Consider the following 144,179-nt stretch of genomic DNA (forward strand, 5'->3'; position numbering starts at 1 on the left):
TACATTTTCCTAGGACCTTGGCATACATTGTCCAGTGCGTGTGTAGGTATGGATTCCAAAAAGAATATAGGTGAATGGAAGAAGCTATTTGACCATGTCCAAAGAGAAGTAATCTCATTTGTTTCTTGTATGGAGGATAGAATTATTCAAAAGCTTGAGCTAGATAATACTTTGTTGGATGCTTTCAAGCAAGGCATTGTACAAAGAATAAGCAAAAGAAAATATGTAATGATTCTATGCTCTCAATTAGAGAGCATAACAAAGGATTAGTTGGCTGAATTGTGAAAACGGATGACACCGATCATATGGAGCATAAAGCTGCATGACATTGTATTCTCATGTGAGAAGCAACTTCTTTGGGATGGCATGTGGTTGAATCAAAGAGCATGCATGTCATGTTCAAAGTTAATTGTGTTAGCTAAGAAGAAAGTTGATGCGGCTTGGAAAAAGCTTGGTGTGGTGATGCCCATGGGCCAAGCAAGCATGGCTACAAAATTGCCAACTGCTTTGGGTTGATTTGTATTGGCAGTGTTGCTGAGATAGAGCTCTCCACAAGTAGCTATGTTTTGTTTTTTTTGGGAGCGAAAAGAAGTTTGTATTATATTAGCAAAAAGATATGTACATAAATTTCCTATTGCAATTCATACTCATCCAAAGCTTCAATAACATAACAAAATGGCATGGGCCAATAAACAGACAGTGTAAAGGGAGATTGGTCAACATTATCACTCAAAGTCAAAGTATGACTCAAGCTTGCCCTAAAACTGACACTCCTTATGAAAGGTTCTCTGGAAATCTTCTTCATGTTCCTATATCTCATTACAAAGTAGTTTCTAGTCCTTATTGTAGAGATGAATCACATGGGACAATCTTATTCTTTCATGTTAACCAGTCAAACAACAAAAGCTTAGTATTCATATTAGCATGATTAAACTGGTAAGAATTTATAGAAAGTCAAATAAACCACAGTACGTATGCCTTGTCTTGTTTGACTTTTACTGCATCTCCTAAAAGTATAGATTTCCAATTTATGGGCTCCCTTAACTAGATTTGAATAAATTTCTACACCTTTTTGGCCTAAGGGCATGCTATAAATAGGTGGAAGATATCTTATTGCATCTTAGGGAAATGTTTGCATTGACCATTACCTTTCCCTATTCTCAAACCCTTAGCATTGGTCCAAACAGCTTTGTGTAAGATAAGCCAAAGAAGTGTAGACATCTTTTCTAGGATTTCCTTATTCCAAATTTTATGGAATCTGCCCTTCTAGCATGCTTGGTTGTCATGAAGGTGCTATCTAGTGTTCAAGGTCCTATACACATCTTCTATGTCTTCAAAAGTAGTAGGAATAGGAAGCAAATGGGAAGAGTTTGAATTCTTGGTCATAAATCAGAACTTTACCTCCTTTCCACTCTATGTTCCCTTTCCTATAAGGACAAATGTTCCCTTATTAAAGATGCATATTGATTGAGAGACCAAATTCCCTTCTTATCTCAATCCATGTTTTCCATGTTCTTTGTTCCCTTTGCCACAACTGACTCTAGCACTGCAACCCTTTTTTAAAGAGACAATAAGTTGTAGTGAAGTCTTGATCATTTAAGGGAGAAGACCTATGTATAGAGGAAACCCATGGAATCTAGTGCCTTAAATGATACCTTGCCAGAGAATCTAGTCTAGGTTTTAATTGTTTCAAAAGCAACCCACACCACTTCCTTTAGAGATACAAGGGTGTGGGCTGAAGATAGCTACCAAAGTACGGTAATTCTTCCACTTTATTTCCATCAAGGGTCTAACCTGAATAAAGTTTATGGAGAGGAGTTGGGCCCAACCCCTAAGCCTCCTTTTTCCTTTGGCCTAGTGCAAAATTCCCATTTAACCTTAGATATTATGTTGCTACCTCCCCACAGGAAGGCTCCGCATTTTGATATTAATTGATTGAGACCCTTGTTGTAGGGCTATGCCAGTAGGACAAATAAAATATGGTGATGGGATATAAACATTGGTTAAGAACCATCCTCTTGCCAGCCAAGTTAGATTGGAAAGCATTCCATTTCTCCAGCTTCATCTATTCTTCATGGTAATCCGACAAAACCCATGGGGATTCCTAGATGTCTATAAACGTTGCGAGATGAGGCAGGGGGTGACATGCACGAGCATTAATAAAGGGATAGTGTTGTCCACTAAGAGTAGAATACCCTATTTTGTTATAATTAATGAGGGACCCAGAAGCTGTGAAGTAGTATCCAAACAGTCCATTACTACCCTGAAGTCCTACAATGTATTCTTGGGAGTCAAATTTGTGTCATCAGTGAATTGTTGGCTAATCAACTACTTCCATGTTGGTAGCTCAATGCCCTTAATGGCACCTTGTTGGATCCCATCAATAAGGAGCCTCCCTAAAGAATCAACAGCTATGGCAAATAAGGGAGGAGCAATAGGGCAACCTTTCCTAATGGATATTCTTAGGAAAAAGGCAATGGGCATAACTACATTCACACACACCTTAGCAGAGGCATTAGAAAGAAGGAGTTTAATGTAAGAGATGTGGTCTAGACCAAGCCCCATGGCTTGGAGTGACTGAATTAGAAAATACAAATCCAACCTATTGTATGCTTTATCAAAGTCAACCTTGATGAAGCATAAATCTTGTTTGGTGTCATGAGCATGCTCACAGCCTTCCCACAGGCTTCCAAGAGATGGCAACCTTTAATAAAGCCTTCCTATTTTTGGAGAATTCAACTGTCCATCTTAGACTATAGTCTTAAGGCTTTAGCCTTGGCTAGAATCTTGTACCTGCAATTCAACATCGCTAGAGGTCTCTTATTCTTGAGAATGTCCTTCTTGCCCCCTTTAGGGATAAGCTTGGTAACTCCACCATTTAAGTGAGCGGGGAATTGGTGGTTGTGCAGGCTCTCCTATCACATAGCAAGAAGCTTAGGGTCTACAACTTCCCAAGAGCATTATTTGTATATTTAACTTCTTGAAGTGCAATAAAAGTGGGAGAAACAAAATTTTCTCTCAACCACCTAGGCAAAACACCCCCTGTATAAGGATTTGTTAATCCATGCACATTGTGAGGAGGGACATGGGTTTACTTACCATGTTTGCCCTTATTGGCCCTAGGGTCGGGGCTCTTGGTTAAGGCAAAAGGGTCTTTAGCATGGGAAAGCCTCCTTTTATGTTGAAGGAGAGCTAGAGCTTTACCTTTGACAACAACATCTTTCTTAGCACGAGGATGGGCAGGAAGCTCCTCTTCACATTCAACAACATTTGAGAGCATATCATTGCTTTTTAAGACCTCTTCTTCAAAATCTTTGGACTAGCCCTCTTCCATGTCACCCTTGGGCTTGTCAACTTTTGTGTCGTCTATTGATAAATCAATCAAGGCATCAAAAGGTTTGTTGATAGGAATAAGGAATCAACCTTCTTTGTGGGGAGCTCAAGCTTAACCATAGTTTGCTTAGGTAGGTCAGTCTAAGAAGGTGCAGGGGCTTCCTAAGACAGCAGGGGAGGGGTGTGTGTCTTAGACATGCTAATTTGTAGGAGCTTCTGGATTGGCTTTCTTAAGGGGATAGCCTTTAACTATGTGACTCGAGATGCCACACCAAAAACATGAATTGGGCAGATTTTTGTACAGAAGGGCTTGCTCACACATTATGTTGCCCCTTCTATTGAGAAGGAGTAATGTTTCTGGAGATCCTTAGTAAGATCTAACTGGACACATGCTTGAGGATTACCTCTTGGATTGATAAATTGCTCACACTCAATGCTCACAATCTTGCCCAGAGAGCTGCATAGGGCAGCAGCTTGATTACTCAATTAGAATGGCAAATCAAGCAAATTGACCCAGACTGCGAGCTTGGTGGACCTAGGCCTATCTAGGCAAAAAAAAGGAGACCACCTCTCAAGATATAGAGGGGTATTCCTTATGGTCCAAAGACCCTATTGGAGGACCCTAGAACTTGTCTCAAGATGGTCAAATAGGAAAATGAGGTATCGCTTCCTCAAGAAGTGCATGTTGATGACAGTCAATCACTTTTTCACCTAGTTATTCCAAAACCACCCTTCAATAGGGGGACGAGGGCCATGCAAGAATCCTACTAGTGCATGCTCAAAAATATAATCTTCTACATCCTCTAGACCTTCTTTGTCTATGATTGCTGAGACTAGTTTACCTATTTGATGAGGAGTCTCCTTTCCTACAAATGTGTCACCTTTCTCATGAACCATTTGTGGATCTTCATGTGTTCGGTCTCCACCACATTGTGGTTGTTGGGGTCTACTGGTTGTTTGTCATCTTTGGATGATGGTTAACCATCCTTTTTTGTTGGCTCTTCACCATCAGCTTGGTTGCCTTGTCTCTTTTCTTGTAGCTGCGTCGGTCCGAAAGCTGTCCAAAAGCTACAAGAATAGTCTGCCTTTGGGGGATGTCGAGAAGAAGCCCCCTTTTCTTTGTTGTAGAGCACTTGTGTAACTGGAGTGGGACTAAAAATCTTGTATTGCCTGGCTAATAGAAAATGCTATGACATGTTCATGATAACCACTAGGCCTCAATGGCCCCCTACCTGCATATCCACCTCCTTGCCTAGGAAAAGAGGAGGCTCTTCTTGCACCTGTGGAGCCCCATCCTCTACCTCCTCCTTGACTATGGCTCCTCCTTGAGAACCAAAAAGGAATCAGGGAGGTGGTGCCCCCAGTTTGTCGCTTTTACTAGAGATGATCGGAGACAAAAAGTGATATAGATTAGGCCTCTAGTCGAGTCAAGGGAAAGCAAAAAGATCATAGAAATCTAACTTGGATCTTTCCCAACCGAAAGGGACATAGGGAAAATGAAAAGTATCAAGTTGAGGAGTGGTAGTCACATCATCAAAGGCTGGATTGGATCTATACTCTACATGCATGAAGTTTGGGGGAGGAGAGCTGGAGAGGACCGGTTGCCCCGTTTGAGTGATCCTCCATCCGTCACCTCCTCCCCCCACAAGTAGATATGTTGCGTGGTTGCAGTAAAATAAATCGGAGAGATTGGTTGTAATGTAGAGTTGTCTTAGTGCCGACAATTAAGGTATTCTGCTTGATTTCTGCATAATTTAGATTCCATGACATTGTCATTCTTAAAAGGAATCTAGAGTTGTCATAGTGCTGACACGTTTTTCTATTGAGTTTTGCATAATTAGATTCCATTACATTGTCATAAAAGGAATGTTATGGGCATTTGTTGTTCTTTATTATTTTTTTAAACTAGTGATATTGAAATGCTTATTGAGCCTTCGCAAGAATTATGGTATCTTGGATCTCTATCATACCGCTATTCCTATTGAGCGAATGTTCATTCTTTGTAGTTGCAGGTTCTATGGCTAGGTCTGAAGAAGTGACTTACTATAGCTTTTGGAAGAAAAAAAGTTATGAGCATTATTTTGAGAACAAGGGAATGCAAAAAGACTTGGGATTCATCTGCACGATGATTGCTTCAAGTACTTTGGGGAAAATTGTGATGGCTTGGGTCAAGGCACCCCAAAATAAATTCTTAGAAGATCTCTTAGCATTAAGTGAGTTTATCTAAATCTTGATGATGCCAAGGTTTTATGCTAAGAAAGGGAATGGTAGGCTTCTTAGCACTTTCATTGTTCAAGGTGTGCTTTACTTGGTGAGCACAATAGCTAAGGGCTTAGATGAGCTTGTACGCACTCGAAAGGCTATATTCAAGAGCCACTAACTAGAGTACATAAAGATAGCTGTCATCCAGCTATTATTCATGGGCGGTGTACCAACCGCATCTGTAGCTAACAAGTCATGACATAAATGCACAACGGTCACCCTGGCATATCACGAGTGGAGCTCGATATCTCAACACTACTGTGCCAAAGAAAGGGGGGGGAGAGAGAGAGAGAGAGAGAGAGAGAGAGAGAGAGAGAGAGAGAGAGAGAGAGAGAGAGAGAGAGAGAGAGAGAGAGAGAGAGAATGTATATGTGTATGAGTGGCCCACCCCCAACCCAAAGGATAAAACCACATGGTGGGGAGTAAGGCCACCATGCGGAATTAAATGAAAATGTAAACATCTGTAGAATGGAACTTGAGAAAATCTGTAGAATGCACCAGTCGATCGAACACAGAGGAGCTACAAGCAAGCAGGAGGTAGATCAAAATAAAACCTACGGTAAGCTTTAAGAGTCAAATGTAAACTAGGGTAATTTAAGGTCCAAATAAAGACCACAATTGCTTATCGAAGCTTAGACAGAAAAAATGCGCCAAGACATGAGAGAACCAATTGAAACGTACAATTTTTTGATTGTAGTAGCTCTAAGTGGATGATGAGAAGGACAGGATGATGAGAAGGACAAGTGAGGGCACTATGCAGTAGAGCTAAAGACAGCAACTACTATGTGCACAACAAACCATGGAGCTTAAGAGACAACTACTGTGCCATAGCAAAGAGAACCTTAACGTAGGGGTAGTTTTAGAGGGGTTTTTTTGCCACGGCAACAATTACTGGTAATTGGGCTAAAAAAGCCATAGTGTTTCTCAAATTCTTAAATATTAAAGTAGAGTGGACAAATGGGGGCAAAACATCTCACATCACAACTATTGGAAAACATAGAGGCTTTTGTGCATTCTATTGACTTGTCAAGCTCTAAACCTAGTCAATACATAGCAATTTTGCATAAGTTGGTGCATTTCAACTTTCTATATAGTCTTGATTTATTATATTATGACTTATGTTATCAAGTTTTAGAAACACAACTGGATCAAAGCATTGGCTCATTGCATGACAAACAATGATTTACCTTCAAAAAACAAGTGCAGTTGCACTTTCTTATGATGGATATACTACAGGTATAGAAGCACATGGTGCTACATCTTGGTTGGGAGATTCAATACAATGTGCTTCACTGTTTGGTTGCTGTTGCACATTGGCCGGTGGCACTTTTGCTTGGTTGTGTGGTTTGTAGGAAGAAATTGCATTTACTAAATTGGAATGCCACTTGCATGGTTTACTAATGGCTTCAAGAAATGTTTATTGGGTTGCAAAAGTAACAGTTTCATGAGTTTTAGGGAACAGTTGTATGATACTGATTTTGAATCAACAAAAATTGCAAGGAAATTGGTTAGAGGAAGTATGAGGTAACAGTGATATCCATTTATAGCTCGAGTGATTGACACATTGTTTACAAGGAGAGTGCAATTAGAAAAGAATGATGATATCCATTTATGGCTTCAGCAATCGACACGTTGTTAACAAGAAGAGTGCAATTAGAAAAGAGTGCTAATGATTATATGCTAGGAGTTTCCATTTGTATGGATGATAACAATGAACAGAGCAAGGAGATATGCAAAAAACTTGATTTGAGAAATTTGGAATTATAATTGGGTTTGCTTATACTAAGCATAAACATTTGCTAAATATAGCTTTGGAAGGGTGTATGTTTATCAAGGAAAAAGGCTTGCTATTGATTTTAAGCAAGAAAAGTGCTAAGACTTGAAGAAGATGCATCCTTGCAATTGATTCAAAATAACATGCCCCATGAGTCAGCTATTGCAATTGCTAAGAAATACAAAGAAACTCATGAGAGCAAGGCATTTCTTTGTAAAAGATAATGGAACATCTAAAGTACCTTAGGAAAAAATGCAAATAGCAACAAGTTCCTACCAAGCATTTGTCACAAAATATCTAAGGCCAGGTATTGGGTGGTGTTAACCTTGTGGCAACAAGGGCCAAAAGTGTAGTCAAGAGCTAAAGCACAAATGTAACTAGTAGGGATGCCCAGGGTCTTGACTAACACGTGTGCCACCGCAGGTGCCACACTGGTACTCCACAGTTGTGCGTTGAGGTTCGTAAAATTCAACACGCTTGTCACTTGCCAAATAAAGCACAAGTTGTTGTTAGTCTATTGAAACAAGTGGCCTTGAAACCACAAGGCAAAGAAAACATACTCTTTGGTCGTAGCCAAGCTTGGAGACTTGCGCCATAAACACTTGCTGGAGTTCAACCTTCTTTGGACCATCGGGGATGTCAGTAAGGATTGTGACGTCATAGAAGCCCAAGGTGTTCTTTGCTATCATGTAGGAGAGGTTTTTGAGGGTGTACATGACAATACCATCTTCATTGTATTCTTGGATCAAGCGTGTGAGAATGCTCTTATGCTTTGTGATGAATGCTAGTTGCAAAGTGCAAAAGTTCAAAATCAAGGAGATCTATTTTATTTGAATTTCAAAAGTAGAACGTAGCAATGAGACTCACAGCAGCACGATCTTCATCTCGTGGGTCATCAACAATAATTATTTAGTCCACTGCACTCCCCTTGCCATTGACCTTTATTATGACCATGCTTATAGTGCCCATGATAGTAGAAATTGAGCCTTTCTTCATCCTCAAGGTCGAAGATGCGTGAGGAGCGAACTCGGCAATTGATGTCTCATTCACCAATTGGATTGTCCCTTCAAACTCCTTAGCTTTTACCATGTGCACTGTGGCATCTGCGTGCAAGGAGAAGTAGCAACTACCACCCTCTCTTGAACCTTTCTTGCAAGGGACTACGCCCTCAATGCGATAGAAAGATTCTAGGGCCAACATGTCCTTAACCTGATGGACAAAAGCGTGAGATACAATCAGTGAGATTGTCTCACAGTTCTAGCCAGTGAAGTCAGCACACAAGCATGTCTCATACTTAGCATTCTTTGCTTTGAAGGTACTTCACAAGAAGCTTCCCTTTGAAGGCGAACCTATGGCTGATTGCATAAGTGATTATGCTAATGGGAAGCAAGGACAATGCATTGCCGCCTCCTATGAACTGTTTGGCGTGGACACTATTGCTTTATGCTCTATTGTGTTATGATGTTCCCCACCCAAAATTGGCTCATTTGCATCTAGACCTTGCCCCAACTCATTGCATGCAGGTTTTTGGGAAGATGTTGCTTTGCTTACTACAACAATATATGCATGGAGCAAACTATGTCAGAGATGTTGTTTAACATAGGATGTGTGCATTTGTGTGCAAAATTATATTCATTTAGATCATTATTTATTTGGACTGCATGCAATCCTTTTTCACTTATTTAAGGTCCTTTAGGTTTGTTTCTCTGTTGTCTGTATAGCTTGCAAATGCCTACAATTTACAAGTTAACGTGAATTGCATTAACAATAAAACACAATAATAAGCAACCTTATAAGTATTCATAACGATCAAAATAGGAAAACACCTTTGTCATTGCAACAATAGTAATTCACTCACAATTCAAACATTTGCAGAAGCAACACTAAAAAACTAAAAATGTAACAACCAAACTGCACCTCAGCTCAAACGTTTACACAATAATAAACAACCTCATAAGTTACCTTTTTCATTGCAACGATAGCAATTCCCTTACAGTTCAAATGTTTGCAGAAGCAACACTAAAGAACTAAAAACATAACAACCAAACTACAGCTCAACTCAAGCGTTTGCACAAGCAGCATTAAAGAACTAAAAACATAACAACCAGACTCCAACTCTCAATATGAAATAAAAAACAATTACTTCTTAAATTTGTCAGCAAATGAAGATGGCATGTTACGCGATTATTGTTCAGATGCTATGAAAAAGAAATAGATATGCACACTTAAAAATTTGCAAAGTGAAAGGTAGTTGTACTACTTGTCTACAGTTCAAGTGCTACAACGGTACGGCGAGTCAGCAATTAAGAATTGCATGCCAATTGTGGATGCATTTTTGCTAAGAAACATATTGAACACCTAGAATGGCTGATGAAATATGGCACAGCAAGATAGGTGTGCAATGTGGCAAAACATATTGCACAGCAAGATAGGCAGCCAAGTAATGTGGATAGCAGAAGAGAAAGGGTAGAATGTCCAATAACGCTTGCAGAGATGATTGCCACAGCCAAGAAACAATAGGTAAACATGAAAGAATGAAAATTTTGTGACACTTTCATGCTTGCAAATCAGGAGCAACCGTAAACCTATATGGCAACCAACACTTGCCGAATCCTTTGTGGTCAATATTGCTTATCGAAGCAAAATTTGCACACTTCCATGTTTCAAATGAACTAGGACTTAACCATGAGGAGCCTTAGGAGCTCAACGTAAGTGAGTACGTGCAAAACAGGTTTGGACTCAAAGACAATAGAGTATACCTTCAACATACACCTCGCGAGCTGCTTTTTGGAATGCCTTTCGAACAAACGTTTTGCATCCTTATATAGCAGAATTTTTGAGAAGGTTTGATTGTTTCGGAGGCCTACTACCAGTGGATAATAGCAAAGGCGAATTGAAGGTCGATGGACAAGCTTTCACTCCGTTTTTCTAGTCCAACGGAGGAACCGCCGATCGTGCTCGTGGTACTGCCACTGCACATGCATGGCAAAAACAAAGTAATATTTTAACAAGCGATCGTTTAATTGCAAAGGCTACAGTTTCAAATTCTACATACCATTCATCACATATATCTCATCATTGTTGGTTTCAAGAAGAGCTTTCTCGTTAACGCGTTTGACCATTTTTGCAAGCATAGAAAAGCACGAATGTGTATTTAGAAAAGGAATTGGAAACGAAGTAAAGAACATAGAAGATGAATCAACCTCTTTGAAAGGTGTTGGTCCTAGTGTCCACAGACTCTGGGGGACCCTCTCTCCTTTGCATGGAATCACCATATAAAGCACATTCAGCGTTGGATTCCGCAGTAGATTCATGCTCTGCCATAACTGAACGAATCGCAAGACCCAATAACAATTCTAGCAACTCGAGACGCTTCCGTAAACATCCATTTGTATGTGAATAGAGCATGCAACACCCCTCATCAAATCCTACCATGCATGACGAATCTCTGTATCGAAACTGCTACATTGAAGACTGAATTTGCAACGAAGATTTCTTCGAGTTTGTGGGTTTCATCGAATACATTAATAACTCACTCATTCTCTCCGCTGCCAAATTGTTTGTTATCCTTGCAATTTGCAATTTGTGGAGTCGCGTTAAAGATGCTATAGAAGAAATGCCCATAACTATCGCGTATCTTGCTACACGATCCCAAGAACATCGAAGATCCTCTTCCTTTGTTGCAATTCGCAGGTAGTACTACGCGATCGACACAAGGCTGGAACCGCAGGCTACGTTTCCAGTGTGGAATTAGGAACGAGCACTAACCATACACATGGAAAACACATGGCGAGCGATTTCAAAAAACACCTGTCATAATTTTTCGAATCAAGGGCATCCAAGAAAATAATGAAAATTATTTTTGGCATCTAAAAGCGTAAACTTCACCAAGGCCTACTTATCGGAGGGCAAAAAGCATTTAGAACCTGTACAAGAGCAGCACATTAAAACTCAAAGAGTCTAATTGACCAAATACACTGAAAAAATTGCACAAATTAAGCAAGTTCATCCCTTGGGCATGGAACTGCCTACGTCGTACCGCCCTTCTGGAGCCTGGGCCGAGAGCTTGAATCTGTGCATCTCACGCAGCAATGAGCTTTGGGGTGTGCTGCACTGTCATTTCCATCGTTACCATCGGAGCTTCGTATCAACTGGGATAAAGGTCCGCCCTTCCTGTGCATCTATGTTGAACCCCCAGCAGCCCGCTCCCACTAGAACCACTGTGCTGTTTCATGGGAGTTGTTCCTTTCCATCCTCAGGTGGCCTGGATGATGGCGTAGCCAACTTGTTCTCGTCGCCGTGTGAAGCTTGGAGGTGCGTTATGTATCGAATATCTAATTCTTACGACTGCTGCTGCAGTTGATCGTTGCATTATGCTGATTTCTTTTTCTCTCGGCATGCACAACACCAGGCTTTTCAGACGACCTCAAATAGGTCTTATTATGTATCAAACACCAGGGACATGGGTAAGGATACGCAATGCGTTGTTATTGGGCCTCTGGCTCACCTATTGACTGATCTGTGACGCATTTAGCCCTACAGATCATGATTGTCGAAACGTGCTCCAGATTTTGAATGGGCGCAACTGAGATGGTGGAGTGGATTTTAGGTGTGCTTTGGAGGAGGACCAAGGCCTAAACGACCTCGCATTTGGAAAACTCACCAACGGAGGGGTACAGTGAACAAGTCTCAAAAACTTCTCGAACGCGTAAGATATCTAAGCTAGCAAATCTTATGGAGTGATTTCTTGCGATTGTTTGGAGGACAAATGCTCATTTTGTCAATGGCTAAGCAGGTCAGATCACTTTCTAATGTGAAAGAAGAAGTTTACGGGGCTCTAGATGAGTTCATTGCTTGGGAGATTGAGTTTCCAATCATAGCAGTGAAGAAGGCTTTGCATATCCTTAAGTTAGAGAAGGATTGGAAACGAATTATACAGGTTAGCCCTCTTTACCCTTACCCTTCATACCATTTTTATTGGCCTCATGGTGTTTCAGGCTATGACACAGTTTATCTGTACACTTCAAAGAATTTCTGCTGCTGGGTAGCGTGCAGATTTGTAAGTGGATGATTGGCAAAGGCCAAGGGAAAACTTTAGGTACTTATCTTCTACTTTTGGAGGCATTCGATGCGGAGGGGCGCATTGAAGAAGCCCAGGAGCTTTGGCAGAAAGTCTTCACCACCAACATGGAGTGCACCCCTCGGGATTTTTTTTCACAAGTTATTTCCATGTATGACCGCCATAAAATGCACAAGGAGCTTCTTGAGGTATTCCTAAAAGCTTGGGAGTTATCACTAAGGAATCTTGTGGTTTGTAGTGTGGCGTTCAGTTCTTCTGAATCCATTGATTAAAGCAATGAATCTGATTTTTTTTTTGACTGAGTGACATAATTAAGGCTTTTAAGGTGCTTATGTGTTGTGTTTTTAGAGGATGAGTTTGGGCATGTTCCTGGATTCATTTAGATATATGCTTCCACCCTATTAGTGGACATGCAAATTTCACCTTGTGAAGTTTTCATCTATGTTGCAGCCTGCTGATATTGCAATAAATTCTATCTATCTTAGGTCGTGCATGCCCCATTAGCTAGATGGTCTAAGCATTTTTTTGTTTGGATGCTCATTTGGGAGAGACTAAAATGAAATTGTATAGTCTTTACAAAAGCAGCTGTAGCTTGAATGGAGAGAATGTGGACTACTTTTTGACCAGCCTTCTCCTTAGTGCTAGCCTTTGTTACAGCTGAGTTTGCCCTTCACCTCCGACTGCCGACTGAAACTCAGTACAAAGACCTTTGTATAAATGGATGCTAAAATGAAGTCGTCTAGTCTTCACAAGCAGTTTTAGCTTGAATCAAGAGAATGTGCACTACTTTTTGATTAGCCTTCCCCTTTAGTGCTAGCCTCTGTCACAGTTGAGTTTGCCCTTCACCTCTGGAGTGCTGACAGAAACTCAATACAAAGACTTTTGTATAAATGGATGCTCAAGTATGTGTGGGTGTGTGGATTTGTATCTGTGGGAGCATATCTTTATACTATGGTCAACACCCACTGTTGGGAACTGAGGACGTCAGTGGGGATGTCATAGTAGCTACTCCTTGCTATGCATGAGATTGAAGCCACACACAGTGTTGTGATTTTGAAGGACGAGTTTGGGCATGTTCCTGGTTTCATCTAGATATTTGCTTCAAAGGGGGTTCTTGAGTTGGTGTTGGGCAGTATTTGCCGGCTCCCAAATGAGGAGTGCATAGATAGGATAGGAATTATCTTGTCTTAGGGCTGTTTTGGAGGTTATTCTTGTAGCCTCCCTTGGATGTGTAAGCGAAAGCTACAGGTAACAACGTTGGTCAGTCTACTTGGTCAAGCTTACGGGTGTGCTTGCATAGAACCATCTTGAAAAGGTCGGCTTGGTGGTTGGCTTTTGGGCAGCCATGTAGGCGTAGCCCTGTTATTCCTACAACACTGACCTCCAGGATGAGGGCTTGCAGCAGAGTAGTCTCTACTTGTGATTGTATTGCAGTTCAATGTATCAATTTCTAACTTTATAAAGGCTGTCTAGTTGCCGAGGGGTATGCATGAGGAGAGTGGATTGAGTATTATGAGACCTTTGCTCCGGTGCTAAAGTTGACAATACACTTTTCAGTTTTTCTTTAGCAGTATGTAATTGATGGCCAGTTTAGATATCAAAACAGCTGTTTTGACTGGTGTGCAGCAGCCCTGTGGTTTTGTTGTTTAGCAACAAAAGCAAAGGTAGCTTAAGAAAACATCATATGGACTGAAGCAATCACTTTGTGTATGATATTGACTTTACGTCAATTGTACTTGCTCAAGGTCTTTGTGAATACCTGTGTGAAAAGGATCATTGCTCGAAGGAATCTGTATGAGCACTCTAGGCTCTTCAGAACTGGAATGGAGAGGACGATGAGCGTAAGGTGCTAGTCGGATGCATATTGAACTCTTTAATGCCTGGCCGGGAAGATAGCTGGGACTGTTGGAAGTCACTGCCCCACTTGTAAGCCCCCATGGCCATTGAGGCATGGTGACTAGGGTAGGACCAAGGGTAAAGGATGGGTGCATATGCCCTCAGTGGAGACTGCTCCCTTAGGCAGCTATGGTTGTCAAAATACAAGAACTTTAGGCAGTGGATCAGCCCCACGAAGGACAGAGAGGCATGTTGACTAGGGAGGAGCAAGGTTAGAGGATGGCTCTGTATCCCATAGTGGAGGAGGCCTGTCCATAGGCAGTTGGGTCATAAGAGACCCTGGTCACCCCTCCTTTGGTCGCTTTTGACCCCTGTCTCAGTCAGTTTGGTTGAGGGGGTAAGACTGCCTCCCCTGGGCCATGAAAGGGCCCTTTGTGGCATTTCTCCACATCCCACTCATATTAGAATTTAGGGCATCTCATGAGTGAGGGCTTCTATGTGGGTGCCCACCCTGGACAGGAGAAGTATTTTCTCTGAGTTTGGGGCCTGTTTGAGGCTGTATCTGGGGCTGCTTTCCGGCCAGCTGGCTGGGGCTAACCCGGCCACGAAGTTTGGCTAATGCTGGTTGGGTCAGTCGGCTGATCAAGGTCAGGTCAACCAACTGACCTGGGTTGGGTCAACCGAGTCACCGACCTGATCTGGGTCAGCCACTTGGCAGCCCTTGGGTCGGCCATTAGGCAGCCCTATTTATAGGGTCTGCCACCCCCAATGGAGGTGTCCCATTCCACACACACACACACACACACACACACACACACACAGTTTGTGCACAGTTTCTCTGCTGTGACCAGAGCTTCTTGCCACATTTTTTGAGTCACACTCTCTCTTGGGGGGTTTAGCCTTTAGATCTCTAGCATTCTCTTAATTCTCAGCTTCCCGTGGGCTGAAGGTTGCACCAAGCTCTATGCTATTGTAGCACATCTTTGTGTGAAGCAATGGCCATGCTACTACTCAACATGTTTCCAAGGGGCTGAAGCGGGCACCCACGGCGAGGATTAGCTAGGCCCAAGCCTAGTTATAGCTCAAGTTCTACTCTGATGTGAAGTCTTGCAAGACAATTATAGATTAGAAAGGCTAGATTGGGGGAGTTGGCAACTTAGCGTGCTCTCCACCTAGTCGTAGATCTAGTATAAAGGATTATCCTTTGAGCCTAAGGTTAGTGAGTGTTGACCTTGGGTCAACATGATTGCCAACCCGAGTTCCATGCAACTAGGCACCATGATTTCGTCTTCCAGGTACCCAAGCGTCGAGTGTCCGGACAGTCGAGGCAAGCACAAGGTCACACAGGCGGACCAATCAGTGCTAGTGGTTCATAGAGGATTCGAGTAGAAATTAGGAAGTCGGTTCACGAAACCGTCTAGTTTAGAAAGTGTCATAGATTATTTAAGTGAGGAACCCGACGTAGAACGGGTTCGCTCGAGCTATCTAGTTCAGAGAGTATGTGTAGTAGTCCTAGACCTCAATGAGCCGTGCTGCTCTTGAATAGTTGTGCCTTGAGCCGCGGCGAGTCGTTGTGAGGATTGCACCCAACATATTGTTGCATGAGCACTTCTGCAGGTATGGCTGTTTGTAATAGGCTGAGCCCTATTATTATAATACAAGTGTTTGGCTTTTGTTCTCGGTTTACATATATGTTCTCTTGCAATACTACGGTTTCGCCCACAATAGCTCAACCCTGTGATGATATGACGTTCCATTCTTTGCATGTAAGTATTGAGTAGGATTGCCGCTTGCCAAGCATACCATGGAGTGGGAGAGAGGGCATCTTCACCGGGCACCGTGTACACGTCAAGCACCGAGTTTATTGGTGAATCGAGCAGTGAGGAAAAAAGACCGTCAACACTTGGCGATCCTACTGGGAATTGAGCTAGAAAATGAGTACGGAATTGATTGGATTGAGCATAGCAATTGATTAGAAACAACTGCACTATCATTGAGAGCATCAACTTATATTGACAAGCGACGAGCTACAACAGTTGCTTGGTCTAGCATATTACTACAATAGGTATCTTTGAGGACCATTTGACGTATCTTAATATAACAGGTATCTTCGAGGGTGGTTTGACGACCTGCTTGAGGACCGATATTTGGACGAAGCTTGTTTCCAGGCAACTTGCAGAGTCATTCAAACTTTGACCAATGTCTGACACACGCTCGGGGAGTCGCCAAAGGTACGTGGCTAGATGAGAGGACTTTCGAAAGTACAGATCTTTTGTGGGAACTTTCTTTGATGATATGATAGTTTAGTGAAAGGATGAGGCAGAGCATAAGACGCATTTGCTATAGTGTTTGCAAAACTAAGAAAGCATAGGCTGGTCATAAATGCAAAGAAAAGTGTGTTGAGATCCACTTTTTTGGGACACATTCTCTCCAAGAATGGAGTACGTGTGGATCTTGCTAAGGTAGAAGCAATCTGCAGCTGGCCATAGTTGATAATTTGCTTGATGTACGAAGCTTTTTGGGTTTATGCTTGTACTATGGACGGCTCATACATCATTTTGCTGAGATTGCTTTAACTCTTTATGCATTGCAGCAGAAGGGAGTGTCTTTTACATGGGCCAAAGAAGAAATTGCAGCATTTGCAAAGTTGAAAGAAAAGCTTACTTCGGTGCCGGTGTTAATCTTGCTAGATCTTCGAAAAGCTTGTGCTGTTCAGTGTGATGCATGTGGAAAGAACGGCCTTGGTGCAGTTATCATGCAGGATGGATGGTTGTTGCCTATGAGAGTAGAATTTTGCAAGATGTTGAAAGAAATGTGGGGATTTATGAGAAAGAGTTGTTGGTTGTGATTGATGCTCTTTCTACATAGAAACATTATTTACTTAGGGCTGATTTCACTGTGTAGACAGATTACCAGTCCTTGAGATATTTCCTCACTCAGTCTAAGGTGTCAAAGAAGCATATGTGTTGGGCCAATTTTTTATCCATGTTTCACTTCAAGATAGTGCATATTGAGGACAAAAAGAATGTTGTGTGCTAGCGGTATCCATTGCATACCACCATGAGTTAGATGCAATGAGAGATGAATAAGCACATGATGAGGATTTTACAAGGATTTATGATTAGTTGTCTAATGGTCAGCGTCATGAGCATTATACTCTTAGAGATGGCTTTCTTATGAGGCATGTTGAGGCCTAAGGTTTTGATAGAGAGTCATGCTCCACTATATGCAAGGCATAGAGGCAATGATGGCACAGTGAAGGCAGTTGAACGTTTTTTTTATTGGCTAGCTTTGAGATGAGATGTAGAGGCTTTTGTGAAGACATGTATTATTTGTCAGAAGGTCAAGTTTGACCGACGTAAGGCACTTGGATTGATGCATCCGTTGCCTATTCCCGACAGACCGTGAGAGAGCATTGTTATGGGTTTTATTTTTTATCTTTCTAGGATGCCTACAAGGGATGATGGCCTATGGATTGTGATATGCAAGTTCTGTCGGAAAGGTCACCTCCCCATCTGTAAGCCCCCATATGCGGAGAGCATGGGGGAGGTAGACCAGGGGATATTGGGGCTGCCACATGGGCAGCACATGAGCTGCCATGTGGGCAGCACACAGCAAAAGGTGGAGGCTGCCACATGGGCAGCACACAGGCTGCCGTGTGGGCAGCTATCCAGACAGAGCCAATGGGCTAACAAGAAGAGTACCTGGCAAATCGTTGAGCTCCTGATGGTGAAAGCAGTACGGAGCAGACACGTGTACATCAGGGACCTGCAGCAGCCTGATTGCGCAGGGATTTCCAGCAAGGACAGATGGCGCATCCGTACGGAAGGGTACGGGATGCATACGTGGCTGGTATAGGCCTGGCAGGAGGCAAGGATGCTGCAGCAGAAAGGCGCCTGCATGCAGAAAGATGCGGGATAGATGGCGAATGCTATGGGCAGGTGTGAGACCTGCAAAAGGCCCTGGATCTAGGGCACTAGGGCCCTGGCCAGTGGCGCAATGCTACGTGGCAGGTCGGCTCTGCAAATGGCCCTGAAGGGGCCTAGTTTTGTGAGCCCATGGGAAGGGCTGCTGGGTCGACCAATGGACCCCACAATGGGTTGGTTTTTGCAGCAGCTTTTGGGGGCTATAAAAGGAGGACCTCCAGGCCCTTATTCATAATCTTCTGGAGCAGCCTTTCATAAGAAGTTTGGAGCAGCTGTCTTGGGGTCTACATTCAGGAGGACCAAGAGGACCTGTGTGCTGCAGACAAAGCTTGACAGAGGCTGCCTACCTAGGCTGACACGCAGGGCAGCAAGGTTGAGAAGATCATTTTGGACAGAAAGTCTACAGATGCTCGACGGGCTCGAGTCTAGAGATAGCCGGCATATAGTAGGAGGACCTTGTGGTAAGATCAGAGGACCACACCATTGGTGGGACTCTGGATCTATCTCTTTTGTATTTGTGTCCATAGCTTTGGACGGAAATATATTATTTGGTGTCTTCTATATCTGGCTGGTTCATTGTCTATTGATGAGTTTGCACATCTATTCTATGCACATAAGTTTAAGAAGTTTGTGATTCCATACCCCACATGCACACTGTGTGAGCTCATGGGCAATTCTATCAGTCTTCTGCTGTGCGTACCCTCTGTTGGGTCATTTCTAACAAGTTCAACAAGCATGCTCATTTCATTCCGGTGAGGAAAGAGATAACAACGGATCATATGGCAAGATTGTTCATGCAAGTTCAATAAGCAGGCTCATTTCATTCCGGTGAGGAAGAAGATAACAGCGGATCATATGGCAAGATTGCTTATGCAAAACATCTTCAAGTACCATGGTATGCCCAAATTTATTATTAGTGACAGAGATCCGTGTATGGCGAGTTTGTTTTGGAGAGGGCCTTTTGAGAATATGGCCACTACTTTGAAGTTCTCATCTTCTTTTCATTCACAGACAGATGGGTAGTCTGAAGAGGTTAATTCCAATATGCTTGATCTTATGTGCCTGACAATGGGAGTAGTGTTTGCCTTTGGTGGAGTTTGCTTATAACAACACCGTGCATACTTCCATGAGTAAAGCTGCCTTTTGAGATTGTAGAAGGAGGAAGGAAAGCCTTGCCTATTTTGCATACTAAAGATAAGATTTTTGAGGCTGACAAGTATGTCGAGAGCATGGATGTAGCATATTAGAAAGTTAAGCAAGCTCTCCAGAAGACTCAGGTCAAGCAAAAGAAAGTAGCTGATTGTCACTGCTGCGTACCAGAGTTTGCCGAGGGTGATTGGGTTCTTTTGCGTTTTAAAACGGTAAGACTGAAAAATAAGAGGGGCAAAGACCGGTTGTTTCCTAACTTGAGTATGTGATACTATGGGGCTTTTCAAGTTTCAGAGAAGATCAATGATGTAGCTTACAGGTTGAAGCTGCCAGATCATTGGAGGATTCACAATGCTTTTTATGTGAGTCTTCTCAAGCCTTTCCAGGGAGATGTGCCAGAGGATATGCCTTCTGAGATGCAGCTAGAGGTCAAGGAACTTGATGAGATTCTAGTTCCAGAGCAGATATAGATACAGAGGGAAAGGAAAGTCAGAGGTAAAGTTTCCGGTCGCTATTTGGTGAAGTTTCAAAATGATTTATCATTGCATGCAAAGTGGTTGGAAGTGGGTGATCTGATAGATACACCACAGTTGTTGCAAAGTTACGTAGAAGCTTTTTAGCTCAAGTCAACTTCGGTTGTGGCTTCTTCAGGCTCAGCAGAGCGTAGGTTTGGAGCATTGCCTGATGCTCAAGGGAGGGTGCTTTGGTACAGACAAGCTCAGATATCTAGAGGTTGCTTGGTGACATTGTATGTTTCACCCGAGGTATTGCTTGTTGACAGTATATTTGCTTTGGGACTTCTATGATCAGTGTACTAGTTACTATGAGATAGTTTTTGCAGTGCATATGGGTTGGTATCCTAGGCTTTAAAAAATCATACATGTAACGCAAGCTTTGCAACATGTTGAAACATGCTTATAATGCCACACATGTAATGAGTTTATGGATGACTTTGCCACACTTAGATGCAATTGAGGTCGCTTGCCATTTTTCAAGAGGGGGGTATGTCATGAGGATGTGAATTTCTACCTAAGAATGTGAAATTTTGCGAATACCTTTAGCCCGCTTGTAGGCAAGGCATTGGGTTGTTATGTGTATAAAGGACACCTAGGAATTGAATGTGTCTTGGGGTTGAATTAATTGTTTGGGCCGTCGGAGTGGTCCATAGAGGGAACTAGGGGCAAATTGAATGGTGAAATTGCCATGTGGAGCCTTCTAAGCATGGGAATGGAAAAGACGAGGGCTTCTGGGATGGATGGGATCTTGTCACATGGGCGCCAATTGTGAGAGAAAAGATATCCGTATGGGGCTTCTTGGAATGGGCTGGCGTCGCATTTTCGTTTGAAGAAGACTCTTGGCGCTGGTCCTTTTGTACGCCAGCTTCTCGTGGGCTGGTGGTCGCAAATCCATGCCTAGAGGGCTCATGGGCTTGTTATGATTGCTTACTGTAGTACGGCCTGTTCACTCGGGCAAAGATAAAGTTCGCGACGCGGGCGTGGGAGCTAAGCTGCTCACAAAGCCTCTCCACAAAACGTTCGGGAGGGGCTGGATGGACGTCTAGAGACTTGCTCTATCGTCACTCACGAGCTGGCGTGACAAGCGTGGCTGAACATGTAGGCCTGGTTTTGAACTAGTGGTTGCGTTCTGGAGGAGCAAGCTGACCTTCTAGAGACGCCTTGATGTCGTACCATGGAGGAGGGGCCTTGGTTAGTCACTAGGTTCAAGAATCTGATGGCAAGTTAGCTCTGGGAGCTTAGCTAGTCACAAAGAGCTGCTCCAAGTGACCGTCAGCCATTTTGGAGAGTGGGCTGGTCACATAGGGAGCCTTGTCCTCCTTGCAAAACTGATTTTGGAAGGCCTATGTCGTTCAGGGGATCTCACAGAGGATAGTTCGACCCTTTGCTCAAGCTTCCTATCTTTGCTCTAAACATATAAGTGGCCAAGAAGGCGCTAGTGACAGCTGTGGGGGATGGTGTGACCAAGTATGGGTTGCTAGAAACAATTCCGGGCTAAGTGCAAGCAATTTGGAACATTGTTATGCTTGGTGGGAGCAGAGCACTATGCATGGGTTATTGATGCCTAATGGGCTGTGGAATGCCCTTATGCAAGAGGAATTCTATCCATTGTATAACCTGGTTTCAGGGTCTTCCAATCAATAAAGAAATACCGAAAGGGGTGCCAAGGTTGGGGCCAATTTGTGTCTTTATCTTGGTGTAGGAGCATTCTAGCTCCCAATCTGTTGGTTGTGTATTTGCTGAATTGTTGATGTGAGAGTATTGGCTGGTTGTTAGTTTATTACCGCCCTTTTGTTGGTCTTAGGGCCGGTTCATTTGTAGTATGCAGTCACCGTTAAGCAGGTTTATGGTACATAGCATTGGCACGCAGTGAAACGTGTCTTACGATACTTGAAAGGCATGCAGCTTTTGGGACTGTTATATGATGATGAGTCTTCACTGGTTATACATCCTTTCACAAACAATGACAAGGCTTGTTACGACACCTGTTGTCTCATAGTGGCAACTATTTCATGTTTGGCTCTTCATATATTTCTTGGTTCAGCAAGAAGCAACCTACAGTTGCTACTTCGAGTCGTGAAGCTGAGTGTAGGGCAGCCTTCACAACCATTTTAGAGTGTGTTTGGTTTTCGACTATCAGGGCAGTTTGTGGGCTGCCAGAAGCTCAAAAAGTATTTCCTTTTTGTGCTAGGAGCCTCCAGAGCAGTTCGTTTTTGCTGCATGCCTGCTGTTCATGCCTCTCAGAGCCCCAAATCTGATTCACACTTCTTCCAGGAGCCTTCCAGTCCAGGCACCTTGTCACGAGGGCCTGATTTTTGGCGCATGCATGTTGGCATGCATGTGGGCAGCACCCTGGGAAAACAAGGAGCAAGGGCATGGGTTGCTTGATGTGCTAGAACCCCTAGCAAATTGTGCCTTGGGGGTGAATTTGGGGGTTTGGGCCCAAGAGGGGCAAAGAACCCTTAGGATCCTCAAGTTTGTCATTGGTTTGGTCCCACTAGAGGAGGCTGGGGGCAAATGAGCTTTATAGTTGGGTGTTGACCAACTAGGGCTTAGGGGCAAATTAAAGCCTTGGGGGCAAATGAAGACGTGGGCTGCCGCGTGGCATGCCCATGCAGCCCAAAAAAGAAATGAAAGCCTGGGAACAACGTAGGGGCTGGCTGACGTGAAAGAGGATGGCGTGAAAGCTTGAAGAGGATGGATCGATGCACGGAAGAGGAGGGAAGGCGGCGTCATGAGCTCCACAACGTGTAGTATGGCTGATGTATGGAATTCAACTGTGGTTCATACGAAAGGTTCAGGCTGCCGTACGGGCTGTACGGGCTGTCCATACGTTGGAGTCTTGGTTGCTGGTACGGCTGTACGGAAGGAGCCAGCTTCCATTGCTCGGGCTGTATGGAAGGGATTCCTTGCTGCTGTACGGGCTGCTTGACGACCATGGGCTGCAGGATGGGCTCGGGCTGTATGGAAGGGATTCCTTGCTGCTGTATGGGCTGCTTGACGACCATGGGCTGCAGGATGCACGGGCTGCTCAACGCTCTTGTCATTGCATTTGGAATCGGCTGCTGCCAGAGTGGTTGAGTGAGAAGGCTTTCCGCTTGGCAAGGCGTCCATTGAGTTCGTGAATGGTTTGCATTAGCTCATCAGTGAGCTTGGTTGAGCTCCTGGCTGGTGAAGAGGACATGCAAGAGTTGTTGTGAATGCCTTCAGCTATGAACTGTTTTGGAGGGTCTTGCTTGGCAGGGTGATTCCTAATGGATGCTTGTAGAGTAAGTTTGTGCTTCTGAGCATTGTGGGCAGGTCAGTTATGCTTTCACCCATTGTTCGGGTATTCCAGCGAGTCAGTGGACACTTGTGGCTGTCTGGGGAGAGTGTGGCCGTGTTTGGGCTGCAAGTAACAGTTCCCAGGTTAAAGGCAGGTGTTTGCACTGAGTATGGATGCCTATGGTCACATGGGTGTGAGAGCAGAGCCCCACAGGGCTAATGTTTGTGATACTGATGCCTACTGAGAGTGGGAAGAGCACTAAATGCAAGTGGGTTCGAATTTATTATGTATTCTATTTTCTAGCTCTGGCAAGTAACTGTTTCGTGTGGGAATATGTTTTTGGTTTCGATGGGTCACTTGCAGGCAGTGGTTGCCCCCGAGAGGGATGGTACAGGTGTGACTGCCATAGTGTTTGCGGTTTTGTGATGCCAGTTCTCTTATGGGAATCAAGTTGATGTATCAGGATATGTGTGACCCACAGGGTGAGAGACAAATGATCATGGCAGTCCTGGACAATGGAGAAAGCTCTTGTATGCTTTCTTTCTCTGCTTTGAGCAGATGGATGACCAGTTGGGCACTAGTAGGGGGGGGTTTATGGTGAGGTCATGTATCCGCGAGACAAAAGCCAATGGGCCCAGTAGGTAGTCTACTATGCTGGTCCTGCCTCCATGTGGGAAGCATGTGAATCCCTCAGGTGATGGCCATCTGAAGGCCATTGTAGATGATGAGGTCATGGACAGCTCCCAACTCAAGCACGTGTCGCCCGTATGCTGTCACATGTGAAGTATCTGTTGCAGAAAGTCTCCGAATATCAAATTCTGTTGCATCTAACTTTGGCATCATTTGGGGGTCTCTCTCATATGTGAAATCAAGTAACTCTCATAATTGCCTTGTAATTTGACCATCTTCTTTGATGCCTAGCTTATATATATGTATGCTTGAAAACCGTCTGAGCTCAAAGAATAGCTATATCTTGTTATGCTCTAGTTGAGATAACATGACCTCGGAAGGGTCGATGGACATTTTCCTTTAGGAGGACTGACTTTTGTATTATATTTTATTGTGCTTCATATAAACGGTTAAAGGAATTAATATCAATGTCCCGGTGAGGGTGACATGGTAGAGACTAGATGAATCTAAGGTTGAGGGCCTAGGTGCACCTAAATGTGTGAATTGCCAAGGGGCAAATGGAATTAACGTTTATTCCAAGAGAGGGTAAAAAGGGTGCATACTAGGGGCTTCCAGATTTTGATTTGTGGCATCTAGATTCATCTAGGGAGATGAGGGCTTTGGAGAAAGATTTCAGATTACATTCAACTTTGCGTTCTAGATTTTTGGTCGTTTAATATCTTATGGTCCACATTTTGTTGAGGTGGAAGGCCATAAGGTAACTCAAATGGAAACACATCTGAACTTTTAGCTAGCTAGAGCAGCTATGACTCTTCATAATTCATTGAATGTCTAACAGGTGCATCCTAAGAAGTGTGAGAATCTGAAATTATAGCATGATATAGTAGTGGGTATTGTACTCTAAATCCCCACCAGGTTTTGTCTAAAGAACCACTTTTTGCAATGCACAAATGAGAAAATGGAATGTGCAGCTCACATGCAATCTTAATGGTGTTCTACATATTACAACATGTAGGTTGGAGCTAGGGCCACAATACAACCCACATATAACAATCGTATTTTTGTAAAACTATAGGTCTATTTTGATTATAATGAATAATCAATCCCAAACGATTCTCTACGAGGCTTTGTTGTGAGGCCATACTTTGTCACATTGAAGGAGAGCATCCTAGTGTTGCGTCCCATATTTTGTTATCTATGTATGTGCTTCATGTGCTAGTTGCTCGTGGATATAATAGTACATATATTTCAATGACTATATGCTGGAGTTGTTGTCGGCGGTGGTTCTCCACGGATGCAGGTGTTTGCAGATATGGAAGAGCTTGAAGTTAAACCGAACAAGGCTATTTTGAATACAGTTGCATTAACATATGAGAAACTTGGGGACTTTGAGAAGGCTGAGAAGGCGCGAACGAAGTTTCAACCCAAATTATGGATATATCGCACTGTCAATGGAAAGAAAATCAAGTTCCGCAATAAATTGGCTCCTCAAGATGGTGGTCTTGAGTCTTTGGAAGGTATTTCTAGACCATGTCTTTGCAATCTCATGCTTTTTGAGTGTCTTGTTTGTTTTTACAGGTACGCTTGTACGATATGTCAATTATCATTTAAATGTAAATATGGACCCAGTTTGTGCATGCCTTCTTGTATTTGATGTTGTTGTCGACCTCTTGTGACAACTCCTGTGTAAGCCTTTTGTCTTAATATGATCTAGGGTTTTGTAATCTGGGAATGTACCATGGTCTTGATTGATCTATAACTCAATAAGCTGTAAGATTTCTTTCTCAATCAGTTGTAAGATTTCTTTCATAACTTCATAATTTTAAAACCAAAATTCAGAGTATAGCAAACGTGTATTGCTTCAAAAATGACTTGGATAAACGGAGTTCAAGAGCAGAAATTTAATTGCAATTTGAGATACGGAATCTAGAAAGCTGTAGAATACAGCTGCAGGTTGAAATCATCATCTCTAGAGATGTTTCGGGGCTGGCTAAAGGAGGAAGCAGCACAAAATATTAATGCTTTTGCTCCTAGGTGGACCACACAGATTCTCGTAAGCTTCCCCTGGCTGTCAGGCTGAAATTGCAGCTGATATGAAGGCTTTTGGAAGGTGTTTACAGCAAAAAGGTCAGGTAGGAAGCCAGCATGGGCTGCTTCTACCTCTCTAGCATGAGGAATGTGAAGCTTGGAGCTTAATTCAACAAGAAGAAGATCCAATGTTGCAAAGAGCAGGGAATCTAGAAGCTTAAAGAATGTGGAAGCATGCATAAAAATGAAGGAAAGCAAGAGAGTGCGCTCTAGCCAAATCATGATTCTCTTTTAGGTAAGAATTGAGCTTAAAAAGCAACAAGCAGGATTTTGTATCTAGAAAGCTAGGGAAATCAGGTTTAAGCTTGAAATAGAAATTATGGTTGCAAATTAGTATTCTCAGTAGTTTTTAGAGAATTAAAAATTGGTTGTCAACCTTATAGTGACACATGGAACCTTAGTTAATGCATTTTTAAACAGCATAAGCTATTTAAAACATTTAATCGATGATTTACCCTTTTTCTAAAATTGCACTATGCCTACGCACACGTTCAGACAAGCTCTATGACCTGATGCCAAGACTTTTTATGACTTGTTTTGTAAGACCCTTTGGCCTAACCTGCGGGTGTATTTAGTTTGCCATGTTATCTCTAGTATCTTCCAAATTTTGAGGTATCCAGTAATCCAGATGCAAGGCATATGCAGATAATCATTGCGAAGATACTATGTTGACATTCATTGTGAAGCCACTATGTTGACGAAAATTTTCCAAGGCATTACATAGCTTCTGTGCCTCTTCTTGATTTCTTGAGAAAAGAAACACATAATCAGCATGGAGAAGAAGTATAATGCTGTTTGCCCAACCATGGGCTCAAGGGTCCCCTCTTGTTGTGCATAATTAGTGTTTGCTCTAGTGTGTCTATGAATAGGCCAAACAAGAGTGGGAGAGAGTAGGTATTCTTGCACACACTTTTTCTTCTAAGTAAAGACCATATATTAGAAGGGGGAAACCCCAAAAGGGAGGTAAAAATTCCACAGAAAATACAAGCAGTAACAGGTAGAAAGACAAGTACAAGCGAGCCTTAGTAAAGAGAACTACTTATACATACATACACCTACAGATACTGTTAAGAGAAAGGGAAATGGAGGGTGGTTAAGACCCAACCTTAAGGAATGTCAAAAACAGTGGGAAAACACAGCAAATTGATCATGATCTATGTCGTGAACCTTGAAGCATGTAACACATGTACACTTTTCTTCACTACATTTTTGGATCATTATTGGATATCCTATTTCCATATATTATGATCATATGTTTACTGATTATATGTGTGAGTTTTCTTTGTGTGCGTTCTTGTGACAAGACTTCACACCTTGGCCGGTTGTATTCTATAAATCCTACGCACATGGTTATTCACAGTTCAGAGCTCTTACCATGGCTGATGACGATGTATGCTATCTTCAATATTAGCTTTGTAACCTTCACCGTGACCACATCATTTACAGCGCCAGCACATGACATCTTTATCGTGTTCGTGTCACCTTCAGTGTGACTTTATCACTTTCAGAGTGATCCATCACCCTCAATGTGATTTGTCATCTTTCATATGACTTTATTGCGGTCCTACTGTCTTCAGTATGGTCTTGTTTACACCATCTACAATATGGCGATGGATCTCCAGTAATCCATGATAGTCACATTTAGTGATAGGATATTGGAAGCTAGTTCCTGAGGTGGACTTCACATTAGTGATGTTACGAGTCGTTGACTATTTCATATGCAATCACCCTCCACTTGAAAAATTAAATTATCAACATGCCGTACTAGACTGATGATGCTTTGCACATCCATGAGGGTTTCCTAACACCCGATGGGCTCTCTAGTACCCTTGGCTTATTCTTGACACCTTCAGGCTAGCTTTGGGGGTGAGCCTTGGTATGTTGGGCAATGATGCTTAGCTTAATGAGGGCAGGTCAAGATCACATAGTTTAACTGTGAGGCGGATGTGACCTTCAGAACTCTAAATCTTTGAGTGTTAAGTCTAGAACCATGATCACTCACATGCACATTAGATAGAGCACGTCGAGGTTTAAAGGATGGCTGCAATTTGGGTAAATTTCGAGTTTATAGGTCAAGCTATGAGCCCAGCAAACCTAGGATGTGCATTTTCTCTAGGCCTCTTAATTTAATTAATTGTGTGCATGGGTAGAGACGTCATGGAGTAAACATTTTAAGAGACATAATTAAAGGATAAGAACTCGTAAAGCCTATTCTAACCTAGAATAACCAACAATCAGAAAATAATATACTAGAATCAATTTTTCATCTTTTTACAGCCTCTCAGCTTGTTTTTTTAATTCCTCAACCACCAGTTTTTTGAAGCTTTTTGCATTCACCTAAGGTGTATAGGAAGACTGTGATCAGTTCTAAGCAGTCCAATGCATAGTTACCAGGGAACGACATTCTGACATCCGGAACATTTGGACCGTTCCGGACAAAGGGCTGACAGGGAACGTCTGGAATGTCCCTGGAACATTCCCAGACACCAGGGAATGGCGTTCCGGATCTAAATCTGGCGTTCCAGAGTCCAGACCTAAATCTGGCGCTCGGGACCTAAATCTGGCATTCCTAACCTGAAACTGGCGTTCCAGACCTAAATGTGATGTTCCGAACCTTGTCATATGATGTGGCATTTCAGTTCCCGCTCCCCCGTTTCCCCTTCTTGGAACGTTCATGTTCCGGCACTCGAGTTTTCGGAACATTCCCATTCCTTGGTGACTATGGTCCAATGGCTCTCTTACGAATTCACACCCTCTCCCTGCCGCTCTCTTGCTAATTTGCCCTCTTCTTAGCCACCTTCCTTGCTGTCAGCTTGCCCTCTGGCAACTTCGCTTCACTCTTCTACTACTCCATGATCTCCTTCTGTTATCCAGCTTGACGACTTGCTGGAATCCCTACTTCAGCCTGTGATTTCTCGAATCTCAATATCCGAGACAAGCCACGGGGCAAGTAGCTTCATCTAGAGGATGTTATCTTGATTTCAGCTCTGTTTTTCACCTGTGACTCGTGAGTCCATTAAAAGTGATTTTCCAATTTTGTTTTTCACCTGTAGGCTCTTCCAAAACTCTCTTTATTTACTTCTTACATATATCATTTGAATTCTGAAGATTCTAACCATGTTTAGGTTTAAAATACTAATAATCTCTGAGCTGAACTATGTGTTTCAGAGGTTTGGTGCCAATTCAATAATTTTGGAGATCTTGTGCTGAGATTGGCAAGTTTTGGGTTTGTCTTCACTTGTTTTTTATCCAGGGCTACCCGTGGTTACTTCCTACAGTTTCCTACAGTTTTATGATTTGAGTTCTCCCATGTTTCATTCGTTAGGGCTTCTAGATTACCTCAGGTTCTGTCCGAGGGTCTCCATTACTATTGTAATTGAAGCTGAACACCATTGTAATAAGGAAATATACCTAGGATATGCCCAGGTAGGGGGTGTATCTCATTCACACTCCTTTGGGTGCCGAATTCTTCTCTTTTCCTTCTATTTACTGTTGTTAGAGTTAGCCATCTCATAGTGAGAGAAGGGTATTATTGTGGGTGTGGCCTGGAGAGGATAGGTTAGATGTTTGGATAGGCTAGATAGGTAGGCTGGTAGGGCTGAGTTGGGTGTACAAACCGGGCACCAACCAGGGTGGGTCAACCGACTTGTCGAGATCGGACCTTGCCTTGACTCAACCAGGGTCCGATCAGCCGACCTGGCTGGTTGGTCTAATGGCCAGCCAAAGTTGGCCGACTAGACTGGTTGAGCTCAGCGACTTGTTACATATTTCTGCACATTGGAGTTTGCCCTTGGACATAGTGGAGCTAACGAGGAGGAGAGAGATGACATGAGGGTTGAGTGGGTCAATGGGATGAGACAATGATGTGGCGAGATTCTTTCTCCAGACCACTCAAACTCTTGTCCCGCGGGGTTCCGACACGGATGTAGTTACATACTTTCTAGACTTGGTTGGAACCAAGAGAGCTCCCAGTGAAGCTTAGCTTCTACAGAGACCATTGCCCACACATTTCGGATGAGGGCTTTGTACATGATTTTTGTATGTAAACAAACCATGACTACCTTGCCTTTGGGGGACTAGCTTGGAGGAGGTGAAAACTCCTCAAACTCCCTAGGAACTAAAGTTCAAGTGGGGTCTAGTCTAGGCCCAAATGCTAGGCCCAAGGTCTAAAGGTCTAGCTTTAGGCACATTTACTAGGCCCAAATGGCACATTCACTAGGCCCAAGGCAAGGAATAAGTGTGACCAAAAGGAGTGGGTTAGGGGCATTAATGAAGGGGCAAAGTAATTTGCCACGTGGCAGTCGGAAGTCCATTTGGTTAGTCTTTAAGTCACCAATAGGTGCCTTGCCTTCCTTGAACACTACTCACTTGCCTCCCTTTCTAGCCTCTCTTACTTCAGCTAATTCCTTCCTTCTTTGTTTGAGTTGGTGGTGAGCAAGCTCCTTTGCTATCCATATCTTGGTACCTTAAAGAGCAGCAAAAATGAAAAGCTAGATGGTAATGAGGGTGGTCTTTAGAAGGTTCTTTTTTGGGGGGGAAATACTAATAATGAGGTTTCCATGTGAGGCAAGCGAGCTTACCTGAGAGCGTTTATGTTTTCTGCTCTTTTGAAGAGAAGTTGCAGATGAGCTCCCTTTTGATTGATACCAAAGACTGCATTTGAGTCCTGTTTGGTTTCTGGTACTCGTCTCATTGATATTCTTGACTTTCTCTTCTGTCATGCTATCTTTGTCATACCACATCTGACAATCTATAGATTGTGATTTTGGTAGCATTATTTAGCGTTTCCAGATGCTCCTTGAGTTCTTCTTGGTTGTCGATTTCGATCCTGGCTTGTTGTCATTCTTTCACTAATGGTATTTGTGTGATAATCATCTCGTTCACAATTACCATGACTGATGGTGGATGAAATCCAACACTCCATACAAATTCAGCCTCGCGTTGTTCTCTTCAAGCTCTCTCTCTCTCTCTCTCTCTCTCTCTTTGTCTATCTAGCTATCTTTCTTTCTTTCTTTCTTTTCTCTCTTACACAAAGCACTAGCGCCTAGGACAACTGTCGGGCTGGACCCCTCGAGAAATTTGAGTACAAACATGCCTCAAAAGGCAAATTCTGGGGTCTTCGTAGCACTGGGTCACGTGAACAACTCCTGGTCGCTTGCGAGACTCCATATTGCTTGGGCCTTCAATCTTTCATGGTACCTGTAACCATTAACTAAAGCGCACAACCATGGCACTTACCCATTAACGGTTAGTGCTTTGCATGCAAATAACAATCTGTGGACTAATCGTAGCCAATGTGGGCGTCCCCACCAAGCAAACATGTGCACATAAATAGCTAACTCTGCGACTGACCAAAGCCAACCCTTCTAGCTGTAATTAAGGACTTTGGCCAAGGGTCGTGCCTTAATTAATACCAGAACTCTCCGACCGGAGTCGGTAATAATCTAGGTTGATCGAAGTCAACTTTTTCGGACCGTAGTCAGAAGTTCTTTGGTTAACCACAAATAACCCTTTTGGCATACGCCAAGTCTTCCTAATTGTGGTTAAGTATCTTTGACCGAAGTCAATACTTTGATCAATAAAAGATAAATTTTTGAACACAATTGAATAAATGAGAGACTCTTTAATTATGATCAAATAAATGGTGAATTAAAACTTTTACTTTGGAGTATTTACAACTTAGTAACATCCCCTTTGCTTCTATTCAATTGACCTCAACTGAAAAGCTTCCTCGTAAATATCCAAAAGCTATGGATGCTCGTTGGGGAGAGACTAAAATGAAAATGTTTAGACTTCACAAGCAGTTGTAGCTTGAATGAAGAGATTTTGGACTACCTTTTGATTAGCCTTCTCCTTTAGTGCTAGCCTTCATCATGGCTGAGTCTGCCCTTCACCTCCGGAGTGCCGACAGAAACTTAGTACGAAGACTTTGTATAAATGGATGCTCGAGTATGTGTGGGTGTGTGGATTTGTATGTGTGAGAGCATATTTTTATACTATGGTCTACACCCACTGTTGGGCGCTGATGACGTCAGTGGGGATGTCATAGTAGCTAGTCCCTGCTATGCATGATGGAGTTTATGGTTTTCAACCTTGTGAGTGACTATCATGAGATTGAAACTGCACTATGTTGTGTTTTTAGAGGATGAGTTTGGGAATGTTCCTGGATTCATCTAGGTATATGCTTCTGCCGTATTAGCGGACATGCAAATTTCACCTTGTGAAGTTTTCGTCCAAGTTGCGGCCTGCTGGTATTGTGATAATTCTTTCTATCTTAAATGGTGCGTTGCCTTATCAGCTAGATTTAGATTTAGATGCTCGTTGGGGAGAGACTAAAATGAAAATGTTTAGACTTCACAAGCAGTTGTAGCTTGAATGAAGAGATTTTGGACTACCTTTTGATTAGCCTTCTCCTTTAGTGCTAGCCTTCATCATGGCTGAGTCTGCCCTTCACCTCCGGAGTGCCGACAGAAACTTAGTACGAAGACTTTGTATAAATGGATGCTCGAGTATGTGTGGGTGTGTGGATTTGTATGTGTGAGAGCATATTTTTATACTATGGTCTACACCCACTGTTGGGCCGCTGATGACGTCAGTGGGGATGTCATAGTAGCTAGTCCCTGCTATGCATGATGGAGTTTATGGTTTTCAACCTTGTGAGTGACTATCATGAGATTGAAACTGCACTATGTTGTGTTTTTAGAGGATGAGTTTGGGAATGTTCCTGGATTCATCTAGGTATATGCTTCTGCCGTATTAGCGGACATGCAAATTTCACCTTGTGAAGTTTTCGTCCAAGTTGCGGCCTGCTGGTATTGTGATAATTCTTTCTATCTTAAATGGTGCGTTGCCCTATCAGCTAGATTTAGATTTAGATGCTCGTTGGGGAGAGACTAAAATGAAAATGTTTAGACTTCACAAGCAGTTGTAGCTTGAATGAAGAGATTTTGGACTACCTTTTGATTAGCCTTCTCCTTTAGTGCTAGCCTTCATCATGGCTGAGTCTGCCCTTCACCTCCGGAGTGCCGACAGAAACTTAGTACGAAGACTTTGTATAAATGGATGCTCGAGTATGTGTGGGTGTGTGGATTTGTATGTGTGAGAGCATATTTTTATACTATGGTCTACACCCACTGTTGGGCGCTGATGACGTCAGTGGGGATGTCATAGTAGCTAGTCCCTGCTATGCATGATGGAGTTTATGGTTTTCAACCTTGTGAGTGACTATCATGAGATTGAAACTGCACTATGTTGTGTTTTTAGAGGATGAGTTTGGGAATGTTCCTGGATTCATCTAGGTATATGATGAGACAACATGTCTTCATCCATCCACTTGGCATCCAATGCTGAATAGTCTTGAATTTTACAAGGTACCTATAAAATTCCTTGCCCTGGGGGCCTTTGCTTATAGTATGGTATACAATTTGTTATGGCTGAACGACCTCCTCTAGCTCATCCACTTTTGGTGGACCCTCTGATATTGGCTCTGTAGGCTCCGGTCCCTGATATTTCTTTAGAAGAATCACATGAAAGGGATTATGAATCCTCCTATGCTATGGCAGTGCCAATTTGTATGCAACCTCATTAATCTTTTCTGTAACCCTGAAAGGGCCATAATATATGGGAGATAACTTTGCATACACTTTTTCCTTGCCCTTAAGCTTGCCGAGCCTAGCTTTTTCAAACTTTAAAAGCACCCAGTCCCCTCGCTTGAGATCTAACTATCTCCTATGCTTATCTGCAGCCTTCTTATGCTTTTCTTGAGACCTTTCTATTGCTGTCCAGACCTGGCTGAAAGCTGTTTGGAGGTCTCTGACAACTGATCAGCTGCAAATATTTCATCTTTGGTCCTCAAGATAGGTGGCAGAATCACCTTCCCATAGATGACCTCAAAGGGGGCTTTCCCTGTGTAGCTGTGATATGCGAACTCCACCACTGATCCTTCAGAATCTTTTGCCTCATTTCTCAGGTGATGCATAGGGAATCATCTTTCATTAGATACCCATCCCAATTTGGCCAAGAGAGAAATTCGAACCACAAGAAAGCAACAAAGAGCTTTAAAAATGACCAAAAGATTCGTGATGAAGGTGAGAGCAACTGTACCCGCTGTCCATGGAAGAGGGGCGATCTCTGGCCTCACACCCTTGCTCTGTGCAGGCCCCCAGTAGTGCAGAGATGGCCTTCAGTCACAATGGAGTCAGAAGACGAGCAAATAGATTCGAATCAGCTCCAAATGGCATCAAGCCAGAGAGAGAGAGAGAGAGAGAGAGAGAGAGAGAGCAGAATTTTGCACGCAAAAGGTTCACGGCCAGGAGCCAAAGCGTGGAAGTGATCACGGGTAGGAGAGGGGAGCCATACAGCCAACAATGAGCCTCGGGATGTGTGGAGGAGATCCGTACAGCCAGAGAACAGCGTCGAATGGCATGCAACAGATCCATGCAATCGGCCAAGAACATCGAAATACGTGCAAGAGAAACCATACAATCAGCCGATCTGCCTCGAGATGCATGCAAGGGGACCTTACAGCCAGTAATCAGCCTCGGTATGCATAAAAGAGACGTACGGAGCCTTGGAATGCGTGCCAATGCTCGTGGGCAAAAAGAGAATCCCATACAGCCAAGAGAGATCCTCGAAAATACAAGTTAGAGAGAGAAAAACGTGCATGCAAGCACATGCATCAAATGGGTTGTCACGTGCAATGTCACAAGAAACGTTTCTAGGTTTTGACAGGGGTTTCGCCTAGAAACGTGGTGGAAAATGCATTTTTTTTCATAAATTATATAAATAGTATAAATATATACCTCTAGACTCTCTCTCTCTCTCTCTCAAAAGAGCTCTCAAATACACTGTTGGAGAGGATAGAGAGAAATAGAGAGGCTGGAGAGGGTAGAGCAACGGAGAGGCTGAAGAGAGTATACCAGCTATGGTAGAGGGAATAGGAAGGGCAAGTAGAGGGTTTAGCAAGGGAGGGTAGAGTAGAGAGTGTAGGGAGTGATATGCAGGCAAGACATGGAGCAAGAGCAGCAAATCAGCGGCCCAAACAATGCAAGTAGAAAAAGCCCATCGAAATTCGCGCATACGGCTGTTTTACGGTAGGGTATTTCTCCCAAGACAACGCGTTTTGGGAGTGTCGCCGAAACGTTTCGAGGCGTTTCGGTGCCCCGAAACGCGTTTTTTGGTTACACTGGTCACGTGGCAAATTACTTTGGCCCACTCTTGTTGGTCACACTTGTGTCTAGCCTTGGGATTTCCTATTAACATTTAGGCTCTCTTATTTTTTGCCTTGGGCCTAGTAAGTGCACCTAGAATTCTAACATCAAAACTTAGGGGCTTTTAGGAATTTAGCACCTCCTCTAGGCCAGTCCCCCAAGGCCAAAGTATCCATGGGTTTATTTGCATTACAAAAATCACGTCCCCGTGCTAAAGAAGCTCCTAGTTTGATCGTGATCAAGTTCAGCCTGCTTAGCCCCATCACTTTGCCTCAAATTCGTGAACAAAGCACGTGCGATCATGATGTTTTAGCGGGCAGATGAAGAAATTCTCCTAATCAACATAGTTCTGTACATGAAGACGGAGCTTCCCTATCAAGGGAGTAACTGAATGAGTTTGGGAATGTTCCTGGATTCATCTAGGTATATGAAGACGGAGCTTCCCTATCAAGGGAGTAACTAGCACAGAGTCCCCACAGAACATTTGGTCAGCATCAAGAGCCCTGCTTAATTCCTCCGTCTTTATGGCTAAATTTTCTGAGATGAAGTTATCTGTAGCTCCTCCTTGCCCCAAGAAAGCAGCAACTCTCTTTCCTCTGGATTTGTCACTCTACCCAAAAACGTCTGGAATCCCTGCTGCCATTGGCTTTTGCTGTCCTGGTGGGTTTCTCTGCTCCTTCGCATCCGAAGGTTTCCCAGGGCACTAGGCAGCTACATGCCCTTCCTTTCCACACCTGAAACATTTCCCCCCCTTCCGGAAAATGGCTATCTGCTCAGGGGAAGACTGAGGTTTACCTTTGAAGGATTTTGGTGATTGGTTTCCCCTCGGCTTCGGGGGCTGAAATTCCCTCTTTTGAGCCTTGGGAAACTCCTTTTTCTCAGACTAAGGTGTGGCTGGCTTTTTCTTATCTGCTATCTAGGCAAAAAGAGAAGGCACTGTGGTGGGATCCTGCATATGCATTAAGCTTGCCACAGTGGCTGCATGCATGATGTCTTGTATGCCCTTATGTTGTTGGGTATTAACTACAGCCTGTATCTTTGGAGTGAGACGAGACCTTTGTATTTTCTTACCTGGGTCTTCTTTGAAGCCTTCTTGAAGGGAGTAATCTGCAAGTATGCATCCCAAAATTTCTGATTATAAGCCTCAACGGTATCTCCTACATCCATATGCAAACTGTCCCAGGCAACAAGGACATGATCTCTAAACTGCTTGGGCGTAAACTGTTTGTAGAAGGCTTTCTTGAAACCCTTCCACTTCTTTGGAGCAGTACCAGCTGTAGTCTGTGCACTCCACCAAGCACTAGCTGTTGCTATCTTGTGCAAACTAACCATTAGCAGCTTGGAGGACTCAGAAAATTTATCTGTGCCAAAAGCTGCATTAAATTGCCTAATGAACTGCGTGGCTTTCTCTGTTTGGCCATACTGGCCATTAAATGTAGCAAACCTGACAGACTTCCCACCTTCTTTGAACTCTTTAGTTTTTGCTTTCTTGGATGACTTATTCTTCTTCTTATCCTTATGCTTCGATGATTCAGAAGAAGAAGACGATGATGAGGATGAAGAGGTAGAGTATGGTAATGCTTAGCCTTTTTCTTCTTGGAAGGTGTATTCCCTTCCTGGCTACTTGCTTTCCTGTTTTTGCTGTCCACATTTCGAGGTTTCTTGCTCTTCCTGGAAATATCATCTACAGGAAGAGCAGGGACTGTCCAGGGATCTCTTTTTGGCTCACCTTCTGGGTTGTCCCAAAACAAACTCTCTGCTGCTCTTCCTCTGCATGAGGATTTACGAGCCTGAAACAATGGATCCCTCCTAGCTTCTACGAGCTGTGCCAGTAAATATCTGTAGGCTGCCTCAATCTTTGACTGGACACTGCTCTTGCATGACCTGGTCATCTCTGGCATCTCATGGGAGGGCATGGCATCCTACTGTGAAGCCATTCTCTGCGAACTTATCCTGAGATCTGCAAGCTCTCACACAGAGTATATGCAACCAATGTACTCAGCCTGCCTTTTCAAAATGAAAATACCTCAACAAGAGGTGTAATGCACTCACAACTTAGCTCAGAGTTGTGCCAAAAACTGGCTGTCAAGGTCAAGGCATAACCTCAAAACTGTGTGCCCCTTTTCTGATACTGCAAATATCACTCAAAATGCATCTGGTTCCCATTTTCTCTGTTCAAAAGCATGCATATCTCTTTCTCAAATCTCTGATTTTCTGTCTGTCTGTCTGCTGTTTTCTGACAGGGTCAAAAGCTGTCTTTGACAGGTAAAAGCTCCCTTTTTTAAAAAAGACAAGTTAACTAACTACAGTCTAGTTAGCCTAACGAGACTGGTTACCTGTGGGCTGGTTAGGTAGAACTGCACCGCTAATCAGAATTGGTCAACTGAACCAGGCTGATTAGCCAAACCAGGCCTCTAGACAACCATTGACTGCCACATCAGCACATGCACAGACTGCTGTCTACTCAGCACATGTATGTGCCACGTAGGTTTGCAAGCTACCACGTCACTTAGGCGCCACCTCAGCGCACAATGCCACGGCACTCCACATGTGTGCGCCACCTCAGCGCTACGTGTCAGTGCCTAAGCTGCACCTTCACGATGCTTGCCTGCCACCAATCTTTGATGCGTTTGTAGATTCAGTCTACACGTGCCGTTGCCACGCCTTGCTTGGAATTTCGATTTGTAGCAGTCGTTCTCCGTAGGTCCACGGTGCTTGTATGGCTGGCACATGAAACTCCGAAATGGGGCGAGAATTCTACACGGGAATGAATCGCTCCATGAGCAATGACAAATGGAGATCTTTGGAAATTGATACGCGACGTGCGTCTCTGACTTATCCACAAGGATCCAGTTTTTCGGGCATCGCCACAACTATAAATCCAGAACTGCCAATCAAACAATCACCCGTTGTGCAAATGGAAGTTCCCGCGCTCACTTTCCTTCATCATGCCTGACACATTCTTTGTTCTAACTCTCTCTCTCTTGATCACGGGCGATGGCATCTCAAATTTTCCACCCAGCCATACTCTTCTGGATCGCACGTTTTCCAATTGATACGTCCTTTTTCTTCCTCATGCATATCCACGAGACCCTCATTTCCCTAGATGGTTCCCCTTGCCAAATGTCATCATTTTAGCCTTTCCACTTGGTGCACCATTTACCCCTCTCTTGGGGCACATTTAAAACCACTTGCCCCTTGGCATTATTGCACATTTAGGTGCACCTAGGCCTTAGCACTCAGAACCACCTAGTCAATGCCATTTCACCCTCACCTAGGACCTTGGCAGTTACTTCTCTTGACCGTTTCATTTACGCACATTAACTATTACAAAAGTTGGTCATCTAAGAGAAAATGCACCGATCTTTCCGAGGTCATGCTATCTCGGCTAGAGCATAACATTCCTTCCCTCTTCAAGCATCAGCGTCCTCGATGATGAAATCTGGGAACACTTTTCGTAACTGGTATACGGATTCCCAGGTAGCTTCCGATAGAGGCTGACCATGCCATGCAACCAACACCGTGGGTATCTTCCGATTCCGTATTTGCATTGTTCCTCGGTCCATGATTCTTGTTGGTTTGCGTCTTGCATTATCCTCTATCTCCTGAAACAAAACCCCTTCGATTAGTGAGTCACCAATATGCAAAAATTTCTTTAAACGAGAAACATGAAACACTGGGTGCACCTTACACCCCGGTGGCAATTCTAATTGATAGGCTACCTTGCCTATTCTTTTCAGAATTAACCATGGCCCACAGTATCGAGGTGATAACTTAGCACACTCTCCTGAAGTCAACGACTTCGAGTGCAAAGGAACTCTGAGAAAAACTTTTTCTCCTTCCTTAAATACTCTTATAGACCGGTTTTCATCCGCATACACCTTGGCTCTATCCATAGCCCGGCGGATATTAGGTCTCGCAAGTGCTAGCATCTCCCGCATCTGAACTACAAAGTTCGCGGCACTAGGCACTTTTTGAGGTACTCCAACTATAGTTGGATTTGCTGGTCTATAACCATAGTTCAGTTCAAATGGACTGAACCCTGTAGAGGAATGTTTTCTATCATTGTAGGCAAACTCCAACAATGGCAACCACTTGTCCCACGTATGTTGCCTCAATGACACATATGCTCTCAGCATATCCTCTAAAGTCTGGTTGAATCTCTCCGTTTGACCATCCATCTCAGGATGATCCCCACTATTCATTCCCAACTCAGTCCTTAGTGTCTCAAATATCGCTGTCTAAAAATGACCGGTAAATTTGACATCTCTGGCTGACACTATGGATCTAGGCAATCCATGCAGACGAAATATATGTCTAATGAACAAATCTGCCACTTGCGGGGCACTAACAGACTCTCTAGTCGGAATGAAGTGAGCCATTTGGTTAGATGATCAACCATCACAAGGATAGAATCATATCCTCCTTGTGTTGTAGGCAGCCCTACAATAAAGTCCATGGAAATGCTCTCCCACTTACTCAGTGGTATTTCCAAGGGCTGTAAAAGTCCGGGTGGCTTCACCCGCTCGGCCTTACTTACCTGACACGAGAAACACCGTGTCACATATTCATGAATATGCTTTTTCATCTTTGGCCAAAAGAAATCTCGCTTCACGAGATCATCTGTCTTCTCGACTCCTGGATGTCCCGCACACGGGCTATCATGGCACTGTCGAATGACTCTCTGCCTGAGATCATTCTGACCAGGTACTACAACCTTGCCATTTCTAACTAGCATACCATCCCTTATGGTATATCTTGCATAAGTTTGGCCTTTTCAGGATGCTAGGTTATCCTTTTCATTTTCCCCGGGTTTCAACACATGAGCCTTAGGCCATAAGCTCTGGACAAACTCGTCCACCTTTTGAGTTTCTCTGATCTCGGTCATTAGAGCACTCTCTAATACCGTGAAACTCAGGTTGTGCATAATGCGAGACAACGCATCAGCAACCTTATTATCTTTTCCTCTTCGGTACCGAATCGTTAGATTAAACTCCTGCATGAGCTTTGTCCACCTAGCTTGGCGGCCCCTCAAGTCAGGCTGTTTACAAAAATGTTTCAGAGTATCATGATCCACATCCACATAAAACTCTGAACCATACAAATAATGCCTCCATGTTTTCAAAGCATGGATAACAGCGTACAACTCTAATTCATGAGTTGGCCAATTCCTTTGAGAGGGAGAAAGCTTCTTGCTTTCAAAGGCTACTGGCCTTCCCTCTTGAAGGAGGACTGCTCCTACCGCAATGCCACTTGCATCGGTTTCTAGGAACAACGGTTTCTGGGGATCAACTATTTTTAACACCGGTCCTGAGACCACAGCTTGTTTTATGGTGTTAAAACTTTCTTGTTGATTCCGTCCCCAAATAAAAGGTACTTTATCTAAGGTCAGATCAGTCAATGGCGATACTATTCCGGAATATCCTTTGATATGCCTTCTATAAAACTGGACAAATCCCAAGAATGATCGCAACGCGGTCAGACTCTGCGGGATTGGCCAAGTTAGTATCGCAGCGACTTTCTTCGGATCCATTTCTACTCCCTGTGGAGTAATTATGAACCCTAAATATTCAAGCCTAACCATACACAGTATAGTTTTCTTTTTATTTACGTAAAGACTGGCTTTCCTCAAAGTACTGAACACTATTCTTAAGTGTTCACGATGCTCATTAATACTTTTACTGAATATCAGGATAATGAATAAAAAACTTCGGAGGGGTCCATCCCGATTGTTGTCCTGGGCCCTAGTGCTCTTTGTGAGAAAGAAAAGATAGATAGATAGATAGATAGATAGAGAGAGAGAGAGAGAGAGAGAGAGAGAGAGAGAGAGAGAGATTGAAGAGAACAACGCTGCGCTGAATTTGTATGGAGTGCTGGATTGCATTGGTATCAGAGCTAAGGCAAGGATTGCCTTCTATGGTGACCTCGATCAAAGAGATTGATTGTCGATATGAGCAAACGGGTGACGATTTCATAACGCACCCAGAAAAGGAGTGATGCAATCGATTAATTGCTGGCATTGTTATGCTCTAGCCGAGATAGCATGACCTCGGAAAGATCGGTTGGCAGTTTCTCTTAGATGACCAACTTTTGTAATAGTTAATGTGCGTAAATGAAACGGTCAAGAGAAGTAACTGCCAAGGTCCTAAGGTGAGGGTGAAATGGCATTGACTAGGTGGTTCTGAGTGCTAAGGCCTAGGTGCACCTAAATGTGCAATAATGCCAAGGGGCAAGTGGTTTTAAATGTGCCCCAAGAGAGGGGTAAATGGTGCACCAAGTGGAAAGGCTAAAATGATGACATTTGGCAAGGGGAACCATCTAGGGAAATGAGGGTCTCGTGGATATGCAGGAGGAAGAAAAAGGACGTATCAATTGAAAAACGTGCGATCCAGGAGAGTATGGCTGGGTGGAAAATTTGAGATGCCATCGCCCATGATCAAGAGAGAGAGAGTTAGAACAAAGAATGTGTCAATTGGTATCAGAGCTGAAGGTAAGGAAAGGAGGCTCGTTAGGCTGTGACGCATAGCAGGCGGAGAAAATTGTAGCGGCTGCTCGTCAACGTGCTCCACGAAGACCATCGTCGCCTTCAAAGACCATGCGGAAGACGATTGTAGGCTGGGAGCAAAGGTGACGCGGGCTGTCCGTGACGGGGTGGTGGAAGATTGCGAGCAAGCATCGACGGGCGTCTCAAGTGGACGTTCTGCTGCGACGGCTAGCGTAGGATTGACGCACATTTGCTGCAAGCCTCCCTCCATCAGAGCGTTGTCCATCTGTAAGCCTACAGAGATTCCGTCGGTTATCGAATTGTAGGCTTAGACATCTTGGTGGATTGACGACGTGCAGAGTAGCGGGCGATGACCTGGGCGCTACGGCAGTTGTGACGAAATTTCTCACCTAGCAGCTGGTCACGTAGATTGCAAGATCTCTCACCTTTAGAAGAAACACCTCACGGTCAGGATAGGCGAATTTCCTTGCAACAGTTTTCGAAGGTCGTCGAACAGAACCTGTGGACGCTGCTACGAACATTGTGCCCGTAAATCCCACGCACGTGCCTAGGTCTTGGTACTACTTTCAGGTGGAGGGAAAAGATCGTGGTTAGCCCACGATGCTTAAAACCCGATCGTTGAACTCGGGATATATATTTAAAATTTTTTTTTTTTTTGACTGTCATGACAAGAGAAATGATTATTTAGTTAATTAATAGTCATTAGAACTTTATTATTGTTAGGCGCCAATTTGATGGTGCGGTTATATGTTTGTATTTATGATCGATCAAGCGGTGTAAATAGTACCGCCAAAACTATGTAACATTGGCCAATGATTATTAATAAAGATGTGCACACACGTGTCTAGGTCCTAGGGGCAATAGGAAAGGGAAAGGGTGCATTAGAGTGCATTGAATGGTAGGTGCATGGGTCATAGGCTAAGGGTAGGTGTAAATGGGAAGATGGAACTTGAGTGATCTCAAGGGACATTAATGAAAGGGTATCACCCTTTCATTGTGAATCTCACGTAGCATTCTTTCTACCACATTGCATTCATCCGTCATCTCTCTCTCACCTTGCATGTAGGTCGAAAAAGAAACAAGTACTCTCACGAGGGCGCTCTTCCCCATTGGAGGGCCAATCGGCATTCAAATTCTGCATGCATTGCACACATTTGCATTTTCGAAAAAGCGTGGATCTTCATATTTGGTATCAAAGCAGCGACGATCCACGAGCGGGACGAGAAGAGGGCGACAGTTGCGAACGACGGAAGTCGCAAGAGAGGTTGGCGGAAAAGGATCACGACTGACCGATCTCGAGGTTCTGAGACAAGGGATTTTTCTGAAAAATTTTGGCCTTCAACGGCGAACGGCGAACGGGGTGTTCTCTTTTGCGCCGCCCCCCCCCCCCCCCCCCATGTGAATGTACCCTTAAACCGTGAGAAAAAGGGATTCCCGTTCTACCCAACCGGAAGTCGGATCGGAATAAGATTTTAAGGGAGTGATCCACCCATCAAGTAACCCCTATAACGGTATCTAGAGCTCCAATCCGCTCAAAACAAGTAGCCCAAACGGAGCGTACCAGTTTACAGCAGAAATACAAGAAGAAAAGCTTCAAAGAGAAGGGAAAGGAGGTCATTTTAAGTGTCTTCTCAACACAAACGAAGCGGGAGTCGGATAAGTACCACCACCTCTACAACACTTGAAGTTTGCTGTAAAATAAACCTTCTTTTTTGAAATTACAGCAAGACATTTTCTCTCTTGTATTAATAAAAGGAAAGAATGGAAGGGGAAGGGACATATAACAATGAACTTATTCCTTTTCCTCCATTACCCCAAGGAGAGAGAGAAAGAACACCTTCACCCCCTCTTGAAGAGGATGGATTAGGTGAGAGTTATACACATCTTGAGTATGATAACCCACAAATAGATTTACAGCAGTCTCTCCTTCAAGAACCTACTGATAGGGAGTTCTCCTTTCGTAATGAAAGAAGAAATGAGACCAGCCAAGAACAAGGTGATGAGTTCACGCCTTTAACTCAAAACCCAATACACATGGATTCTAATCCAAGTGCAAGAGGAAGAGAGGAGACTCCTGTTGATAAGCTGGTTTTCCAGCTTAGCAATATGATTGAGCAGTCCATTATGACAAGATTAGGGACTAAGAGGACTTTAAACTTCGGGGATGAAGAGTTGAGTAACCCTTCTAAGAGGTCCAAATTCCAACCGCGAGAGAGAATTGAGTTCCCCAAATATGATGGGGCAAGGGAGGCTGACAAAATCCTCAATTGGATTCGTCATTTTGAGCTATACTTTGCCCATCAAGACAAGACCGAGCAAGAGAAGCTTGCTCTTGCCACATTGCATCTGCAGAAGGATGCTCTAATGTGGTGGTCCTTGTCACAAACAGGAAAAGAGCCTATTCATGAATGGGCTAAATTTGTGGAGCAACTAAAAACCACTTTCATGCCACCGAGGCATGAAGAGAACCTAACCTTTCGTTGGGAGAGGTTTAGGCAGTTCGATAATGAGAGTAATGCAGATTTTACAGCCAGATTTTGGAAACTCTCTCTAGAGTTACCCGAAAAGAGTGAGGAAGATAGGAGAAAGAAGTATTTAGCAGCTTTAAGCCCAAAAGTAAGGTACGAGGTTGAAATGTTTAACCCGACCACGCTTAAGGACCTCACTAAGCTGGCTGAAATAGCCGAGAGAAAATTGAATCCTCGTAAACCCTTCAATAAGGAGTATGGGTCATCATCTAAGACCAATAATATACCCACTTTTAGGAAACCAAACCGGTTTAAGAATAATAAAGGGAAGGGTAAAGCTCTTGTAAGGAATGTGAATAGCAAATCACGTCCTGGATGGGTGCCATTTCCTTCTATGACTGACGAAGAGAAGAGGAAATTGATTAAGGAAGGAAAATGTTTCGGTTGTAAGAAACATAAGCCAGGGCACGTATGGCATAAGTGTCCCGTTCTCTTGGCTAAGATTGCCAAGACGAATTCAGTAAAAGGGAAAGCCAAGGCATCCAAGCAGCAGGGTGAGGCTTCTACCTTGTCACCCTCGAAATCTACTGTGACTATTGAGCCAATAGTGAATGCTGTCCATTCAGCCAATACCTTTGGGCCTCATGATCTTTTTAAGGTGTATGGATTCGTGAATGGACAGAGAATAGTGGTTCTCCTAGATGATGGATGTAATTATGACTTAGTAAGTGATAGATTGGCAAAATTACTCCATCTTAAACCAGAACCTATAAAAAACATGTCGCTTTCAGGAGCTTTTAGGGGACACAATGAAGAAGACACATCCATAGTACGAAATATTCCTTTTCGTATACAAAAATATAGAGATCGAAGGGATTTTCTAGTAGCCCCTTTACAAGACGTTGACATGATACTAGGTAAACCATGGCGGTATGATTTTAACCCTGCTATTCATCCGTCATCTCTCTCTCACCTTGCATGTAGGTCGAAAAAGAAACAAGTACTCTCACGAGGGCGCTCTTCCCCATTGGAGGGCCAATCGGCATTCAAATTCTGCATGCATTGCACACATTTGCATTTTCGAAAAAGCGTGGATCTTTAAACCGTGAGAAAAAGGGATTCCCGTTCTACCCAACCGGAAGTCGGATCGGAATAAGATTTTAAGGGAGTGATCCACCCATCAAGTAACCCCTATAACGGTATCTAGAGCTCCAATCCGCTCAAAACAAGTAGCCCAAACGGAGCGTACCAGTTTACAGCAGAAATACAAGAAGAAAAGCTTCAAAGAGAAGGGAAAGGAGGTCATTTTAAGTGTCTTCTCAACACAAACGAAGCGGGAGTCGGATAAGTACCACCACCTCTACAACACTTGAAGTTTGCTGTAAAATAAACCTTCTTTTTTGAAATTACAGCAAGACATTTTCTCTCTTGTATTAATAAAAGGAAAGAATGGAAGGGGAAGGGACATATAACAATGAACTTATTCCTTTTCCTCCATTACCCCAAGGAGAGAGAGAAAGAACACCTTCACCCCCTCTTGAAGAGGATGGATTAGGTGAGAGTTATACACATCTTGAGTATGATAACCCACAAATAGATTTACAGCAGTCTCTCCTTCAAGAACCTACTGATAGGGAGTTCTCCTTTCGTAATGAAAGAAGAAATGAGACCAGCCAAGAACAAGGTGATGAGTTCACGCCTTTAACTCAAAACCCAATACACATGGATTCTAATCCAAGTGCAAGAGGAAGAGAGGAGACTCCTGTTGATAAGCTGGTTTTCCAGCTTAGCAATATGATTGAGCAGTCCATTATGACAAGATTAGGGACTAAGAGGACTTTAAACTTCGGGGATGAAGAGTTGAGTAACCCTTCTAAGAGGTCCAAATTCCAACCGCGAGAGAGAATTGAGTTCCCCAAATATGATGGGGCAAGGGAGGCTGACAAAATCCTCAATTGGATTCGTCATTTTGAGCTATACTTTGCCCATCAAGACAAGACCGAGCAAGAGAAGCTTGCTCTTGCCACATTGCATCTGCAGAAGGATGCTCTAATGTGGTGGTCCTTGTCACAAACAGGAAAAGAGCCTATTCATGAATGGGCTAAATTTGTGGAGCAACTAAAAACCACTTTCATGCCACCGAGGCATGAAGAGAACCTAACCTTTCGTTGGGAGAGGTTTAGGCAGTTCGATAATGAGAGTAATGCAGATTTTACAGCCAGACTTTGGAAACTCTCTCTAGAGTTACCCGAAAAGAGTGAGGAAGATAGGAGAAAGAAGTATTTAGCAGCTTTAAGCCCAAAAGTAAGGTACGAGGTTGAAATGTTTAACCCGACCACGCTTAAGGACCTCACTAAGCTGGCTGAAATAGCCGAGAGAAAATTGAATCCTCGTAAACCCTTCAATAAGGAGTATGGGTCATCATCTAAGACCAATAATATACCCACTTTTAGGAAACCAAATCGGTTTAAGAATAATAAAGGGAAGGGTAAAGCTCTTGTAAGGAATGTGAATAGCAAATCACGTCCTGGATGGGTGCCATTTCCTTCTATGACTGACGAAGAGAAGAGGAAATTGATTAAGGAAGGAAAATGTTTCGGTTGTAAGAAACATAAGCCAGGGCACGTATGGCATAAGTGTCCCGTTCTCTTGGCTAAGATTGCCAAGACGAATTCAGTAAAAGGGAAAGCCAAGGCATCCAAGCAGGAGGGTGAGGCTTCTACCTTGTCACCCTCGAAATCTACTGTGACTATTGAGCCAATAGTGAATACTGTCCATTCAGCCAATACCTTTGGGCCTCATGATCTTTTTAAGGTGTATGGATTCGTGAATGGACAGAGAATAGTGGTTCTCCTAGATGATGGATGTAATTATGACTTAGTAAGTGATAGATTGGCAAAATTACTCCATCTTAAACCAGAACCTATAAAAAACATGTCGCTTTCAGGAGCTTTTAGGGGACACAATGAAGAAGACACATCCATAGTACGAAATATTCCTTTTCGTATGCAAAAATATAGAGATCGAAGGGATTTTCTAGTAGCCCCTTTACAAGACGTTGACATGATACTAGGTAAACCATGGCGGTATGATTTTAACCCTGCTATTCATCCGTCATCTCTCTCTCACCTTGCATGTAGGTCGAAAAAGAAACAAGTACTCTCACGAGGGCGCTCTTCCCCATTGGAGGGCCAATCGGCATTCAAATTCTGCATGCATTGCACACATTTGCATTTTCGAAAAAGCGTGGATCTTCACATTTGGAAAAAGCGTGGATCTTCACATTTGCTATTCATCCTCATACTCATCATTGTTGCTTTGTACATAAGGATGAAAACATAAGGATCGTAGGGGATCGGGACGTGTATACAATTCCATTGATTACTCCTACCCAAGCCAAAAGATTGGTAAAAAGAGGGGTAGATTGTAATCTTGTGTATATACGGGATTCACGAGATCTTCATATCTCAAAAGAAGATCGGAAGAGAAATGAGTTCCTTAGAGCTTATGAGGATCGATTTTCAAGAGATGACTCATTCGAATTGCCCATGGAGAGAGAAGATGATCATGCCATAGACTTATAGCCAGGAGCTTCCCCTCCATGTAGAGCCCCATATAGGATGAACAGGATAGAAATGGAGGAGGTAGAAAAACAAATTGAAGATCTATTGCAAAAAGGCCTGATTCGACCAAGCAGTTCTCCATTTGGAGCACCTGTATTATTGGTTAAGAAGAAGGATGAATCATATCGTATGTGTATAGATTACCGTGCTTTGAATAAACTTACGATTAAGAACCGGTATCCGATTCCAAGAGTGGATGATTTATTGGATATGCTTAAAGGTGCTAAAGTTTTTAGCAAATTGGATTTGAAATCTGGTTATCATCAACTTCGTATGAAAGCTGGGCATGAACATAAGACTGCTTTTCGCACTCTCACTGGACATTATGAGTTTTTGGTCATGCCTTTTGGCCTAACTAATGCTCCAGCCACTTTTAGTAGGCTGATGAGAAGGGTTTTGCGACCCTACTTGGGAAAATTTGTCATAGTCTTTTTTGATGACATTTTAGTGTTCAGTCAGAATGAGGAAGAGCATAAGGATCACCTTGCTAAGGTGATGGAGCTCCTAAGGAAGGATCGATTGTTCCTAAATATCAAGAAGAGTGAGTTCTTCAAGACAGAAATAGAGTATTTGGGACACATTGTGTCTGCCGAGGGAATTCGGGTTGACCCTAAAAAGGTCAAGGCCATAATTGAATGGCCAATACCCAAAAACTTACATGAGCTGAGATCCTTCCTAGGGATGTGTAGTTATTATCGCAGATTCATTAAGAATTTTGCACGTCTTGCTTCCCCACTAACGGATTTGTTGAAGAAGCATTCCTTGTATGAGTGGGGAGAGGTTCACCAAGTAGCTTTTGAGGAGCTTAAGAGAACATTAGTGACTGCACCAGTGTTAACACTTCCGGACATGGACAAAGAGTTCTTTGTTGTATGTACGGATGCTAGTGGTACCTCGATTGGGGCAGTGTTGATGCAAGGAGGGCATCCCATTGCTTATGAGAGTAGAAAACTTCAAGGGGCTGAATTGAAATATATCACGTATGAGAAGGAGTTATTGGCAGTCATTCATGCTCTAAAGTTATGGAAGCATTATTTATATGGTTCTGCTTTCAAGATTAAGACTGACCATCAAAGTATCAAGCACTTGTTCTCTCAACCCATTGTCTCTTCAAGACAAATCAAATGGGCTGAATATATTCAATCCTTTGGGCAACCAAATATCGAATATCAGCCGGGAAAGGAGAATTTAGTAGCTGATGCTTTGAGTAGACGGCCCCAAGTTAATCACGTTTCTGTGATTAAGGAGAAATCATTAGGAGCAATGGTTGAAGCTTATCCTTTAGATGAGGACTTCGCTGACATTTATGGGAAGATTCAACGTAATGAGGTTGGGGATTTAGAGGCTTATTCCATCGTGGATGGATACTTATTTTTGGGACGTGCCATATGTGTACCCAAAACATTTCGGTATCTAGTCATGAGTGAGTTACATGCGAGTCCATATTCTGGACATAGAGGTATTAGAGGAACCATTGATAATATTGAGAGATACTTCCATTGGCCTAAACTTCGCAAAGAAGTTTCGACCTTTGTTCAACAATGTGACGTATGTCAGCGCATTAAATCTGACACAAGTAAGACTGCTGGTCTTTTGCAGCCTTTGCCTATTCCTTCGGAAAGGTGGGAACACATTACAATGGATTTTGTGTCTGGTTTCCCCAAGGTTGGTCAGTTTGAGCAGATTTTCACTGTTATAGATAGGCTGAGTAAACAAGCTCATTTTATTCCCTGTAAAAAAGAGTTGTCTGCTCCTGAAACAGCAAGGTTATTCATTAGGGAAATCTTCAGGTTACATGGGTTACCAAAATCCATTGTATCCGATAATGATGGCCGTTTCATTAGCAACTTTTGGACAGCTCTATTAGAGAATCTCGGAACCAAACTGAAATTTACTACAGCCTTCCATCCTCAAGGAGATGGACAAAGTGAGAATGCCAATCAAACCATAATTACTCTACTTCGAGCTTATGTCCATGACCAACCTAGAAGGTGGCCAGAGTTCTTACCCATGTTAGAGTTTGCCTATAATAACACTGTACATACTTCCACCAAGAAAGCCCCATTTGAAATCATCTATGGGCAATGTTTACCCACTCCAATAACACACTTGGGGGAGCGAATTTTTGCCGCTGACCAGTTTGCTGAGGATATGTCACAGGTTATTGAGCAGGTAAAAGAACATATTAAGAAGGCCCAGGTTCAACAATCCAAGGCAGCCAATAAAAAAAGAAAAGAAGTTTATTACAAGGAGGATGATTGGGTTTTATTGAAGATTGATAAAAGAAGAATCAAGTCAGTGAGAGGAAGTACCAAACATGTCAAGCTAGCACCGAAGTTTTATGGTCCATTTCAGATTTCAGCAGCTTTATATCCAGAAGAAGGATCTAGAGCGTATGAGCTGAAGTTACCAGCCCACTGGCGTATGAAGAACATCTTTCATGTGAGCAATTTGAAGAGATACCGTGGCGATACTTCTGCGTTTTTGGATACTCAGCAGCAAGAAGAACCTGAACTTGAAGATGGGACTGAAGTTCTTACTCCGGAACAGATCGTATACCATAAAGAGAAGAGTACTCGTGGAAAGAAGAGATATATGTATTTACTGAAGTTTAAAAACCAGCCAGCTAGTGATGCACAATGGATGGAAGAAGAGTTCTTTACAGATTTTCCACAGATACTCGCAGATTACAAAGAGGCGATGCAATGGCAGAAGTAACAAGAGAAAGTGCACATAAGAGGAAGAGACAAGCAATAATCCAGAAGAGGACTTCTGCTCATTCAAGCAGGAGGGAGTGTCATGACAAGAGAAATGATTATTTAGTTAATTAATAGTCATTAGAACTTTATTATTGTTAGGCGCCAATTTGATGGTGCGGTTATATGTTTGTATTTATGATCGATCAAGCGGTGTAAATAGTACCGCCAAAACTATGTAACATTGGCCAATGATTATTAATAAAGATGTGCACACACGTGTCTAGGTCCTAGGGGCAATAGGAAAGGGAAAGGGTGCATTAGAGTGCATTGAATGGTAGGTGCATGGGTCATAGGCTAAGGGTAGGTGTAAATGGGAAGATGGAACTTGAGTGATCTCAAGGGACATTAATGAAAGGGTATCACCCTTTCATTGTGAATCTCACGTAGCATTCTTTCTACCACATTGCATTCATCCGTCATCTCTCTCTCACCTTGCATGTAGGTCGAAAAAGAAACAAGTACTCTCACGAGGGCGCTCTTCCCCATTGGAGGGCCAATCGGCATTCAAATTCTGCATGCATTGCACACATTTGCATTTTCGAAAAAGCGTGGATCTTCACATTGACAGCGAACCAGAGATAAATACGACAAGGGGGATCAATCGACATTTCGAGAAAGAAATCAGGGAGCACCTTCTTTCGATACACTTTTTACAGTTTTTATATATGGTCCTGTTATTCCTGCACCGTAAAAGGAACGTTCAGAGTATTATATATTTGGGAGTTTAGTGTGCAGGAGAAAGAAAAACAGGAAAGCAAAATAGAAAAGAGGTGTATATATATTTTAATTGGGTTCTAGAAAAGACTTAAAAAAAAAAAAAACCATTTTCCCTTGTGAAACTATGGAGGCAGAAGAACACAATTCTAGGGTGAATCCTAGTGAGTCTAGAGCACGGTCTACACAACAAATGTCACATCACACAGCACCTACTTTGATCGGTAGGATTTCGATATTAGAAGATGCTTTACAGCAGATTATGAACCAGCAGCTTCAAGTGAATGCTGGTCAGAATGAGGTGAGGGAGATGGTGCAAGCCTTGTCGGCTAGACCGTCTAGAATTGATAAGGGCAAAGCTCCAGCAGAGCTAGAGCCCAGTATACATTCATCAGAGCGCGTGAGGGTCAAAGTGCCTACTATTGCTAATTGTAGACCAGAGAAGTACGCTGGTCGGATGACCGAGCGTAGTTCTGATGTGATCGAGGTTTGGTTACACAAGTGGGAAGAAGCCTTCGCCATTTGTGAGATCAGATCTGCTCTAAAGAAAATCCGTGAGGCCACTCACCTGTTTATTGAGGCAGCGGATAGATGGTGGATAAAGCAATAGAAGGATCAAGTTGCTCCTACCACCTGGGAAGGGTTTAAATCTGAATTTAAGAAACACTTTCTCCTACCTGATGAAGAGTCCCGAGCTTGGGATGCTTACAGAAATCTTCGTCAGAGGAGTCTGTCGGTGGCAGAGTACACTGACAAATTCAGGGAATGTGTCATGAAAATAACAGACCCTCTCCCTATGTCGGTTCAGTTAAAAGACTATATCTATGGACTGAACGACAAGATCAAAATGGAAGTTCGGGCTAAATATGTGACTACATTAGATGAATTTATTGCAGTAGCCCTGAACTATGAGGATGCCAGAGGCAGATCTGGTGGATTTGTGCAGGCAGGGACTCAGTATGAGTACCCGAAAAAAGGGGGATTTCAGAGGAAATGGACTTCAAAGACAAGTGTCTCGCAGCCAAGTGGCCAAACCAAGCAGGTGAAGCCGGTTGAGGGACCAGTAAAAACAAGTACCACCGTTGGGGTGAAAAGAAAAATAACTCCAATGGCGGCCCGGGCTTGGTCAAAGTCCTCGTTGACCCCTGAACAAAAAGAGAAAGCTAGAAAAGAAGGATTGTGCTTCGGCCGCCTTCAGCGACATCAGTGAAAAGATTGTCCACTGAATAAAGACCGTCGCACGGCTAATATGATAATGTCTGAATGCGACGTGGAAATGCAGGAGAGTCCCAATGCGGAACATATGCAGATGCAATTGGCGGGACCTTCTCAGAGATTAGTACCTTGTTTGTTATGTGGGTTTGTTGCTAAGCTAGTGACGAGTGCACCTGATAACATCCTATCTAAGCCCGCAGCAACGGGGTATACAGCCTTTAATGATACGGAGTTAATTAAAATGAAAGGGCAAGTGGCTAATCATGATGTCATTGTGTTGTTTGACTCGGCGTCAACTCACAATGTGATTAACTCCAGGCTCGTGAAGAGGCTGAAATTAAAGACAAGTCCATCTGACTATGCGTATACAGTCAAGATGGCAGATGGAAGTTCAACTGAAGTATGGCCAGTTGGAGCTTCGGATTCAGGACTATGCTGAGAAGCTTGATTTTGAAATGACCAAGCTTGTCATGCAGATATAGCCTTGGGTATGGTGTGGCATTCTAGGAAGAATCCAGCCATTGATTGGAAAAAGCACGTATATCAATTCAAGATGAATGATGTGCTTTATGTCTTGCGAGGGGAGAAAGATATACCTCAGGGACCGTTGGTTTCCATGATGGAAATCCGAAAAGCTCAAGTAGAGTTTTTATTCCTTTGCACAGCATTGGTAGAGCCGGTTGATGATTCTTCGGCTAGCACTGATGTTACGCAAAGTGGTGAGATGGCCAAGCTGGCTAATCTTATAACAGAGAAGTTCTCTGAATGTTTTAGGGATGAACTACCTTATGGGTTACCTCCAGAGCGGAAAGTTCAGCATAAGATTGAACTGATCCCGAGGGCAGAACCTGTAAATAGACCTCCCTATAGAATGAGTTTTGCTGAAGAGGCGGAGGTGTGTAGACAACTGGAAGAATACCTCAAGTTGGGGCAGATTCAACCAAGTTTCTCACCTTTTGCTTCGCCAGTGATATTAAAGAAGAAAAAGGATGATACGTTTCGCCATTTTATAGATTACAGAGCATTGAATAATATCACTGTTAAGCACAGGTATCCGATGGCTCGGATTGATGATTTGCTAGATGCATTACATGGAGCCGTGATTTTCAGCAAGATAGACCTTAAGTGTGGCTACCATGAGATCCGAATTAGAGCCGAGGATGTGCATAAAACCGCTTTCAGAAGCAGGTTTGGTCACTATGAGTTTTTGGTAATGTCCTTTGGACTTACCAATGCTCCAGCGACATTCGTCATGCTTATGAACGATTTGCTACGTCCGTATATCGGAAAGTTCGTAGTCCATTTATTGAGTACAAGAGCACACGGGCTGCTTCCTTTCAAGAATTGTTACGTGTACGAAAGAGCTCACAAGCTCATTCTTTCTTGGCAACATGCCACTTGTCCAACCAAATCCTATACTAACTCTAATTACATGCCTCGTTGAGCAAATTCTGGGGTCACTTGTCCAACCAAATCCTATACTAACTCTAATTACATGCCTCGTTGAGCAAATTCTGGGGTCTTTGTAGCAGTGGGTCATACGAACAACTCTTGGTCGCTTGTGAGACTCCATGTTGCTTGGGCCTTCAATCCCTCTTGGTACCTGCAACCATTAACTAAATCGCAAAACCATGGCACCCATTAACGATCAGCGCTTTGCATGCAGATAACAATCTGTGGACTAATCCTAGTCAATGTGGGCGTCCCCACCACGCAAACATGTGCACATAAATAGCTAACTTTGCGATTGACCAAAGCCAACCCTTGGGTCAAGGCGTCTTAATTACCAGAATTCTCTGATCGGGTCGATAATAATCTAGGTTGACCGAAGTCAACCTGCTTTGGTCGAAGCCAAGTCTTGTTGGTTGAAGTCAACTTTTTTTGACCGTAGTTAGAAGTTCTTTGGTTAACCATAGTTAACCCTCTTGGCATACGCCAAGTCTTCTTAACTGTGGTTAAGTATACTTAACTAGGGTTAAGTATCTTTGACCAAAGTCAATACTTTGACCAATTAAAAATAACTTTTTGAATATAATTAAATAAATGAGAGACTAATTATGATCAATTGAAACTTTGACATTGCAGTATTTACAACTTGGTGACAGTGGAGGAGATGCATTGCATATCTTGATGAACCCTGCTATTAGTTCACTGACCTCATCTCTAAGAGTCTCAATTTAAGGTCTCTGCCTTCTTGTTGCAGGTTTGCTTTCATTACTTCGATATAGTTTCTGCAGCAGATTTTGTTAAGATGCAAAAGCAATAATTGAGTAAGATCTTAAACTTGAAATCTGCTAACTAATGGATTGCTTGCACGCATTGCAAAGAATGTCTTCACTTTGGGGTGCTCTCGCTTTGCCGTGTTGTTGCCTCTTCCCCTTTTTCCCCTACACTGAAGACCTAACTTGAAGTAGATTGTGCCTCACCACAGCTCAGGTAATGTATATGAGCTCATGGGGGATCCCTTCAGGATCAATGGGACTTGACATCACTATGTGTTCTACCTCCCATGCATGCTGAAATGAATGAGGTAGATAAAGATAAATTCTTGTACACTTTAAAGATTGTTATTCTGATGCTTTACCATGGGAGTCAACCCCTGAGAGACATGAAGACCACATGGCATAGATGTCTTATACCCTAGCAGTGAACCACCTAATAGGTCCCCATACAGAGTTAGTGAACTCAACGAGAAGAAATCATGGCCCAAGTGCAGGACTAGTTGTCCAAGGGGCTGAGCCAGCCGAGTTCCTCTCGATTATGCTCCCCAATACTTCTTGTACAGAAGAAAGATGGTTCGTTTTGTATGTGCGTTGGCTATCGCGCATTGAACGAGATGACCATCAAGAACAGATTCACAATTCCGTGCATCGATGATGTGCTGGACCAGCTTAAGAGGGCCTCAATTTTCAGCTAGATAGACTTAAAGAGTAGTTATCACCAAGTCAGGATACAGCCACAGGATGTGCACAGGACATCGTTTCGCACTACTTTTGGGCTGTAGGAGAATCTGGTGATGTCTTTTGGGTTAACGAATGCCTTGGCTACCTTCAATAGGATGATGAATCGTATCTTCTGACCCTATAGACAATTTTTAGGTACCTTCTTCGATGAGATCATTGTCTTCTCTAAGTCCGAAGAAGAGCATAAGGAACATCTTGCTACTCTTTTCCAAGAGCTGCGAAATCACTAGCTCTATGCAAATGAAAAGAAAAGTGAATTCTTTCTAGAAGAGATCCACTATTTGCGGCATAGAATATCCAAAGATCGGATATGGATGGATTCGGCAAGGATCCAATTCATCCAGGAATGGCCAAAGCTGAAAACTGTAAATGAAGCCCGTAGTTTCCTAGGCCGAAGTTCTTACTTCAGAAGATTTATAAGGCATTTTGCGGATATGGCCGCTCCACTTCACGACCTAACCAAGACAAACGCAGTTTTCAGATGGGGTTCTCCGCAGAAGAAGGCATTCACTCCATTCATAAAGAAGCTGACCGCAGAGCCAATTCTGATAGTTCTTGATTTGTATCAACCTTTTGATGTGGATTGTGAAGCCTGTGGAGAGTGTGTTGGGGCTGCATTGCACCAGAATGGTCATGTAGTGACCTACGAAAGACGGAGACTTTGGGATGCCGAGATATGTTTAGGAATACATGAGAAAGAGTTGTTGGTTGTGATTCATGCCCTCCATACATGGAAGCATTATCTTTTGGGTGCAGACTTTACAGTAAAGACAGATCACCTAAATCTGAGATATTTCTTGACTCAGACGAAGCTCTCCGAGAAGCACATGAACTGGCAAATATGCTCTTAATATATCGTTTTCAGATTGTCCTTACTCCGGGAGCTCAAAACAAAGTGGCAGATGCTTTGTCTCGACTCTCAAAGACTCCGAGTCAACAATGAAACTATTGGCTATCATAGGGATCTGGAAGACATGAGAGAGCAATATGCCAATGATGCAGATTTTGGTGAGATTTTAAAGCAACTGCAAGAGGGACAGTCCACCAGTCACTATTCCTTGAAAGATGGGTATCTAGACATAGAGGATGTGCCTAGATTAGTGCCAGAGGATCAGTGTTGTGAATTTCATCCTGCCTTGAGGTCACTTATGCATTTCGGGATTTGTGATGTTGTATTGTTGCCTTGAGAGATTGGACATTTGATTGTGGGACTACCAAACACTCTTTAGCAAGCTCGATGCCTTGTGGAATGCATTGTTAGCTTTCAGTTTGTCACAGACACTGGGGGATGCCTTAGCCTTGCCTTGGCAATTGGGTACTAGTTGTGCTTGGAATTGGATGCCTATTGAAGCCAAGAATTGACTTGGACCGTGGACTTGCCAGTGAAGCAAAGTGCAAGGGGGAGCCATTGTTGTAAACGCATATTCCATTGACAGAAGAAATAAATAAATACGGAAAGGGGCTCCAAAGCATTTGGGGCCAATCTTTTGGGGCATCAACATCCTAGAAAAATATAACATAATCATAGAAACACTAATACATAAAAATGTAGTCCATGGACAGGATGGAAGCTGTGGTTTGGCATCACTGGGACGATCTGGGTTAAGTCCAAGGTGGAGTCTAGTGGTGTACGAGGTTGCGGTGGCATAAAACGTGTGATAGAGTGCTAACAGCGGTCTGTGTGTGCGATTCGCCATAGCCTGTGTCAGATAAGTGCCATTGTCACCCCCATCGGGTGTGTCTCCGTATCTCGCGAGAGACATGGAGTCCTTTGGCAAGGCTGTCATAGCAAGAGGCTGTCATATCTCTCGCTTTAAACCTTGGCTCTGCCATCTCCCTAGGGACTGTTGGCCCTTGCTATTTGGCTAGAAAACTCAAAGATTATGCTCTAAGTGACATCTCGCTAGACAACCCTGGTCTTTCCTATGTGTCTTGAGAAAATGCTCTCTATGTCAAATGGCCTCATGAATGAAAGTTGCCAGGCATCTTTGATGTGGGTAAGACAAGAAACTGGAGAGGGGTCTGAAACCATCTGTAACGAGACAATGGTAATGACCTCAGACTTCATAGTACATAGGGCATCTGAAAGCGAATTTCTCCTCCGATTGGACCTCTTGTTGATCAAATAGAGTACACATGTGGCCCTCTATAGGTACACCCTCAGCCCACGCACTCTCAATGCGCAGTCGGTGTTATGAGACACGGAACTGCTTTGATCGATGCCAACCAGATCCTTAATTTGTGTAGCTTCTAGCTAATTGTAAGAGATTCTCTTGGATAACCTGGTTGACCTCGTGATAGGTGAGCAAACAGAAGGGGCCTCAATGCTATATTGAAATAGGGGTAATCTGTCCATGTGGAGCCCCAAACTCTATTTGCATGTACGTGTGTTACACATCTGATCGCCCTCTACTGCTAATGTCATGGATGAAGAAAGGGCCAGCCATGGCAAGCTACTTCGGCCTGAGGTATAAGAGCCATAATCCCCAGACTCGGTAGAGGTATGTGATAACCTGGAATGCTGTGTCAAGCTGTAGTGGGGATGCTCCGCTAGAACTAATTGATATGGGACTGATGGCTTACCACAGATAATCTGTGACAGCAAGAAAACTATCTGACGTGATCATCCGTGCGCGCGCACGCAAGAGAGAGAGAGAGAGAGAGAGAGAGAGAGAGAGAGAGTGGAAGTGCTGGGGCCTTAGCAGCAGTGTACCAGCTCACAGAACATGAGGTTTAAAGTTGCAAACATTTAGTAGAGAGAGGGAGAAGGAGGAGGAGAGTTTATTAATGTCTAGGAAATGCCAAGTATAATATGATATGGGATAGTTAATGCAGTGCTAATATGTGAGTAACAAAGCTTGCAGACTGAATGAAATGCTTAGATAAATTGAGTATCCCCTAACTCTGTGTAGAGTCAGCCCATGTTCTGTGAGCCGGTTGGTCTTCCTTGTTTCGACATGGAGGGAGGATGAGCCCATCTGCAAAAATGTTCAGCATATGTTTGATACAGAGGACTATGTGATGGGAAATCAGGGGTTACTCTGTTTTTGGTAAACATATCCAAGCGACTGCAAGTACATCCTAGCAATGCGGTCCATATTTATGGGAGAACGGATGATGTTTCTCTGTATATATCGCACAGAGATGCTGAAGCAAGACTCGAATCTGTGTGCATGCTTGGAATTAGAGCTTTGGTGTTGTTAGTTCACATGGTATGATGTAAGGTATTTTCTCATGCATGAATGTGTACAGAGGCTGGAGGTAGTCGCAAATTCTTGGTGAAATTGCTATAAGAGCTATTGGGCCATGGTGGTGAGTGTGGATGACACTTTATTTGGCATGCTTTCGGATGCCTGCAACTGATATTTTGGTGTTATCCATCCATTTGAGTTCAAGGATAGATTACTTTTGTATAGGGGTTGAGTAGAGAGATCGAAGGTGTCTCAAATGTTGTGGCAACCAAGGCTCTGGTGTGAGTGGTTCCTGAGGGTGGGAGGATGGATACACAATAGGGTCCCAGTAAATACACAGAGATGCATGGCATCTTAAGTTGGAACATGCCTTTGTTTTTTTATCTGCCATTTCCTCTTAGCTTTGGAAATTGCTTCTGCTATCTTGAACCAGAGACCAAGCTAAGCAAGGTGAATTCTGCTGTCTTTTTTGTGGTGTTAAAGGTCGGGGCAGGCTGGAAATGGATAGTAATTCAGACAAGCCAGCTATCACCCTTCAGGAGACGAGTCTGTGTAATAGTTCTGGTGATGATGGTGTTTTAGATGGAATTTACCAGGAGGAAGATTTCACAGATTATGATGGAGTAGAAGATCAAGAATTTGTTCAATACAGTCATGGAGTTGGACCTACACAAAATGTCGAGGACGAGGTACAATTTATAAAGTAACGTTTATTTGGAACATTCTTGAACTGCATGCTATATTCTAAGCATGATTAGTGGTCTTTTGTTTTGTCTGACGGTTCAAGTTCTAGTTTGAAGATTTGGTATTTTAATGAAATACCTTATATTGGTGCCAAAGCATGCTTTGAGGTTTGGATAGCTGCAAAGAGGAATAGAAGGGGCGTTTTTGAACCACAGTTGATTTAACAGAAACGATGTGATCGAGCTATCGGTAAGACGTGAATGCTAGTTCTGTCATTGTATTTACTGCTTAACGTGACCAAGCCAAGCTTGAACAAAAACTTCTATTGATTGGTTCTCATCACTGTAAAGTGCTTGTACAATGGCATTGTAAAGGGGAAGATATGTGTTCTGCTCTAGAGCATCAGGATTATAGTTTGTGAAGGGTGTGCTAGCTCTTTAAGTGAGATCATCGGATGTTTCTTCTAGTATATCGATTTCCTTTTAGTCTAAGGTGGAATTTGTACACGACTCAACACTAGGAAAGCTTGTTTATGAACATTCAAATACTCTTTTAAAGCAGCAGTTACGCTTTGACTTCACAATGGTGAATATTCTGACATTTGGCCCAGTTTCCGTTTTCTTCAAAGCAGATTTGTTTATATGCAAGGAAAACCCTTGCGTTTCAGCTCAAACTCCCTTTCAATGAGATTCGTGTAAGAAAGATGCTAACGTTTCAGTGCTATACTTATGGATATATGTCCATACGATCATACTATTCCTATGCCATTTTTAATTCATTTTGATTATCAATTTGGAGTTTTCCCTTTTAGGAGATATACACAGCCTTGGTCTTTTTAGATGACTTCTATTTGAAACTTCATCCAAAAAATGACTATAGGTATGCAATGGACACTTTGCTCGTGGTTTACATAGATGGATAGGCTTGAGCGGTCTCCTTGTTCAAATCGTAAAACACATTCAGGGTTGCACATGGTCAATCACATCCCACCAGATCGTTGGATCCAACTTGCATGTCTCGAATTATAGGTCCTTAAGTAATTCATCATCCAATGGCCTTGTGGATGAGTAGTGCATCATGGGGGAATGGCCTATTAGTTATGGGCCAAAATATGCATGGTAGCCAAGGCTTCCTCTAGTTCTAGGGTGAGTTTAAAACTCACTAAACTGGTCTTTAGAAACCCAGTACAGCTGCTTATGCTTGGGCACTGATGACGACATAAGTGTTAATTTGCTTTCTAAGTATGTCTTTCTTTTTTTTTTCATAAAAGTTTTTGTTTACCTCTTTTTTTCTTCTCTTTCATTTTCTCTTTTATTTTCTGTGTAGATTCTTCATCTTTAGAACAACAAAAAAATCTAAATTTGTATGATTGGACTTATTCTAGTCTTACAAAGGTATACTAACTCAATAGGGGAAAAAGCCTTAGAAAGGAAAAAGTTCCCCTAACCGTCCTAACTAACTTGAAGGTTGGCCATTGCCTAAAATAGTACAAGATTTCAAACAGCCCCCTGTCGTGACAATGTCCTGTTGTACAAGGAGTGATCTCAATCACCATTGTAGTAAGCTCAATGGTTTGGGGAAAGCTTCAATCTTTTCTCCTAGGTAGGGCTTTGGTGAGAAGATTTGCAATGCCCGATGTGCAGGATAGTAGATGAAACTGATCTCTCCTAAGTGTAGCCTCTCTTTGATATAATGATAATGGATCTCAATGTGTTTCGTGTGTGCATGAAACACAGGATTTCGTGCCAATGTCCTCCTGTACAATGAGTGATGTCAATCACCATGGAAGTAAGCCTAGAGCTTTGTGGGAAGCTTTGAACTTTCTCTATGTAGGACTTTGGTAAAAAGATTTGCAATGCCTCGATGTGTGGGACAAAAGATCAAACTAATCTCTTGAATCTAACCTCTCTTTGAGGTAATAATAATGAATCTCAATGTGTTTCATGTTTATGTGAAACTCAGGATTACTTGCCATTCCAATGACACTCCGACTATCAACGAGTATGGGAGTAGATAGTTGCAAACCACCATGAAGGTCTCTTGAGCCATACACATTCAATTGTAGTTGTGAAGATTGGCATGTATTAAGCTTCACAACATGATGCCACGGTGGATTGTTTCACGGATGAACTGTTAATAAAGAAATGATTTCCACTATGACTATTTGGTACAAGGATTTTTTTAACGTTCTTATGTTTGCATTAATGCGTCCAAAATATGCAAAAATAATATCATGACATTGGTAACTTGGAAAAATAATTGGTAAATCAAATAAATATGCCATCAATAAATTCAATTCTACCTTTGGTATTAATGGAACAATTGGTGGTATTAATAGAACAATTGGTTGTAATACCCTTGATACTAGTGAGCTATTGAGGTACTGCCATTGATAATAGTCTACATATCGCTCGTATTATGACAATACCAGTGGTAGTCTGGCATTATTAGTAGCAGCATTCTTGGGTTTCTTGCATATTTCAAAGCTTGCGAGATTTGCGAGCGCTCTTCATTTGGCAGGATTGAAGTCCATAGTTCTTGCATCTAGTGTGTTGGGGTAAGGGATCACAATTGAGTCGCACGAGAATGTGGGTGACGAGAGAGAGTTCATGGTGGTTGCAAATGATTGACTTTTTTAACCATGGACTTGTAGTTGTGGCAAACTAGGACCTCACACAAATATAATTGTGGTACATGCAAGTTACAGAAGTTAACTTGCATGTACCACAATTATATTTGTGAGGTCCTAGTTGTGGGGTCTTTTCATGCCCTTGGAATTGCCTTAATCTTGTTCTTTAGGATTAGTAGAACACGATATGTGGCTTGCATGCATCAAACCTCAACTATGTGCCCATTTGCAAGCGACCTTTGAGTACCCATTGTTGACACCTACTTGCAGGACACTAATGGAGTCTAGATTTGGACCATTTCTTGATTTATGTGTGTCATCCTTGTGTTCTTTGTATCATTCCAATTTTGTTTTCTATGTTTTGCCGATGCAAGAGTGCGACATTGAGGCCATGTCTCTAATGCTTCTCATCACTTTGCATCTGCACCTGTATTACAACCATATAAGCACTTAAGGGTCTTCAAATCACCAGCTAGATGCCATTCAACTTGAAATGTTCCATGCCCATTTACTATTAATGTTTGCCTTGCCTCTTGTCTTCGAATAATCGACGGGATGTCGTTTCTCTCCAAAACCCATTTCAATGTCTCGTGGCACTCCTTTGGGGTCTCAAAGGTTGCAAGCCACCATATGTCCTTCTTAGATTGGACTGAGAAACCCTACTCAACTTCCTCATCCCCTTGAGCAAAACGCAAGGCGTCGTTCATAATACAAATGCTCACCCTCTCTAGCTTGTGCTCTTTTACCAACTGAGCTTCATCTATTTTTATGACAAATACTAGCTTGCCATCTGTACAATGAAAGAGAAATACAGTAAGGATATAGAAATGAGAAAAAATAAAGTTGAATATGAAGAGCGAATTTCTCTTACCTTCTTCTCTCATCCCATAGAATTTGACCATGGCTCTCTACAAATTCTCTACATCCATGTAAACATTATTGAAAGCATTCATCTCAAACGTTTGGATGCCAGATTTCTACAGGGAAGGAGTTGCTGTAGAAGGAAGGAGGAGAGGAGAGATGCTACAGGAGGGAGAAGGAGAGGAGAGATTCTGCAGGAGGGAGGAGCAGAGGAGAGGGAGCCTGGGCGGCTAGAGGAGGAGGGAAGAGGAAGGAGGGAGGAGGAGCCAGAAGGAGTAGTAGGAGGGGAGAGGGAGGAGGGAGGAGCAGGAGCAAGACGGAGGGGAGAGATTTTACAGGAGGGAGGAGGGGAAAGATTCTGCAAGAGGGAGGAGTAGAGGAGAGGGAGCCTGGGTGGCTGGAGAAGGAGGGGAGAGGAAGGAGGGAGGAGGAGCCAGGAGGAGGAGGAGGAGGAGGGGAGAGGGAGGAGGGAGGAGGGAGGAGGAGGAGCAAGACAAAGGAGGGGAGAGAAGGAGGGAGGGAGAGGGAGAGGGAGGAGGAGGAAGGGAGGGAGAGAGAGAGAGAGAGGGAGGGAGGGAGATTCGAAATTTGAAATTCAAATTTCAAAAAGTAGCCCCCTCCCGAGAGGTGGGCTCAAATGTGGGCTTAACCCACCTAGGTTGGGCTGGGTTAGGCCTCTTTGGGACCCTCCAAGCCCCTTGCATAGCCCACTAAGCATTCCCTAATCCATTCCTTATGAGGCCCTTTTGAGACCCCAATTCTCCCCTAATGGTACCCCATGGTTTGTTTCCTATTCTTTTAAGATTGAATTATCACCATAGTGCTATGATAATGATTTACAAAGGGTATCAATGATCCAACCCCAACATATGCGGAGAGTAGCTCACAATGACTAATAATACAACTTGATCTCTTCCGATCCTACACACTCAACAATCTTCGCTTCCAAAAGATCTAGGTCTATTTAGTAAGAAGCATAGCAGTTCTTTCGAGAGAGAGTCCCGACACCTACACCTCAGTAGTCCTCATGTCTAGCCCACTCCTTGTGACTATAGTGACCAATAATCGCTCCCTCAGCCAAGCCTTGGGGTGAAGGAAAGAATTAATGTGCTTCTTGGCGTTGAAATTCCTTACCTCGTCTAGTTCAAGTTGATTACGATCATTGATGCACAAAAAAATTCATTACTGAAAACCAGTACAAGGATGTGAATTATCTCTTTAGGCATTTCTAGAGCATGATGGATGGACGTAATTAAATTAGCTTCGAGCTATCAAATATGTTTTCAGGGGTTTAGGAACTCCTGAAAATAAAGTAGACATCTTTAATAGCTAAAAACTTAGGAGACTACTCCCACTCATCATGCTTTGTGGCTAAAGAGATAATTCACATCCCTAATGGACATGCTTGTATTGCACCCACTCTCAGAAGATGCAAAAGGGAAGCCTAGAGTAGGAAAATGACATCCTTTCTTGCAACCAAAGTGCAGTCCCTGATCATCACAAAAAGGATCCTAAGTGGGACCCCATTTTACCAATTCCATTGGAGCGGGTACACGTGTGTACTTTGCGTGCTGAACTGTGTATACTTGATAAGTTACTATATCTCCATCTAGTTTATGCTTGGAATTTGAGGCCATAGCAAGTATTTGCATAATGCATTGCAAAAGCTGAAGAACTACTCTCACTAATGGGACTTCACGGAGGCAATGTGAAAGTTGCTTAGACAAGGTCAAACAGATGAGCTTTATTATGAGAGATTCAGGACAGCATTAGGAGAATTCATATCATTGATGGTAGAAGCATGGGGGGAGTCACATATTACACATTACATGGTAATCCTCCTTAGGTTGAAATTTTGTGCTTTAAACTTGAGTCAGTTTATGTTTCTAATACAATGTTTTTGTTTACAGCATATTCTTTACGCACATCCACCATGGTTTGTGGAGCAATGGGGCCCTCTGTCCATTTGGAATACTCAAGGAATGGAGAAATCACACTACAGAGCAAAGGCAGCATACTTCAAGAATACAAGGCATGGGGGTGGTATTGCGCGAAGCAATGCACTACACGAAATGTTCGATTGGTTTTATAGATGTCTCGAGGCCAGGACTCTCAAGCGCGATAAGGTAGAGGTCTCAAGCTCGCAAAAGCGGTTTGACATGTCAAGAAGACAAGGAGATGTGCTGCTTGAAAGTCCTCAACACGGAGCCAAGGGGTTGCGCTGCTTTGGTTGCAACGTAAAGTCAGACAGGGGAGGCGTTGGGTCCTAAGAGAGCTTCAAATGTAAAATGTTTGATGAATAAAGTTAACACTATTTTGAGTCAAATATAGATTCCAAAATTCACGAATTTGTTTGAAAATTGCAGAATTGCATGTGCGACATGGCAGGGCGGAGGGGTGAGTGGGTTGGGAGGAAGGGTGGCGAAGATTAAGTATTATTGAACTGGCGACGACAAAAGAGTGGGGGGGGAGGGGGTGCACTTAAAAAACCCTAAAGTGCTTTAAAAAAGACTATATAAAGCAATTGAAAACCCTAAAATCCCTCATTTCTATGGCACGAGTTAAACAAACTGCTAGACTCACTGGATGTCATTTAGACGCTACCCATTGTCCTCCTCACAACTCCATGGTCTCCGAACACACTGCAAGCCCCAATGGCCAAGAGGGCAATGATCAAGAGGGATCTGAAGGCGGTTCTCATCATCAAGAGTCCAAGCAATGCGAGTCCCCACCATTCGACTCTCATGGGGGATCTCAGGGATCTCAACACCATGAGGAATTTCAGCACGAGGAAGGATCCAAGCACGATCAGGGGTCCTGTCTGTCCTTCCACATAACTAACTATGGAAGTAGAGAGGTCTCCCAAGAGGGGCAAAATAGTCCAGTCAATCCTGATCAACTGCCCCTCCCTCCTTTGTGGGGTCCTGGTATGGAGCATCTAGAGCAACAAGGGGAGCAAGAAAGGCAAAGAGAGGAGATGGAGAGATTACAAGGGCCACAACAAGAGGAAGTATTTGGCAGGCTCGTACATATAATGAACCTTGGCCCTAATCCTCCAACCAAGCAAACCACACGGAAGAGCACCATCAACCCTCTGTGCCTCAAAATTATCAGATATGAGGAGCCTCTAGTACGAGCTGAGCAAGAGCCTCAGCCTGCTATCTCACAGTCTCATGAAAAGGAAAAGAGACCAAGGACAAAGCAAACCCCTAAGCGCGACAAGCCACCTCGAAGGACCCACTAGACACAGGAAGAGGAGTCTGAAGAGGTGGTTGCAAGGGAGGAGAGGCGAAAGAAGTTCAAAGCAGACAAGTGACCATGGAGCCATGTCCAGAGGCCAGTGCAGGGTCCCCCAAAGATTAAAAGGCACAAAAAATTAGGCGTAAAGGCCCTTTAGGAGATCCGCAAGTTCCAAACCACTGTGGACAATCTCATTCCCTGTGCACCCTTCCAGCGTGTTGTACGTGAAATAGCACAGCATTACAAGGATGATGTGCGTTTCACTTCAGGCACTATGGGAGCAATTCAGGAGGCAACGGAGTAGATGATAGTAGGTCTTTTTGAAGACGCGAACTTATGTGCTATGCATACCAAAAGAGTAACAGTGATGGACAAGGATCTTACCCTCGCCAAGCGCATCCGCTCCGATCCCTCCCTTAGGCCCTAGATGCTGTTTAGGTTCATTTAGTGTAACATGTGATGCTTTCCATCAGTTTATGCAAGTTCAGTGTGAATTTGAGTGCTCAAATGATGTTTTTTCACCATGGCGTAGAAGGCAAATGTGTTGGGCATCGCGTAGGGAGCCCAGAAAAGCAAAAACACGCTATGGCACGTATGGGGCCTGTTTGACCTTGGCGATGCCGAACACATTTGCCTTCTGTCGCATGGTGAGATTCTTACTGGATTGCTCATAAATGACCATTATAGTGCAAATATTTATCTGATAGCATGCTTTTGAACAGAATAGTGAATGAAAATATTAATGCCAACAACAATTAAAGTCACAAAATACAATGATAGTATAAAATAAATTTTGTAAAAGAACACAAAATGGGGCACTGTATAAAAAGTATATCTGTATTCATATAAAATAAAATTTCTATACAAAAAGGCTTCAGAGCCTTTCTCTCTTCTCTAAAACACTGAGAACATTGGGCTTTGAATTCCCAAATACACTCCTAGCTCTAAACCTAGTTGATAGAGAGTCAACGCTATTATCGTTGCTGGCCAAGGACATGAATGCTGCTGTCAATGCCATACCTTGAAAATTGGTTCCAAAGGCATTGAGGGCAGCCATGCGGTTCACCAAAATGACCTTGTCAGCATTGCGATTGATGTCAGCATGACCAATCACTCGTGACAAGGCCTTGCACTTCAGAAGGTCATCAGTGCCATGTTGAGAAAACTTTTTGTGGATAACCACAAAGCGCGCATTTGCTTGGCCAAGGTAATGTGACAGTGAGAAATCTCGGCCGAAGCTATTGCGAACAAGGTGTTGCCGAGATGAGAATAGGTCGACCTCAAATGCCTCCTGCAATAGTCCAACATTACATTAGAATTCCGTTAAAGCAAAAGTATACCAAGAGAGAAGAAATTCAAAGCTCATAGTTTCTTACCACTATGGAGTCATCATGCTCAACCCCTTCCTCTTTGTCAATGAGGATGGATCCAAAGGCCTCATGTTGCCTGGAGTGAGATGTGGAGGCTTCTTCTGGAACATTAGGTAGGTCGGAGTAGATTGATGTCTCTGCATCTTTGATTTGGGCCAGTGTTAAAGCAAGAACCTCTTCTATTGAATCATCTGCTCCCAAAAATCCAGGTTCTTGCATAGTCGCTTACCCCACTCATGACAAGGAGATGACAGCAGTAGTTCATTGTTTGAGAGCTTGGAAGCACTATCTGCTGTCCACCTCGTATCCACACAGGACACCAAGAGCTTCATCCTCCTGGAGACATAACCTCTATGTCATGGAGAAAGAGGTATTGTTCTCCATCGACAAGAAGGAGAGCAAGAAACCATATCATTGTTGCAGGGTCAACACAAGTGGTGCCTGAGGTGGATGGAATTTGAGAAGTAGAATGGGGTTCAGGAGGTCATTTGAGCACTTCTAGGGCCAATGCAGCTTCCCGCTCCTCAGCTTCTTCATCTATGGGCTCTTCATTGTAGATGTTGGGCTCATCTACAGAAATAAGAGGATCGAAAAGTGCAGGTGTAGGGTCTGGGCTTGAGGTCGAGGCCTCTTTCATTTATCCCTCCTGGAGAAGAAAAATAAAGGTCATTTCCCAGGATAGGAGCCTATTTCCTGTGTTTCCGACGACTCCACATGCTAGGAGGTCATCAGTGTCCACCTCCCTAAACCCTAGGGTGTGAGCTGGGCTCGAAAGAAATTTAAACGCTTGATGAACCTGGGTTCTTGATTGAACAAGTACTTCAATTAATCAATTGGGACCCATCTTTTTGTAGAGTCATCAAGTTGATATGCAAAACTCGCGACGTAGTCTTGCATGTACTTGATGAGGTCTTCAAAATTGACATGAAACAAAACCATTCAAAACATCAAAATTAATTGCACCACTATTAATTGGAAAATGTCAAAATCCACAATTGTTCCACCCCACATTGTTTACAATCTTCAATATTGCAGGAGGGATAAAAGTGGCACTATGTACGAGCTTCTCTGCATGCTTTCCTACCTTTTCACCATTTAAGGTAAAGTGAAAGGACTCAGACATGCCATCCTCCATGACCAATATGTGTTCCTGCACGTCCCTGAGAGTCCAATGTGACGTGACACTCACATTCTTGACATCTCCTAAATGAGAACCAATACATAAACTTACCCTTGTATTATCATCATCGTTAGAGTCAAAGGGGGAGCCAATTGCCACCTGTTTTCTTCCAACGCCTATATTGGAAAGCAAAATATAACATTTGGTGGGAGATGTGGTACTTGACAACCACATTGTCCTTACATATATGGCATTGAAACAAATTACCCTTTTTTCGCCTGACCTGCTTCCCCAATTCACCCCAAGCAATTCCTTAAGGGCATTCTCATGTAGGCACTTGCATGACCACATGGTTTTTGTTCTGTGCATCTGGATATTCTGAAAACAAGAAGCAAAAATGTGCAAAGGCATAAACCAAGACAACCTTACCCATTTAGAGCCAAATGTAAACTTCATGACCATGCCCACATCCTTTGCAATCTTTTCCTTGTATGATTGCATTGTTCTTGTGTCCACCATGCTGCAATCCATGTCTTCAAGTTGTGGTGTTGTAATGCATTGAAGATGGCCATAGCCTGATGCTGTCCTTGGAGTAATGTACTTGGCATTATACCAATGGATATTTTTCTGTTTCAAAGCAGAGGACTTCTCTCCAGCATGCATTTGCCTTCCTAAATCCTCACGAATGGCAGTAAACTTACCTAAGAAGCACTCGACTGGTTCCCACTCCTCAAAGTCTGAAGGAAATATATCTACTATGCATAAGTGCTATTTCAAAATACAAGTTCAAACTGACTCATTACACTGGTTCTATTTCAAAATACAATTTCAAACTGACTCATTACACTTCAAAATCTTACACAAAATGCAGACTTACAATGCGATGGTATTGTTGATTGCTTAACGGAGGAAGGCGCATGTCCTTCCCCATGTAGATGTGTTGCACCTTTGCAAGCCATCCTTTCTTCCCAAGCTTGAACTTCATGATGCGGCCCTTCCATTCATGCAAAAGATCACCTCTTTTGCTCTTGGGAAGCTTATGTGGACCCTTGGTAGATCCTCTCATGACTATCCAATCATTCAAGCTGTAGGTGCAAGGCACCCATTCACCCAGTGCATTTTTGCTCCTATGGGACACAGAGTACATGTATGGTCTCCTCACCATGCTTGTACAGAGGTCACAACAGCAATAGTGGACTAGAAAGTTCAGCTTGGAGGGAGAGAGCAACTTTGATACAGGGAGAGAGAGGGAGAAGGTATAGAGGATGCAACTGAAGGTTGAGAGAAGCTGCAAGAGGTGTTGTAGCTAGGAATGGAGGGAGAAAGAGTAGAGGGGGATGAGCAGCCACTACAGGAGGTACTGTAGCTAGGAATGGAGGGAAAAAGAGCAAAGGGGGATGAGCAGCTACTGATGTAGGAGGTGCTGTAGCTAGGAATGGAGAGAGAATGAGCAGCTGCTACAGGAGGTGCCGGAGAGGGAGAAACACAATGGACCAGAGCTGGAGGGGGTAGAGAAGATGCCAAATGAGTTCCCACATTTGAAAAATGGAGGGAGAATGGAGTTGGACCAGAGAAAAGGAGGGGACATGCCTGTAACAAGTTGAGAAGGGGGAAAAATTCGCCCAAAAGGGCCCACCACCTCTTGAATGGCTTGTAGGTTTGTTTGGGGGAGGTGCATATGGGAGAAGGGTCAAGCATGGGTTGAGGGGGGGGGATGGTTTGAGTGGTCCCCGATGTAAGAGAAGTAGCCAATAGGGGATGTTTCCAGGTCTGCCCACCCTCCACCTCAGCATGGCATTGCCCCACAAAAAGGAGCACTCCCATTGAAATTAGGAAACACTAATTGGGGGCCCTTTGAAGACCCCAATTCTCCCCTAATGTATAGCAATTGCTTGGAAGCAATATTTCATAATTTGGTTATGAGGATTGCATGCTTACTTGATACATGATGATGCAACATGATGTGATGAATGACGATGCTACATGATGTGATGTATTATGCAAATTTTAGCTTAAAAACGAGACTTCAACTTTGGTTTATTACATCATCGAAAAATAAATGTATGTAAACAGAATTTGTATTACTCCGCAAAGCTTTAGACCAAGGTTCATCTCTTCAATGAGCCACATAGCCAATAACAAGGCTTGCATTGCATCTTCAAGTGATCCTCTCGGATGGGTGTTTTGCCATCATGTTATGATCAATGTGTTAACACTAAGGATTACAAAAGTGATTGGTTAGGCATGCAAATATCCCCACAGAAATATTTATGGGCATCAAAGAAAATTGCACCATTTAAGTGATAATTCAACCAAGAAGCAAACACATCGGATTGTGAATTGTATTGCCCTTGTAGTGCAAAAACTTATAACCCTGGTGCAAGCCAATGTTTTTTAGAATAATCTTGCTTGCTTTGGAAAATTCATTGTCCTTAATCCTTATCACTTTGGTCCTGCAATCCCTTCATTTTTCCAAAAGGCCTTTCTATGCTTCTCTAAAATATCTTATGCCATTTCCTAATCAATGATTCCAACTTGATATACCTTTCTATGATTTTGTAAAATATCTTATGCCATTCCCTAATCTGATTCCAACTCGTTATGCAACATTTGAAGTAAAATCGAGCAAGATGTTGTCAGGGTGTTAAGTTTGTATGAAACCATTGGGCTTGATGCAAAGTTTGTATGGAACCATTGGGCTTGATGCAAGCGCTAGTCCAACGAGGAGAGCATGGATTACATGGTGCACATTGGCACAAGAGAAGTTGGTTCTCTACACCACGTCTTCTCCTTTGAGTGCATCCTCTAGTTTGTCTTTTGTACGCACCCTAATCTTTGCTCCTCGCTTCACGTGTGCATCAACGTAATGCATGATGACCCTTCGTTCAATGAGAGCTTGAGGAAAATTTGAGAAGGCTCCCACCATTCAAGTATGGCATGATGGTCTAGAGGGCTTCTCTCGGGTAGCAACAATGACTCGAACAAGGATAAGATGTGCTATTTGCATGGCCATCTCTCTTCCTACTTCTCGCCTATGAGTCTTGGTAGTGCCCTTGTATTGCTTGGCAACATACCATTGGGTTATAAAGATCATCATTTGTCGACGTTGCCCGTGTATCATAGATCAAACGATGGAATGCAATATGGGCTTTGTAGAGTCCTACCATCGGACAAGAAGACCCTCATGACTGAGAATTAGAAGAAGTCATCGACATTAATATTTGGGACTACAGAGGAGCAAGTTGTGATCATACAAAGTGCGTAAGTCAATTGTTCCATAAAGTTCTAAAATGCTTGGTTCTAAAACAAAGCTAGAATGGAGGAGACATTGTCATCTTGAAAGACAAGGCACAACAAGGCGACACCCAAAAGCTACAACAATGAGCTAGTCACATAAAAAATGTTACTTTTGTGACGTTTATCATAAAGAAAGAGATATGGCTCGATAAAATGATTAAATTTGGGACCTATGGACTATCTATCAGTTTATCTAATAGGTTGTCCTCATCTATGTAGGACACGATTTTCCAAACTATGTGTAAACTTGTCAATGATGGATTTAATCCAAAGCAATGCATCAGGCTCCCATTTTATAATGCTAACAAGCACATGGGTTTGGGCATCTACTTCTAGTAATGTCTTCATGTGCTCTATAAAACTTGCTCTTCAAATTATGAAACCTACCTACATGCTCTATTGTGGCGTCCATCTCTCTCTTAAACATGCTATTTATATGCTCTAATAACTACTTTCAATGCACATGGTTAACTAGTTATGTTGTGCCTTTGTTAACAAAGCATGCTTGTGCTAAGAGCGATCGTAACATTCCATCTCACAAGAAAAAATGTCCGAAAGTTTGCGAATTGCATACTATAGCTACATGTACAAAATCCACGTGTTTATGCAAATTGTGGTATGCAACATATAGTGCATGATATAGAATGCATGCAAAAAAATGAGAGACAAAAATCAACTCGTCCTTCAAGGGAGTCCAAGTAGCTGCATTTGAGACATAGTCCCATTTAGCCTCATGCCTTGTGGGCACAGGGACTAGGAACCACTCTTTAGGCCAAGCCTTGGGTGGGGCTTAAGACAAGAGGGAAATTTATCTTTCAAATCTAAAGCCAAAAAATCCCAGGGGTTGCTTACATAGGTGCAATAGTAGGAGCACGGATGGATTCTTTACATAGGCACGGTGATAAGGTCACCGCGGTTGTACCAACTCCATGTAACATCTCTATACAAGCAATAAAGATATTGTTACCGGCAATATGGATCCTATATCATTTGTAATAACAACAGTACCAATGATATAGTCTTTTACCATCTTTATTGTCGACACCATCACATTTGTTGGCAGTCGTAATAATTCTACTAGTAGTAATATGTTGTTTTTTAGTCGTAGATCTACCATCTATTGATGGTATTGACAAAAATACTGATGATAGTTTGCCAATTTCTTGTTTATTCAAAATGGGAAGGTTTGGCGTCCTTTCAAAAAAAGATGTTCACGTACATAATTCATGCTGAAAGTGCACGTGATTATGTGAATATGTAATCCATGGTCTAGTATCATAATCCCCAACCCGATTTGAATCATTGAAAGCGTGCAAATAAAAGTGAACTCCTCTAGCATAGAAAAAACCAAGAGGATGACGGCATTGCAAGTATTTGAAAACATGCCCTCCAACACACCAATGTTGTGTCTTTGCATTGTGCATATAGCTGCTTAACTAGAATACACGGATCGAATATCTGGATGGATATTGCTAGGCATCCAATAGCTTGAGTGTATACAACAACATCAAAAGGTTACTTACATCATGCATGGACAATCTCAACTTGGGCCCGCTCCATGGGAGTTCAAATAGACTTAAAGTCCTGAAAGATTGAACTTTGTAGCACTTCATAAATGTATTTTGACTGTTTGAGCACAATGCCTTCATTTGTTTGCATAGATTGGATCCGTGAATGATAGTTTAACAAACCCAAATCAAATATTTCAAATGAAGCTGCCACGGAATCAGCTCCAAAAGTGGCACTTTCATTGTAGGTGGTGTCAACCAATTGAGGAGCAGCTCCAAGAGCTCTCGACATGCAAAAATTGAGGTGTTAAATTAAAAAGCAAGCGTAGATGGCAACCTTTTTTGCATCAAAATTTGATTTCTTTGTGACAACTTGTCCAAAAGGGTACGAGAGATGAGGGGAGGTGTGTAGGAGCAAAGGGCAACCTAGCTCTGATACCAGTGCGGCCATCTATTTGAATAGTTTTTATGGACTTTGGGCAACCCACATTAGGGTTCAATTTATATTTTATCACATTCTTTTTCTTAGGGTTCAATTTCTTTGTGGTTGCAAGATATGGAATTTAAGGATGTCATATCTCAATAGAATTTGAATTCTTATTTAAAATCCTTGTGTACCAGACTTGTGAGATTAAGTCTTGCATTGTGAGACATTTAAGCATGAGTCAAAGCAAGAGCAAGCTTGAAAGCTTTCGGTACCACCTTTATAGATTTATCTACCATGAGTTAGACATGTTTGAACCCACAAAATTGAGATCACTAGTTCATGCGGCATTGAAGATTGAGATCATGGTTGATTCTTCGGTATTGGTAGGAACTCTCAAGAATCATATGATTGATTTTCCCAGAGTATTTAAAGCATTCATGTTATCAATAGTTTTTATAGGTAATTTGCAAGACTAAACAAACTTCTTCAATCGGGGATGCATTTAGCTAGGAGTAGGCACACAAAATCTTCAATTGTTCTTCAATCATTCTTTTCTTTTATTCTAATTTTTTAATTATCCACCCAATACACTATCGTTGGTTGTATGAGGTGCATTTTTCTCAAATTCACAATTTGGTTACTTTATACATGGAAGATTAGGCAAGGTGCAAGATGAACCTTGTGGCTCCTCTTGGAGGGTTCGATTTCTTTGTGGTTGCAAGTTATGGAATTTAAGGATGTCATATCTCAATAGAGTTTGAGTTTTTATTTAAAATCCTTGTGTACCAGACTTGTGAGATTTAGTCTTGCATTGTGAGACATTTAAGCATGAGTCAAAGCAAGAGCAAGCTTGAAAGCTTTCGGTACCACCTTTAAAGATTTATCTACCATGAGTTAGACATGTTTGAACCCACAAAATTGAGATCAGTGGTTCATGCCGCTTTGAAGGTTGAGATCATGGTTGATTCTTTAGTATTGGTAGGAACTCTCAAGAATCATATGATTGATTTTCCATAAAAGGGTCTTTGATCGAGCTAAGGTGATCGGATTATGCATTTGTTGTGAAGAGATACAAGTAAAGAGATAAGGCTTCAACCAATGTGGATCAACGTACAGGCATAAAGCTTGGAGTAGTGGCTAGCAGCAAAGGTACAAACAAAGAATATGATATTTTCAGCTGAGACAAATTCAGTTTCTCATCTCTTTACTGTGAACAAACATCTCACTGTTTGGAGCATCTGCTCTGAACTAAAGTATGCCCACACATTACAAACCTTTTTCAGAACTAATACACGTGCATACATACTGCAGGGATTCATAACATGAAGATTCAAAAGAATACTCGTAAGCCAAGGCCAAAAAATATTTTCCATTTCTACAAAAAACTCAGAGCATTCGGAGGAAAGTAAAATCAGAAACCATTTAAGCCAAATTTAAGGGTAAAAAGCCTGAGCTTCGGAAGATGCATCAAAGGAGAAAGTACAATTCTGAAATTGAAAGAATAATTACCTCTGCGTTTGAGGGTAGCAAGGAAAGAGAACCCGTAGCAATAAAAACAATTACTGACATTTGAAGTAAGGTTGCAAATATTTTACAAGCACACCTGTTAAACAGAATGCAAGGCCGATTTCCAAGTGCATGTCCCACATGTTCTCTTACATACACAGATGAGGTTTGAGAAAAACTAGCCGACATATTATACAGAAAAGGTTCATAGCTCAAGGCCCTCACTTTCAGGATGACCATTTCCCCAGCTGCTTGAATAGGGATGGATGAAATACTGGCTCATGGGAATCCTTTTCCCAGCTCCTTCCAAATCAGTACACCAGCATTCAAGGCAAATCCACAGCAGCCTTAACCTTTGAATTCAACCCAGGCATTTTGTAATCGTACAACAGAACATCAAACAGTACAAAGTAGATAAGACTCTTTCCTTGAGGCATCTCGCCCAAAATCCAGTTTCTGTACGGCCACAGAAAATCAGTCAAGGCAACTGACTGTTGCTGGACAATCCGTTCGCCTTCCTGCCAAAGAGCGGTATGCTAGGAATTGTGCTGGTTGCTCCTCACCTTCTGGATCTTCGACTGGGGGCATGAATTCTACATTCCAGCAAGCACATTTCATGGGTAACAAGTCCTGCCCAGTACCTGTTGACTTATAACCTTGTACCCAAATGTACTTCAACAAGTCCATCTTGGAGACTGATGCTGCGATTCCTGCCTCACTAAAAATACAATCTCGGATTTCAAGCCTCTCAAGGCTAGGGCAACCATCCGCAAGAAGGCTGAGTCCCATATCAGTCTCACCTAATAACCCTAGCAGTGCCCACCTCAGCTTCCGCCCATACTTTCCTATTTGTGCCATTCCACTGTCAGTTAAGAAGCCAGGCCTCAAGTACAATGCAAAACGATGTATCTCAGGACATCCTTGCATTAGAGCCCTGACTCCCTCATCAAGAGGGAACTCTGAGACATCATTGTCTTCATCTAGTAATACTAAACGAAAATCCTTCAATTTTGGACAGTTTTGAGCTATGGTCATGAGTGTGGCATTATTTATATCTGAAACATATGCTGCAATGTATTCAAGGTAATGGCAGTTTGACGCAACAGATATCAGACCCTTTTGAGTGACAAAACCCTGTTGGACATCTTTATCTCCACGTTCCACACGAAGCCTACGAAGATTCTTACAATTATTTGCTATGACTTCAAGGCCCTCATCGCCAATAGCATTAAACACCTGTTACAAGCACTCTCCTTCAGAGTCATAATGCACAGATCTTACATTCTCCAAAAAAAGGAACCAAAAAGGAGGAGAATATTTCCAGCACTAAAACTGAACATTAGGAAAACCCTAAGCAATAATTGGTGCCTGTGATCACTTTAAATTATTACAGGGGCAGTATTAAAAAGAGTGCTCCATGGCATTGTAAATATTTAGTCAGAAAAGGAAAATAGATAAAAATTAAAAAAACACATAGCACTATAAGAAGAAAGTCCATACCAAGATTATAACGTACTAAAGGTTAAATATTGATGGATTTGGACTTTAAAAACGTAAGATCTAGCTTCTTGTAGCCCTGGAATGACTAAGGAATAGAAGTGTTATTCTGGTTGAAAGAAATTGATAGCTACAGAATGGAATCCAGACAGCAGCTATTTGAGATGGCCAAGATGGTACCTCCAAAGTCTCAAGGTTTGAACAGTAGCCCAAAAGGTGGCAATGACCATCCACGCTAAGAAAAGCACACTGCAAATCAATCTTCCTCAAGCCTGATGCAATGGGTTGAATGATTGAGTTCACAGTTTCATCTCCCTCATCAGCACCCATGTAATAAAGACCAACAAGAGAAGTTAAACTTGTTGGCAAACTGATTGCTGTGCATTGCTTCTGATCGCCACCATTAGCAGATCCAACTGAAACTCCTCCTAGCTCCTTCAGAGTGGCCGTTCTACTAAGAAGCTCTGTTAGGTTTTCTAACTCCAGCTCATTCAATTTCAACGACGTCAAAGATTTGCAATTCACTGCCAAGGTTACTAGATCAACCATGCTGATATTTTGCAGTTCTGTTCCAGAAAAATTGAGCACTTCCAGCGATGAGTTGTGTAGAGCAAGTTCATGCAGCCACTTCCCCCCATGATCTTCAATAGGGCTTTCATCCAGAAAAAGAACTCTCAAGGATCTGAAGATGCATACACGAGTACACAAGAGAAGTAAAACATTCAAAGCTCTTCACCAAATAGATGAAACCCATAAATCTATCGATCTTCAGGGAACATGCAAAACTCATCCTCTAAAAGCAAAATAGAGACTGCTAAGTGTATGCCAGAGCAGTCACCCCAAGATAAAATATGACAAACTACTCTGATATTCCACCACCAATGTCATCAAAGAAACCACATGTGTACAAGCATATAAACAAAGGTACCAAAGGAAAAAGTTTCCAAAAAACTGTCCAAAAAGACATAGATCTAAACCAGGCAAAGTAGAAAATAGATCTAATTTCATTTCAGTCTCTCCCAAAGAATTGATCTAAGCAGGCAAAGTAGAAAACATAGCTTAAATGGGCACACACAACTAAAGGTGGATAACAAATTATCGCAAGATCAGCAGGCCACAACTTGATGCAAACTTTCGATATAATCTCACATGCAATTCATAGGAGAAGCTTAGGAACACCTATTCCCGGGTTACCATAGGCAATGAGCCAAGACACACAGAAGCAGGCTGCGAGGCAGCTGGGTTTTCCTTTATAAGCACCTCACGGTTAGCTTATCTCTTGTACATCATTTCATAGAAGGTATATCCTCATAAGACTAGAACATAAGCAAAGACATAATTATTTAAACATTTATTCATATACAAAATCACTTCCTTTCCATGGAATTTACATAATGATGTTTTTTTATAGTGTTTGTGGTGAGAACACCCCCTGAGGCACTTTACCTCCAATTAGGAGGTATATAACTTCATTTTGGACTTGTAGTTAGCCTTTATGTTAGAGGTATATAACTTCATTTTGGACTTGTACATCATAGCTTTCTTGTACTCTCCACAACCGTGTTCTACTCCACTCTCTATCCTCCTCTACCCCAAAACCTTAGAAATTGGTATCAAAGCCTTGCTCCTCTATGAGCTCAAGGTAGTTCTGCTTCAAGAGAAGATCTCCAGCAAACATCTTCCTTTCAAGGAAAAATCTCAACAGGTAAAGACAGGAGCTGGCCCAATGCACAATGAAGTAAGAGTGGAAGTGGCCCTTGGTTGTTGATGTAATCATTCGCCCTGGGTTGGGACAGAAAACAAAAACTAGAGCCGTCAGACTGTTCTATTTAGTGCGCTTCCACAGTTATGTATGCCATCTCAAAGACCTGCTTTGTCACTGCCTCCAACTTACAGACCTTCCAAGTTCCAACATCGACCTCCGTCACAATCTACAAGAGCGTAGCCGCTCTGTTCAATGACCCGACTAAGGTGCCATCCACCCACTGACCAGCCCATAGTCGTCACTGTCAGTGCGCCTTTGCTCCATTCATCACCTGCTCTAGGAGGCCGCACAGCCATACAAGATCTGCTCCGATCAAAACCTGTGCTTCTACAGTTATACATCTTTGAAATCCACTCAATAGTCGTACATCTGCTTCAAACCCATTGACCATCAAACTACTTCAGCCCATGCCTATTTTTGCATTTGTTGCTCCATCATTTAGGTGAAATTTGGGTCTTTTCTGCTATGCTTGCTCATTTGCAAGTATTGAGTTGCTATGGTTGGAGATTACACTAATTTGGATTGAAATTCCCACCTAAATTTTAGAGCTTTTGCATAAGGACTTCTCCATTGCAGGCCTTCGTGCCAGCGGTTGTCATTTGCAGGTATTGGCATCAACTTTGACAACTTGGTAAAAAACTTGGAGCTTTTGCAGATTTGTGGATCATTTGCTGATTTGGGCCATTTTCCATGAATTTGGACTCAATTTGAGTCAGCACTTTGGGCTTTTGCAAAAAATAAAGTCTTGTTGAGAAATTTGCAGGTCTAGTTGCACTTCTGCAAGAATTTGCAGGCTGCTTCTAGTGCATTTGCAGTTTTTTTTTTGGGGGGCGGATTTCAACTTATATTCTTTTAAGATCAATGATGTTCTTAGGGTTCTGGCCCAGGAGAATATGCTGGATGGTACCAACTATTCTCTATGGAGCTTTATAGTGAAAAATGTGGTTGTGACCAAAAGCTTGTGGAGTTATGTCAAACGGGACGACACTCGCCCAGGTGACAAAGTTCAGAATCCACCTCAAGGAGGTGCTGGAAGAGGTGGTGGGCAGCAAGCCCAGATTGTCTAGGCACAACCGAGAGCACCTAATAGCCCCCTACGGATCAACAACGATGGCATGCCAAAGAGCTCGGGCTACTTGTTTGATTGCTCAATGAGATTCCATACGGGCTACCCATCCCTTCGGCCTTTTACGAGATTTAGGATAGCAATGTCATGCCCCTTGTCTCTCAGAAGCCTCAAATTTCAACCTCTCCACTCTGACCTTATACATGACCCGTAGAAGGCTCTCTAGAAGGCAATAGTATATTTGAAAGCATCTTCTTGTCTTGGCAAGTATTGAGTGGGCCAAGGAGAGTCATCAAGGACAAGGTCTTCTTACAAGGAACTCTAAGATGTTTATTCTTGTCTGAGAAGTGGATCTTAGGTGTATCTTCTATTTACCATTCAGCTCAAAGCCAAGTACTCAAGGTAGCAAAGGAGATAGATTGCAGATATTCATCTGCCAAGGCTCCCCTCTTGCCTTTACCTTCATGTAGCTGAGGTGATGAGTCATTTCCTCCACTCACAAACATTGATTACTAGAATCTCTTCCCATCTAAAACAATGAGCAGCTTCTCAACTCTATGCTTGTGGACGACACAGCTATATAAGTATATTCCTAGAGACCTTTCATGAAGCTTTAGAGTAATTTTGTCTGGTAAAGAAAGGAGTCTTGGATTTTAGAAGAACCTTTAGGAGTCCAAATTCTCTTAACACATTAAAATTGACTTTTTTTTGGGGGGACAAAAATTAAACTTTACCAAAATACACATTCAAGAATAAAATCACATGTGAGCCTATTACAAAATCATGTAGAAAAGAAATGAGGGCTTTGGAACAAATACAGAGAGTTAAAATGCCATGTCGAAGGCCTTGTGGTAGTGTATGCAAAAAATAAATGATGGTCCGTCTCTGTCATGAAAGAAGCTCTCGTGGGCATGGCGAGTATGAGAAGCCATGGATCCTGTCTCGAGTGGCTATGAGTGTATAACTAAGAGTGACTGAGAGGTAAAAGTTTGAGGCCCATCTATAGCCCTTGTTTGCATTTGGATCTCCATATTGTAGAGTGAATAGAATATGGCTCACCACAAGAGCTGTGGAGGTGAAGTCTAGAGTGGTGGAGCTCTAATAGAGCAACTTTCTCCTAATGTTCTCCATAATCGAGGCAAACTGTTCCTACATACTTGTCCTTCATCCTAGTGCATGTGCATCATTGATCCGAAATCCAATATATTTGTGCTAGTTGAGGAGGATACTTGTGACTTTTAATAGAAAGTCCTTTTCTCTAGGGAAGGGGGAATTTATAAAGCTGAGGAACAACAAAAAGTGCTGTCCACACAACAAATCTTCCAATAATTTCATGTTCAAAATACCACTAATAAAGAAGTAAAAGCAATGCATGCCCTTAATATAACAAATTTTACAAACTCTCTTGAAGTATTTAGAGACACATTTTGACTAGAACTTCATCATGTTGGAATGTCTTCAATAGGCAGCTTGTTGTTTATCATGAGTGGGAGGCATGGAAGGAAATAGTGAAGCCCATCATCTTTTTGATAAAGCTTATGGATGGTGATGAGCCACACATTAACCCAGAAATGTCCACTCACTAACGAAGTGTACCTCTCTTAAGCGTCTCGAGGAGGATCAAATCTGGGAGGGACTCTCGACTCTCAACCACCATTTTTATCGTGGGGACTCCGTCATCTACTACCATTGATGTTGCCGAATCTGGTGGGGACTCCACCACCGTGCCAAACGCTCTACCAATGGAGGGGAGAATGGCTCTGTATTCCCTTCGGAGCCCTCGGAAGCGGAGCATAATCGGGAATCGGGGAACATGTCGTGTCTCCTCCACTGTAAAGCCGTGGTACCAAGGGAAGAGGTACACCAAATGTGGGCCAAGGAGGATAGGGCTCTGCTCAACAAGTGTCAAGGCAATAGCGAGGGAGCTCAGCTAGATGAGGAAGATGCCTCTTCCATATAGATGGTGACCTCCTGAATGTGGTTGCCCTCTAGTGCCAAGCTCACCTGGATCCACTCTCTCACTTGTCTCCTTGTGGGTGTGAGGCCCATAATTTTGCCCACGACTGCCTTGTCCTGGAGGGACTTTTTACTCTAGAATGCCGAACAAGTCCATGATAAAATTCTCTCTTTTTTCTATATGCTGCTCTTTGTTGTGGAGATGTTGCACTCTTAAGTGCTGGCTTTACATCATCAAAGCACTGCACTTTGACAGACACCCTATCAAGAGCTAATGATTTTGACAATATGGTAGAAGTCGCACAACGAGCTGAACGAAGAGTTAGTGTGACCAAAAGAAAATCCAAAAAGAATAGAAGGAAGGAAACATAAAATGCTGATTCAAACATAGATTCGAATGGAGACTCTCACACAAATAGCGAAAATGAAGATATGGATTCTGAGTCCAATGATGATGATTCAGATGATTCCAATAATGAAGACAAGAAGACAAAACGTAAACAAAAGAAGCAAACGAAGAAATGGAAATCTAAGGAGAGCTTGAAGTCTTAAAAAAAAGTCAAATCCTCTTCATGAGATCTGAGAAGTTAGAGAAAAATATCAAACAGTATGGTATTGTTAGAGGCCGCTTCATTTGAGAAGCCTAAATGTGAGTTTTGTGTTAAAAGAAATCACGAGAGCACCAATTGTTGGTATAATCCAAATTACAGGGGGAGATTTCCTCCTCTATTGCAAAACACTGGGGCAGTGTCATATCTCACGATCATCCTCCTCTCTCGTATCACGATCATCATCACCTCCATGGCCATGATCATCCTCCATACGCTCCATATTAGTAAATGTACTATACATCACTTTGGAACATGGCATTATAGGTATGATATGCCACCACCTATTGTTATCCACCATTGGTTGATAGACAACCTAATTCGAACACAAATACAACCATGTTATTTTGCTTGCATCAAAGGTATCAAATATTAAAAAGTGAGTATTTTTATATATGTGTACAATACTTGTTCACATTATTATGGAGATAAGGGAGATAATGGAGATGATGAACAAGAAGGCAACAACATAATGCTACAAATTTAGATTCGGGTGGATGACATGGGTCAAGGTGTAGATGTATCATGCATGTAGCTTTCTAGAAGGTCTCTTTTTCTTGTATCCAAATTGATCTCAAAAGATTGCCTCTTACAGCTTTTCCTATGTATGCCATTTTGGCAAAGTCTTATCCAGACTCATTCATGATTCATCTATCATCATGATTTATTTATGTCGACTAGTAGTGTTTTGAGTTGTAATTTCAAATCTTATGAATTCTAAGCTCAACAGTGGAGTGTTTTAAGTTCACTACAACTCTTAAGGTTTCTAGAGGTTGGTGGCCTGTTGGCGAGCATGTTCCATAGTAACTATGAGCCCAAAACATTCAGATTTAGAGGTATTGAAAAAATGTTTGAAGAGGAGCAAAGCAGAGGAGTTTGAAGAAAGAAAGAAGCAAAAGAGAGAAAGAGATAAGCGTATAAGAAGGTTTAGATCAAGGTCTCTTACTTCATCAACATTGCCTTGGAGTCTAGTGGACATTGACGATGTCATATCTGAGACCAACGGATTAAATTAAAAGAGAAGCACGTCTAGATGACGAAGTATAATACAAATTACAAGCCAAAGGTCTTATTTGAAAGAACGCAGAACCTAGATAATTCTTTTACACCATCAAAAAGAGTAGAGCTGAATTTTACAACTCTCGTGCTTAAAGACTCAGCCACCTTATGATATCAAACTCTTGGGATCATTGCAATGACTTGGCAAGGATTCAAGAGTAACTTTAGCAGCAATTCTTATCTCCAGAGCAATTCTTACTCAGAAACGGGATAACTTTGGACACCGATAGAGAGAAACAATTCGATCGCTTTTGGATGACTATTCTAAAGGTGGAGACTTTTACGTCCAAGAATATTAAGGAGCAAGCTGGAAAATGCTTGAAAGGAGAGTTCCAAAGTATTTAGGCTGAGTTGAAATGTTTCAATTGTTGAATTAGGGTTCGTCACCTCCCGACCTATGAGCCCCCATATGAGGAGTGCATCGGGGGGGTGGACCATAGAATGATAGGACGGGACATGGGGGTGCCACATGGGCAGCACATGGGCTGCCATGTGGGCAGCAAAGAGAGAGAGAGGAGATCCCTAGCAGAGGAGAGCTACCATGGAGGGCAGATCTGGTAGAGGCTGTCCACAGATGGAAAGGGCAGATCTGGGCAGGTTTCCAGCAAGCAAGGACTGCGTGGATGATAAGGCACTCACATCAGCAAAGGTTCTGGACAATACAGCAGACCGTACGGGCATTTCTGGAGCAATTCCGGAGGCTGGAATGGTGCAGAACAGAGGCAGGAAGAAGGCGCACAGGTTCAACAAGCTTTGGAAGGCCTATGGGCCGTTTGGGACAGGTATATAAGGCTGGAGCTGCCTGGGTCGGTGGCTGGAAGCCACGTGGCCAGGCTGTGAGAGTTTGGGAAGAGAGAGAGAGAGCAAGAGAGAGTGAACTTGAGAGCTGAAAGCTTGAGAGCTGAGTTGCAATAGAAGAGTGTAAAAGAGTACAACTGAAAAGTTAGAGATAAGGTTTTGTCCTAGGCGCAAAACCTTAGTAGTCACTAACCATAGTTAGTGAACTAACTGCGGTTAGGGGGAAAAACCTCTTAAAGAGGGAAAAGTGCCCCTAACTAGCTTATTAAATTACATTGGTCATTGCTGAATTATATCTATAATTCTAACACCCCCCTGCAGTGCCAATGTCATGTACAAGGCTGATCAATCACCAAACGGATATAAGTTCAGGGCACTGCGAAATGCCTCAAACTTTTCACGTGGTAGTGCTTTGGTGAAAATATCTGCAACGTTGTCATGTGTGGACACAAAGATCATACTGATCTCTCCTGTATGCAGCTTCTCTCTGACGTAGTGATAGTGAACCTCAATGTGCTTCGTGCGAGCATGAAACACTGGATTCTTTGCCACTGCAATGGCACTCTGACAATCAGTGAGAATTGGAGAAGGACCCTCCAAAGACAGATGCAGATCAGCAAATAGACGTTGCAGCCATACACATTCAACTGTTGCTGTGAAAGCTGCCCTGTACTCAGCTTCACATGATGAGGTAGCCACTATAGATTGTTTCTTGCTCAGCCAGGAAATGCAAGATTTACCCAAAAAGAAACAATTGCCACTAGTGGACTGCCTAGTGTCATAATCACTAGCCCAATCTAAATCACTGTAGGCATGCATCTGCAAGTCACCCCCCCTGGGAAATAACAAGCCAAAAGACTTCGTGCCCTGTAAATAACGGAAGATGCGCTTTAACTGCCTGTCAATGCATAGTTTTTGGGCTGTGCATGTACCTGCTCACATGAGCACTGCAAACTGAATATCAGGTCTAGTGTTGCAGAGATATATGAGGCATCCAACATCCTGGCTGCAAGATGTGGCATCAACTGATTCTCCTACATCATGCATTGTCAGTTTCAGCCCCGGCTCCATGGGAGTGACTATGGGCTTACAATCATGCATGTTAAATATGTCCAAGAGTTTCTGCACATACTTGGACTGAGACATAACAGTGCCACGTCTCTCTTGAGAGAACTGGATCCCCAAATAAAAGTGAAGCAGCCCCAAATCTGACATGTCAAAGGTGGTCTGCAAATCAGCTTTGAAATCTGCAATTTTATCTTCATTGGACCCTGTGAGCAGTAAGTCATCGACATAAAGAAGGATGACTAAAATTTCCCCCCCATCCATCTTGATGTAGAGGGTGCTCTCAGTAGGACTCTTGTGCAGCCCCTTGCTGGTCAAAAAGGCATGAATCTTGGCATCCATGCACGAGGGGCCTGTTTCAGCCCATACAAAGCTTTGTTTAGCTTGCATACCTGAAGTGCATTTGCTGTAATTTCAAAGCCTGTAGGTTGTTTGACATACATCTCTTCCAGCAACTCTCCATTTAAGAAGGCTGTTTTTATGTCCAACTGATGAACATTCCACTCAAAATGTGCAGCCATTGCAATAACAGATCGGATGGTGGTCATCCGGGATGTAGGAGCAAATGTCTCCTCATAATCTATGCCCTTTTTCTAAGCATAGCCTTTAGCAACCAGCCTTGCCTTGTATCTGTCAATGGAGCCATCTCGCTTCCGTTTGACCTTGAAAACCCATTGTGTGCCAACGGCATGTTTACCTGGTGGCAAGTCTACAACATCCCAAGTCCGATTTTTTTCAATGGACTGCAACTCATCGTGCATGGCATTCATCCAATGCACATTGTCCTTTGCTCCTTCGAATGTTGCAGGCTCTTCCTCATCAAGAAGAGTACCTGCATATGCTGATTCCACTGAATCAGCACCTTCCATGTGCCTTGTTGCACTGCAAGTCCTGCCAGGTAATGGAGCATCAATTTTACTCTCCTTGAGAGTCTGTAACAGCCAGTTTGGGACTGTTTTTGCTGCATGTATGTCTGCAATTTCTTACTGCACTACCTGTTCCGCTGCCTATGGAGGTAGCAAGACATCCTGTGGCTGAACTGAAGCATCCGGAGGTGGCTGTAAATTCTGATTTGCATCAGATATATCAGCAGGGGAACCCAAGGCAATGGGTAGCAACCCCTCAAAAACATCCTCTGAAGAAGAAGGCATATGAAATTCAGCCTGAGTGTGAGCTGAATTTTCTGCAAATATCACATCTCTACTGACAATGATCTTGCGTGTAGCAGGATTGTAGAGACGGTACCCCTTGCTTTCTGCACTGTACCCAACAAATATGCACTTAATTGCCTTATCTGACAACTTGTGTCTAAATTCAACTGGCACATGGGCATATGCAAGGCATCCAAAGACTCGGAAATGATCCACTGAAGGCTTTCTCCCATTCCAGACCTCATAGGGAGTTTTTGTTTTCAAAGCCTTAGTGGGAGCCCGATTTAAAATGTAGTTGGCACACATCAGACCTTCAAGCCAGAATTTGTGAGGCATGTGTTTGCTTTTCAGCATACATCTGTCCATCTCCATAAGAGTTCTATTTTTCCTCTCAGCTTTGCCATTTTGCTGAGGGGTCAACCTCACTGTGAGTTGATGCACAATACCCTTGCCTTTCAGAAAAGCATCAAAATCTGCACACAAGTATTCCCCACCTCTATCTGTGCGCAATGTCTGTATCTTGAGTCCGGTTTCATTTTCAACCATGGCTGAAAAATGTTTAAACACCATGAACACTTCTGATTTTTTGCACTTCAGCCCAAAGACCCAAGTGAAATTGGAGTAATCATCAATAAAGGTAACAAAGTAGAGATGACCACCCAATGATGGAGTCCTCATGGGACCACAGACATCACTGTGTATAAGCTGTAATTTGCGGACAGCTTTAACTGAACCATCCTTTTTGAAGGGGAATCTATGCATCTTGCCTGAAAGGCACCCTTCACAGGCATGTGGAGGAGGTATCTCAAGAGGTGGCAATGCATCAACCATAGAGTGCTTCTGAAGTGTCATCAAGCTGTTATAATGCATGTGGCTATATCGGGCATGCCATAATTCTGCATTCTGCATGGCAGCAGTAGGGGTAGAAACTGCAAGAGCATGGGCTGCTCTTTTCTCAAAAAGATCAAGCTGAAAAAGCCCACGCAGCAAAGTACAAGATAATCTTAAGGCATAATCATTTTCCCTGTCTCGGACAGCACATTTGTCATCCTCAAAGATGACCTAAAATCCAGCTCTGTTAAGAGTGGACACTGAAATCCGTAGAAGAGTCATAACTGCAAGTCAAAAATGCATATGTGTATCATCATTACAAGTGGCTGTACTATCCCGAGCATCTGGAGCAGCCAGCCTAGAATCGGAAATGCAATATAAAAAGGCATAATCCTATCCAACAAAGTTGGCTGTAGCATCCCCACTGTCAGAGGCATGTGGAGCTGAATCTGAAACAGCCATACCGGAGCTGTTTTTCTTCTCTTTTGCAAGCCTTTTCCTGCATTCTGCAATGTGATGACCTGGCTTTTTGCAGTAATGACAAAAACCCTTCTTCTTGGGCTTACTTGCATCATTTTTAGCCTTTTGTGAAGGCTGTCCTGACCCACTGGAAGGCTGATTTACTGATGTCTTTGCCTGTCCCTTTGTTTTTGACTTAAACTTTGAGAGCATAGCTTGTTCACCTGCACGTGAAGCCAAGTTTTTCCTGGTATGCTCTTCCTGAAGCAGAAGTCCTCTCAACTCATGAAAAGTGAGAGGATTTGCACCCCCCCTCAATGATAAGTTCAGCCAGGTATGAAAGCTGAGATAAGACTCAGGAAGAGAATTCAGAGTGGTAGTAATCATCTCTGAATTAGGAATAATCTCATCTATGTTCAATAATTGCTCTCTGAGATCCTGTAGCTTTGTGAGGTGGACTGACATGGAGTCACCCTCTTCCATATGTGTATTACTTTACTCTCTTTTCAAGAAAGATACCCTTGCATCATTCCGGGCCGCATACATGCTTTCTAAGATATCCCATGCTGCCTTCCAGGTCTTACACGACCGGATATGCGGAATGATAAATCTTTTCACTGAAAGAGAGATGCATGACAAAGCTAAGGCATCCCGTGAATCCCATCTCTTCTGCTCTGGAGTAGTGGCTATAGCTGCACCACCAACTTGTTCTGCAGCTGCACCCTATGCACGACCTCTTCCACCTCCTTGCTGAGGAGGGGTATTAGGTGCCATACCTGCTGATCGGATCTCACCCCCATTCACATAATCCCATAAATTGCGAGAAATCAGAATATTTCGTACCATAAAACTCCAAAGGGAGTAGTTGGTACCATCCAACTTGTCTTCCTGTGAAAGACCGCCGAACTGGAAGTCATTCTGATTTTGCTGGGCCATATCTGAGAAAGAGATTTAAGCAGATACAAAACTGAATTCCCTTACTGGGAATGAAATGCACAACTCCCAAAAAACACAGCCAAGCACTGGCTGTAAATGCAACTCAGATTTCTGCACTTGCACTGTCGGAAATCTGTCCAAGCATCAAAAACTCTCAGAATCTGCCAAAAGTGCTGCAAAACACTTCAAGAAAGGCAGTATGAACTGAAATCTCCAAAAATTGCTCTCCCAACACAAAAGCCCCAAAATAGGCCCGAAATTGCAACCGGAAAGGGGCAAATTGATCAAAAGCCCCAAATTTCGAGCTTGAAATTGCAACCAGAAAGGGGCAAAAGCTCAGAAAGCCCCAAATTTTGCAATTTCAGCAGAAAGCCCCAAATTTCAGACCAAATCTGCAGATATGTCTGCAATGTTTGCTCCAAGTGCAACTCCGAATTTCTTCAACAGCTGCAAATTGATTGCAATGTCTGCAACAAATAGGATGCCCCAAATGTACTCCAAAAAACTGAGCCAAACAATGGCTGTCCGCAAAATGTGCCTGCCAAAGATCACCTGCAGATGAAGGAAACCTGCACAATAAACCCTGTACGAAATCCATACACCTGCAATACAACTGTAGGGAATGGTTGATGCAGGTGTGCAGTACGGAAGTACGGCACAGACAGGTACAGCTGGATGGCGAGTATGCACGGCGACGAGATTGCAAGTACGGAAGCAGGTACGGCAAGTACGGAAGCAAGTACGCGCAAGTGCGTACGGCGAACTCAGACTGTACGGCGACGATGGTGCAATACTTGCTGTACAGCGCTGCACTGACGCTGATGCAAGACGGTACGACAGGTACGAATGGCGATGACGCATGTACATGCAGGGTACGGAATCCGTACAGTTGTACGGACTGTACGGACAATCGTTTTTCTTGCTTCGAGTTGTACGGACGGGATGTAGCAGCAGGAGCGGCAGTAGGAGCGTGGGCTGTAGGCTGGAGCTGAACGAGGAAGGAGTAGGGAGCATGATCAACCTGCTCTGATACCAAATGTGAGAGTTTGGGGAGAGAGAGAGAGAGCAAGAGAGAGTGAACTTGAGAGCTGAAAGCTTGAGAGCTGAGTTGCAATAGAAGAGTGTAAAAGAGTACAACTAAAAAGTTAGAGAGAAGGTTTTGTCCTAGTGACAAAACCTTAGTAGTCACTAACCATAGTTAGTGAACTAACTGCGGTTAGGGGGAAAAACCTCTTAAAGAGGGAAAAGTGCCCCTAACTAGCTTATTAAATTACATTGGTCACTGCTGAATTATATCTATAATTCTAACACAGGCAGGGCAAGCCAAAGCCAGGAAAGGAGCCCTGAGGGGCTACTTATAGCCCTCCCCCTCCAGTTGGCTGGTAGGGGCAGGAAAAGTCGGCCAGTTGGGTCGGTTTTTTGGCAGGAGCTGCAGCCCTATAAAAGGGGTCCCTAAGGGCCTCATTCAGCCTCTGAAAAGCAGGAAGGAGCAGCAATAGCAGCAGCAGTTGGGCCTTATCAGGAGGTGAGTTGGGCTAAATACCTGCAGACTTAGCTCAGCAAGAGTTGCCCACCGAGGCTGGCTTTCCGGACAGCAAGGTGGAAGGAATATTTGGCATAGTTACCAGGGAACGCCGTTCCCCCTTCATGGAACAGGAGAACGTCGTTCTAGAGAGAGGCACATTCCAGGACGTGTGTGGAACAACTGAGAAAGAGGGAACACCAGGGAACGTTTCTGGGACGCGTTCTTCTGGTAACAGGAACGTTTCTGCCCTTTTAAAATCATTTTTAAATAAATTTTGAAGTTTTTTGTTTACAGAACTGGTCCTCTCATATATTAGGGATACCATTTGGTTATCCACATACTCGAAGCATAGCTAAAGAGACATTCCAAAGCTTAAAGCTCAAAAATATTCAATGGATTTTTCTCTTATGAAAGGTAGGGAGTTGAATACCTAGAATGAAAAGATGGAGAACATGGATTCGGTTGATCTTGGAGAAGTTGGTGCATTTACTAGGTTGGAAACGGGACAGGAGGGGAAGCTGATCAAGCTTACCTAGAGATATAACTCATTCAGCAAATCAATTAAGGGTGGACAAGGAGTGTTAAGTGAGGATCATAAGGTCTTGCAGGATATCTAACTATTTTTCAATTTTGCTATCCATTTCTCCCTTTGGAGCTTCAACTCATTTCCCCTCATGCTTACATACTCCTAGGTCAAGAGTAGACCGCCTTCTATGGATTCTAGTATAGTTTTATGCCATATGATGATGTGTCATATGACGTGGTGTTCCTGTTCCTGCCGTTCCCCCGTTCCCCCTTCCTAAAACGTTCCCTGGGAACTATTATCTTTGGAGAAAGAGTCTACATAAGCCCAATGGAGCATGCGGGCTCAGAGATCTAGAGGTGCCAGGCATATAGTAGAAGAACATTTTTGTATTGTGCCCAATTTGTGGACGGGCAAAAATAGTTGCTTCTATATTTGGCTCAGATGCACTGTCTATTCTCACACATGAATGGAAACACTTCCGTGTGTAATTCTTGGGCTCATCTATCAGTCTTCCATTGTGGGATACCCTTTAGTGGGATTTCATTTTTCTAACATGGTATCAAAGCCTTGATGGAAGTCTAGGGACGCTGAGCTTGAAGGCCCTGACCTTGCTGAAGGACGACCTTGAATCATTGTTCGGAGGAAGTAGCTTCAATGTCTGGATTGTACCTAGGTGGGAGGCTCAGGTTCAAACAGGCATCTTAAGGATTGTACCCACATGGGAGGCTCAGGTTCAGGCACGTGTACGACACTCTAAACTCTTTACCTCTTATGTTCATTATCATGGCCAACAAATATCAAATCCCAAATTTTAGTGAGACAAGCAAGCTCAACAGGAACAATTACCCACTGTAGAAAATAAGGGTTCGGAGCCACTTGGTGTTGAGGGAGTCGTGGAGGATTGCATGGGGACAGAGCTGCCTCAAGCCACCACATCGACGATAGAAACAGTGCCGACACCAACAAATCCTCTTTTAGTGAGGTCATGGTAGATCTGAGATGCAAAGGCCTTGGCTATCATTGTGGGTACGACGACGGATATGGTGCTTCCTCACATACAGATGGCGGACTCTTCATTTGAGGCCTGGACAACATTGAGGGATATGTATGAGCTCAACTTGGACCTTGAGATAGAGCTATATGGCATGAGGATGGATGAAGGGGATTCGTATAAGAACACATCACCAAGATGAACATGGTGCAGGATCAGCTGATGGCGGTTGGTCAAAGGACAAGCTCGACCAGGATGGCAAGGCTGTTGCAAGAGATGCTCCCCCAAAGCTATAGTAGTTTTAAGACTGCAATGATTACAGGACAGAGGGGATAGTTGGAACTTGGAGAATAATGGCACTTGGAATGCGCAAGTTAGAAGGCAGGTTCGAGATTGAAGGTGGTTGTGCCATCAAGTTCAAACTGTTCCAGAGGGCTAGGACACGGGAGATATTGGAGCATCTTCATCGACGAATTTGGGTCGGGCCAACGTGGGTCGGTGAAAGAGAGTGTTGGATTAGGGTTGGTCACCTCCCCACCTGTGAGCCCCCATATGAGGAGTGCATCGGGGGCATGGACCATAGAATGATAGGATGGGACATGGGGCTGCCACATGGGCACACAGAGAGAGAGAGAGAGAGAGAGAGAGAGAGAGGAGATCCTTGGCAAAGGAGAGCCACCATGGAGGGCAGATCTAGTAGAGGCTGTCCACAGATGGAAAGGGCAGATCTGGGCAAGGTTTCCAGCAAGCATTGATAGATAAGCTGAGGAATTACACGTGGAAGATTCATAGATAAGCCGAGGAAGATTGATAGATAAGCCGAGGAATTACACGTGGAAGACTAATAGATAAGCCGAAGAACAAGAATCCCTTGGGGATGAATATTCTCAAGAAGAGTCACAAGAATCTCAAGAACAAGAATCCCTTGGGGATGGAGCAAATTCAGAAACAACCACCTTTTGGGCAACAGGTTTTCGGACAACAAGCTTTCGGACAACAAGCTTTTGGACTGCAAGCTTATGGGCAGCAAGTCTTTGGACAGCAGGATCAGGAAGAAAATCATGTTCAGCCTGAACAGGACGAAGAAGACGAGGGAGATGCCATGCTGAGAGCACAGTTGGCAAGCACAATGGATATGTTTACTCAGCTCACTCAGAACCCTGTATTCGGAACTCCTTAATCCTCCAAAGAAGGATAAGAAGAAAAAGAAGAAAGCACATAGTCAGCAGTCTAGTGCTGAGCCACGTAATGGACAGCCAAACATTATGCCACAGGAGGCATGGGAAATCCTATGGGAATGTTTTGGATGCCACCTATGGGACCCGGACCTCTGAAGGAAATGGAAAACGGCATAGAGCATGGGTAATATGATGCAGCTACCATTTTTGCAGCCACCAATCTATGACAATTTGGCCCCGAGAGGCAAAGCAAAGGAGTTCAAAGAAGGAGGTTCGGGTGTAAAGTTTGAAACGTTTAATGGGATGCAGGATAGGTTGAAGGCTCTGACCTTCCTGCAGCAATTTGACGCTGCTTATCAGCAATTTGATGCTGCTTATTTAGGAGGGAACTTCACTGAAGTTTCCAAGATCAGAAAGGCCGCCACCTTCTTAAAGGCTACATTTTGCAGTGGTGGACTAATTTGCTCTTGTAGGGGATACTTGGGTTGGATTTAAGCAAGTATTTGCAGCCTCGTGGCTGACTACCACTATCACGAGGGCATGAAATTCTAAGTACTTTAATGTACTACAAGACCGTGACAACTTTGGTTTTAAAAGTCCAAGCGTGGGCTTAATAATGTGTAATTAAACGCGACATGGTGCCTAGTACATAAGCGTAATTAATCCCTAGACCCAAAGGCATTCCAAGGAATTAAAAGAGTGGTTGTTGGGAAATGATGACGTGGCATTTTTAATGGACCCCCTAGAGGGCCATGTACCTTCATGGGCCCCCTAGAGTTCCAAGTGGCTCTAGTGCCTTCTACATGCTCCTTTGCCATTCCTGGACCTTCCTGGGCCTTCTAAACTTCATATGTGTGGTTTTCTCTCTCATCTTCTCCCTTTGTTGAGATTTTGGACTGGTTTTTCAGCCTCCTTCAACTGAATTCCATTTTTCTTCATAACTCCTCACCCATTTGAATTCCTCGACTCCCGTTTGGCCCAATGGCTTCCCCTCTGCCTCCCCTTCGCAGTGATATGCTTTTCCCTCCGTGTGTTTGGTAGAACGGGCAAAGCTGAGCACTTCTTTTGCTGGTCGAATTTGCAAAAGTGGCTTTTTCTGGACCTTTTTGCTTCTACAGCCTCTTGGGCCTCTCCTCTTGCAAAGCTACAACTTTCTGTTGGATTTCTAGTGGTCCCACGTGCTGGTTGACTGGTTTTTCTCAGTTTTGGAGGACTTTTGGGCGATGAAACTTCTCCAAAACCTTCTCAATGCATTCCTCTCTGAAGCACGCTTCTTTTGAGCCCAAGAACTCCCACTTCTTCGCGACAGAAGTGCTTCTTTTCGCATTTTTCAGTGGAATTCTTGCTGGTCGTCTCTTGTAAATGCTCTTTCTTCATGCCTTTGCACTCCTCTTTGGCTGAGAATGCAATTGGGCATTGGCTACTATGTCCTCTTGGCAATTGAGGACTTGGTTCGAGTTTTCAGGGCTTGGTGAGTTGTGATTTTGCTGCTGCAATTTCTTTTTGCCATAAGCTATTCGTGGGCCTCGTGTGCTGCCTCTTTCTTGGTTCCCAAGTGCCCAGGCAGTGCTACATGAGTCATTCTTTGGTTGAGTACTTTGCTGATTTTATTTTGGAGCTTTGAAAAGCTTTGCGAATGCCATTTGGAAACCACTCAAAGAGAGTGCAGCTGAGTGACGTGTGATTGCATTTGGACAGCCAATGGAATTGCGCTCGGAAAAGAGAATGCCTTTGGATTGAGCCTATGGGTTAAGTGCACTTATGTGATGGTGTTTTATGCTAAAAGCCTTGCGAAGGCTCGATGAATTGGAGCTGCGTGCTCAGTTGCAGGAAAGGTCTCCTAGATGCAACTTGTAATCATTTCACTGTGAAATATAAAGAAATACCGAAAGGGGCGCCACGGTGTTTGGGGCCAATCGGGTGCACTTGTCTATGTTTCTAGCCTCCATCCCTTTTTCAGTGGTTTTGTTTGTGAACAAATGGGTAAATGCCAAACGGTGATCATGCAATGGTTAAAGGTTGTGATATATGCTTTGTGAGCTGTAAATAAGTGATGAAGTGATTAAAGGTTTAGTTCCACTACCCTCTAAGTGATTAGAGGCCGGTTTCAACCACTTTTCAGGTGGAGGTGATGACTGCATGGCACAAACTCGACACTGAGAATTGTGTCGATTTGGAGGCTTATAACAGGAAGTTTTGGGCAGCTTTATCGCATGTTAGTTCCTACAGGTTTGTAACCATTGTCGGAACAAAAAGAGAAGTACAAAAGCTAGAGGAGATCCGAGACTATTGTACAAAGACAAGGGTGTCAAACATGCTCTAGTTCATTGAAAATGCCAATAAGGCATATTCCCTTATGCAAGGGAGGAGCACAGGGTTCAAAGGATGCAAAACCGAGAAGAGTGGCAAGCCTTTTAAGGCTTCTTTTTTTGCAGGCCAGCGACGTAAGATGAGCCAGCCTAAGTTCAAGAGGCTGACTTTTGAGGAAAAGGGAGACCTAATGAGGCAAAATAAATGTTTTTACTGTAGGGAGGAAGGCCATCAATCTTGGGAATGCCCAAATAAGAAAAGGAAACAGCCTACTGAAGAAAAGGAGGAGCAGAAGAGCGAATAGAAGGGTAAGAAATCAAAACAAAGTGCGGGACTTATGCCTGATGTGATTGGCGGGGGGCAGAATGATGATAAGTCAGAGTTATGCAGAGCTTGGGGCAAAGTATTTGACCAAACTTATTTAACCTTCTTTCACACTAGAGCCCGAGCCAATTTTATATCGCCAAAACTAGCAGGTAAGTTGGGAATTTGTCTCGAGGGGCGGTTTCTATATCTAGCTGGATCATTGTCTATGTACTAGTCTGCACATCTATGTGAAGCACATAAGTTAAAGAAGTTTGTGATTCCACTCCCCACACACACTGTGTGAGCTCCTAGGCTATTCTATCAATCTTCCGCTGTGCGTACCCTCTTGTTGGTCGATTTCTAACAATAACCCCTCCATCCAAACACTGAATCTTACACCATTTGCTTCGATGTGTTTGCCTCGCAATCCACTATCATCCAATATAAAAGTTGCTACTTGTTTACGCCCTCTAAGATGAGATATGAAGCCTACTACCAGGACATCTTGAACAAGATTTAGCATACCTTCCTCATCCATATTCCATTTTGACTCGAATATGTCCAATAGCATCGATGCAATTTATGAAAAAATAAGAGTAAAGCGATTTGATGATCACACAAGAATATGATGAGCATAGAAAGAAAGAAAAGGTCCCCAAGACGTTACTCATATGCTTATATATCATCAATCTTAATAATGAAAAAACAAATGTGGAGACAGTACAAGAACACACAAAGAGCACAAAGAGTTGAATGAGAAGAGCGAATTAAAAACATCTAAAAATATTCTTTGCCACTGACGAGTGAAGGATAGAACACATGATGGGCAGACTAAGAGTAGCCTTTGCACAACACATGTGCCCTTGGACAAACATCACTACTTTAGATATCTATGTTTGAATACATTGTGATTCTTCTTTTAATTTTAGTTTTCTTGAGCAAGCCTCACACCTGAATTTGGCCATAAACTATCCTTACAGGGCAGCTGACTGAGAATTGAAGAGAGAGAAATCTTCCCCTCCCCCACACGTCATAAACTGAACTTCCAGGTGGTTCACGCCGTTGGACAACAACGATAGGCGAATAAAGCAAGGAGAGCAGACAACGCATGAACACGCGTGGTGAATTTGCGGCCTAGAAGAAAGGCGTCCTATTCCAAAGTGAAAGCAGATTGCAGTCAATAAGCAGATGGTACCCAAAGATGAGGGTCAATTATTACATTTGGCCACTCGCGTTATTCTACCTGCAAGATGAGAGAGAGAGATTGAAAAGGGCTAAGAAAACTATACCTGCAAGATCGAGAAATAGCCTCAAGACCAGTGGTAGAAAAGTCTGAACATTTGTCAAGCTTCAGAACCTGCAGCATATGGCCCCGCTCTTTGGCAAGAGTAAACAGGTCCTCGTCAGTAACTATCATCCGCCTCAGATGGATGGACTTCAAGCACGGGCAGTTCACCGCGATTTCCGAGACCCAAGGCTTTGCATAACCGCCCCAGTCGTCCGGTATGAGCTTAAACATCGCAGCTCTGGGCTTGCCCTTCAATTTCACAGCTTCCAGCGCTTTGAAGCGCTTGGATAGAGTGGAAGGCTGTGTGGCATAGCAGCAGGCGATGGTGACCTCCTTGCGAGTCCAACTATCGACGCTGTACCACTTCTTGCAAACGCGGGAGATGGAGCTACGGTCGGAGGGGTCGTCGATGTAAGCGAAGACGCTCTCGAGGGCGGAATCGGGAATGTTATCGCCGGACATGAGGTCACGGTGACCCATGGCGGGGGGGGGACGGGGCATTGTGTTAGTGGGAGAGGGAGAGGGAGAGGGAGAGGCAGAGAGAGCAGATGCCCTTCTACCTCCGCCTCATGTTTCTTTGAGGCGCACATTTGTTCACCCTCTTTTTATACCATCCTTCCCATTAATTATTGCTTCCAACAGCAAGATGACTCTCATCACCTAAGAAGAAAAAAAACAGTATGAATTACATTCAATAGGCCGGCCTTCACAGATGGGATATCTATGTTGTATAAATGAGTGAATGGTCTGTCCAAAAAATAAAGTTTGTGCCGTGTATGTAGTGATCTTGTGGTTTATTTGTCCAAACATGATCTATAGTTGAACCGTGTATTGTAGTTGGTTGTTGGATTAATTGTGTCATGTTCCACTTGGGCATGAATGTGGAGAGTTCTTTTGTTCTATTGTTTGAATTGCGGTAGTTGATGTTGAAGTCTCCGATAATTGTTGTTTTTGTCGATGTTTGTACATCGGTTAGTAGTGTATGAAGGAAGGAGTTAAGTGTTGTGGTTGATGTTGAAGGGGGATTGTATATATTTATGATAGCAATTTCTTCATTTGCATCAAGAGCTAGTTTGACAATGTGGTATGGTAGGAACAAAGTGCATAGCTCTCTATAGTGGTTCTCAGGATCACCATTTGCGCTGTAGTTGTTGAAGCATATAACTCTTTCTTTCTTGCATTTTTTTGGGATCGTTTGCTGAGAGGATATATTGTCTAGCAAAGCTTGCTAGGCAAATGTGGTGTAGATTCATGGGGTGCTTCAAATATTTAGTAATGATATCGTCGAAGAAAATATTTGTACTATTTGGGTCTAGTTGCTCTAGTTGTTGTCGTCCCTTCAATAGCAACGTACGTTTTTCCAGTGGACTTGTGTTGATGTATTGGAAGCATCTAGATGATGTTGAAAGAGGCAAATAAAGACAAGTATACAGCTTGTTGGGAGCTTATGTGTTGAGTATTTAAAAGTGCATTGCCTATTCGCCTGATATGTTCATTGGATTGAGCATTTTCGGCCATACTTTGTGACAAAGCTGCTTTAACTGCTCTTGTAGTCTCTTTATATATTTTTGTCATGTACGATGTGCAATATGCAGTAGCCCCATGTGGATCTAGTATAGATTGCACATCGGTGTTTGCTCCCCATAAATTAGACAACATTGGATTGAAGTTATTTGTATATATGTCTTTGGGATCTCTTCTCAAGAATATTGTGGGTTGTGAAATAGAAGAACGTAGACTTTGAATGTATTCGTGTTGTGATAGTTTTATAGCTGTCGAGAAAGAAGTATAGTCTAGTGACAATGTTGCATCTTCTAGTAGCAATGACTTGATTGTCTTCATGTTTTTCTGTAGAGTCTTATTATTTGAATCAAGCTATAATGGAATTAGAATCTTTGTTGTACTCATTGGAGGTCTCGGAAAACCAAATCTGCATTGCTTTTGTCTTTTGTAGCAAGCTTTTATGATGTTTGTGTATTTGAATATCTTTATGTGCAAATGGAAACAAAGATATGTTTGTAGTTATGTTTTTGTCCACAAAAGCTTCAATTTCTTCATTTGGTGAAATTTCAAAAATCAGTGCATTGTTGATCCACAAGAGGCCATGGTCGTGTTGGCTTCCCCTATTTTGGAACTCTGTGACGAAAAAGAAGTCATTCATTGACCCGAGAATGGAGGGGATCATTGCGAAGCAATGTTTTAAGAGCTTGAAATTTATGGAGTAATTGGGTCTGATCGGATAAGGTTTCTAATCTAGTTGTTTGAATTGCTTTGGTCTTAGGTATAAGAATTTGGGTTTAGTTTCTTAAGGCAATCTATAAGTGGGTTCCAAAGTTTCTCTATAGATGACAATGTGATGAAAAATTTTGGAGTTCGCAATTGCCTCACCATTGCAAAAATATTTTTTTTGAGATAGTATTTATAGTCCGATGATGTTCAAAGGTGTGCGGTCACAATAACCTATATTCAGTTGCAAAATTTTCTTTATGTTAGTATCTATTATTGTATCCTTTGCTTGGAGTGATGTCCCTTGTGGTTAGCCTTTGCACATGCGAACCCAAGATGAAGAAAGTATTTGTTTGATGAGGATTTTCATTGTTTTGAAGAAAATTTTATCTATTGATAGTGCAAAGTGTCTTTCTATGTTCATTAATTCCCACTTTACTATGGTTTGGTAGGACGTACGTTCAGGAACATTGTATGCTCGAGCTATGCCAAAGAAGAGTTTTGGATATGCGAGCTCTTCACAAAATTTGTATTTGAAAATGCCTAGTGGTGAGAAACCTTCAGATGGAGCAACAACAATTGTTTGGTTTTCATAGTCAACAACTTGTTGACTACTATAGATGCCGTGAACTAAAGTGTCAGTTAGAAACTCATCCTTAATAATGTTGTCGGAATTGAGTTATATTTGATCATTGATTGCTTTTACACTTTGAATATATCTTACATGTTGTTCCCAAAGATTGTTTATGCATACATTGTATTGTTTGTATAGTGGATCCAATAATTCTCTTAGGGCAAGCATTGCAAATGTTAGACGAAAAATGCCACTCATGTAGCTATGTTGGTACAATAATTTTCGCTTGATTGCTATAGCAACTATGTCATTTTCATCCAAGAAACGTGGTAGAACTTGCTGTGCTCTGCCAACATCAGCAAAAACATTGACAACACTTCCATGAAGGCCAAATTGCCCTTCGTATATATGAGCAAATGGTATTCTAATAGCAACCAAGTGTGCTTCAATATCATTTAGCTTTTTAGTATAAGTCTTCATGTCTACCATTTTCATATTCTTGGTGGAGAGCATGGGTATTTTGTCATTCTTGATGCCTTTGAAGCATAGAGTACATAGAAAAGCTTTACTTGATTGAGATGTTGATTCGTGTATTCCATTAGCTACAAGGAAAATAGCCATGTCCTCCTTTAGTTTTTGTAATTTTGCACGAAATGTTAACGTCCCGCAACAAATGCATGGAAAACTGGGGGTATCGAGGACCTTCTTTGCATATTTTTGTGCATAAGATATTAATGTTCTTTTTCTCTTTAGGTGTTTAGCTTGTTCTTGAGTAGGCTCTATTGTTCAAGGCATTTTGTTCAAGGGAAAGATTTTGTTGAAGTATTACTCTTCTCATCTTGTATATTTTGTTCAAAGCATTTTGCATTGTATCATCTGTTTAAGAAGAACGTTGAAGAAAGAGAGAATTAGCTTGCTGGTGAACTTGGAAATTGTTGAATGAGGTCATGCAAACAGAGGTCATCATCTTTACTCCATATGTTGTAAGCATGCTTACCTTGTAAATGTTTCAACGGAGTGATTGTGCAAGGAGAACTTGGAAAATGGCATGCAAACGTTGGAGTATGTCTACCACAAATGCACGAGAACTGGAAGAGTTTTCTACTAAATTTTGGATTGTTTGTATTGACACTGTTGTTATTTGTACAATCATTGCAAATGTATGCCATGGATTGTTTCTTGTCTCAAATGTAGCAAGAATATTTTCAAATAGAAGTGTTAGCAATTGTTGATATGTTATGCCGGGGAAGAACTCTAGTAGACAAATAAGGGTATTTGAGTTGAGAGGGTTTTTCATCATGAAGTTTTGATTTTACGACAATTGGTTCATGTGAAGTACTTCTTCTATTTCCATTGTATTCATCGTGGTGTCTTCAAAATATCATGGCTTTACGATAAAATTTCAAACTTGAAATGACAACAAAGAAGACAGTCACATTAAGCATAAATGATCATAATTGAGACAATTACATTTTGCATTTGCTTCAAAAGCAATTACATATCTAGAATTGTTCACTGTGAACTAGGCTTAGAGCTTCTAAGCTTTTCGTGATCCATCATGAGGTCCTACTCATAGTACAACTCCACAAAAGGAATACCCAAGGAAAGGACAATGTCGACGTAGGGGCCTTTGATATGGACAGGCACCTGATCGCCTACACGCTGAACAATATCTCCAGTCAAGCAAGGGACTTGTGCAATAGTCTGAGGACCCTTACAAGTGAAGCAATATGGACGTAGAGGATCTCGACTAACACAAACGCCTTCGCATGACTCGCAAATGAACTCAAGCAAGTCTGCATTGATGTTGGTGAAGTGCATAACACCAAATACCTGCAATGGGGCAAAGGTTGGTGTAATCTAATTTAAACATCATTGTAGCTAAATTAAGATGCATGTGGAGAAATTACCTGCGTGCCATAACCTAGTCTTGCAACTTGACTAACAAAAGCTTGTTTCAAGCCATTTTTGATTGAACCATCGGGAAATTTTGCTAAAATGGTGAAGTCAAAGATGCAAATTGTTCCTTTTGCCTTCAAGAATGACACATTCTTGAGTACATACATAACAACATCTTCTTCATTAAACTCTTGGACTAGCTGGGTAGGGTGCTTTTTTGTTCTTTGACCAAAGATAGCTATAACAATAAACAAGGAAACACCCACAAAAGTTACACAATTCTTCAGGTCACACAAAAGACTATGGTATTAATCAAGTAACTTCAAAACTTACTGTTGCTCTATCTTTCTTGAGGCCTATTTGCAACTATAATTTGATCCACCATACCTTCATCACTTGTAACCTTTATTATGACAATTGCAATAGCTCCCATAACATTGGAAACATTTAACTTCCCAAAGTTTATATTTTCAGCTGCCTAAGGAACATATGTGCAAAGTGAATGATCTGGCAACAAGCGAAGATTTCCCTCAAATGGTTCCCCCTTAATGATGCAAGTGGTTGCATCAACAAGTAGAGAGAATTTTGGTGTTCCGCATTTTGTTGGTCCTCTTGCAACTACAGATGCCTCCTCTACTCTATAAAATTCTCCAATTTGCAAATTGATGGATATAAGTTGAAGGAATGAGCAAAGTAACTGTATGAGAACAAAATTTGTCGGGTGAAGTCTCTTTTCAAGAATCTGGGATATTTGGGGTTTATAACTTTGTAAGTACCATACTTGCAAAATAGTTTGCCCTCAAAAACAAATCTATGTGTTGTACAATCTGATAGGTGGCTTATCCCTAGTGATACTAGAGAATTCCCCCCTCCCACAAAGTTCTCTTTGGATGCAACTATGGCTTTGGCATTGGATGGGCAGTTATGTGGTGAAAATTGCATGTTCTTGAAATCATTAACTCCATTGCATGAGTTCACTTCATCATCATCTTTCTTTGGAGAGAAGGTGCTTGCTCGTTGTCAATACAAATAGAAGTTGAAGTAAGCTTTATATATTAAAATGTTTTTCAATTTCCATGTATTGAATACTTAAGAAAATAACATATGTTATTCAAAATTGCTCTTTCTTGAACCTCTTTAGTTCGATTACAAGCATATAAATTAAATATTTCAAGCATAATTTCTTACATTCAAAGTCATTAAATCAACAATAATACTTTAAATAATAATACAAAGTTTGTAAAAATAGTTTCTTAGTACTTGCAACAACCTTGAAATTTCAATGAAATAATAACATTTGCAAGTTCATTCCCCAACTAATCGGACTCAATGTTTATAACTTCACTTTTGCAACTTTTCTTGGTGGGGATTTGTTTCCAAAAGGGGGTATGAATAGTTTTATGTGAGCGTCGCACGTAAGAAGCGATTGTAGATTTAAAACTAACGTACTCTATATTTCCTCATACGAGCTTCTTCATTGGATTCAAAAAAAGTGAAAACTTATCAAAATAAGTAATTCAAAAGACAAATGCAAAAATCAAAGAAGAAAGGTTTACCTTGGGCATACGCCTCTTGGCCAACCTCATGAAAAGAATATTTAAATGAGCGTCGTGGTGTTTTTCTAATTGGAGAATTCTTCAAAAGGTTTTCCTTAGGGGGCCGACTTGGAGAAGCAAGCAACATTAAATTTGCTTTTGGAGAGGGAGGAGATGATGTCTTCTCAACATAAGAACATGCTAATATGTGGCTCCTGCAAGTTAAAAAAACAAACCACCAAAATTTTTTAACAATACAACGCTAGAGAACACTATTAAAGACTTGCAAAATACCATGCACATGCAGAAAGAGATCTCAAACGTAGGAAACAAAAAATTACATTTTATACATTGGTAGAGTGGGTGTGCAATTTATCTGCAGTTTCGAATCTAGAGAGGAAACAAACACATAGCCAAGAATTTTTAGGTACGCGTCCAAAGACTGGAATACGCAGGTCAGGAGACCTTCAACGCAAGGGGTGGGGGTGGTGGATGAGATTATGTCGCTCGAGACTATAATTGCTTTGTAGAGACGAGATTAAATCCCAAAAGGGATTATGCACGCGTCCAACGACTAGAATACGCAGAGCAGGAGACCTTCAATGCAAGGGGGGGGGGGGAAGGTAGATCACTCGGGACTCTAAATCCTTCGCTAGAGATGGAATTAAATCGCCAGGCAGCGTTCAGACGCCAAAAGGGAAATTTCTCTAATCTACAGCAGAAGTGCAAAAAGACAAGAAGACAAAGAGGCGATGACAGAGGTTGTAGGTCTCGAAGCTTTCTTCACGGAAATGTCCCTTGGGTAAGGGGTAATTCTTGCTGGAGGCTGAAGTTCGTATGCTGACGGGAGAGCCGCAGGAATAAGTCCAGAGCAGCTTCATCTTTTGCAAAGAAAATCGTCTCTCAGTCCAACGTATTCACAGTGAAGAAAACTATTGCTATGAAAAAGATTTGAGAAGATTGCGCTGGTGTAGGCGAGAGAGGGCAATGATTTGGGAAGGAACATCACTGGGAGGAGATGAGAAGAGCTCGCAGATGAAGAGCTTGGAAACGGTGGCAGGAGAGTGGGGTTCGAAACACCTTTGAATTGCACGACTGCAAACCAATGATCATTCAAAGGAGAGCATGTGGAGAGAAGCGAAAATCAGTTAACAAATGCTTAATTCCAGCTCGCAATTTCTACAAGCATCACAAGCGTGGATTCATCACCATTGCTGTTTCCTTAGCAGAAATTAGAATGCGTTGATTTCAGCGATTTCTACAAGCATCAGACGCAGCCTGCCCAAAATATGCCCTGCCCGCCAATCGAAGATGGATGATTCATGGAATCAATTTCTACTCACAGTTCAACAAAATTTTAAGATTGATGATTCGGTTTGTACTCGCACTTCAACAAAATTCCAACTCCATCGCTACCCACATGCACACACAACCTCACCGCCAACATCGCCCTTCCTGACTCTAAACAAATAATTGTGGGTTCAAACTCCCCTGCGGACATTGTCCAAAAGGCAAAGCGCAGGGCTGTAGTCCCAAGTGGACCAACAATGGGAGGAAGGGGCCCGGACTCCCTCGAAAGAACTTTCGTCCGGCATGGTGAGGCCGCCCACAAGCATGTCTGCCTGACAAAAACCCGTGCGAACAACATATATTGGGTGTCAAATCCACGCCTGTCAGATATGGACTTCCTCTCAACCACCAAGCCAATCGCCTGTTGATGACTTACTAGCTTAGCTTTTAATACAAATATTGGCCACTGAGTGGGCACCCGGATGGTTTGAACCGGGCCTTACCATCAACGACGTTCTTCCCCTTCACTTGTTGTTGCATGTCTTGGACAGTCGCGATTTTTTTGGAAGGAGAGATGGGAGAGTCTTGAAAGTCTGGCCATGCTTTGGCAAGTCCTGCCTAAACAAAGTCTGTTAGATTGCAATCGACTAACGACAAAAACATTAGGTTGACAGGCAATCAAAATGATTATGCGACTCACGAAGGCGGAAGAAAGAAAAAACCGGAATCTGGACACCTTTAGCAAAAGTTCCGCTGTCTGTTTCTATGAATTCAGCAGAGACGTCCATAGCAACTATCAGCAAGAAAACGGCTGAAGTGCACATATTTTTCGGTCCATGCAGCGTTTATATAGCCAGGAAGAACCACCGTAGAAGCAAGACGGAGAGCCTGAAAGGAATATCAACTCTACACACAAATTTACGCACGAACAACAAAAAGCCGTCGAAATAGCACACCAATCCTTAGATGGCACCAGCCTCCAAATCTGATGCTCTTATTCGGCACAATCAATTACGAAATCCTTTATCAACAGAGATCTCAGAAGTGCAGGATTCCGTCCATAAGAAGATTAATGGGATAGCTTTGCAACGGCAAGCTTGATTTGTGGCCCTAAGATTTGACACGAAAACCAAATTGCATGCAAATCACATTGAATCCTCCCCTCTGCCATGTGGAAAGTCCTAAATATTGCCATTATGCATGCGATGCCACCCAACACCAACTTGCCATGTGGACAATCCAAAAAATGATCTTTTCTAATTCATAAAGTACGTATTTTATGCTTTCTGGTTTTCGAAAGAATGCTATGTCTACCCCTCAAGGCAGGCCAACTAGTATAGAATCCTAAAATCCATTTCAAACAATACGCCAACAAAGTTTTGATTACAATACACCGCTCAAAGTGGGTTCACAACCTCCTACAAGTCAAGACATTCTAGAGGAAGGGTGGACCACATCTATGGGGTGGATGGAATGCAAAGGGCATAGCCAGTGGAGGTGCCTGGGTTGTGAATGGGGCCAAATACGGCTCCTGCTAACAACCTTGGGTAGGGCAGGAGGAGCTTGAGTAGCAGGGACCCAATCAACAATTTATGCATGTGCCTCCTTCCCAGTCTATGGGCAGTTCTGCCAACAACTGATTGTGGAGAGACCACCTATCATTCTCAATACTGATGTAATGTCGCATCATCTACTTGCATCCCTTGCCATACTGCCAGTCCCCATAAATAAAGCAGTCTAGTACAAGGTCCCCCCTCATGGTGAAGTTCCTTAGTGACCACATACCGGCAACAACATTTTTTAGGAGAATCCATTGCTACAATGAACATAATTTATGAGAATCGAAGTCTATGCCTTACCTTGAAGTGAGCTAACTTGATGTCATGCGAGCTCCAGTCACTACCCAATATCCAATTTGGTAAGTGCATGTGATGCTTGCTAACAAGGGCAAAGTCATCCTTGAAACTGATCCAAATACCAACTTCCTGATATCCAAGGTATAGCATATATGTCATGCTACTACGACTATGTGTGCTACATACAAACACTCCTATGAGTAGCATGGTCACCTACACCACCATTTCAAGTTAGACATGGTCACCTACACCACCATTCCAAGTTAGACATGATACTTTAAAACATTCAATCAAGCTAATTCATTCAACAGATTTTGAGCATCCATTTCTTCATTCATAGCAGTTTGCCATTATGGCTTGTCTACTGCATGTATCAGTTCGATAGGAAGCCGACTAAGCAAATAGTTTGTGAAGGCTATTGCTTTTGCCCAATACTGATTCGGAAGATGCTTTTCACTAATCATTGCTGTCTGCTAAAGTCCCATTCTTCCCTTCAGCTCTTGCATTCTACTGAGGAGTATTTGAAAAACTGTATAAAAATAAAGTTTTTTTAAATGACAATGCATTCCTATAGGTTTATGGATAGCACATTACATACAACATGGAGTTTGAACATAGCAAAAGAAAGGTTCTCTTCCAAGAGCCTACATCTTCTAGCATGAGTTTTGGTAGGGTGTCAAATCTCCTATTTACAAGGGACCTGAGCTTTCGTTCCTTTATCAGATCCTTCATGTGAATGTAAGAATTGTCCTCTATGACCACCCTACCCTTCTCCATAACCTTTTAAAATTCAGCTAGCTCTTTTGCTAAAAAATCTCAACACATCTCCAATATGGCAGTGTAATTCAGCTCTTTGTTCCACATCTCATAGAATATATGGAAATCTTGTTGAGCACCACACTTCTCAAGAAACTCAAAAAGCACCAAATCTTATGGCTTCTCATCTTCGTCAAAGGTCTTTCCCAAGGGAAGCCGGTGATAACTATTAGGCCCCCCTTTTGGGGGCAGTGCCTCTGAAGCAAAAAATACATGAAAATTGGTGCATGAGTTTTGTGGTTAAAATTGTAAGATAAGGGTATGGCTCACATAGTAGGAGAGCAGTGGGATATACTACTTGTATCTTGTATCTTCTCACTTGCTTGATAAGAAAAACATAGGACTAGCTGTTTCTATGTGGACGTAGCCTGCACTGGGTGAACCACGTATATCAGTGTCTCTCTTTCTCTTGCATTTTGTGTGCTTTTTGTATTCTATATTGATGCATTCCACTTCTCGCACTGTTGCTCCATTATTGCATTGCTCCTAACACACATGGGCCATAAACAGGAACATTGATCATCCCCCACATAAAGTACCTTCTGTTTGGGCAGTGGTAGAAGGCACCAACCTCATGATGGATGAGGTTGATGCACTGTGGCTTCTAAATTTTAGTTTGTAGATGAAAGAAGTAGGCTCCAATACAGTGCTAGGAGGGAGGCAATAGATTATGAAAGAGGACATAGCAAATGCCTATCCTAAAATCAAACAGGGGGAGACACATTAGATACATGCCTAACATCTCTAAGCCAGTAGCAAAAGCAATCAAATTAGCTCTCAAAATGAAACAAAGGGTGACTCGAAAAATGGTCCTTTAATCCAAAAAACATGAGGTATTCACTGTTAAAACTTTAGGGAAGGCCCTGAAGTACATGTTTTTGTTATACATATAAAGGATACACTTGTCCAGATTTCATGCAAACGATTGAGAACAAGGAACCATATCTTGTGCACAAGCACCTATACCTTATTTACATGAGATTTTTTGGGGTCAACACGAATGATAACATATTTATTCACCAACCAATGTTGACAACAAGAGATGTTGAGTAGGCTCTGAGTAGTAGACATTGTACATAGCTAGAATTTCCCTAGACTAAAAGCAAGTAAAATAGGCTAAGCCTTCCACCTTGACACATTTTTAACAATCCTTTCAATGGGTAATGTCATTGTCCATTTGGCATATGATGAAATCTTCTATATGTATTGATCATACTATCCACCACAATGTTCCTCCATGTCTTGTGTTTCTGATCCTAGCATGTCCTTAAAATTGCAATGCTTATGTAGACCCTTTTTCTTCTAGAGGACCATACTTGAACTTTGCATGCACTTTGTGTGGGCTGGATAGCGCGTGCTTGTTTTGTGCATTCTAAAGCAATAGTGGCCTATTATCTTGAGTTGTGCAATGTTCAAGAGTCTATGAATGGCAAGTTGCATGTGAAATAATGGTGCCCTCTTTGTGAGGGCATGGGCATTCGGTTGTTTCCTATTGTGAGTTACATGGGATCAGTTGTATCAGGTTTGTCAATATTTCCCTTGCCCCTAAGGGGTCCCCTCAAGGGACATATTGACAAGGACCATGGTTGTATGCTTTTGCATTGCTTGTGTAGGAAATGAGTGATAAAAACCATAGTGTTGCCTTTGCATTATTGTTAGAATGTTGTAAATATTCCATGGTGTTTTGCTAGCATTATAATGATATGATCCATTGGGGAGAGAGTGTCATAGTGAGAGAGAGAGAGAGAGAGAGAGAGAGAGAGAGAGAGAGAGAGAGAGAGAGAGAGAGAGTGTGTGTGTGTATGGAGAGACAACATTTTTGGGATGACAAACCAAACAATTTAGTGTAGACAAGTGGTTTTGCCAATGCTCAAGTGTATCAAATGAGCGACAAAAACCTTATACGTAGAGGGGTTTCTCGAAGGAAAAAATCACAATTGCAAGGGTTACATCCAAAGGTTGGGAGAGGAGTTTGGGGAATGATAGTGTTGCCTTTACATTATCGTTAGAATATTGTAATCATTCCATGGTTTTCTAGAGTATTACAATGACATGATCCATTGAGGAGAGAGTGTGAGAGTGAGAGAGATAGAGTGGATAGGGAAAATAGTGGAGGGATAATGTGGCTTGGATAACAAACCAGCACCAAACAATTTAGTACAAGAAGAGGGAGGGGTGTGGGGTGGGATTAAAAGAGGAGAGAGGAGATATACTAGAGAAAGATACAAAGAAATAATTACTAGCCATCCACTTGCTCTTTTTAGGAATTTTAGTGGCAATCCACTCATTGGATGAGATTTTTTTAGCATAATATAGTTGGTGGAATAAATTTGGACTTGAATGCCTTGATTATTTTAGGACCCTAATTTTGTTCTCAGATGAGATTTTTTGAGCATAGCGCAGATGGTGGAATAAATTTCTAAGCAACATTTCCCTTGAATTATTAAATAATGGATTGTATGATGATCACGGGTATGTATATAATAGAATGCATATCCAACAATAAGAGATGTAGAAGATCTTTCTTTTAGAACTCAATGCTATTTTCTATTCTTAAGAGATGTAGAATAGATATGTAGATATTGAAGCTAGATTTAACTCTATTCGATAAAATACTCTGAGTCTTGGGGTTTGGATTATTTGCTTAGTCAAGGAATATTTCTTGAAAGATTTGCATAAAATGGTAATAAAATTCATACTTAGACTTGTTCTCTAGTCTTCATATGTAGTAGTGACAAAATTTTAGAGATTAGAATTTTATGATTGATTATATATAGTCAATAGATATAATTTATAATGAATGGTAAATTTGGGGACAAAAAAGGAAACTTCATTTAGAGAGAATGAGTACTAGAGATTGATTTTTTACTAGCATATATATTTTATGCAAATATTTGATATATAAATGGCTTTCCAACATACTATTACATCTTAAAACAATATAGTTTGAGATTGTAGCAGATAAAATTATGTTAGAAAAGTAGGAACCAAGCACACAATTATTGACATTTAAATAAAGATGTTTTTATAGAGATTATGGCTATAAGGTATCTACTTTTTTTTGATTATATGCTCTATTACTAATAAAAGACAACTCAAAAACAAGTATATAGTAATGCAATAAGGAAAAAAATTGTGCATACTCAGGTTTTCATGCTATAATTTTGTTAAATCTCAATATTTTCTTCATAATTTATGATTGTAGAAAGACATAACAACCGTAAAACGATAGTGCAACCTGGCTACCCCATGATAAAAGGTCCAACTACATGTGGGATCCTGGCAGATGAGCTAGTTTGCTTACAATCTTGAAATATGGATGAGTAATTTTGGGGTGCTGTAGAGACTCATGCTCTCTTTCCCTGTCTGGTAGTTTGATTGCTAAGCTCAAGCCAATCCTTTGTAGACCATCCTCTTCTATCACAAGCCACTTGACTCATAGCCTCTCTTCCCAAAATATGAGCCTAAGATAGGAACATTTTTCAATGATAAGAAGTCTTTAGGTCATTGATGCAATATAAGCTACCTTACCTTCCATTTTTTTGGATACTTATCTAAGTAAGGTCTAAGTCATCTTTATAGCAAACCCTACTGTATAGTGGCATTTTCTTTGTTACTTCTATTATGAGTCTTGCCAACAATTTTGTGTAGTCTTATGTTTGTTAGCCCTTGGTGATATGAGGGAGCTGCGATATTTGTAAATTAACCTTCAAGTAGCATTCATGATAATACTATTTCTACTATCATGGGTGCTAGTTTGTTAGCACTTCATGATATGAGGGACCTGAGATAGTTGAAGATGAGCATTTAGGTAGCACTCATGGGAATAATAATTGTATCTAGAACAAATATCTTGAGTAGGTGGCCTATAGTTAGTTGTGAGCTTACTCCTTCCTGTAGAGCTTGAGAGTTGATTCATTAATCTCTAGTATGTAACAAGTAAAGGTTTTGCCAACTCTAGTGACATTTTCATTATGCATTGACCCCAACAGGATCAAGGAAAATGAGCTACATGGTATTGCATTTAACTTCTAACTCTAGGTCTCTTTTGACAAAACATGTGTGCCTCAGGATCTATGGAGCACTCTAAGGTGGATGGAACCTGTGTGGAAACATGATGAAGAGAGTGCTCATGACATGTACCTCAAGTCAATTAGGTTCCAAGATAGATTAGCTTGGACTCATAAAGAGAATCTTGAGATAGTGCAAAGTGCTTGATTGATATTACTTCAAATGAACCTCCCTTTTATAGGTGAGGGTACTTACATCCATTTGCTTGCTCACATGTGGGATATGTCCTCCATGCCATGTGGCAGCTTGCCCTTTGCTCATACCTTTGCTCTACATGTGCTCATGGCACCACAACTCTCAACACCTCCCCTTGGTGCCATAATCCTTTGGCTACTGCAAGGTGGTCAGATGTGAGTTACATTCCATCACCTCCCCTTAGTGCATACATTGCTACTTAAGGTGGTCAAGTGTGGCTTTTACATGTCAATACCTCCCCTAGGTGCTTTCATAGCTACTCTCAGGTGGTCAGGCTTGATTTACAAAACATAGGCAAGGTTGGCAAGGTTTTTGTTTCCCAATACATTCCATTGATGTCACCTTTAGGCTCATGGCTTGATGACGATGGCATTTGCTTCTTTGCTTGGTGTAGCTTCATGCATGATGCTTTGTTCTTCCATGTGCCTTAATGCTTTATGTGTGGATGCCATGCTTCATGCTATGGTCATCTCATGCACTTGTGCTTTTGGCATGCTTTGTGCATTCATGCGTCACTTTTCCATTTGTTGCAAAGGTCTTACCAATTGATTTTTTTTTAATATTGGCAGTGTCTAATTGCATACAATGATACTGATTTGACAGGCACGTAGAGCTCAAAAAAATGATCACTTTTCCTTTTTGGAGCATGTCCAAATTCTTCTTGGATTGCAAGTTACTGCTTTTCGAAGCTTCTGTGAAGAAGAGGAAGCCTTGATGATGTGGCAGAGGCTGTTCACATGATGCTGCTTGCAGGCCTGTGCTTACAAAGGCACTGTGCTTAGGTGGCAGTTAACCTAAACTTAACTATGGTTAAAACTCTTATTTGCCACGTGTCCTTATCCTCTCCACACCCAGGGTCAGATGAACTTAACCAACGTTAACCTATCTTGGGTCAAATTCTATCTGCCACGTGTCAAGGCCCTGACCATTGGGCAAACTCAAGGTTAGCTTGATCTAACCTTGGTGGAAGCCTATCTGCCATGTGGAGGCTTAGAGAGAAGCTGTGAAGTCTATTGCACCTCCAAGGAAGGGCTATGGCACTGCATCGTTTGCTAGAAGTGAACGAGCCTCTTGTGCTGGTGAGAGGAAGCTTGAGAAGCCATCGTCTTGTTTTTGTGAGCAGCTATGGCGGAAGCTGCCTGGTCAAAAGCACAAAGTAAGAGCAGCTGAGCGTTGTCGTTGAGGCTCGCATGTAGGTTGGGAGCCGGGAGCTATGGGCTGGATGCGTGGACACTGAAGCAGGAGGTCGTGGGTGACATAGCTTGGCACCTTATGTGTGGGAGTCCATCATTCGTATGTAGAGGTTGGAGTTCGTAGCGGCCCTGGCTTCTGTTGTTGACGATCGTGGACAACATTTGGAGCTGTGCATGCTATTGGCCATTGCAGGTGCATTTTGTTGGAGCCGGTTGGCACGGCTGAAGCTCTGGAGCCTTGCAAATGGAGCTTCTCGGCTGGCTGCTCTTGGAGTCCATTGTGATTACTTGCGGGTGGCTGTAGAGGTCATCTAGAGAGCCGTTTTAGAGGCATGTCTCTTGTGGTCGACTCGACTTCGGTCAGGGAGTCGTTGGAGTGCTGATTTCGTCAGTCATTGAGAAGCTACTGGTTGTACTGGAACCTTCGAGAAGGATGGCGCTGTTGCTGTAGTGTTGTATTGCTGGTTGTAGATGCGAGTAGGAGGCAGCCTTGTTGTGAGCTAGAGGGAGCTATAGAAGTAGAGACTGTTGATGGAGCGCTGCCTCATCCAAGAAGCTTAGTAAGGAGCTTTGCATGAGCACTTACTCAAGGATGTAGATGGAGGTCTTAACCTCAAAATTCTTTGCAGCAGCTTTCTTAAGCTATCTCACTCTGGAGAATAGAATCGAAAGAAGAGCCTCCTGAACCTTAAGGAATTTTACAATCTCAAAGAACATCTCAAAGAACCAACTCCCTTCTCTCTCTCAATGGAGAGTTGAGGCCTTCCTCTTTCTCACAAGAAACACTCTCATGAAATGGATGGACGAAAAATTTCTCTCTTAAGAGACGGAAATTTGTTTTCAATCTAAAACTAACCTAGGAGAAAAACATGAGCTCCTAAGGCATGCCTACAACTAATCTAGGAATGGGAGCAATCCTAGTGAACTACTTATGAGCTAAACTAGGAGAGCTAAACCTATGCTCTGATACCATGACAAAACATGTGTGCCTCAGGATCTATGGAGCACTCTAGGGTGGATGGAACCTATGTGGAAACATGATGAAGAGAGTGCTCATAACATGTACCTCAAGTCAATTAGGTTCCAAGATAGATTAGCTTGGACTCATAAAGAGAATCTTGAGATAGTGCAAAGTGCTTGATTGATATTACTTCAAATGAACCTTCCTTTTATAGGTGAGGGTACTTACATCCATTTGCTTGCTCACATGTGGGATATGTCCTCCATGCCATGTGGCAGCTTGCCCTTTGCTCATACCTTTGCTCTACATGTGCTCATGGCACCACAACTCTCAACATCTTTTACCCAACAATACCTCGTATGTTGCATAGTTATAGATGAATCGCTATCATATGCCATTCACTATTGTTATTCCTATGTATATGTATGTGTATGTATATGTGTATGTGTATCTATATGTACTATATGTGTACGTGTACATGTATGTGAACATGTACGTGTACGTGTATGTGTATGTGTATGTCATGGGGGGTCACTAATAAACATGTAACATAGCAAGTTGGTGCACTAAGGGGTATTTTTTTAATAGGTTGACTTACATGCCATTTACATGCATGAGGGGATTTATAAAACAACAACTCAATGTAATTTGTATGTGTAGATTTATGGAGGGGTGTCTAAATCTTACGATCGAAAAATGTATACATGCAAGAAGGGGTTTATCAACTACATAAAAAAATGTAAAGATGAAAGAATAGGGGCATTTTTAATACATGCTTGCTCACACATTCTATGTGGATTTTATGAAAAGTGACTCCCCCTCCCCGAGGTGTATGTGTACATGTACGTATACATGTATGTGTATGTGTATGTGTATATGTAGATGTAGGTATACACATAGATATTTATGCTTGTATGTTTGTATGTATGTATAGATAATTTTTCTATGATTTTAAGACACCCTCTCTTAGTTCAAATTCTTATGGATCACATTGAGTAGTATTTTTTCATCTCAAGTATTCATGTTTCTCACTTGCTTCCATAGTGATGTAAATTAAGTCTAAGTATATTTGTGTATATGCCTATAGACTAAGTTCTAACAAGATCTCATATGTTGAATAGAGCTTTGTATATAGTCCCATCCTAATTTGTGCATTGCATTTCCAATTGTAAATCTCTTATGAATACGGGCCCTAATCACACAAAAAACACATTCATAGGAGCTTGAATTGTAAATTTCTAATGAATTGGGCCCCAATCACTCAAAAGGCAAATTCGTAGGAGTTTGAATTAGGCATAGAGAGGGAATTTCTGGAAAGAGAGGGCAGAAGATGAAGTCAAGTTACACCCTAGAGGCATCCAAATTATGAGATAACGTTAAAGGTGTAAAGATAAGGTGGAGATGGGGAGCATACAAACCTATTCACACATGCAATATGGAAAATGAAGGAGTCTTATAAACAAAGAATGAGTATCTTTAAAAGACCTCTGGGTGTAAAGGCTCTTCACACCCATCTAGTCCTTTAAGGACTACTGAGTACTTTTTTAAATTTGACATGAAGTTGTTCTTCGACATCTTCCCTCAAGGTCAATGTATGACGTTGGCCTTCCCTCAAGATGATGAACTTGTGATTGTTGGAAGAAGGATTGGGCATTACTCTGACGTCACTCCTTCTTAATTGGAATGTTCTTCCTTTGAGTCCTTTGAGTCAAATCAAGAGCTTCTAGATGCTCCTTAAGAAAAAATCCAAGTGTTTGCTAAAGATTTATGCAAGATTGTTGGTAAAGCATTGAAATGTGATGTCACCAAGTAGAACTCTTTCCTTGATAAAATGCTCATTGGCATCGATACGTTTTATCATGAAACTTTGCCAATGCTTCTACTAAATGATTATCACAATTTATTGTTTTAAATTTATTTCATCAAAATAATATATCTTTGATGAAAATCAAATAGTTTCACATGCTTCTATGGTTAGAGCATGATATTTTTATTCTATTAATCAAAAGAAATAGTTGGTTGTAAACTCTAATATCACCATGAAATAGCACCGTGTTCTAAGATTGAATTCATATCCTTTTCTTGAGCTTTTGCTTTCATGATCACCTACATAGTCATTGTCACAATATCGATGCATCATTGTATGAATACCTCTATATTCTATGCCAAATTGTTTTGTTCCTTTGATGTAGCTTAAAACTCTTTTACTTGCATTTTATTGTGTCTGCTTTGTCTTTGACATATATCGTTCTAAAATCTAGTACCTTTCATTCACATTTTGCTTTCTTTAGTGTTGTGATGAAAGTTTCATTATTGCTTATTCTATCATATTCTTTGCATACAAACTTGGGTAATAGTCATCTCTTCCCCTTAAATTTTGTATGTAGATTTTGCTTTCTTTAGTGTTGTGATTAAAGTTTCATTATTGATTGTCTTATTAGATTCTCTACATACAAACGTGTGTAATAGTCATCTCTTCCCCTTAAATTTTGTCGTAGATTGTGTGATTGCATAGGGATTTGTGTATAACCCACATGAGTAAAACATATGTCAATTTCTATCTGTCAACTACTGCCTACTTCTTTTTATTTGTACAAGCTCTTTTTTGATTCACGGTCATTGTTTGCTTGGGTGTAGCCATTTTTGGTGAGGTTCAGGGAATTTTCTGTATATAGTTATCTTACATGACCCATAACTTATGCATTGCTCAATAGAATTCGGCAAACTTTGTCTTCAAGTTATAGTACACATTCCAAAACCTGAACATGAGAGCAAAAATTTATGGAATAAGAATTTGGAACTAGACCATTAAAGCATTACAAGTGCTTGGTTGCATGTGAAGCATGCATCTTGAAGACTATAAAATCAGGTAAGTTGTCTTCTATTCTTTGCTTGCCTCATCAGCTAACTTCTTTGGGAATATTATGGACTTATCATGGCCATGGCATCAATACAAGAAAGCTAAAAATCTAGGTCAAGGCATAAGGAACAGATTGTAGGTCAAGGAAAGCGCTCGTTGTTAAATTACATGGTGTAGTAGAACAGAAACTGAAGAAAGAATAAAGAGTACATAGCAAACTGAAGACGAACAAAATTTTCCTTCAATATTGATGTAGTACAGATGATGGCTCCGTCCACCCGTGCACTCCCACAGTGGAGCTTAGATGGCAGTCTAGATAGATACTAGGTGAAGAGCTACTAGCTAGAAGATTTGATCTGATCTGAATTGATCTAATACAATGGATTGGGGAGGTTGCCTCTTTATAGCTATGAGGGCAATAGTTGGATCAATGTAGTCAGTGGAATCGACTAGTCAACCTAGTCAGTGAAGCCGACTACTCGACCTAGTCAGTGGAACCGACTAGTCATCCATGGAATATTCCTTATATCGTCGCCTCGGGGGCTCTCACCCCTGAACCCCCACCAAGGGGGCCGCTGGCCCCCCTGGGACCCCCTAGGTCCTAGCAAGAATAAGGGGCTCCCACACAATCACCTTTCTACCATCAACGGTCTCATTGATAGACTCATCTGACATGCAAAGTCAGGATCCAAAGTCAAGATCCATCCAGTGTCTCGGGCTCACACATGGCTTCTCCTCATATAGGGGCCTTACAACTTGAGCACCTTAGACCACTGGTGGTTACCAAGAGGGTGGAGCATTGAGCACATCTAACACCCCCCCTCAATGTCCACCCATAGGTGAACTACCTTCTCGACCCAATGCCGAGTCTCTGAAGATGACCCTGAAGCTGATCCTTCCTGAGTGCCTTGGTGAAGATATATGCTTTATTTTGCTCTGTTGGATGGTAGACCAATTCCACTATCCTGTCCTCGATCAAATCACGCACATAGTGATACTGAATCTCTATATGTTTTGTGTGTGCATGAAACACTGGATTTTTAGCAATGGCCATGCAACTTTGATTGTCGCACCTCAGCACAATTGCCTCATCCTCTTGCACTCCCATGTGCCATAAGATCCTCCTCAGCCACACTGCTTCACAAGCGGCAAAACATGTTGCCTTTTACTCGGCCTCGGTAGAAGACGATGCCACTGTTGGTTGTTTCTTATTGATCCAAGAGAAGATACCTGAACCTAAAGAGAAACAATATCCAAAAACTGATTTCTTGGAATCAACATCTCCAGCCCAATCTGAGTCACAATGACTAGCCAAGGAAGTCCCCGTACCATAAGTGATGCCATAATCAAGAGTGCCCTTCACATACCTGAGCACCTGTATCCCTACATTCCAATGATTCTCCTTGGGCTTATTGGAGAACTTGCTCAAAACGCCAACAGCAAAACTGATGTCTGGTCTGGTGTTGCACAGATAGATGAGACTATCGACCAACTTCTTGTACCTCCCGATGTCTGTTGGTGGTGAGGCATCCTCCATAGACAGCCTCGCATTTACCTCCATAGGTGTAGCTATCTTCTTGCACTCAGACATACCAAATGCCTTCAAGATCTCCCTTGCATATCGACAACTAGGACCAGGATATCCATCTAGTACCACCACCAATAGCGAACTCCCCCAACGGTGCTTGGGAGGATTCAAGACAAAGAAGATGAAGAAGAGCCTGCAGAACCACAATGGCAATGGCCATTCCCGAAGTAGGTAAAGCAGCCTTTGGATGGCAGAGAAGCTCCAGCCATTGAGGAGGAACCATCCGAACAGTGCCGGTCCAAGAGATTAGAGGAGCAAAGAAGAGCGCAGGAACACTTGGTCAACTATGCTTTGGAATATTGGAAGTTGGCAACTTGGCCTCTACATGTCCAGTTATGAATTGTCCAATCTACTTTGGTGGCTTATATTTAGTTCTACTTGCCTCTGATTATGTTCAACAAGGCAGATCTTATATTTTTTATGTCCACTATTCTAGAAATATTCTGCCATTCAAAACATGGCAAGGAGAGCTTGAGATTGCTCTCAGCACAGCATCTTTTTCACCAAAGACGCTGGAGGACTGAATATTCTAAACATTCAAGTCCATATTCTTGCCCACAAGGGGGAAATGATGTTGCACTTCTTGCAAGTTCTCATCCTTGGGCTGCCATGATACGCCATTTGCTTTTACAACTCACCACTCCTACTTTTACAACTCGCCACTCTTGCTAGGCACATCTTTTGAAGTTTAATTTATGAAAGAATTTGTCTATCTATTGGTACCATGCTCTTGGGGCATGCTTTAGTCCGTACAGAGCCTTCTTCAGCTTACATACCTTTTTCTCAGAATGGGGGGCCTCAAACCCAGGTGGCTGAGCCACGTACACCTCCTCCTTGAGGTCACCATTCAAGAATGTTGATTTAACATCCATTTGATAAATTGGCCACTTTTTATGAGCGGCCACTGATAGTACTATGCAAATAGTGGTCATTCTGGTAGTCGGAGCAAAAGATTCCTGAAAATCAAACCCTTCAACCTATGAAAATCCTTGTGTAACCAATCTAGCTTTGTACTTTTCCAAAGTCCCATCGGCCTTGTACTTTACCTTCCAAACCCACTTGGTGCCAATAACCTTCTGTTAGGTGGTTGATCAACTAGCTCCCAAGTTTCATTCTTCATGATGCTGTCATATTCTACTTGCATAGCATTTTTTCCAATCTTGGTTTGCAAGTTCTTCCTCTAAACTCGCAAGCTCTTTTACTTCTGCAATAATCTCAGCCATCAAGGCCATATTGACTATGTGAGCACAAGCTCTCCTTTGCTCCTTCATTCTCTGAGACCGCCTTGGTCCATCTATATGCTGCATAATAGACATAGGCATCTGGTTATCATGGTCATAGAGCTGCCTTACTCATCACAGCAATGGCTTTTTCGATGGTGTAATAACAGGTTGGTGACTTATACCTTCATCATCTGATATTTCCTCCTCCTTTATAGCTCCTGGGATAGGTCCATAGTGAATTACCTCTTCGCTTGATGTGATAAAGTGGAAGAGCTCTTCTCTACCTCCATTACATGTGGTTGCTCCCTAAACACCACATCACGGCTCACTATGATCTTCTTTGCCTCTTGGTCATATAACTTATAGGCTTTCTTCTCATCACAATAGCCTAAGAAGATACATTTGGTGCTTTTTGTTGTAGCTTGTTTCTCTCTTTGTCTGGGACATGCGCATAGCATTCACACCCAAACGTTCTGAAGTGGGAGATAGATGGATTCTTACCACTATAAGCCTCATGTGGTGTTTTACCTTTGAGTGCCTTTGTATCGCTGCTGCGATTAAGGATGTAAACCGTAATATTGATAGCCTCAGCCAAAAAGTGGTTTGGCAGGCCAACACCTTTCAACATACACCTCCCCATCTCCACGGTGGTCCACATTCGGCATTCAATAAGTGACTTTTACTGAGGTGTATGTGGTGTCATGGTTGAAATTGTGATTGTCCTAAATGTGTCCTAAACCAGCCCGATGGTTGACTGTCCTAAACATGTCCTAAACTAGCCCAGTGATTGAAATTGTGACTATCATAAACCAGCCCACTAGTAGGTGAAATTGTGACTGTCCTGACTCCTAAACCAGTGCGGTAGTTGAAAATTGTTTTGCTTCATTATATACTTTAATTAGACTATGTTTTATCTTGTTTTAGTAGTGCAAAAAGGGGGCTCACTGTTCTATTGTTCCCGCATGTTGGGCCAGTAGACAAAGTTTCATCTTAAGTTTATGGATCAGAATCTAGACATTTCAATTGGGCAGAGGAGCTTTGCACATTATAAGCCTTGGTACATCAAGAAACTCAAAGACAGGAATGTTTGTTGTTGCAAAACACACATAGACTTTGACCTAGCCCAGTAAGCTATGAATGACTTGAGACCTGATCGTGTTAGAGCATTGCTCCATGGGGATCAATGCCCATGCCTCCATTATGAATGCACAGTCTATAGGCCACCTAGATCCTCATCATGTGTTGCAAGGGAGGGCAGGCTTTGTAGCCGAAGGTCTCTGTGGGAGCCAGTGGTTTATCCAAAGGGAGACCATGAGTGGCACCACATTGAATGCATTTGTGCACATGCAAGCATTGCAGTTGGAAGCTGAAGAAGAAGACATTCAATGTCTGTCCAAATGAAATGAGGGAAGACAACCATGTTGCTCTAAAATGGAGGAGATTTGAAAATGTCAATGTTGAAGGATCCGATAAAAAGAGATGGCTACTGTCATATAAGAGCACTCAACCAAGGGAGCTTATAGGTCACGTGGTTCAATCCATCCCAAAATATGTGCTTCATAATTTCATGGCCAACTGGTAGGATAAGTAGTTCAGGACGTGCCTTGCCAATTTTCCCCATGACACTATTGTCTCTATCATAGATTTTGTTGAAAATTATTCATTTCAGAACAAGATGAGATACAAAGTGCTCACTGGTACAACAAGTAGATAACAATTCTTATGCATATCACATACAATCGTTTGCTTGATTCTTCTATGCCTAATACCGAGACTCAAAGGAGTCTAGGTCAGTGCAATGCACATACCATTTCTACATTTCATATGAAAGGGAATATGACACCGTATTTGTGCAGCATGCTTTTCTACTACATTGGGAATGGCTGAAAAAAGAAAATCCCCATGCAGAAAATATAAACAACATTGGGTGTGGTTAGATGGTGCTACCTCTCAATTTAAATCAGCCCATGGATTCTACTTTGTCTAAGGTTCAAATCCTTGACCGATCTAAACATGATGTGGAATTTCTTTGGGTCTAGCCATGGCAAGGGTGAACATGATGGATGCAGTGTCGTTATTAAGCAATCTCTATTTAAACACCAATCAACATGCTCTCAAGAAAAAATCAATGATGCCCATGATGTTGTAACATGGCTTATAGCCAACCTCTCTACGGGTATGCATTCAACATACAATAAACAAAGCCTTAAGAATAGTGTCGTACGTTGAGTGTTCCATGAAGTCAAAGTGAATGAAGTGCAAAGGAGAAGCCAACACAATTGCGAGAAAATTAAAGGAGTTTGTTGTCTGCACAGCATTTGGGGCTTTTTAAACAACCAACTGATTAAAACAAGAAAACTTTCTTGTTCTTGCAGTGCGTGCATCATAGGGGATCATGACAATTGTGAGAACATTCCAATTGTGAAGAAATGGGAGTGAGTTCAAGTTTTCCCTCTCTGTTCAGATTCTCTGTTCAGATGGAGTGACAAACAATGGAGAGACAAACGACTCGTCATAGTTTGGGGAGAATTTCGATGACCTCACTGGCTATCTGGAAGAGGGGGATAACTTTACCATTGTCGGTGCCTTTGGGGAGAATGAGGAAGATGACCCATACTTTTTGTTACAGTGCACAAAACCTAAGCACAGGTTGAGGAAGCATTTAAGGATAATTGGGGAACAACCTATGAGAATTGGGATGTAGTAGTCAAAGCTTTTTGGTACAACAAAACATTCAAGGGAGGCCACAATTACGAATTGCTACATAAGAGTCCACAAACATTTGTGTACTCTCATCTAGTAAGAGCTATTAAGTTCTAGATGCAAACTATGCAACAATGAAAGAAGGGCAAGAGTGTCCTCAAATTGGATTTAGACATGCATGAGCACATCTTGGGGTGTCTTGGAGCGATGGACAAGGACAACTGAGATAGTACTAAGAAATTGTAGTCTCATTGCAAGGAAACAATATTCCACTTATTCTAGAAAATGGAAAATGTATTTGAGACTATGTTTCTTTTAGTAAATCCCAAACTAACCACCTCACTTGTTTTTGTAAATCCCAAACCATAAATCCCATGCTTTTTAGTATATCCCAAACAACCACTGTGTTGGTTTTATTATTTTATTTTTATAAGTCCCAAATGGTAAATCCCATGCTTGTTTTTAGTATATCCCAACAACCACCGTGTTGGTTTTACATCTGCCATGTCATCATCAGACCCTAGGTTAAAGGGTTACTCGAGTTTACCACGAGTCAATTTACCGTGGTCAAGTTACCTTAACTCAACCAGACTGCCACATCAGCATCCCAATCAGCTGCCACATCATGAGTGCCATGTGGCACACTAATCTCCTAAAGGCACAGTTACTACTTTGTAGGACTGTGCACCCTGCATGTGCACACAGCTGCCACCTTAGCACACTGCTCCACAGGCACACCTCTTGCTAGGCATAGTGCCACATCATCACTGCATGTGACTCATAGTGCCACATAATCATTGAGCACATTTGCACTCCTTTTGCCCCTCCACCTAGATCCAAGCCGTATCTCTTGATCCAAGAAGAATTTGAGGGTGCTCCAAAAAGGAAAAACGATCAATTTTTTGTGCTCTATGTGGTCGTCACATCATATGCACATTTTGGTGCATGTTACACTCAAATTTGAGCTTTGCCCAACAAATCCACTTCCTACATGCACATCAGCCTCTACATTGATGCATCTAACCCAGCACTTAAAAAGAACAAAAGAAAAGAAATTATTTACTGTTCTTTCATCGATTGATGGTCGATATAGATCTAAATCAAAGTAGACTAGATCGCCATAGAGGGGACGGTTTGAATCTCCCTAAGTTGCCAATCTAAGCCATGCCCAAAATTCTCGACTAATACCTACTCGGAGTCAGTCGATATGCTCACATATGGTTTTATCACATTACCTGAAACTGGATGTTCATCAATTCAGTGAGCAGACTTTAGAGTGTTCAGAGGCATTGCCGATTGTTCAGTGGGGGCAAATAGTACATGATTTGATTTCACACACACATGCCATCATTATAAAGCCTATTCAGCTATTTCACAGCATTGTGCACATCATTTCGGCCTTGTAAAGCCTCTTGGCTATTCCGGCATCATTTGCCACCACAAGCCTTGTAATTCAGATCAAATCTTATATATTGTAGTTCTATCTTCATCGACAGTTCAGATTTCACTTGCCCTAGTTAATGTTTTTGCAGTTGATTCATACAGTGATTTTAACGACACTTTGAGTACATTTCTTGCACCATGTCTATGACTAGCAACCTCAATCTAGAGGCATATGTCCTTTTAGGATTAGTTTATAGCAACCACATGGGCCACCCTTGTCAACATCATGGGATGACTGTAGGCCCATAGTTATGGTTGGATCTATGGCTAGAAACATGCATACGATGTGGCTTCTATGTTTCTATATGCATTATGCTTAGTAAGAAATATGCAAGTGATACTTTTTGCCAACAGTTTTAACATTTGCATGTTCTAGCAGTTGATCTGCTTGACTTGGATCCAAAAAAAAGGATATATATAACAGGTAAGCTGAACCTGCTTCTTTATGTATATGTAGTCCTTGGTTCATGCCTTTTATGATTATTTGTATAATGTAAGTTGAAATTGGTTTGGGATGCTTTATGTAGTGTAGTATTATGATTTCAAACATGAAAGAAGGGCTTGATTCAGGAAGTGGTGTCTAGTTCTTGCACTCACAAGGTAGGGGGCTAAGAGGCACCATGACCTAGGACCAAGTTTCTTAGATCTAGTTGACAAGCTAAAGAAATGTATGCTTATTTATTTTTTAAAAGTTTTTGTTGTGAATATGCATATGCATCATTGTTTGTGATGTGCTCTTTCTTTTTTAATGTATTTATTGGTACTTTATATAGAGTAACTTGAAATTGGTTTGGCATGCTTTATGTAGTGTAGTATTATGATTTCAAACATGAAAGAAGGGCTTGGTAAGGGCTTGGTTCAGGAAGTGGTGTCTAGTTCTTGTGCTCACAAGGCAGGGGGCTAAGAGGCACACCATGACCTAGGACCAAGTTTCTTAGATCTAGTTGATAACCTAAAGAAATATATGCTTATTTATTTTTTAAAAGTTTATGTTGTGAATATGCATATGCATCATTGTCTGTGATGTGCTCTTTCTTTTTTAATGTATTTATTGGTGCTTTGTATAGAGTAAGTTAAAATTGGTTTGGCATGCTTTATGTAGTGTAGTATTATGATTTCAAACATGAAAGAAGAGCTTGGTTCACGAAGTGGTGTCTGGTTCCTGCGCTCACAAGGCAGGGGGCTAAGAGGCACCACAACCTAGGAATAAGTTTCTTAGATTTAGTTGACAACCTGCAGAAATATATGCTTATTTATTTTTCTTAAGTTTTTGTTGTGAATATGCATATGCATCAGGTCAAATCACCACCGAATCTCCTTTCACCCGTTTTATGAATTATAAAATGCCTCTTTTTATAGTTTCATACCAGGGTAGAAATCCCTTTATTTGAAGGATACCCAAGTTATCCACTTCCAATTCAGTAAAACCATGTGCATGTAAGGAGAAGTTTTTATAAGCTTGGGGTGTACCATATACAAGGTTTTTCTAATGTGGCGTGTACCATATACAAAGGGGGTACTAAGGATGTTCAAGCACATTTGTATATGTACAGCAAATGGTTTATTTCTTGAACGAGTGCTCCATCAAGGGGGTTCATTGAGATTGAAGCATGCACATAACAGGGATGCCCATAGTACAAGTGAGTCCCTAAGGGAATGATAAAATGCCTCTTTTGATAGTTTTCACACCATGGAAAACAATGTTCCATAAATGATAAGTTTGAAATTAGATAATGAGTGGGTCGACCGTTCCAATAGTGTATATTCATATTTCAAGATGGCAAAAATATTTGTGCGTGGAAAAATCACAAGGGGATAATCCGCACCCTCCATAACCATGAAAGTACCTTTTATAGCAATTTGTGGTTAGCAATTTTCTATAATGCCCTACAACATGGTATGTTAAAACTATATTGTACACTAAAACAACAAGGGCACCATTTTCCCTTTCAATGCCTATTAAAGTTCTTTTTTTTTTCAATTTCCATATCATGGTGAGTAAATTTTAAGAAATTATTACTTCAAAATGGGGTAACATTATTCATTTTTTAGACCAAAGCAGCGAGCAATTTTCCATAGATTATTAGGTCAAAGTGGGGTAACATTGTCACCAAGGGTGTTCAAGGCCTTGTAAAATGGCGGGAAAAAGGCTTATGCAAGGCTAAATTCATGGCAATTATATTCTTGGTAGCTTTGACACCATGATGAGCAATTTTCTATACACTATAGGTTTAGAGTGGGTTAATGGGGTCTAATCAGCCCAAGCATGTGGCAAATTTCATTCAAAAAGGTAGCATGAAAGCTCTTTTAGGGCAAAAACACATTTTTCCCTTCCATAAATGTTTGGTAATCTTCAAACCTTAGCAAGCAAGCTTTTCCCAATTGACTAGTTACTCTTTTTCATTAAAAATACATCTATTAAGTATGAACAAAACCTACACGAGCAAACGATTTAGTGGAAATACATCATGCGGTACATGAGAAAACACTCCTCAAAAGGAGGTACAAAATAACCAAGGTTGTAGTAGTCTCAGAGAAGAAAGGAAAGCTCCCCCCTTCCCTAAAAAATATAGCTCTCCTAGTAGAGGCTGCATGTGAGGACCCTTGCAGATGGCCATCAGAGTATGTACAATATCCATCTATGTACTAGTCAAGGTACAAGAAGGGTGGACATGGGATGCCTCTATGCATCTGCATCTCTAAATATGCCATCCAGTACCTCTATGTATCTCGCTCTCTAAATATGCCACAATGCAATACTTGCCAATATCTCCCAAGAAGAGTCGACAGATGCATGTACAGTTCTGAAGGGTCAAGCAGGAACATCATGCAGAAAGCATGGCTCAACTAAATGGCATCAAATTGATAAAGCCCAAGATGAGTCATGACTCTCATATAAAACCTGGGGCCCAGAGAGAGAGAGAGAGAGAGAGAGAGAGAGAGAGAGAGAGAGAGCCAAGAAATTGAGCCCTAAGTCATAAAGAAGGGATGACATACACGTGATGAATCCTGACAATCCCCCTCCGAATAATCCTGGCTTGTTTGCAATCCCAAAGGCAATGTTGAACTGAATCCCCTACAGAAAGGCAATGAGGAAAAGTATGGTTGGCTCCAAACCTGGATCTTCTAAAGCTCATTGCAATCATGCCATGAATAGAAAGCCAAAAGTTTATTCTATTCCTAGCTATGGTATTTCCAAAAGTTCTTCTGTATGTTACCTAAATCTCATAACACTCCCAATGGGGTGCGCTGGAGGGCCTTCAACCTCTATAGCTCAACTAGAATCTCTTGCATTACTAACAATGTAATGAAAGAAGGGAAGGCTCTTCTCTTGGTGCCCTTCATCAATCCATTCCCGTTTCCTCGGGATCCCACTGCAAGTACTTTATGGAAACACCCCCATAAAGCCACAATCTCCATGCTCCTAGGGTAATAAGATGTGGGTGAGGGTCTAAGTTCCACTTTGAGTCTGAGCCATGCTCTACCAATCTAACAATCCTGACCGGCTAAAATGGAATCTGTAATAAAACAGCATCAGTGATCTAGATAGCCTACCACTCACAAGGACATCAAAGACCAGGGCATCCTCATGTGAGTGCAATAACCTATAGAGGAGTGCCTACTCCCATGAAGGAGCCCATCCAAGTGGAACACGAAATAGGCATATCATTTGCTTCCTTCTAATCCACTAGAATGGCTGCATCAATCTGCTGAATTCTGCCTACATTCCCTCTAAGATTGCTTATAATTAAGCCTTATGGCCCTCTGGAAGCTTTTTAGAACCTTTCCTAGACCCCACTATGGACACAATACCCCTCTCCCACTTGGACCATTGCATATAGTGTGAGGCACCAAGTGGTCTACCATGATCATCAAGCATGCTATTGTTCCACATGACAAGCTACCTCTCTATCTCTTCATGTAAGGAAGGGGGAGCTCTCTGGCGAGTACACCCGAGCTATCCCAAGCCTTTAGGATAGCAGCCATAAGAGGGGATGAAGGAGACCTAAGATAAGCTAAAGTGAAAATCCATCTGGTACTGTAATACACTGCCATACAAAAATCTGGCATCATCTTTGGCCTGTGTGTCAAGACTTGCTATCAAGAGGGAGGCATAAAAATCTATAGCTATGTGCATGATCAATCTATAAAACCCCATTTGAGTCAAAAAACTATGAGACAATTTCCCTACTATGTTTGGGACTAGCCTCTATCAATGGATGAAGTCCAAATAATAGAAGAGGAAAGGAGTTGCTCGAGTAGAGGGCAAGGTGTCAAAGTATCTGCATGCAAATCATCATTGGTTCTAGGGCAAAGACAACTTTGGCGAGATCTAAGGTACTTGATGGTCCTCTTGATCTATACCTAGAGGAATGGACACCTCAGTCACAATCAAGACAGGAATGTCTCTTGCCAAAATCAAAGTGGAACCCGAGGCACAAAGGGTGTCCTCTGAAGCTGTAGGTGGAGGAGCAATGACTCTGATGATACCCCAATGGGGCCAGCTGGTGCATGCCATCAAGAGGGCCTTAGGTGCAATTCTGAGCTAATTGTGCTGGAGAAATAGGTCTAGTAGGACATGCCAAAGGAGCAGGATGAGAAGTGGGATGCGAAGGAGTGGCATGAGGAGGAGCCGCACCAGAAGGCTTCCTCGGTCTTTTCTTCTTACTTGGGCAATTTGTAGCAAAATGACCAAGGGTCCTGCAAATCTTGCACTGATCCGGTCTGCCTACAACCTCAATCTTCAAGCAAAATAAGGAACCATTAGGGTTATGAAGCATAACATGTTCATCTATAATGTTAGAGTCAGTGAAAATGACCCTAACTCTAAGCACACCATCAGACCTAATTGCCTCCGCTAAGGATGAAGGCATACCAAGGAGGGGGGATCTCCTTGACCACACTAAAGAATGCTCCAATAGTGGCAAGGTGTCGATGGTACACCTGAGGGATTCCTAGAAATTGGATAAAGGGAGAGGTGACCCCACTATCCTTCTCAATAGGATCAAAACCCAAAGTGAAGGGTGGTAAAAAATCCTCCTGGAAGCTAGTGCCAAGGGGTGGGCTTGAGCATCGAAGAAGCGGTGGGCTCATAAGAATAAAAAACTACATGAAAGAGCCTTGTCACAATAGGCATACATCTGAAAGGTGAGGAGAAAGGTCTTCTGGTAGGGCTGCAAGCATCCAATCCCCGGCTTGCAATCTAGAAGGGTGGGACCCATGGATGCGATTGAAAAGTAAAGTAGAGATTTCAAGCTCCACATCCTTTGTGAGCTGTTGCAAACTGTCTTTTGAAAAAGCAATTGTCTTCGTAACCAATGGAAGCGGCGGATGAGGATTGATTAATGGAATCCATTTGTCAATCAAGGTGAAGAGGCCGACTCAAACATGGTGAAGCTCCGTCCATCAAACTTGTTGCGGAGATAAGGAGAACCTCTTTTTTCTAGAAGGAGAAAGAGGGTTGAAGGGCCATCTAGCCTGACAAAACCCAAGTAGTTGGCATCCCCAACTAGACCCCTTAAAGCATCCACAAGGTCTCCCTCCACGTCTGATGCACTCCTATGGTATAGTTCACCATAGTGATAGTTGACAAATAAAATAATTTCCATAGCAAGAAATATTAAAAATACAATTTTGTAACATCTTCTTGCTTGGATTGCAACTAACCTCAGTTGTGTATTTGACTTTTCGAGTCAATGAGAAGATGTGAAGAGTACTCTCTTGGATATTCATCATGTATCGTCATAGTAAAAAAAAAAATTTCAAGAGATCTAAAGCTCTCATTAACCAAGAGATTAATGAATTTAGCCAATTCAAAAATTACCTTGGAACCTCCTTCTAAAACTTGAAACTCCCTCTAACCCTTAAACTCCTCCTAAACCCTTCAACCCCCAATGAAGGCAAAAGCCTTCATTACCCCAACCATGATGATGCACGTTCCTTTCACACATGCATGCACTATATTTGCTTACCACACTTAAGCCTATGTCTCTCACTGGAATACAACCCAAGGTCCTAAGCTACACTTATACTACAAACGACAACACTGATATATCTATAGGAGACAAAAAGCCTTGAAACCCTACATACTGAGAATACCCTGCTCTTCCTGCGAAAGCTGTGGGAAAGAGCCAACAATCACCCATTTTGGATGCACCATTGAGTTGGTTTCCGATCAAAGAGGACATTTTCTCAACAATACTTATGGAGGTGCCTATGGTCATTCACAAAACGGTTATGCCATATCACCCACAAGCAAATGGAGAGGTAGAAAGCATCAAAAAAACTATGAAGCAAGTCATGAAGCTGATGGTGTTGGAGAACAGAAAGGACTAGGACACAAAGCTAGATTCGATTTTGTGGGCATATAGAATTTCTTTTAAAGTCAGCATTGAAATGACCCCGTACCAACTAGTTTATAGGCCCGTGTCTTTCTTGAAATTTTCTCTCCATGATTTCATATATTCCCTCATCACAATATTGTGATGTTGTTAAAAAGTCTCATGAATTAAAGAGTCTCATATATCAAGGATGAGAAAAGCTAATCGTGAAAAATGCCTTACCTAATGTTTTGAACTGCCCCCCCCCCCCACAAAGAAAAATTACTTAATAGCCAGTTTTTTCTTGCTCAATTTAAAAATTTCTCTCTCCTAAAAACAAAATCCTATCGAACCCAAACCACTAATAAACAAGATCTAATTTTGAGGACAAAATTCACATAATCCCTCTGAGTGTTTACTGCATCCTGAGTGACACCAGCGAGAGAGGGGTGCCTATTCAATTATTTTCACATTGTTTGCATTGTTTTCATGATAAATTAAGCTTAATTTATTGGTTCAAAGGTGGGAGATGACAGTGGGTGATCCTTGAGTGAGAGAGGAAGGCAGCAAGGGAGAGGGCGACAGATGAAGGGAGAGAGAGGGAGAGAGGGAGGGAGAGAGATGAGGTAGAGAGTGAGAGAGAGGGAGAGAGGCAACCAAAATGGAGGGAGGGAGGGAAGATATAAGGGAGGCAAGGTGTTTCGGGAGGAGTCTAGAACCTTCTCCTAGAGCATCGCTATTAACCTTCTCACAAAGTATCATTGTTTTCGCTTACCTTGGCGTTCATTTATTTGACTAAGCTTAATTTTCTGTTGTATTACGCTTAGCTTAATTTTGCTATTCCGCTTTGCGACAAATACTAATGCCCCATTAAATTTCATCATGGGGACTTACTACTGCATCTCCTACTCCTACTCACTCTCATGGTGGGGACCTACTACTACAACTCCTACTCCTACTCGCTCTCTAAAATAAAATGTATTCATTTCTCTCACTGCCTCTCCCTACTCGAAATTATGCTAAGCTTTTTACCTTACTTAATCTTGCCTCTCCCCTCTCTGCCCTTCGCTCATCGCGCTTCCTCTCCCTCACTGCTCACTCCACTCAGGCAATCATTCATCCCTTCCCTTAGCTAGCTCTCTCTCTCCCTCCCCTTGGCCCTCTCCCTCCCCTTTCCCTCCACTCTCCCTCCCACTCACTCTCCTCTCTCTCTCTCTCTCTCTCTCTCCCTATCTTTATAATTGTGCATGGACGTGTCTCGATCCAGAAGATTTGCCACCACCTGCTTACACTTCATTTTTGCACCCTTTTAGCTCAGCTTAATTTGGCTATTGCACTTCGCTATAAATACTAATGAGTAACCTGTCTCGTCTATGATGGGCTAGAGACCCGCTCCACTAGGTCTCAACATGGGATCTCAAAAGCAACCTTGCTAATTTGAGGATGGTATCCAAATTTGTGCTGCTACATGCTTTCAAGATGGCAACAAAGGTAAAGCTACTTGGTGACATACCTTGCTCCTACATCCGCACATAAAAGCAAAGGCTTCCTCGCTTTCTTCTTGTCTAACATACCCCAAGATAGTTGTATGCCATGTAAGCACATTAAAGACATGCAATGCTCCCACATTTTGTGTACATGTCCGCCAAAGTGGTTCCCATAGAGAAATCAAACTCAAAGTTAGTTTTTAAAACTTTAGAGTTGTTTCCTAAACTTCCTTTGAACTTGCTTCCCCTCTTCCATCATGCAAGGCTATATTGTTGGATGCCTTCCGATGACATCCAAGAATACAAATCCAAATCCAATGCATCCTCATCTTGCTTGTTACAACCCGTGATCATGCTAAACCAAGAAGATACATTGAGATAGACCAAGATGGCAAATAGATGCCATCTTGGGAGTTGTCTAGACCTCCAATTCTTGTGAATGTTCCTCAGCTTGATCTCCGAAGGCTACACATGTAGCAAAAAATACCAAGACTATACGCAAAGCATGTAGTTAGTTGCAATGCCACTATTTCCAAAGGGTGGCCTAAATGACCACTATGCCTCAATTCAACTTCCAAAAATATCAATTCTAGAAAACCTCCCTCTATTACCACCGGTATGAGCTCTTGCTTGTATGCATGCTTTGCATAACTATAAATTGTGTAAGATGGGAGATAAATTTTCTCATTCATTGAGGATTCTACCATTGGCCACACATGGACGCAGCCCTTGAGAACCTTTTTGAGGATCTTAAATTTAAAGGAAGGGAGAATGTAAAGAATGTGAAGGAGAAGAGATGTAAAGCAACCAAGATTTTGAAACTACCATGGAAAAAGTCTCAAAAATAGTAGCTACAAATATGTTGTTCTCTCTCTCTCTCTCTCTCTCTCTCTCAAGCCTCTAAAAAGAAATCAAATTTTAATATAAATTCTTTTAAATAGGAATATGAGCAAAGGGATAGATATACATGCCTTTTCAACCATTTTCCAACATTAAACCCAATGGTATTGAGGGGAAGGCACTGAACATTTTCCCTTGAAATTAAGCCTCCCCCTTTTTAGCATGAAGTCTTAGGAAAAATGTTAAGACGTGCTTGACTATTAGGGCAAGAAATGTCTTTTGAGTGCTGGCAAAAATTGGGATGATTGTATTGAGCATATTTAGCCAATAGCTATCCAATATATATAGGGGGGTGTGTGTGTGTGTGTGTGTGCATGCACGTGCATGTGTTGTGTGTGTGTGTGTGTGTGTGTGCGCAATTGAATGTTTGGGCATTCAGTTGGATGCCTTACCACGACATCCAAGCATACAAATCCAAAGCCAACACATACTCTTCTTGGTTGTTACACCAACATGGAAAAGGGAATGCCACTTGGGCATTATATCAATTCCATGCTTCTCATACACCTAGTGGTGAACCACACATGTTCATGCATGAATTGAAGCTAAGTGGTGAAGGTATTGTGCATTACCTAGACTAATCATTTGATCTCGGTCATGGAGCCATAGATTCCATGCAAAGAGCATAGAAATAGGGAAGAACTAGCTGAGAAGATGGTTTCCTCACATCTCACTTCTTTTTCTTTTTCTATGGCCTTTCCCTTCCATCCTCCCTTCACACTCTCTTGTATTTCTTCCCCTCCTTCCCCTACCCTTGCCCCTTCCTCTAACCCTATGGCATCATCATCATCACTCTCATTGTCTGCTCCTCCTCTACCATAGCCACCACCTTGCAAGCTCTCCCTCCCCCTCCTTACCCTTATGTCTACTCTCTATGTACACCTATGTTAGTGTGTGTGTCTCTCTTAGGCATCCCCTCTAGCCAAAGTTGCCCTCCCCTTCCTCCTTCATTCCAATCCTTAGTTCCCCGCTTCCTACCCCCACCACCTCCCCCCCCCCCTCTCTCTCTCTCTCTCTCTCCCCCCCCCCCCCAAATCTTTGTTGCGCACCTAGCCTCATCCCTTGTCTTTGCTCATCCCAAGGAATGCCAGTGGTCTAATGCTAGCTAGGTCTCATGCCATAGCTCAACATGGAGGTGTAGGAATTGAGTTGTGGGTTCGCCCTCAGTACCTTAGCTTTGCACAATGAAGACACATTCCATATCTTTCATGGTGATGAATCCAATGGACATACCTTTTCATTTCATCATGCTTGGCATGCCAATGGCTACAACCTATAGGTACACATGAAAGTGCGGGATGATAGCTGGTGAGCTCTTGCTATTGATGTAAATATTGACAATGCCATCGAAGGAACCCATTGCAACTCTCAACACTATCCTCCACCTTTGCTCATCAAAACTTTTCCTAGCCAAGAATGTCAAGAAAGGTAAAAAATTAATGAAAATTCTCCTTTTGTAGAGGGCACAATAAGCTTACCAATTTTTCATGCTACCTCCTTCAAAGGTTGCATGCACCCATATCTTTCATGGTGATGAATCCAATGGACATACTTTTTTAATTCATCATGCCTGGCATGCCAATGGCTACAACCTACATGTTAATATTTACATGTGAAAGTGCAAGTTGATAGATTGTGAGCTCTTGCTGTTCATGTAAATATTGACAATGCCATCGAGGGAACCCATTGCAACTCTCAACGGTATCCTCCACCTCTGCTCATCAAAACTTTTCCTAGCCAAGAACATCAGGAAAAGGTCGACGACAATCAATGAAAATTTTGCATTTGTAGAGGGCACAAGATATACACTCAACTGGATGGCGTAGCTACATAAGCTTACTTGAATGCATCCATATTTCATGCTACCTCTTTCAAAGGTTGCATGCACCCATTTGATGGACTTTGCACAAAATCATTAGCTAGCTCTGCCAATTATAGGATCAAAAGCTAGAACTCCTCCCCTCTATCTTCTTCACCCTACATGATGCAATCAAAAATGCATTATTGCCGATGTAGCCACACAACATACTGCAAATCCACTACACAATTCAAAAAAAGTCAAGGGAAAGATTTATAATCTACCACAACCCATTATGTATTGAGTAGGAAAATCCCTTGAATTTTTTAGCTACGTAAATCTTGCATAAGCTGATGTGTCAATGAAGTGAATCGCTTCTCCATTGATGAGCTTTATTTGTAATTTGTGTTTGAAGATCATGCTGCAAGGTATTTGGGGAAACAAAAAACGATTCGACTTTGTCAAATATAATATCTCTTCATAGGGTGTGGTTTACTTGACAATTTTACTTTTTCTTGAAGAAGGGCATGATCCTCATTTCCCTACTCATAGATGCTCTTCTATGTAGTACAAACTTAGTATCTCTAATCCTTTCAGTTGATATGCATTTGATTAAATACTTCTTTGGCAATTTGAGGTGTTGAACATCACCTTGAGACCTCTCAAGGCTAGCACCACTTGGTTAAGGGACCATTCATGGCTAAGATTGAGGCCGCAAATAAAAGACACTACTACACACGGGCCTTATTTCGATGCTTAAGTGCCGACGTTTAGCATGCGTGGGACACTAATTGTCGATAAGCAAAGCGGGTTTAGAAAAGTGTTGCTATATAGCGACTCTATATAAATGTTGCTATATAGTGACATTTATATAGAGTCACTATATAGCGACACTTGCCAGACTTGTAGAAGGTTGTTATATAGTGACTCTGAGACAGTTTCCTATAGCAATGTTTTACAAGGATTGTTTTCCCCATATCGACCTTTAAAGATAGTTTTTCCCAATGACAATTTTTTTTTCTTTTCATACATGTTTGATCCTTTGAAAGAATAAAAGTACAAGAGCATGTACATCAAGTTTGAAGCTCATATATTCATATCCAAGTTTGAGATGAAAAACATCAATGAAGAGTAGTTGCATCAATGGCTTTATCCTGAGCCAAGTCTAGCACGCCAAACAAGTCTATCTCTAACTCTATACCGAGTTGATCTCCTATATCATCATCATACTCTGGCATCATACGTTCACCTAAGACTTGATCATCTTCTTCAATAAAGTCAGGTAATTGTTGATGATCGTCATCTTCTTCCTCAATATCATGATCTCCATCTTCCTCCCGTACGGTGTCATTATGTGCATCTTCCTCTTGGCTCATATTGTGATTTTCATCTTCTTCGCTAGATCCATCTACATCAATTGGATCTGGCATTGGTAGTGGCATCTCCATATCCACATCTCTATCTTCAAAAATTTTCTTACTTCGTGGTGCAACTTGGATCACGTACCACCATCTTGGATCAGAATGATCCGGATGAAAAACCACCTATATTGAAGATGGGTGCCAAATGCCATCAATTATATATATGAAATTATGCTTAAGCACATGTACCAATTGATCTTTGAAACCGAAAGCTTCGATTAATTAAATCATTAGTATGCACCTGCTCACAATGCTCGAGAAGAATGAAAGTATCACTTTCATTGGTCCAAAGTTTGGTGGTTGCAAAGAAACCACTACTGTCTTTCCTCACTGTCGCATGGGGACCGTTGTAAATAGTTGTAAGCCATTTTACATCAAGAATGAAAATACTAAATCGTCTGAAATCAATTTCATAGATTTCGCATATGGTTCCACAATAATCCAACTACGAGCAAAGAAGATTGGTATCCGAAGCACTTGCTCGGCTATCTTGTGTGAAGTTAGCCATGTGTCCACAATCATGCATGACTCTCTTTGAATCGATGTGTTCCATGCGAAAATGTTGTCCATATGACCATAATGCACTGTACTTTTTGTACTGCAAAAGAGCATCAAAAATAATGAGGATGCATCTATTTTATAGCATATATTGCAACAAATAATTACTTAATTACGTCGAGGTAAGAAACTTACATGCATCATACATCCAGATGATAACTCTTGCTCATGCTTGTTTATTGTCTCTCCATCACATTCGACTTTACGTAGAGCCAGTTGTAGCCAATCAAGTGACATGTGAGTGGGGAGAAGGGCGAGATCCCATGGATATGGTTGCGATCGCTTGTACATTGCTCTGAATCTCCTCCTTGCATTTATTATTTCTACTTTGGCCACTTCATATCTCTTAATCCACTACATCTCCTTGCTATTGAGGATACAAAGCTTATTGAATTTCTCCATTTGCTCTTCGCACATCTTTCTTTCAATGCCTTTTCCTTGGGGAACCTCACCAACGATGCGATCACCATCCTTGTTATGCTAAGCCTGTGGCATATCGGGATCCATGGATGCAAGAAACTCCGTGATATATACTAATGACTCTTGTACAAGCCATCCCTCTACCATGCTTGCTTCTAGTCTTTCTCTTTGCCTTATAAATCCCTTCAAAGTTTTCATAAACCGCTCAAGAAAAAACATCCACCGACTATGAATGGTACCTGCAATGGCCACCTCATCAACTATGTGCAAAAGCAAGTGCACTTGAGCTGTCATACCGCTCGAGGGAAAGTGCTTCTCAATCAGGCATATGGCTTCGATGGAGTCCACCCCAGCCTTCTCGATGCTCGATATGGAGATATCTTTTTGAGATATCCACCTATTTCACATGCCCATGTAAGATATATTCATAATCAGTCTACATATTATTCAACTAAAATTGAAGAAAATGCAATCAATGCGATTTGATAGTAAGCATAACTCACAATACCAGTAATCTTGAATATAGCATTTCTAACATCTTCTTGTAAGCACCCTTTCACTGTAATTGGGAGGATGAACTATCCAAGCAACAAAGAAGTCATGTCAATAATATAACAACCATAATTACACTAACGCATCATGATTATCGGTACACTAATCCTACTGCTTAGAATACATATAAGACCTTGTGCCAATCATGGGACTTGAGCCCACTAAGGTTACTATCCTTTGAAAATGCTCCTTTTAAGCAGCACATGTACCTTGTCAGTGTTCGAAAAGAGGCAATGTCTGCCTTGACCGTTGCCTCCTCTCTCTTGGAGAGGATCCATGTTGCTTTCGAGAGGACAACTTTACGAGAGCATGCACTTGGGGCCGCAACTCTATTGCGAGAACAACAAAAATCTCTCCTCCAACCTTATATTTGGTGACCTCGCTTTCCTCGTCTCTCTTCCCCACACTCCTCACCCCTACCCTTGGCCCCTCTCCCAACATTTGTGCTCCCTCTCCACCCTTCTCCCTCTCTACTTGTGTGAAAGGAAGTTTTTCAAGAAGGTGTGTCTCTTTAAGCAATGTAGGTTCATTTTTTGTGAGATTTTCATTTTGTGAGTGTTGAAGCATGTTTCTCCTTGCATTGCTAAGCCTATGTGCTAATTTTCATGCTTAATTTTTAGAGGTTAAGGACAAAAAATGAGATTTGGTGAAAGAAAGAAGACTCACCTCTTCTCTTTTTGGTATTTCTCTTCCTCCTCTTTCCCTTCCTTTCATGCTTTCTCCTTGTTTGTAGGCTTATGCTTGTCCCCTCAATCCAATCCCTTTGGAAAGTTGCTTCTCCAAACTCCTCCTTCCTCTAACTAGTTATCTGAAAAATGGTATGTTTCCTCTCTTTTGTAGGGCCAGTCCACAAAACACCAAGCGGGACTTTTCCAAATAAGAAAGTCCTTCCTCTTTTTTCCTATTTTTTTTTTCGTTATTTGCATTGGCCTGCAACTAGCACCTTAAGCACTAGCTGCAGTGATGGGCGTAGAAACCCTCTCTTCCCCTCTCTTCTCTTATTCCCTCTTCTTCCCCTCTTTCCCTCTTTTCCTCCCTCTTTCCCCCCTCTTTCCCTCCCTCTATTATTTCCTCTTCGTCCTCCCCTCTCTTTTCCTCTCTTTTGTGTATGCTTATGCATGAGCTCATAAGCATATGCTTATGCTTATACACAAGCTCATAAGCATATGCTCATATGCTCATGCATAAGCATAAGCATATGCTTTCTCTTTTCCTTCTACTCTTTTATCCTATCTTCTCTCTTTTCTCCTCTCTTTTCTTCTTTTTTCCTCTCTCTTCCTCTCTTTCATCCTCTTCCTTCTCTTCTTTTGCCCTCTCTTTTTGTTTCTCTCTTCCTCTCTTTCAATCGCATCCCCTCTTCCTTCCTCTTCCTTTTCGCTCTCTTTTCCCCTTTCTTTCATCCTCTTTTCTCTAATTTCAATCGCATATGCATTTGCGTATGCTTATGCTCATATGATCATGCATAAGCATAAGCATAAGCATATGCTTTCTCTCCTTCTCTTTTCCCCTCTCATTTTTCCTCTCTTTTCTTCTTTTCCTCTCTCTTTCACCCTCTTTTCTCTAAGTTCTCTCCTTTTTCCTCTTCCTTCCTCTCCCTCTATTATTTCCTCTTCTTCCTCCCCCCTCTTTTCCCTCTCTTTTTTCCTCTTTTTTCTTGTTTTCCCCTCTCTTTTCCCCTCTTTCATCCTCTTTTCTCTGTTTTCATAAGCATATGCATTTGCGTATGCTTATGCTCATATGCTAAAGTAGATGCATGAGCATATGCTCATATCCTCATGATAAGCATAAGCACATGCTTTCTCTTATTTTTCCCTCTCTTTTCCCCTCTTTTTCATCTCTTTTTCTCTCTTTTCATACGCATATGCACTTGCATATGCTTATGCTCATATGTTAAAGTAGATGCATGAGCATATGCTCATATGTTTATGCTCAAACATGAGCATATGCTCATATGCTCATCCATAAGCATAAACATATGATTTCTCCCTTTTTAACTCTTTCCTTATTTTCCCCTCTTCTTTTTCCTTCTCTTTCCCCTCTTCTTTTTTTCCCTCTCTTTTCTTCTTTTCCCCTCTCTTTTCCCATCTTTCATCCCCTTTTCTCTCTTTTCATAAGCATATGCATTTGCATATGCATATGCTCATATGCTAAAGTAGATGCATGAGCATATGCTCATATGCTTATGCTCATATGCTCATGCATAAGCATAAGCACATGCTTTCCCTCTCTTTCATTTCTTTTTCTCTCTTCTCATATGCATATGCATTTGCGTATGCTTATGCTCATATGCTAAAGTAGATGCATAAGCATATGCTCATCCATAAGCATAAGCATATGATTTCTCTCTTTTCAACTTTATTTTCCCTTCTTTTTCCTTCTCTTTTCCCCTCTTCCTTTTCTTTTTCCCTCTCTTTTCCCTCTCTTTTCTTCTGTTCCCCTCTTCTTTTCCCCTCTTAGCCGTATTTGGTTCTTTTTTTTTTTTCAAATAGATTCTAAATGGAACAATCATGCCCTTACCCATGGGTGTCCTCCCTAAACCCCAACCCGATTCCCCACATCGCACGCATTATAGACATAGCTTCTCTGCTAGCTCATGTAAAAGAGAAGATTGCACAAGATAGCGACTGGGTGAAGTACAATGTCCAGGTGCATGCGCGTGGGTGGGGTCCAAGCCGAAGGGTAGTGGAGCAAGGGTGCCTGAGGAACGCATGACAGAACCTATGAGATCTCCTTAGGTTTTAGAGAGACCGCCACAACCGTTGGAGAACCAAATATGATTGTATAAAGGACATAATGGATTGTGTGGAGGCCTTTGTGGATTGCAAGTACATAATCCATGAAGAGCATGACCGCATATTAGAAGAAGTGGAGGATGAGGTCCCCAATGACCCACCTAGAGGCTCGGAGGAGGAAAGTACCTCGGACAGTAATGCAGAGTAGTAGACCTCCTCCACTATTTTGGCATTTTTGGAGAACGTCTCTTTTGGAGACAAATTTTGCTTGAGCATACTTTTGGAGACATATTTTACGCTTTCTTTTTGTACATGAGAACTCTTGTTTAACAATAGTATTTTTGGCGATATTTTTTATATATGAAAACCCTCTTGGATTCCACTTGTCTTTCATAAATATTTGTCATTTCAAAACTAGCTTTTCATAATTGTCTTAAGTAAATAATTGTCCTTTCATATTTGTCGTTTCATATTTGTCCTTTTTGCGTTGATGTCATTTCATAATTTTCATAAGTGAGTAATCGTCTTTTCATAATTTCTTAAGTTTGAATTTCATAATTGTCTTAAGTAATTAATTGTCTTTCTGCTTCTTACTCGCTCTTGTGTTTGGCTTTGTCTTCGTGTTTGTGTCTACGTTTGTCCAATCCCCCCAAATTAGACATGGGATCACGTCGCACATTCGATGAGTACGAAAACCCTTGTAGGAGGAGACATCACGATCTCTACACTCCAGAGGACTTTGATTCCACTCAGGCGACTCCTTAGGGGCCCACCCCTGTGACTACCCTTGGCCCGAATCCTCTCAGACCTAGCACTGCGACTACCCCTCGGGGAACTCCCTTGCTAGTAGCCCATGGCCCTGACGAGTTTGTCGCACAAATGAGCAATGCGGAGGCAGTGAGATTCTTCTCTCTGCTATCCAAGAGCACCTCAGCTCTTCCTTCTCCTACACCAATGGCTGGACCTACTCGACGACTGTCCCCTCTAGCCCTTTCGACCGAGGGGTCATCACTTAGGTGTACCCATCGTAAGGGAAGGAAGAGTAGGAAGGGTGGAGGCTGTTGTACTGACTCGGGAGATGTAAACAAGTCAGCACACTCACATCCCTACAGGTCTCCACTTGGTCATGTGAGACCCAATACCAGTCAGGTCCCTTGCCCTCTCCCAATCCCTCTACTACTCCTCGCTCCATAAGCGCTCACAATGACACCCCTCGCTCTAGCGCTACCACTCCCATGACTCCTCCTTTCCCACTCGAGGACCTGTCCTATGAAATCACTAGGGTTGGAGAGATAATAGAAAATAAAAAGGGCTCAGAAGTGCTGGCCACCATGAGGCGGTGGATGAGCCACCACTTCAAGAGCGGCATAGCTACTGACTGGCGATACCAGGATGACGAAAAGAAGAATGCAGTCATCGATGAATTGAAAAGACAATACCCTAACCCCCCAAATTGGGAGTTCATTAACTCTTACATGAAAGAGCACATGGGTGGGGTCTTCAAGCATCGTAGGTCAACCTTGCGTACTTCCATCGCAAAGGGGAAGGCTAAACCCAACCGGACAGACAAAGCTGATCAGAAGTTTTTCAAGAAGCAGTACAGGGACCATCCCAAAAAGTTCGAGACTCAGAGGAGGGTTACGAGGAGACGGCTAGATTCTGTAGGTTTGGTGCAGGCGGACAGTCGACGTTCGAGGCATGGGTGGGAAGTCTACTTCTTCTCATTTAATTTATTGTTCTATTTGTTTTATTACATATTGCATGCACTTTATCTAACTCTCATAAATTGGACCCACAACAAGATGCGATGGGTCGCCTTCCCACAGACAAAGAGGCGAGACATGTGTTTCGCATAGGAGCAAAACCGTGGTTTATTGAGATGGTGGCCATGGGAGCGACAGTCGATTGGGCTGAGGTGGCTCCTCGCACGGTATAAGTCTACTCCTACTTGTAACAAATTGTTTTATTCTTTAAGTTCCAATCTAATTTCCAATTAATATGGTTTCACTCGCAAGGTACAAGCTTGAGCGTCCCATCAGCGGAGGTGAGCGGTGATGATGAGGGATTTGGCTTACATGGCTTCGACGAGGGCTAGGGATCAAGCGTAGCTCACGAGGGCCAGGGATCAGGCCAGCGCGACCACGACAACGACGAGGATGATGATGATGATTTAGATGAGCAGCAGTAGTAGTAGTATTAGTAGTAGTTTGTATGTACTTCGGCATGTATATGCTTTTGTATGTCGGCTCGTTTAAGTGATTTTGTATCACCCTTCTCGAAAGGATAATTTTGTAACAAACAATGTTGTATATCTTTGGCATGTATATGCTTCTGTCTCTCGGCTCGTTTGAGCGATTTTGTATCACCCCTTTTACAAGGGAAATTTTGTAACAAACAAGGTTTGAGAGTTTTATCTCACTTGTGTGCTTGTAAACATACTTTTGTAATTACTAAAAAAAAACATTAGTGGGGCAAAACAAGGCTTATTGTGGCCCTATTTAGCCCCACTAATGTTTTTTGTAAGTTTCTGTTAAACGTTGCCATATAGCGACGCTTTACCAGTGTCGCTATATAGCGACGTTTACCAGAGTCGCTATATAGCGACGCTTATATAGCGATATTTCTTTTCTGATGCTAATAGCGACATAAATACCGACCTTTGCGCCCGTCAAAAAAAAAGTTTTTAGTGTAAAAAAGGTCAGCATTTCCGTCGGAAAACAGCTTGTGCCTTGTAGTGAGACTTGGAATCAACAAAGTCAAGGATCCTATAGAAGATAATAGCAAAGAGGTCAAGGCTGAGGGAAAACCTTGCACATACACTCTTGGTGAAGCCATTCATGCAGGTACTATCATTTCTTTGTCTTGTAATTCTTTGATAGACTCTTATGGCTTTGCCCCTACAACAATGTCATGTTGATAAGCAAGCTATGGGTCTCTCATGGGGTCTACACCCTCAAGACCTCTCCGATGACATTATTTAAGTTTCCATCAGTTTTATGTGTTGGTCTCTGACATAAATGGATGGAATAGGAGATGCCAGGTTCTTCAATGGGAGTCATGACAAAAAGATAGAGGAGGCCTATAAAGTGTGATGTACCCTCGTTCCCTTTGCTCTATGTACAGTACCCTCTCGATCGGCTAGACTGTGCAACCTGCAACGTGGCTCGCATTAACCTTTGTGTGACCTACGTCTCGCAACCCCTGCCTCACCCACGCCGCCTCGTTTCTGCCATCAGCTGCCACCAGTATCCCCCCTTTGGTCTTCATCTCAATCATCTTGCCTTGATCTAACAGTGCGAAAGATCTAGAGCCCTCTCTCCTCACCCGAACCTCTTGAATGCTTCCTCGAACCTCCACAATCCTACCAAGTTGGCTTCCCCGAGCCTCGAGAGCCAAACAAAAATGGTTGGAGCTATATGATATTAAGAAAAAGAAAGCAAGTTTCTGAGTAGCTATTCACTTGCAAATGAGTGGAATTTGGCCAGTACTCCAGACGGGAGGATTTCTCAAACCTCATAATTCCTAAGAGTTTGATTTGGAGCCATGACATGAAGCTTCTCATAGGTAATGCATGTTGAAAACTAAAAGAGAGAATGCTCAATGTGGGAGATCCAAGTGGTTTCTCGGAGACATACACTCACAGAGACATGGTCTTCTACACTAAGACACATGAGAGCCCCGAGAGAGGATTGCCCACCGTGACAGGATATACATGGGAGTCATCTCATAGGAAGGAGACAAGGAGAGACACTGGTGTGCCGAGTTGGGGGGAGCCATACAAATTCAACGTAGCATTGTTCTCTCCCTCTTTGCTGTCCCCAAGAAAGGTACTGTTGTCCCCAAGAAAGGTACTATTGTCTCCAAGAAAGGTACTGTTGTCCCCAAGAAAGAGTTCATTTCAAATGCTCTAGAGGAGGATGAAAGGAGAAACAGTAAAGCCCTAAATGTCTTAGTCCAAGGCCTCACAATAGGAGATACTCCTATGGTAGATGCAAATAAGAAAGGACAGTTGCTCAAATGACTCGGTGTCGTCAATATCTTGAAAATAAATTGGATTAGTAACAACAAAAAAAACAAAGAGAATGCTTGGAAGAGGGACATTACTTAGAAAAGAAAGATAGCAAAGCCATACAAACTTTCTTATCGATAGTTGTTGCTACGCCCACGTATTCTTGTTGCTATTGTGAGACTCTTATTTAAATGTCAAAAATATACAATAATAAAAGAAAGCACTCTCTCTCTGCGCTCTCCCTCTCCCTCACCTCTTTCCCCTTCGCCTCTTTCCCCCTTCCCCTATTTCAGTTCTAGAGAACCTTTAGAGCACCCATTCTCCTCTACCTCCACCCCTTAGACTCCCCACATATATATAACCACCTACAGAACATTCGCCTCTTTCTCCAAGAAGCCTCCCCCACCCCCCCTTCTTTGTTAGCACTGCCTTCTAGGCAACGAGCGCTATAGTTACACTTTTGTAAAAAAGTGTCCCACACATTTTTTTGCCAAGTGGCCCCCTTCCATTTTGGTTCTCTCTCTCTCTCTCTCTCTCTCTCTCTCTCTCTCGCTCTCGCACACGCGCACACACTGAGTTTGCAAATCATTGGAACTTTCCTATGCATAGGCTTCCATCACAAGTGTTGCAAATTAGTCATCCAATCATCTTGACAATTGTTTTCCTTTGACAAAACCAATTTGAAGGAAGTGCTCACGAGTACTTGTACTCACTTCGTGAGCACTTATACTCGCTTCTTAATCACGCATGAATAATAGCATTCCCCTTTGTTACCCCTTTGTCAATCGCGTTTCCTGGGTTCCCTTATATTAGTGGCTCCGCACAAATGGACATAGGTTTAGCGATCAATTAGAGCCCCTTGCGACGAAATAAGCCGATGCTGTTGCCAATTGTAGAAGCTTCAGCTCCTCTGTGTTTCCTATATGAATGGTATATATGAATGGTATTCCTTCAATCTTGCGTTCAGTCCTGCCTTCAGCGCTTCTCCCCTCCCTGTATGAGAGGTGCGAGTGGAGGGAGAGAACACAACCGAGCGGAAGGGAAAGAGAAGGAGGCGGAAGCAAGGGAGGACGAAGCGGAAGGGGAA

The 144,179-nt window shown here is 42.2% G+C and overlaps 2 protein-coding genes across 2 annotated transcripts; one reads left to right on the plus strand and one right to left on the minus strand.

Annotated features, from left to right (window-relative positions):
* Positions 1-11,387: 11,387 nt before the first annotated feature.
* Positions 11,388-61,214, plus strand: LOC147894823 (pentatricopeptide repeat-containing protein At4g21190-like). Its single transcript, XM_087384745.1, has 9 exons — positions 11,388-11,683; positions 11,781-11,835; positions 11,979-12,077; positions 12,165-12,308; positions 12,425-12,637; positions 25,071-25,287; positions 58,567-58,582; positions 58,975-59,194; positions 61,152-61,214. The coding sequence occupies exons 1-9, from the start codon at positions 11,388-11,390 to the stop codon at positions 61,170-61,172; spliced, it is 1,281 nt and encodes a 426-aa protein (XP_087240871.1). The 3' UTR covers positions 61,173-61,214.
* A 13,971-nt stretch (positions 61,215-75,185) lies between these two features.
* LOC147894824 (coronatine-insensitive protein homolog 1a-like) lies at positions 75,186-97,023 on the minus strand. Its single transcript, XM_087384782.1, has 3 exons — positions 96,464-97,023; positions 76,825-77,326; positions 75,186-76,383 (listed from the first exon to the last, which is right to left on the minus strand). Exons 1-3 carry the CDS (start codon positions 96,961-96,963, stop codon positions 75,622-75,624), a joined length of 1,764 nt encoding a protein of 587 aa, XP_087240908.1. The 5' UTR covers positions 96,964-97,023; the 3' UTR covers positions 75,186-75,621.
* Positions 97,024-144,179: the final 47,156 nt, after the last annotated feature.

The sequence above is a fragment of the Dipteris shenzhenensis genome, chromosome 14 (genome assembly GCF_047967505.1).
Source record: "Dipteris shenzhenensis isolate YYH24624 ecotype China chromosome 14, Dip_SZ_1.0, whole genome shotgun sequence".
In the NCBI taxonomy this organism is placed as follows: Eukaryota; Viridiplantae; Streptophyta; class Polypodiopsida; order Gleicheniales; family Dipteridaceae; genus Dipteris; species Dipteris shenzhenensis.

What these genes read in the sequence shown, in the direction of transcription:
- LOC147894823 (XM_087384745.1), top strand. Translation starts at nt 11,388, where the DNA reads ATGGAACTGCCTACGTCGTACCGCCCTTCTGGAGCCTGGGCCGAGAGC. An exon ending in TGCACAAGGAGCTTCTTGAG is followed by an intron (nt 12,638 to 25,070) that starts GTATTCCTAAAA and finishes CCACGGATGCAG; the next exon opens with GTGTTTGCAGATATGGAAGA. An exon ending in CACAAAATGTCGAGGACGAG is followed by an intron (nt 59,195 to 61,151) that starts GTACAATTTATA and finishes TGTGAAACTCAG; the next exon opens with GATTACTTGCCATTCCAATG.
- LOC147894824 (XM_087384782.1), bottom strand. Translation starts at nt 96,963, where the DNA reads ATGCCCCGTCCCCCCCCCGCCATGGGTCACCGTGACCTCATGTCCGGC. An exon ending in GCTATTTCTCGATCTTGCAG is followed by an intron (nt 77,327 to 96,463) that starts GTATAGTTTTCT and finishes ATGCATCTTCAG; the next exon opens with ATCCTTGAGAGTTCTTTTTC. An exon ending in CAAACCTTGAGACTTTGGAG is followed by an intron (nt 76,384 to 76,824) that starts GTACCATCTTGG and finishes TGCTTGTAACAG; the next exon opens with GTGTTTAATGCTATTGGCGA.